The following is a 144,179-nucleotide window of genomic DNA, read 5'->3' on the forward strand; positions in this document are numbered from 1 at the left end:
GACATACTGTCCAATTCGTAAGTGATGCTCAGAAAGAAAGACAGAAGAGCATAGATGTTTTGACAATAATAGGTCTATATCACACATACAGAACAATACATTCTGTAAATGGCCAAAAGCCCTATATTCATACATCTAGAGGGTAGATGTCTAAGGTAAACAATGTATATATTGTCTTCAGTGTATTGCATTCAAACAAGCTGTGAACAAGAAACAATTGGCTGGAAGGACTGATTTCTGATTTGAACATTTGAAGTGCATTTATACGTAGATTTATATTGTTCTTCATTTGAATTACATAAGTAACCTTCAGAGACATTTTTGTGGAGAAGCAAAATTGTTACTTTTTCCCAAAATCGTGCAAACATGAAAAGTTGGAAAAATGTATGCTCTGTAATAAGGATGGCTAATTCATAATGTCATAAAACTGGTTAAGAATAATAAGATAGATGATTACAATAATACAATTTAACTATATTAATTAATGGAAAAAAAAGTTACATTTAAATTTTCGTTTAAAAAAAGTTGCAATTTCGTCTCTGAGTTACTCAAGTGCAGAAATTGCAAAACTTTGTTGGTTCATATTTTCACATTTTCTGGTTTCTAGCAATTCTGATTGAGCTTCTTAAAGGACGGAAGAAAGCTTTTCTGATTAGATTAGCAATTCAATATGCTCACTTAATTCCTTGACTTACAATGATGCAAAAATCCGAAGTTGTCAAAAGATGAAGGCTTGACATTTTGAATGGAAGGTTTGACTGTATGTAAAGGTATTCCTACTAAAATTTTGTATAGAAATGGTTTTTCTATTTGGCCTCAGTTAATACAATGGTTCATTTCCTTGACAGCTGTGTTAATGCTTTGTAGAATTGTAGATAATTGTGTCTCAGATGGAGTTTTTCTATTGAAATTATGTGGTGTGGCTTCCAGTTGATGTGTACAGATATTTGAAAAGGTAGGTGCTTTTTTTTTTGCTCAAAATTAATTTTCAACATTTAAACATCATTATGAAAAAGTGGTTACACTGTGTCTTCTAATGTTTGTATGTCGGTCAGCAGCTCTGTTGTTGAGAGTTAGCTTTTCTGGTAAACGTGGGCTTGTCAATTCAGGAGTTTCACTTGGTGTTGTGTTAGTGACACCTCTGCAGATCATAATTACATTTTCAGTATGGCTTGCATTTTCTTTACACCAGTTTCAGAGCAACAACCTCGGTACATGAAACATTTTTGTCTAACCAGTACAAATGTTTCTCTCTAGGGTCATGTGCTTGTTTGTTTTTTAGATATTAGTCAATCATGAATGAAATCTGCAAATTACAAGCTGATTTCGAGACAGTCTGTTTCGTTTTATCAAGGCCTTTTCATTAATTGGAATATATTTATGTTTCAACATTTTTGTTATTTTACTTAATTTTTAGAAATATAATAACATTACCATATTTTAGCTCACCTGAAGTTTGTTGAGGGTGAGATATTTGCAAAGGCTATCCATAGTCCATTGTTCTGAATCAGATTCTTCACTTAAACATCTTCACTGAGATTGCTAGTTGGAATTAAAACAAATTAGGTCTGTAACATCCCAACATGGACCTCTCTTAAAGGCACTCGCTACAGTTTTTCCGGACGGGTCGATATTTACCCCAACACTGTGCCAATTTGGTTGTGTTTCTAATCAATGTAGCTCACTGCAGACTTGGTGCGGTCTTCTGCGCATACCCGGAAGTGATTATCTATATATAATGCCGCATACGGTAAAAATTAGCAAATTATTGTATGTTCGCATGCATTTAAAGTACAAAATGTATAATATACTAACTAAAGGTTAGGGTAAGTATCACCATGGTTACAAAATATATATGTTTAAAGTACTTTTAGTTCAAATTGCTTCAATCCAACATATACTGTAGTCTGTTATTTATACCAGCGCCCAAACTCTGCATTGAGTCACAGCTGTTTCTGATCCCGTACCGTACTTTCGTAAACTATAGGTTTTGTTAAAAAAAAAGGCGGAAACTTTCATCGTTCTATGCCATCAAAATGCTTCAGAAACACCTTAAAATCCGCTTATTAAGAAATCTGCCGTTTGATAATTTTATATATATATATATTTCTAAGTCATTTTCTCAAACACTGAAAGAGTATTTCGTACCAACCTGCGTTGTATAAATGCCCGCCACACCCCACCTCGTTGTAATTTGATTTAAGCGAAATCTAATATGGGGACCTATCAATTTTCTTTTTGTTTTAGATTAGGTAGACATAACCAAAGGTATGTGCAGAGTTTGATTAAGTTCTATTATGTGAAACTCGATAAAATAGCAGAAGTACCAACTTAAAACTGACAAAAATATGCAAAAATAGCCCTTGGGTCTGCTGAACAAGTATTCCTTTCTTTACAAAATCATGTTCTTTTGATTTCTGTGAGCATGTTTCAAATAGATATATTGTTTTCCGTTATAAAATGCTTAGATAATCAAATTTATGCTGATTATTGTACTTTACTGAAAGATATTTTAGGATTACAGAAATTTTGAAAAATGTTTAAAATAGCACCATATCTAGGGGCAAATTAATTTGAAACAAAGCTGGTGACCTAGTATTTTTATTTCATTTTTAGCTCGACTATTCGAAGAATAGGGGAGCTTGCCTACTCGCCCCGGCGTCAGCGTGAGCGTGAGCGTCACACAAATGTTAAAGTTTGCGTACCACCCCAAATATTTTCAAAGTCCATTGAGATATTGCTTTCATATTTTGCATACTTGTTAACCATCATGACCCCAGTCTGTAAAAAGGAGGAGGCAACACTATCAAGCATTTTGACTGAATTATGGCCCCTTTTCGACTTAGAATAAATGTTAAAGTTTGCGTACCACCCCAAATATTTTCAAAGTCCATTGAGATATTGCTTTGATATTTTGCATACTTGTTAACCATCATGACCCCAGTCTGTAAAAAGGAGGAGGCAACTCTTTCAAGCATTTTGACTCAATTATGGCCCCTTTTCGACTTAGAATATGCTTATTGTAATGTTAAAGTTTTACTCATAGCTTATATTATACTATCAAGCACTGAGAATAGTCGAGCGCGCTGTCCACTGACAGCTCTTGTTCAATACATCATAACATGATCTTTTAATACAAAACATTTCATCAAAATCTATTATTGAGAAAAAAATAACGAAACTGTAGCGAGCGTCCTTAAATTTATTCAGTTGGTTTTGCTTGTCCCTTTTTCAGGGCTGTCTGAGATAGAAGTAGACAAACCTTAAAAAAAACTTCTTTTCATGTCAGAACTATTTAATTTATCTTTGCAACTTTGTTTTTGGTTCTGGTCAGCCCCTTTTAAATAGAAGAAGAATATTTGAACAACTTCGGAAACACCAAGTATTGCTGGATCATCACCAAATTATGTCTTTAGCAACCTTTCCTTTTGACCTTTTTTTGAAGTTTATTCATTTTGTTCAAGTTGATTCATTTTATGGGCCACCAGTGTTAAAAATGAAAAAACAAAACAAAAAAAAACCACCAACTTTAAATTTTCATCAACCACTTGATAGATCTTCACCAAATTATGTCTGTATCATTCTTTTACAGAATTCTTTCAAGTTTCTTCATAAAAATTATGGTTATGCTTGATCCCTTTCAGGGGCTGCCTGAGCTAAAAACAGAAAAATGCTTAAACAACCTCTTCTCATGAACTAATTGATAGGTATTCACCAGACTTGGTGTAAGGCATCTTTGTATGGACCACTTTCCAGTCCACTCAAATGGTTCAGGTTGACCCCTTCTGGTGACCAGCAAAGCTAATAGTAGAAAAAGAAACTTTAATCAACTTCTTAGGAACCACTAAAAAACCTTCACAAAACATGACTTGTAAGGCTAGAACTGTATCATCTTTTGTATGGATTTTTTTCAGTTTTGTTCAAATGGTTCTGCTTGACAACAGAGCTGAAAGTACTAAAATCTCAAAATGACTGTAAAGATGAACCGCTTCATCGGTCTTCACCAAACTTGTTCTATAGTATCTTTAGACCATCCTCAAGATTGTTCAAATGGTTTGGTTTGATTCCCATCAACTTAAAGGGTGGCATACCTAAAAACAAAACAAAACAAAACAAAACTGAAAATTTCCTCTCATAAACCACTTGATGGATTATCATCATACTCAGTTATATAGCATTGTTGTGTTTATATGTTCAAATGTTTCTGCTTGACCCTTTTAAGGGGTTGCCAGGGCAAAAAATAGACTTATGGATCCTCACCAAACTTTGAAATTTGGGCTTTTTGTGATAAATTTGGACATGGGTTGCCTTTAATTAAAAGGATGACTTGTTTTCATATGCTGGAGGCTTTATTCTATGTTATTCTGATGTTGTTACATCATTGCATCTAGTTTAGGAAAGGAAATCCTGATTTGGTGAGCAGAAATTTCAGTTTAAGACTTGCATATGTAAAGTTAATAGGTATTTTGTGAAATGCACTGTATTGTTCCATTCCAGCCATGTGTTCTATCCTGAAGAGATGTGTGCATGTCTGTCCCAACTGAGTCAAGTGGAACACGGAAGAATTCAGAGATGCAGACAAATGAACCCACTGTAAACGTAGGAATTTTGTACAAAAATTGTGCTGTACCAGTACAGTGGGGGGGGGGGGGGAATAGTGTCCATCACTTAAAACTTTTGTTGCAATTTACATTAATTAAAGAGCCATTTATCTGAGAGTTGTTGCCCATTGCAATTTAAGTGTATCTTACAGTGTGCAAGTAAAGGGTGTCCTTATACATTGGACATACTTTGTACTTGATAATACATTGGACATACTTTGTACTTGCTTATACATTGGACATACTTTGTACTTGCTTATACATTGGACATACTTTGTACTTGCCCTATAATGCTGTCTATTTCGTGTTATTTCCCCATACTAACAGGAACAGAGAAGCTGCAAACCAGGAATGGTCTTTTACATGGTTGGTGCAAGAAGCCCAGCTTTGTTGGCTTCAGATTAAAATGATATTTATTCTTAAGCAGCTGAAATATGTCTGAAGCAAAAAATTGACCAAAATTTTATTTTGTGATCACTGAACAAAATAAGTCCCATTAAATTAAGTGGAAATCTTCTCCTTTAAAAAGGAGTTCAGCTACAACCACATTTTAGAACACTATGCAGGTTTTCTGAAACTTTTAATGACAAAATTCAATACATAATTCAAAAAGGCTTCAACAATTATGTCAATCTTTCAAATAGTGTTCACATGATGAGATTCTCTAATGATTTCAGAAACCAAATAAACGACTTTCTTGGTTCTATTAGTCTATAGCTTCTTTACAGGAAATATGACAAAAAGCAGCAAAATTATATAATTATGTGAGTGTATGCCTGGTTATGATCAGTGTATGACACTTTGATTTATGTATCACAGAATGGCCTACCATTCTTACTATATCCTGAATTATTAAACAGGCTTCATTTGATTCAGTACCACACAGCAATTCTCCTCGGACCTTAAATGGCTTAGAAAAATTATGACATGACTTTTCTGGTGGTACTCCATTATTTTTTGTTGTTGTTCCATGACTGCTGTGCTGTATTGACTGAAATTTAACATTGATTATTCTAATGTCTGATTCACTTATTCTGTAACAAGGTTTTTTTTCCCTGTAGATTTTTTTTATATATGTTTGTTACTTTAGTATCGACCAGCGTAATTGAGTTTAGGGTGGTGACAGACTTTTCTTAAAAAATATCTCCCATCAGTTTTGAATTTATGTCAGAATATTTTTTTTAAATTCCACATTTGAAATGTTTCAATTAGCTTAAAAGCAGAATGTACTGTTTTTATAACATTGTGAAGATAAGGCCAGAAATAATGTATCTTTCTACAGAAAAATTGTTTTTGAATAACTTATCCCGGTTCAAGAAATATTAGGAAGAAATGACATAAGACTTTGTCACAATAAATTATAATCAGACAGTAGATGTGTTTGAACACTTGGTGCTGCAGCTCAAAATGTTTCATCAAGTGCAAACTCATTCTAGAGTGTCAAGCCTTTCCTGATGAGTATTCCAGATACTAAATACATTCAGAAAGTCTGTCCTGCCACTAATCTAGAATGATTTTGAATAACTTTTCCATATTGTCCTGCCGCCTAAATTTCTTCAGAACTCACAAGTTTCCAGTGCTGTTAGTTGTAATATTTTGGTCTGCAGGATTCCAAACTATATACACATAGTGTAAGTATTGGTCAGTATTCCAGTAAGCTCACACTTTGCCTCTCTCATGCCAGTTACTGAGTGGCTTAATTTTAGCTCGACTATTCGAAGAATAGGGGAGCTATCCTACTCGCCCCGGCGTCGGCGTTAGCGTGAGCGTGAGCATCACACAAATGTTAAAGTTTGCGTACCACCCCAAATATTTTCAAAGTCCATTGAGATATTGCTTTGATATTTTGCATACTTGTTTACCATCATGACCCCAGTCTGTAAGAAGGAGGAGGCAACTCTATCAAGCATTTTGACTGAATTATGGCCCCTTTTCGACTTAGAATAAATGTTAAAGTTTGCGTACCACCCCAAATATTTTCAAAGTCCATTGAGATATTGCTTTGATATTTTGCATACTTGTTTACCATCATGACCCCAGTCTGTAAAAAGGAGGAGGCAACTCTATCAAGCATTTTGACTGAACTATGGCCCCTTTTCGACTTAGAATAAATGTTAAAGTTTGCGTACCACCCCAAATATTTTCAAAGTCCATTGAGATATTGCTTTGATATTTTGCATACTTGTTTACCATCATGACCCCAGTCTGTAAAAAGGAGGAGGCAACTCTGTCAAGCATTTTGACTGAATTATGGCCCCTTTTCGACTTATTAATATATATATATATTTACTATCAAGCACTGAGAATAGTCGAGCGCGCTGTCCACTGACAGCTCTTGTTTGATATTGTAATACATGTATTATTAAAATTTTGCATTTTGCATCTGGCAGCTAGTAGAGAAATTGTCACACGTTTGGATTAAAAGTCATAGTATAAACTGTTAGCACTTTCTCTTCTATCTATATAATATGATGGTTGTATATAACAACAGAAATTTTTAGCTCGACTATTCGAAGAATAAGTAGAGCAATCCTTAGCTCACCACGGCGTCAGCGTCACACCTTGGTTAAGTTTTTCGTACCAGTCCACATTTTGACAAAACCTTTTGAGATGACACTTTCAACACTTGCGTACCACCACCTTGTCCAGCTTTAGGCAAGAGGACATAACTCCATCAAGGATTTTGTCTGAATTATGGCCTGTTTTCACTTGCAAATCTTGGTTAAATTTTTCATACCAGTTCATATTTTGCATAAACTGTTTGACATACGGCTTTGCAACTTTATCACGTGATTATTATAACAGTCTCTATCTGTAGGCAAGGGTACATAACTCTGTTGAGTATTGGTTTTCGTACAAGTCGACGTTTTGACCTGTGGCTTTGAAACATTGAATACTTGTTTACCATTATGATCTCCATCTGTAGGGAAGAGAACTCTTTTGAGTATTTTGGCTGAATTATGGCCCTTTTTTTACTAGGAAATTGGTTCTGTTTTTGAGCAAGTCCATGTTTTGTCAAAACTGACATGTGGCTTTGAAAAATCTCAGGTAATATTTTGACCCTATACTTACATCAATTCTTCAAATAGTGGAGTGCGCTGTCAACAGACAGCTCTTGTCTAAATATGAGAGATAGTTGAGGCAGACAGTTGGAGGGTTTTCTGCACACTAAACTTAATGGTTTGTACTGTTAAGACTGCAACTTTCATGATATATTATTGCCATCTATCCATTTATTTCTATTAGTTCAATAGGTAAAGCAGGTTAAGTGTATGATGATTTTGCCCAAAGACATTGTGAAACACATCAAGTCATTTATCTTTCATGAAGCTGTCACTTTTATGTGAGAACTTGTTAGAAATGGTAAGAAATACTAGAAAATTGATACCTTAATTGACCACCATCCCTTAATTGAAATACTGATGGAAAACAGCAACTATACAGACAAACATAATACCTTTGCATCTAAATTAGCCATTACTCATTTCTGGGTCTACCATTCTTTTCTTTGACACTTGTTTTCACTGATTGGTGACCAAATTTACATTGGTTTTTAGCTCATCTGATTTTTTGAAAAAAAATGATGAGTTATTGTCATCACTTGAGCGGTTGTCGGCGTCGGCGTCGGCGTCTGCGTCGGCGTTGCCTGGTTAAGTTTTATGTTTAGGTCAGCTTTTCTCCTACACTATCAAAGCTATTGCTTTGAAACTTGGAATACTTGTTCACCATCATAAGCTGACCCTGTATAGCAAGAAACATAACTCCATCTTGCTTTTTGCAAGATTTATGGCCCCTTTTGTACTTAGAAAATATCAGATTTCTTGGTTAAGTTTTATGTTTAGGTCAACTTTTCTCCTAAACTATCAAAGCTATTGCTTTGAAACTTGGAATACTTGTTCACCATCATAAGCAGACCCTGTACATCAAGAAACATAACTCCATCTTGCTTTTTGCAAGAATTATTGCCCCTTTTGGACTTAGAAAATCAGTTTTCTTGGTTAAGTTTTATGTTTAGGTCAGCTTTTATCCTAAACTATCAAAGCTATTGCTTTAAAACTTGCAACACTTGTTCACCATCATAAGCTGACCCTGTACAGCAAGAAACATAACTCCATCCTGCTTTTTGCAAGATTTATGGCCCCTTTTGGACTTAGAAAATATCAGATTTCTTGGTTAAGTTTTTTGTTTAGGTCAACTTTTTCTCTTAAACTATCAAAGCTATTGCTTTGAAACTTGCAACACTTGTTCACCATCATAAGCTGACCCTGTACAGCAAGCAACATAACTCCATCCTGCTTTTTGCAATAATTATTGCCCCTTTTGGACTTAGAAAATCATTTTCTTGGTTGAGTATTATGTTTAAGGCAACTTTTCTCATAAACTATCAAAGCTATTGCTTTAAAACTTGCAACAGTTTTTCACAATCATAAGTGGACACTGTACATCAAGAAACATAACTCTATCCTGCTTTTTGCAAGAATGATGGCCCTTTTTAGACTTAGAAAATCATGGGTAGGACAATATTTCTATTATACAAAAAAAATCAGATGAGCGTCAGCACCCGCAAGGCGGTGCTCTTGTTTTCTCTAACAGTGGACTCTGAAGTTGTAATTTTTTTTAGAATAAAGAAATAATGAATTGAATTATCAAATTTATCATGTAGTTCTGGTAAATATAACATCTAAGAAATATAAGAATTTCTCTTATGATGCGAAGATTACAATGAACTACCCTAGAGTTTCTGTCACCTACAACATCCTTTTTCTGAATGACAGTTCATGCTAAAATGAAGAATGCTTAAATGTTTCAGAAGTTAACCATCTTGAAGTTTTTGCATTATTATTTTGACAGGTTGTGAATCATGTAAAATCTTAGTTTGACCATACCCAATGTTTTGTAAAATAGGTATTCTTGTTTATGCTTAAGTTTTGCCATAAGTAAAGCTGAAAGTTTCTATATATAGTTCATAGCTCTCAGATTTCACTATAATACAAGTAGATCCCGTCAGAGATAGGACAATGGTGCTATTACGGCTGGTAGATTTTATCTTATGTTATTGTTGTCAGATAGAAACAAAGGTCGCACAATCCAGGACCATTGTTTTATGGAACAGCTAAACTCATTGTTTTCCCATTAATAGGTAAACTAAACAAATTTGTCTCCCAGGCATTTACTTTAATTATTCTTATCCGCTAAAATTTTCAATGAAACCCTTTGCATGCTTGACGATTTTGTAAACACGGTTGTAAATAGCCTTTAACTGACTCCTTTTTAGGTTCAATTGCTTCGGCGATATGTTTGTTCAACTTGGATGAGTTTTTAGATAGCTTTGTGTTTTCTGTCAGGCTAATTGCATGTTTAAACATGGTGCATTCATCAAATCTGTTGTAAGATTTATTTTCTTAAAAAAGGAAAGGAAATGATCTTGGTATTGAATTTGCTGTCGTAAACCGCAGGATATTACTGGCGAAAACGACAGTTTTACTTTCTATCGTCTGTGACTTTTATCCGACTGTCAAATATCAGACAAGGATATATCTTTAGAAGATTCATTTTCTTTAAAACTGATGGCAGTATATTGAATTTACCAACGTCAGTTGCAGGATATTACTGGCGAAAAAACCAGTTTACTTTCAATTGTGTCTTTTATTCCACTGTCAAATAATAAATAAGGATACACTGTAGAAGATGATTTAATTGTCAGCTGAGTTAGCAGGTCAGTGTATTGTCAAATGTAATTTGATTGTAAGCTGTGTTAGCAGGTCAGTTTGTTCAATACATGTCTAGGAGCTCTCTCTGGATGAACTGTTCAATTCTGGTAATTTGATTTTCAGTTCGTGGATTGAAACAGAGACAATTTGATCACATCAGCAGATTCAGGAGAACGTGTTTGGATGTAATAGTGGCTTTCTGCTGGTAAGTCTATCTCGGAACTTTTGTTTCTCTAATGTTATAGTTTATTGTAGTACGCATACTGCTTATATTAAAGTAGTTGATTGTTGCACTGTTGAAGTAACTAAATGCATTTTACCAAAAGATTCGCACCTGATCTAAGCAGTGGAATTAATTTCTTTCCATTTTCAAAAAAGCTAAGGGTAGCATAATAATAGACTTTCCATTATACATTTGTCCCCAAAACATTGCCAGACAGCAAAAATATTGAATTTAATATTCTAAAGACACATTGTCAAGGCTATTGTTCAATTTCCTTAATATTATACTCAGTCTTTAAGTCCTATATGTCAGTACTATTACAGGGAAGTAATCAGAAATTTAAATTTTAATAAAATTAACTTGTAAGTGAATTAATCAGATCAAGTTGACATTTTTGAGTATTTTTTAATATTTGTATGTATACGAGGGTGTTTATACAGTTATATTTTACAGCCTCATTTGCATATTAAAATTAAATGCTTACTGCTACCACATTGTGAGCCTATAACTATTTTGTGTCCTGAATCTAATCAAGAATTTAATAAGGTACCAATTTACATCTAGTTTTACTGTTTCCCATAGAGGATATATATAGGAACACTACAATCAAAGCAAGACTTAGTACATTATTAATGACAGAGTGTATTTTGAATGTTTACTGTGCATATTTTTTGTAAAGATTCAGTAAGTACAACATACAGGGAACCTTGTATATTAATTCAGTACTGGCTGATTGCAACATTGTTACTACTGACAATCTCAAAGTAGAAACCCTCTTAAAGGAAATGAAAAATGGCAAAACTGTATAACAAGGCTGGTTAGCATTGTTGTGCAGTTATGTGATACCTACAGAATACTGAGTACATCTGGGTACTTTGCCGGATTTAAATAAAACCTGATAGGAACAACGTTTGAGGTCTTGTTGCATCACTCATTGTCTTCTACAAGTTTAAAATATTATAATAAAATCTATAAGAAGATCTTTTACAAATAAAGAATTATTATCGTCAAGTAAAGTAATAACAGAATCTGTTTGACTGGGTTTGTTCATGAGAGGTAATGAAATATGCAGCTCAGTACCAGCTTAAAGTAATAAAGTAAAGATTAAGCAGAAGTTGCATAATTCCTGCATAGTGCACATGCTCTAAACTGCTTTGTGACGTTTAAGAGAAAATTTCATGCATGCAACATTGACATCAGGCGAAAAAGAAATCTTTGAAAAACAGATGCTGCATTCAGCTGGACTGGATGTAATCAAAGTCACAAACTGCAGAAAATTACACACTCTCATAACTGGTAATTTGAGCTTGCACATAGTGCATTTTGTTAATTTTCAAGTCTGGGAATTATAGAAAATCCTTAGTTTCCATGGAAACCAATTATGACAAATTTTAGAATGAAGACTGATAGGGCCCACATGTTCATAAATCTTCAGTACAAATATGATTGCCTTTGTTATAATAAAAATTCTGTATTTTAATGTCAGTTTTCTATATAGCTTAGGGGATAGCCTGATGTTACAATCATTTTATAATTGCAAGGTACAAGTTTTCTCTTATGTTTGGAGCAAAGGGCAATAAAAATGTCATGAAAACTACTTGCCTAATTTAAGTTATTTTCAATTTTAACCGCTTTTGTCCTGTGGTGACCATATGAGGAATATAAGAGAACAAACAGGGATAGAAGCCAGACCAGACTACCGGAAGGAAATAAATTCATGTAAAAAAATGAAATCTAGTGAGTCAGTAAAAATCTTTAGAGTAAATATAGCTAGGATTATTTAGTCATGTCTAAAGACAAATTTCAAAAAATGGTGATTGAGAAATTCATTTGAATTGCCTTGCATATCATTAAGTTATCATCATTAAAATTGCAGGATGATGTTAAAAAAATAAAGAATGTATTTGAAAAAGACAGTGCTGCACAGACAATAGAGGTAATGGAAGGGAAAATAATGAAGTATAATAAATCACTAGAGGTAATTTTCTCCTCTAATTGGTAGATGTTTATTTCACAGGGCCTCAGTCTCCATCTTTGTGACATTTCTTACTAATATATAAAACACTTTTACATGTATACATCTGTCAAAAGATACACCACATGATTAAACTATTTTGAAGAAATTAATATTAATGGGTTATAACCCTGCCTCCCCTCCCCCAAGATTTTCATTTTGTTAAGATTCTGCCTTTGCGACCAGTGTAGATCATGATCAGCCAGCACATCCATGCAGTCTGATCATGATCTGCACTGTTCGCCATACAGTCAATATTTTTTTGGTAGGCACCCCTTTTAACAGTTAATGGTATTGCCCAAATTGAAAGAAGGACAAGTTCATTATAGAAATTTAGCAGGAGAACATGACCAGCAAAATAGAATAAAAGGTTTAGTAAGCACACAAAAAATATAAGCATTTATTTAAGAAGAAAACAAAAGCAGAAAAAAGATCAACTGGTTGTTAAAAAAACCCTCAGAATCATTAAATAGAATTAAGAAAGACCAGAGCCACAAAGTGTTAAAACAGCAGTAATATTTCTATGGTAAATTTCGGTTAACTTTCTCACACTGGCATTGATTGATAACGGCTGTCGGGGCCTCCTGAGAGATTGTGATACAGGCCTATCAGAATCTCCATCAGCCTTGATAATATATTCTCTGTGTGTGTGTTTGTAGGTACATTCTAAACTCATGGATACTTTGGAATTTCCTTGCCAAATCGCTATCCGAATTTTTTGTCTGTACTTGTGCTTTGGAAGATAACAGGAATTATTTACTTTAACTGTTTCTTGTGAAGAAGGTCCCAGGATTTAACATTAACCATGGGTAAGGATTGTTTATTTTGACAGGTTGTTAAAAAGTTAAAATAGTTTAAACCCTTATAATGCTGGACACGCTTGATTCTGCCTTTGCGGCCAGTGTAGCATGATCAGCCTGCAAGTCTGTGCAGTCTGATCATGATCTGCACTATTAGCTTTTCAGCCAGTATATTTTTGGTAAGCACCCCTTTAAACATCTAATGGTAGTCTGTCCAAATTGGAAGATGGACAGGTTAATTTTAGAATTTTAGCAAGGTAAGGGTTAATTAACTGCTAATTAATTAGGCATGTCAGTATTTCTTGTTTCCAAAAATGAAGATGCATACAAAAGTCATGGAGATTTAAAAAAAAATCCTGTGACATTATTTTTGATGTAAGAAAAATACTTCAAGTGGTCCTTTTTATCCTGACATTGCTCAGATCAAAAGCTTATAAACAAGTTTTTTCTTTCAAACAATTTTCCATTGAGACTTAATATGTATACAAGTTTCAATTAAAATGAAATTACTTTAAAAAGTCGACCACTGTATAAATACTGTGTTGAGTGTTGATTATTCTTAAACATAAAATCTTCAGATTTCATTTCTATCATTTACTCATATCATTTACCACAATTGTAATAAATCTAATCTTTCTTAAAAAATGTAATAAATCTATTCTTTTCTTTAAAAAATGTCAGTGTAAAGAAAAATATAACAAAGTACATTCATTAAATTTCACCACTTACATAATTCGAACTACAAATATATCTGATGTAAATGCAGTTGAGAATTTCAATTTGATGTCGGCGATCAATCAGTTTGACAAATACTGAACAAGGCCTGCTGTATTTGAAAACGAGAATGCCCTCCACATTAACTTTACATGCATTTACACTGTTCATTATCTGTGCTTGAATTTAATATCATTTAAAGCTACACAACCTTTACCCTGCTAAATTTCTATAATGGCATTGTCCATCTTTCAGTTCAGACACTACCATTAACTGTTAAAAAGGGGTGTTTACCAAAAAGATACTGACTGAACAGCGAACAGTCCAGATCTTGATCAGACTGCACAGTCTAATCATGATTTACACTGGTCGCAAAAGCGGAATCAATTGTGTCCAGCATGGAAAGGGATAAAATTTCTAGAAGGAGCCATAAGAATCTACTGTAAGAAACTGTCAGAGCCTACAGAATCATTTTATCATTTCTTTGCTTATAGAAAACATTTTGAAAATTTTGCTAAGCTGTCTAATGCAGAAGGCATATTCATGCAAAGTTTCATCAGAATTCATTCTAATTTAAATAATGATTGTAAAATGAAAGTCTGACAACACAGAAAATGATGTCAGTTCCCCCGGAAGTAAAGAAAATGAAAGTACACACGCTAAACTTGAAAACGAAAGTCGCATTTGCCATGGTCAATAGCCATAGTTCACACGCAGCGTTCATCCCATCTAAATATATGGGCGTGCATGGACTTTAAAAACATAAAATATGTGCTTCAGTTTTTGAACTTGAATTGTAGAAGTTGTTGTTGAAAATATTTCAGTTGTACAAGGCAGTAAGTTACCGGTTTTCAGTCTGTCATCAACCTCTTGAGTATGCTTTACCTATTTACCTTGACTTGCTGGAAACAAACATTGAGCCTTGTTATACCAGAGTTTAAATCTTAAATAAGCTCAAACCATATATAGTTTTATAGTACAATACACACTTAACAAAAATGGATACAATTGTAAATTTTAAACAAAGTAGTCCCTATTACAGTATGTTTAAATTTTGCATTCTGAATGAATTTCTAGATTCTGTTAATCATACAGTAATTAATGAGTCAGAGACTAGACTCTATGATCATTAAAATCTTGCAAATAAAATCTTTCATAAAATTCAATTGGGGATAACAAGAAAGCTTTAAAAGCTGTTTTTAAAAATATTTCGGTGCAACACCTGAATACCTAGGGTGTAAAACAGATTAAATTTGATAAGCAATTTGATTAAAAAGGCATATAATTTCTCTGTAATTATGGTGTAATATTCCCAAATGTTCTCACTTGTAAAGTTATGAATGCTACCTTTTAATGAATGAAATTTGGCCAACTTTCTACAAAAGAACTGAAAAGAAATCAAATAGTATTCTGTCTAAATGAATTATGACTTTGAAACTTGATTTTTTGCAGATCTTTTAATGAGCTTTTAATGCTGAAAAACACTTTGCACTTTTAACGTAGGAATTTTAATAGATGCAAAATCAGCAAAAACTGAAGTCTGATGGAAGTCTCGGCAATATCGGATCTTTCCCAACATTTCTAACAAAGGATGAGCCTCGGCCTTTATTCTGGTGATTTACGCTAAATTTCCTCCATTTATTTTTGTCCCCTGGCGGAGATTGTTACAAGAACTGAATTTTGCGATACTTGACGCCCCACTGTCATTGTTTGGGTTAAAGCTTCGGGGACACTCATTTTGAAAACGGCATCTTTATAAATATGGGAATGTCCGTTGTGTTTTATATAAGGATTTTAATAATGTTTCTTCAGTGGCAGTACTTTTGTTTGCGACAAAAAATTTATTCAGGTATAAGAATTTTATTATTTAAAGCTGTATATCTGCTACTCTCTTTGTTGTGAATATATTGTAGACACAGACTGCTATAGTTGTCGGTTGTTGTTGTTTCTGGGCAAGCTTGATTGGTTTATTGGCTAACATTACGATTAATGTTTTTTTTCTGAGTTTCTGCTGAATGTTTTATTGCTTGGCAATCTGCTACTGCAAATCTTGCATTATGGCAAATCTGTTTTTTGTCTATTCTTTCTTTCACACTAGAGTGAGAGATAGTTGTTTCTCACAACTTTCTCAAGATGTCCCTTCATTTATCACACGTGTATTTAGACTAGCTCCTATACTATGATATATATTTATATTTATTATATAAAATTGTGAATATAGCCAGTCTATATCCCAAGTTTAATATCATGGTAATATTACAACACTATATCAAATAGACATACATAAAATAAAAGAAAACTTACAAAAAATCAGAAATTTTATGACAAATTCTTTATTATCAATCTAGTGGCTATTCTAACGTTCTAACATAAATTATGTGTTTTATTATCACAGGGACAATGCATATCAATGTAGCAGCAGATGATATGCAGACATTTTAACCCTTATCATGCTGGACGCAACTTGATTCTGCATTTGTAACCAGTGCAGATCATGATCAGACTGCACCAATGTTTGCTCTTTAGTCAGTATCTTTTCGGTATTCGCCCCTTTTAACAGTTAATGGTACTGTCCAAATTGAAAGATGGACAAGTTCATTATAGAAATTCAGCAGGGTAAGGGTTCAGGAGCAGATGCTTTAGTGTAGTACTGCAGCAGTATATGTTGTTAAGGTTGCTTGACTATATTAGACATTTTAGAGAACTCAGCCAAATATTGTTATCTCGCCAGAAATCTCAACCTTAGGACCCCTAAAAACACTGCATCTTCCACTACAGTTATGCCCTGCCCGCTTAGCTCAGTAGGTAGAGCGTCGGTCTACGGATCGTGGGGTCGCGAATTCGATCCTCAGGCGGGGCGTGTGTTCTCCGTGACTATTTGATAAACGACATTGTGTCTGAAATCATTAGACCTCCACCTCTGATTCATGTGGGGAAGTTGGCAGAGAACAGGTTTGTACTGGTACAGAATCTAGGAACACTGGTTAGGTTAACTGCCCGCCGTTACATAACTGAAATACTGTTGAAAAACGGCGTTAAACCCAAAACAAACAAACAAACTACAATTATGCACAATATGCACATGCATATAATTTTTTGTCAAAGTACCACCCTAAAAAGCAGCCAGACTGCACCAAATGAAGTCAATATTTCAAAAAAATTGCGGGGGAAGCCCACCGTACCCCTACCGGCGGGAGGGGACACCCACTCCCACACCCAACCCCTTTCCTGTGCATATAATTTATATCACCCTGGGTACGCCCTTGCAGAATAAGATATATTATGTCAGAGGCTTGCATATAAAATAGAAAGTAATTGCAATATAATGTAATAATGTATATGTAATAGCAGCACAAATCTGTCTTTTTTACTTTAGGAAAGTAAGGTTTCAGTTAATGACTGTAATTTAGTTATTTAGGAATTATTTTCAAGGGAGAATTTACTGTGAATAGCTGTTTAGAGATTTATTTTGACTGATGCTTCTAAAACAAACCTTTCACAGTGGAAACAGAGCTCTCTGTGTATTTGAAAAAGATGAAAAATGTACCAAACCTTTGATAAACAAGATACAGCACTGTAAAAGCTCTATATAGATGTATTGGCATGAAACTTTACCAGTGTTGCTGACTGAGTTATGACTATTACACATTATGTGAGTTAAGATAAGTGAGGTGTGTTTGTGATTCTCATTATCTGCTCATTAACTGTTGATTAATGCACTTGCATGTATGTAAGCAGCCAATCTGCTTGACTTCATGTACTTAACTGACCTTTGTAGTCAAAGCTGAACATTATTCAACAAAACATGTTTCATTGAAAACTGTTTAAAACTAAATTTCAGTAATTGTAACCTGGATCCTGCTTAAGTAAGGGTATGTGGCGACCCTGATCAAGTTCTGCTCTCTTTGGCAGTTTTTTCCCTAGTCATACCTACTCCTTACCTCCAAGTATCAACCTGTTTCATTTTTCCATGGGAGAAAGCTAATCAGTTATTTTTGTCCCCTGGTAAAAAACTGCATGATTTGAGGAAAAAACTGGGTTGTTACACCTTGATTTGCTGGATCGTGACTAAGTTAAATTAAATATGGTTTTCGTTTGAATGGGATTGGAAGCTCTACTTTACTATGAGTCTTCTATCCACTACACCACTGCACATTACAAACATGATAAACACAATTTCTACTGCCAACTTGTTTTGGAAATACCAGAACATCCTTTCCTAGTTTATGGAGGGAATTGTTTGCAACTAGTGCTTTAGAATTCCTAACTGTTTTAAGTGATGGAAACTGTGTATAAGCATTTTGATGGCACTCTGACAGATTCTTTATAATGATCAAACAAAACATATTTATAAAACTATTAGAATATATTATAGCTTTTTAGGCTGCTTGCAGCTGTCAGACATTTCCCATTCTGGTCCAGCAGCAGTGTTTGTCAGACAATTTTCCCATTCTGGTCCTACAGCATGCAGTGTCTGCTTCAGTGTCTCCTTGCAGATGTCAGGCATTTCAAATTCTGGACCAACAGGAGTGTCTACCTCAGTGTCTGCTTCAGTTTTGTTAAAATTTGCTTTGAATTTTAAAACATCTGATATTTTTCAGCAGAAATTTTTGATGTAACTGTATCACATGAGAAGTTTTAGTGAAAGTCAGCATGAAGTTGAGTTTTGGATACAAATCTGTCACCTCAAATCAGTTTCCAGAAGTGGCAGGTTAATGTCTTTCATACGGAAAACCTGGAATAATTCCTAGTAACCATTATTTGGTATTAGCATAAATGTTGCCAGGGAATCTATTAAATTCCTGTATTAGGCATTAAACAGTCAGCATTGCTGTCTTTCTTCTGGTTAATTTTGACAATAGATTTGATGTTAAATAAGTAATACCATACAATGAGTAGCAGTGTAGGGACTCAAGTTGGTATTTTGCAAACTGTGTAATAAAATAGGTCAGTCTACTACCATGAAAAGTTTCATTAAAATCTACATTGTGGAACTTTTTGTATACATGAAAATGTAATCAAAAGTGCAGTCCTATTGTGAAATTTGACCGATGGACAAATACTTTCAACAGACATGTACAGAAAGTGACCGCTGGATACATACTACCCATGTGTGTATAGTCTCCATGGCACCTCTGATACATATACTATCAATGACTGCCCATGAGAGTGTATTATATTCTCCATCCTGATACAGAACCCATGCCTGTATATTCTCTATTCTCGGATACATACCACTTTAGAATTGGCTACCTATGTGCATGACACCAAGTGATTTTCAGATACTTCAAGATTTGATACCATAGGAATGCTGCAGATTTGATGGATCTAGTGTGCTTTGTGTTCTCCTTTGATCTGCTATTATTGAAATAAATTAAACTGACCATTACAACAGGCATAGTCTTAGTTCTCCACATAGCTGAGAAAAGAACATGCTGTGGGGAAAAGAAAGGAACTAAATACCATAGGATTGACATACAGTATGGAAATGGTAACATATGTCAGACAAATAAAATATAGCTGATATGAAATTAATGGGAAAGATGTGTAAGATACTTTTACCCCTTGGACATTTACAGTCTTTTGTTTCTTACTGTTACTGACTTGGATTCTGGGAAGTTCTGTCTCAGACTAAACATCTGGTACAAAATAATTAAAGTAAATGCACGTGCAGCAGTTTTTCATTGTTTTAGGAGTCGTGTTTCTAGTCTCTGTCTAGTGTTGTGTTGGTCTTCTTACTACTTGTAATGTATCACCATAGCTTTGCAGAAGAGATTGGAAAATGTATTAGCTTTGCAGAGGAGATTGGAAAATGTATTAGCTTTGCAGAAGAGATTGGAAAATGTATTAGCTTTGCAGAAGAGATTGGAAAATGTATTAGCTTTGCAGAGGAGATTGGAAAATGTATTAGCTTTGCAGAGGAGATTGGAAAATGTATTAGCTTTGCAGAAGAGATTGGAAAATGTATTAGCTTTGCAGAAGAGATTGGAAAATGTATTAGCTTTGCAGAGGAGATTGGAAAATGTATTAGCTTTGCAGAGGAGATTGGAAAATGTATTAGCTTTGCAGAGGAGATTAGAGGATACTATAGCTTCATAAAATAGATTGAAAATCACCATAGCTAAATGGAGGTGTTAGAACCCTGTAGCTAATGGTTGAGCAGTTTGGAGACAGGAACATTACTGAAACATTGGATTATGATTAATCATATTCTATATAATTAGAGATGTTGGTACACACGCAGGGACACAAATAATGCTAAAATAATGCTCCTACCAACACATAGAAGGAAAAGCAAAAAGGTCTGTCTGCTACTAGACAAGCTTACTGTCGCTTAGTGGCTGCTTTTTAATTTCTGACTTCTGCAGCCACCGCAGTTTGACCGTCACAATATAAAACAAACTGTATACGTCGGATTAGTTCGACTATAGTCTGCTACTACACCAGCTATATTCAAGTTTGTGAAATACTTGAAGTTAAACACAGTCATGCTTGAATCAATACCCAACAATCTTCATCCAAAAACTCCAGACAGAATGTCCAGCTGTCCCCGGACTAAGAGGTCCTTTTCATGTCCGGTCATTTTATATCAGAGCTTTGCTTTTGTGTAATTCAAACCCTCTGTTTAGATTTAAGATTTAATATAGATTGGCTCCACTTTTGACCTTTTTGAACAGGAAAAAAGTAGCCAGATGGTTTAACTATGTAAATACCACTCCAAATTTAAACATAGATGGTAAAATGAACCATATGGCTATATTAGAGAATGCTTTTTAGCTCACCTAAGCAAAAAGTGTTCTTTGTGAGATTTTAGAGTTGTTGGATGCCCCTGTTCATCCATTACAATTATGCTCACATCCACAATTGGTTGCACAATTGGCTCCACAATAATGGCTTAACACTCCAACATCCACTATTGGTTTAACAGTCTCCAGCATTTGCATTTCCACATTTTTGAAGCAATCTTTATCAAACTTTAAAAAAAATGACTATTTCCAAAGATCTTGGTCAAATTGAAAAATGGGTCAGATTGGATAGTTTGGTCAAGAGTTATTGCTCTTGATTATAGAAATACAATATTAAACCATTTTTGCACTTTAACAACTTCATTATTTTCATTGCCAATCTTGATCGCTATAAGGATGACGTAGGTTATGCTTGATTATTGGTCAAATCCAACAGTAGTTCCAGAGTTATGTGACCTTGATTTATCCAAAAAAAAAAAAAAAAAAAATAATGCAGTCATTTCTTCAGCATTGCTAGTCACAGCAGATAGTGGAATTATGGGCCTATTGTATTTGACTGTATTTTCTTGATTATGTCAATTGCTTGACAATGTTTTCTTTATTGCTTTAGTATGAGCAAACAAAATAGGAACACAAAAAGTCTGAATAGTAAACTGTATCACATTTTTAAACCATCCAACATAGAAGATGCAAAAAACTTTTTCCTGTTGTCATTTCAATTTCATCTGACCGACAGAAACAGAACGACTTACAGAATGATACACAATCTGTGGCAGTATTGCCTGACTGAGCGAGCTTTTCCTATGAAATTCTGCTTTGTCATCTGTCTCCAGAATCCCTCGTGTAGCATAATTGGGGCTTTTAGCTTCTCTAAGTCTTCATGAAAAATCGCAGTTTTCAGCAATTTATGGTTGTTCTCTAAATGTCATTCTTTATGTAAGGAAGCTTTTAGAACTTAAATAACAAGGAGAGAAAGTTTGACTGTCTAGCAAAATTGTTTTAGTTTGTGTTCAATATTGATTAGGTTTCTGATGATACTTTTCTGTAGAGGATTAGGACAGTCTGCTTAGAGTTTCTGTTTTTTCCATGACATCCTGTGATGTAAGTGTGGGGTCCCTGGTATGTGACATTTGGCAGCCAATATGGGACCATAGCATGCTTGATTGGTCTGGGTCTTACAATTCTTGCAATATTATGTACCTCCGGAATTCCAAGAAGAATTTCTAATATATAGGCCCCGAAAAGGAAAATGGGTATTAATCCCAAATAAAAGCCTGGTGGCACAACTTCACAAGCTGAACAACATTCCTTTAAGGAACAAATATTTCTTAAGATCCATGTAACACAAACTTTTAGGCCCTTTATGCAAATATTTTTAACTAAGTCAAGGGCCATAACTCTGGTCTTGCTGAGTGAAACCCCAAACAGAATGCCAAGTGCACAACTTCACATGCAGAATAACAATCCTGTAGTGTTAGATGGCTCTGTGTCATCTATTTTCTGAGATATGTATAACATAAAATTTGGATGGACAGAGGAGCAAAATTTAATGAACAAGAATGTCACACTGCCCCTAACCCTAACCCTAACCCTAACCCTGAAAAAATAAGTGGGACAAAAAAATGTACAAAATGCTTGTTAAACAAGATATAGCACTGTTGAAAAATGAAAAAAAAGGTTCAAAATTTCAAATGGAAATTTTATCAGCATTGCTTACTGATTGAGTTATCACCAGTACACATTATGTGAGTTAAGATAAGTGAGGTGTGTTTCTGATTCTCATTACCTGCTCATTAACTGTTGATTAATGCACTTGCATGTTTAAGGTAACAGACCTTTCACCAGAGGGAACTTATGGTTTGCCCTACCCCCACCCCTTTGTCAGTCGGACGTCAATCAAAGTGGGATCCTGCAATGATTTTATTAATATTTCATGAATTATGCCCCCTTTTTAGCTCACCTGTCACAAAGTGACAAGGTGAGCTTTTGTGATCGCGCGGTGTCCGTCCGTCCGTCCGTGCTTGTGTGCGTCCGTAAACTTTTGCTTGTGACCACTCTAGAGGTCACATTTTTCATGGGATCTTTATGAAAATTTGTCAGAATGTTCATCTTGATAATATCTAGGTCAAGTTTGAAACTTGGTCACGTGCCTTCAAAAACTAGGTCAGTAGGTCTAAAAATATAAAATCCTTGTGACCTCTCTAGAGGCCATATATTTCACAAGATCTTCATGAAAATTGGTCAGAATGTTCACCTTGATGATATCTAGGTCAAGTTCGAAACTGGGTCACGTGCCACAAAAACTAGGTCAGTAGGTCTAAAAATAGAAAAACCTTGTGACCTCTCTAGAGGCCATATATTTCACAAGATCTTCATGAAAATTGGTCAGAACGTTCATCTTGATGATATCTAGGTCAAGTTCGAAACTGGGTTACGTGCGGTCAAAAACTAGGTCAGTAGGTTTAAAAATAGAAAAACCTTGTGACCTCTCTAGAGGCCATATATTTCATGAGATCTTCATGAAAATTGGTCAGAATGTTCACCTTGATGATATCTAGGTCAAGTTCGAAACTGGATCACGTGCCTTCAAAAACTAGGTCAGTAGGTCAAATAATAGAAGAACCTTGTGACCTCTCTAAAGGCCACATTTTTCATGGAATCTGTATGAAAGTTGGTCTGAATGTTCATCTTGATGATATCTAGGTCAAGTTCGAAAGTGGGTCACGTGCGGTCAGAAACTAGGTCAGTAGGTCTAAAAATAGAAAAACCTTGTGACCTCTCTAGAGGCCATATATTTCATGAGATCTTCATGAAAATTGGTCAGAATGTTCACCTTGATGATATCTAGGTCAGGTTCGAAAGTGGGTCACGTGCCATCAAAAACTAGGTCAGTAGGTCAAATAATAGAAAAACCTTGTGACCTCTCTAAAGGCCATATTTTTCATGGGATCTGTATGAAAGTTGGTCTGAATGTTCATCTTGATGATATCTAGATCAAGTTTGAAACAGGGTCATGTGCGGTCAAAAACTAGGTCAGTAGGTCTAAAAATAGAAAAACCTTGTGACCTCTCTAGAGGCCATACTTATGAATGGATCTCCATAAAAATTGGTCAGAATGTTCACCTTGATGATATCTAGGTTAAGTTTGAAACTGGGTCACGTGCCTTAAAAAACTAGATCAGTAGGTCAAATAATAAAAAAACCTTTTGACCTCTCTAGAGGCCATACTTTTCACGGGATCTGTATGAAAGTTGGTCTGAATGTTCATCTTGATGATATCTAGGTCATGTTTGAAACTGGGTCAACTGCGGTCAAAAACTAGGTCAGTAGGTCTAAAATTATTAAAATCTTTTGACCTCTCTAGAGGCCATATTTTTCAATGGATCTTCATGAAAATTGATCTGAATTTTCACCTTGATGATATCTAGGTCAATTTTGAAACTGGGTCACTTGTGGTCAAAACTAGGCCAGTAGGTATAAAAATACAATAACCTTGTGACCTCTCTAGAGGCCATTTTTTTCATGAGATCTTCATGAAAATTAGTGAGAATGTTCACCTTGATGATATCTAGGTAAAATTCAAAACAGGGTCACGTTTGAAACTGGGTCACGTGCCTTAAAAAACTAGGTCAATAGGTCAAATAATAGAAAAACCTTGTGACCTCTCTAGAGACCATATTTTTCAATGGATCTTCTTGAAAATTGGTCAGAATTCTTATCTTGATAATATCTAGGTCAAGTTCAAAACTGGGTCACATGAGCTCAAAAACTAGGTCACTATGTCAAATAATAGAAAAAAACGACGTCATACTCAAAACTGGGTCATGTGGGAAGAGGTGAGCAATTCAGGACCATCATGGTCCTCTTGTTTATTTAGATATTCTGACATGTTAAGGTTTTGGGTTTTTGTACTCTATCTCTTTTAATCCTGAATGGATTAAATTCAATCTAACCTGTGTTAGTTGTTCAACCCATATCCTTTCCGCAGCTGTAACATGATAAAATGTATTAGCGTCTGATGGCCCTTTCATGCTCCCGTAGAATCAACATTTATTACACGAAATTCATTTTGAAAATATTTCTGAAATGTCTTGGTCTGCAGCTCTCAAATACTGAAATATCTTACATCCGAGGCATATACTGACACTTTCGGACAACATCAAAAAGGACCCTTGCTCCGTTATGGACCCCTGTGGGATTTGTGTTTATTACGAGTTCAAATGTGTTTTCGTAAATGAATAGCTGACATAGTGGATCAGTCTTAATTTATTGTTCTCATTCTTCCAGCAAAGAAGATACAAAACAATATTCCTTTTTGATTCTTAAATTTCTTCTGGTAGACAGAAAAAAAGATGACTTTCAGAAAGATGGATGATCTACTACAGTCAGCTTTTCTCATAGAACACAATTCTGTTTTGTCATCAGTCTCTGAACTCCCTCAAGTGAAATAATTGGGACTTTCTGCTCGTCTTAGTCCTCATAAAAAACAGTATTGTCAGCACTTCATGTGTTTAGGACTATAAATGTTCTGTGAATGTCATTCTTTATGTAAGGAAGCTTTTAGAACCTAAATAACTTGGAGAAAAAGCTTGAGGCTCTCTACTATGCCCCAACGATAACTTGATATTTACAAACATGACTATAAATAGATTATAATGGAACATAGGGAATTCAACATTTTCCTAACATGTTACAATCTAAATATTTCCAGGTTTTATACCAATTACGAATTAGCTCAGTGGTAAAGCATACAGTCCAAGTTCAACAGATCTTTTGCCATGTGGGTTCGAAACTCGGCATCGACATTTAATTTTTCTTTTAATTTTTATTTCACTTAAATTGCATAAAAATCAAGATTCCTTCATGAGCTCCGTGACAACACAACAGAGAGGTATCTAAAGGCGATATGGCAGATCAGAATAGTTTATTACATAACAAAGATGATATTGATTAAATGCATGCACTTAGCCATGCAAATAATGAACATACTAGTGTGTTATATAAAGACATATATACAAATACAAGTATGCCCACGAGCAGAATGTCGAGCCTAACAGCATCTTTGACCTCTAAGTGTGACCTTGACCTTGGACCTAGGGACCTGCTTCTTATGCATGACTACCCAGGTGCCCGCTCGTGATGAAATAGTGCACGGAGGGGCACCTGGGGTCTTCCTCCACCATTAAAGCTGGAAAGTCGCCAGATGACCTAAAATTGTGTCGGTGCGACGTTAAACCCAACAAAATAAATAAATAAATAAATCTTATGCATGACACTCCGTCTTATAATGGTGAACATTCATGCCAAGTTACATCAAAATCCTACCATCCATGAAGGAGAAATGCTCCGGACAAACTTCAATTTGACCTTTGACATAGGAACATGGGGTTTGTGCATGACACGCCTTCTCATTGAGTTAAACATTAATGCGAAATATAAACAAGATTGCTCCATGCATGTCAAAGTTATGGTCCGGACAAAATCGGACGGACGCACGCACGCACATACACCGAAAGTGGCGACTATATCGATCTCACCGCAAGCGTGCTCGACAACAAACCATCAAAGAAAGAAACAAAAATACGGAAGCAAAAATGAAAACGAATAGGGAAAACAAAAAAAAATATGAAAAAAAACAACCCTTGTGAGGATTTGAACCCACAAAACGATCTGCTTACACCCAATTATTGTCTGCATTTTAGCCTACTGAGCTATGTTGCCATATACTTAGTGGATATTTGAAATGAAAGAAATACTAATATTTGCTTGTCAAGTAATGTGCAAGCATTATGAATGGTTATTTCATCAGTTATCATGAGTTAGACTCGTCCTCGCGTTTCGGCGGGAATCACGTTATCATTGGGGATTAGTACCAGTGTTTTGTATTGATTAGGTTTCTGATGACACTTTACTGTAGAGGATTAAAACAGACTCTTTCACATACTGTGAAAAGGGCTACTCGTGGATTACCTTATAATATATCTGATATGTGATTGACAAGACATGTAACTCTAGTGATGAATGATGCCAGTTTCTTTAAATTTTAGATCACTGTCGACTGTATTTAAAGATTTGTGCTTGTTTGTATATACTGCGAAAGGTATATATGATTTTAAGTACATGCTTGATGTCATGGGGGTAAAATATGATGCCATGTTATTACATTAGTGTACTAACAGTTTGATGTTGACATAATGTTTCAACATATAAAAGATGTTGGTTGAATTAACTTGTCTTTAATAGGTAAAGGAAGAAGAAATTTTGATGTTCAAGCATAAGCATAAAAGCAAACATGGAATAAAGGAATTTTATAGTTGTGTCTTTCCATGTTGAAATTATTAAACATGTGTAAATTAATGATCAAAATTATGCTCTGGAGAGAAAAGACACTTCTGCTGCTTGTGCAAACACAATGTATCCATCTTTTTATCTACCTGTGTATGCACAAAAAATGCATTTGCGAGTTACATCTTCTGGGGGCAAGAGCATTTTGTTTAGGGCTGTCATTGATTGGGTCTTAGGCGTATCGACGATACCGATATATCAGAAGACAAATATCAACGATACATCGATATATTGATTATTAAGTTAGATTAACGACCTATTTGTTCATATGCATACAATATACCTTCCTGTAAATGCTATTTTAAGTTTTATTGCCTACTTTCCATATTTCTGTTTGATTGTGTTGTATTTGTATTTATGAAATAAAAGAAATACATAAAAATTAATAACCTCTTTCATTTTTATTTTGCCTTCACTCCTTTTTTGCATTTATCCAAATTTACAACTTTTTGAACTTTAGTTGTTTTTTAGGGTCTGAGTGTTTATTTGGGTAGTTTTTTTCTCTCTGTAAATTATCGATTTTTGAAAATGGGAATCGATTATCGATCGACAAAAAAATATCGTTGATACATCGATATCGTTTCTATCGATGACAGCCCTAATTTTGTTAGCTCATGATACTGAAGTTACCAGCAGTGATTTCTCTGTTACTTATGTATACATAATTATTTACCTCATTTGTTGTCAATTACCCCTGCAATATTTCTCACTATGTCATGTGCAATACATCTTCATTGTTTTGAAGCATCATTGTGTTATTCTGTCTTTGCATCTGTTGCTCTTTGGATGGGATTTTCTGTTTATACTTTCAAACAGGAGAGCATGAAAGACAAATTGAACAATAACAAACAGGATATTACTTGTTAAACAAACAAGAGTTATTCTGTTTAATCATGTAATTTCTCTATCTTTTTAGTATGGAGATTAACTGGGAGTTCCTTTCTCGCTTTTACAGCCTCCTGGGATACTTCTATTCTCCCCTTAATTACACTTAGTATATTCATAGCCATTTTACTTTCTGTTTTATTTTCTGTGTTTAGCTTGTAAATGTTCAAAAAATTGTGAACATCTGCAGAATTGCTGTAAAATCATTTAATTTCGTGGGCATGAAATTTCGTGGTTTTGGTCAAAATGGCAATTTCGTGGGGATATGTATTCTTGGATTTCAACTTTGATCTTAAAAACTTGTTTGTTGGGATTAAATTTCATGGATTGACTCAAACACGAAATCCACAAAAATTAGTTCCCCACAAATATTTATGATTTCACAGTATTTACATGATTGTATGAGATGAATTCTTAAATATTTTAGATTGAATCACAAAATAGAGATTAACAAAAAAATAACCTGTTTACAGTACCATAGGTACAGGCATGAAATGATTTACTCACTTTCAACTCAGTTAGTAAGGGAATAGTCATTTCCTACCACATGCAACAACTGTGAGAAAGAATCAGGAATTGACTATAAATTTCAGCAAGAACTTCATGTAAGACTACAGAAAATTTTAGTTTAGTCCCTATGCTTGTATTCCCTTGAAATTTTTGCATTAAATGTTCCTTGGAATTTCTGGCAATATCAAACAGTTTATTTCAGCTGGGTAAAATGATTTGTTCACAATTATACTTTCCAGTTCATAATCATACAGTCTTCTGTTTCTCATCCTATTTCTCCACTTTAAACTGATTCAGATTATGATAAAAGTGGAAACGAACTTGTATGGAGTCTTCTTTCTGTTATTCCATTTGAACTGATATTTTTCAAAATGAAAAAATGTGATTTACCAATTGGAATTGTTGTTTATTTTGCTATAGGTAAAGGCAGATGGCAGAATATAAACAGAAAAACAAGAGCCTGATGATACAGCCTCTAGAAGGATAAGAGACTTGTACTCTAGCCAACATTTTTGTTATAGAGCTATAAATTATTCTGCTGGTTTTTTTGAAGTTCTAATCATTGCAATGAAATTTTATTACAAAAACAGAGTCAGTAGAGGTGACTTCAGTTCAGTTCTCTAGAGCTCTGGATGATTGAAGTTAATGGGCTTAGTAACAAGAACTGAAAAACCATGAACTAACTCAAGGTAGATGATGCTATATGCCATAAATTGCTAGGGTGCACTTTTGAACATTTCTAATAGTCAAAGATTTCAGACTGAAGTCCGGGAATATAGACCAGAGTCCAAGGTAATCTAGTTTAGTTCGATGACCAGTCTCAAATCTCTAGTTCCTGAATGGTTGATTCTGAGCTTGCTTTTGAAGCTGACCATTGGTAAGGCAGCATTTTGAGTCTCGTTATCAGATTCTTGGTTTTTAAAACGGATGATATTGGAACAGTGACAAACCTTGTTTTTGACTGAAATTCAATTAGTAAGACTTAACAGTATAAAAAAGAAAATTTGGCCGGCCGCTTGATACCTATATGTTCTACTGAAATGTTGAACACTCATTATGGCACAAAGTGATGAAGTAAATTGAAAATACAACTTGTGTACCATACCTTCCAATTTTTTTTTTTAATTTAGCCTCAAACCTTTCATGAAAATGATAAGTAAGCATTAATCAAATTCGTACAGTAAACTTTAAAAAATTTAATTGAAACTCTGGAAAAGTGGTTAATTGGTTATGGAGAATGTTAGTCTATCATACAATACTTAGATAATTCAAACAACAAAAAACACTCAAGGATTATAACTGCATTTAATGAAAATTACAAAGTAGCAGTATTTATTATTTAATGAACCACTTAGGGAGGTCAATTTTTTTTCTTTCTTTTGCTCATGCAATCTATAGCCCATAATGTAGTTGTGCTGTTCGTAGATTCATATAATAAGAATATTTTGTTGCTTAGTTAATATAAAAATTGCTGACAGATCTGTGAATAAACATTTCCTGGTATATTTCTGGTGTTAATGGGGAAAGTTCATTGATATTGGGATTTATGTTTCATTGTTTTTCTTGTGTTGAAAGTGTTGATTTCCTGATTCAATGCCAAGTTATGGAACCTGAGAATAAACATATGCCTGTTCAATAGATAGAAATACCTTATCAGCCAAATACAAGTTAATTATACTTTCTCCAGTGGTAATTACTGAATGATCCCATGCTGATTTATTTGTTAAGTCCTGTAGATCTTTTTTCTTGGAAATGTTTCTGGTGGAATTAGCAGGTAGGGCTTATCATGTAAAAACTTTTTTATGTTTTGAATAAATGTTTCCTGGGGTGTTTTTACAACATTCTGTTCTTGATTTGCAGATTTCTTGATTAAAACATTGTGGCTTTTCATGTTTCAGCCATGTTTTCGCTTTTATTTCGCTGTGGTGCTTTCGTTTCTCTGTATAAATTACCAATGCTAAGTTTGACCTCATGAAGTGGACTTAATTCTCAAAGGATATAGGTGGAATATTTTTCGTTAAACAAATGGATTGTACATAAGATAGTAATTAGGTAAGGTTTCTAAGTTCAGGGAGGATTCTCCTCTTCATTCCATCTTGTTGCTATTATAGTGGATTTTCACAGAACATACTGTATTTTCAGACATATTAACTTTCCCCTAGTTTGCAAGCAACCAACTATATATTTTATTTAAATCTATTTTTTTTTTTTGTTCTATTTTTCAATTTTTATCAGCAAAATTTTGTCTTATCTGAATTCTTGTGTTCTAAAAAACAATGGATACATGAATATTGATAGTGGACCATGCTAAAATCATCTAAAATAAGTTGAAGTATTTATTGGTTGGATTGCTGTTGTAACTCTATGAAAAACTTGTTTTTGTCCAGTTTCTCACATGAACTGGTGTTACATGTAATATCAATGAGTGTTGGAATGATAAGTTTTAACATGTTGCCCATAAATTTTTAAAAAATCAGATAATGCAAATAACAGATGCTGAATGTGCTAGCTTTCTTATAACCAGACTTTCAATTTGGCACTAATAACACGCATTATATATAGATTTATTTTTCCTTTATCTTCAAAATATAATTATAGTTTTGTGTTTAGAAAGTCAGATTTTCGTAAGGGATAAAACTAATTACTTAATTTTCACAAAAAAAAAAGAAACAGATACTTTTTTTCTGTTTTTATTGGTGACTGTATAAGTCCTTAAAGTAAGAATCCAATGATGATTGCAAAATCAAGGGGTACTTAAAAAGGGCCTAGAAATTGTTTATTTTAGAATTGAAGTATCAGTTTAGCATTTCATTGCCTAACTTATATGTAAAGTATGTTGGTTTTTAATGATACAATAATAACATTGTCTGTCAATTCCTTATAGCTTTTTACAATTTGTCTGTTTTTCCAAATCTCTCAATTATATCTTTAAAATGATTCTGAATCATTCTGGATTCCCATGAAATTTAAGCATTATGAGCAGGTGTAACTAGACTGCAAGAGCACTAGCTGGAAGTCGAGCAAATGACTCTATATTCTTTTTTATTTTTTTAGAGAGGACAGTTTTAGGGTTTGTTCCATCAAGGTCTGTCAGGTTTACAGCAGGTATCCTAACTCTCTAACCCACAGTCAGTGTTGAAGATATATCAATCAAAACTGAAACGTTGTTTGTTGCTGTATATTTGGACAACCAAAGTGACGTGCTTCACAAAAAGGAGAAAATACTTTGTTTACAGTGCAATGTTCCAATGATATGATTATTTTCCTTATTTGCTGAAATGATCTGTCTCTGAAGAGAGTTGTTTGAAGTGGGTAAAGATTGCCCAGTGTTTACCCAAATTTATCCCAAGTGTATACTCTTTCAAATTTTATCATGCTATTTAAGAAAGAAGAAATGTGGGCGTGCTTTAATCATTACAGAGAATTTATCATAAATTATAAAATGTGCACAACATTGAAATAGGAAACATTGCAAACTGTACTTTAATCGAAAGATTTACAACCAAAAAAGGTGTATTTTGTAAACAAATTCAGGACTGAAAAGAAATGTGTTAAAGAATGCTATGAAAACTTCTCTGGCCTGGTTTTCACATTTAAAAACATGTGAATACTGGGTCTTTTTCTGAATATAGGATGGTTTATGAATGCAGTGCATTGTAATCATTTATTGCAGTAAAATTATTGCAGGAAAGTGTGACTGAGGGATAACATAGACACACAGGTTAGAACCTTTAATTGAATAATTCACAATTGATTTGTATTTATTTTGTCATTTTTAGCTGGACTATTCGAAGAATAGTGGAGCTATCCTGCTCGCCCCGTCGTCAGCGTAAGCATGAGCGTGAGTGTCACACAAATGTTAAAGTTTGCATACCACCCCAAATATTTTCAAAATCCATTGAGATATTGCTTTGATATTTTGCATACTTGTTTACCATCATGACCCCAGTGTGTAAAAAGGAGGAGGCAAGTCTGTCGAGCATTTTGACTGCATTTAATAATGGCCCCTTTTCGACTTAGAATATGCTTATTGTAATGTTAAAGTTTTACTCATAGCTTATATTATACTATCAAGCACTGAGAATAGTCGAGCGCTGTGTCAACTGACAGCTCTTGTTCAGACCTACAGTAACTCCATTTCCTGAAAGATTTATATATAATGGGTAAAATGAACTTTTTAGCAGTACTATTTTCAGATTGAAAATGCAAACTTAGAACAAGAACATTCAAAGGCATGGACAACTTCAGTGAAATTTCTTAAGCAAGCCCAAAAATGTTTTACTTAGGTTGAAGAAGATAACACAAAGTCTGTAGGAGTTTAAAAATTCTCAACAACAACAAAAATATGTGCTTTTACTGTGGCTTGCAAATGTAATAATTTTCTTGAAATTTGATGGAGCAGAGAACAAAAAAATGAATCTGAGGACAGTGATGCGTACTGAGTGCTTCTGTGCTTAGAAATAACAAAAACAGAATCTGAGGACAGTGATGCGTACTCTGTGCTTCTGCGCTTAGAAATAACCAAAACAGAATCTGAGGACAGTAGCGTACTCTGTGCTTCTGCGCTTAGAAATAACAAAAACAGAATCTAAGGATAGTGGCGTACTCTGCTTCTGCGCTTAGAAATAACAAAAACAGAATCTGAAGACAGTGGCGTACTCTGTGCTTCTGCGCTTAGAAATAACAAAAACAGAATCTGAGGACAGTGGCATACTCTGTGCTTCTGTGCCTAGAAATAACAAAAACAGAATCTGAGTACAGTGGCATACTCTGTGCTTCTGCGCCTAGAAATAACAAAAACAGAATCTGAGGACAGTAGCGTACTCTGTGCTTCTGCACTTAGAAATAACAAAAACAGAATCTGAGGACAGTGATGCATACTCTGTGCTTCTGTGCTTAGAAATAACAAAAACAGAATCTGAGGACAGTGGCATACTCTGTGCTTCTGCACTTAGAAATAACAAAATCAGAATCTGAGGACAGTGATGCATACTCTGTGCTTCTGTGCTTAGAAATAACGAAAACAGAATCTGAGGACAGTTGCGTACTCTGTGCTTCTGCACTTATAAATAACAAAAACAGAATCTGAGGACAGTGATGCGTACTCTGTGCTTCTGTGCTTAGAATAACGAAAACAGAATCTGAGGACAGTTGCGTACTCTGTGCTTCTGCACTTATAAATAACAAAAACAGAATCTGAGGTCAATGATGCATACTCTGTGCTTCTGCGCTTAGAAATAACAAAAACAGAATCTGAGGACAGTGATGCGTACTCTGTGCTTCTGCGCTTAGAAATAACAAAAACAGAATCTGAGGACAGTGATGCGTACTCTGTGCTTCTGTGCTTAGAAAAACAAAAACAGAATCTGAGGACAGTGGCATACTCTGTGCTTCTGCACTAAGAAATAACAAAAACAGAATCTGAGGACAGTGATGCATACTCTGTGCTTCTGCACTTATAAATAACAAAAACAGAATCTGAGGACAGTGATGCGTACTCTGTGCTTCTGCGCTTAGAAATAACAAAAACAGAATCTGAGGACAGTGATGCATACTCTGTGCTTCTGCACTAAGAAATAACAAAAACAGAATCTGAGGACAGTGATGCGTACTCTGTGCTTCTGTGCTTAGAAAAACAAAAACAGAATCTGAGGACAGTGGCATACTCTGTGCTTCTGCACTAAGAAATAACAAAAACAGAATGTAAGGATAGTGGCATACTCTGCTTCTGTGCTTAGAAATAACAAAAACAGAATCTGAAGACAGTGGCGTACTCTGTGCTTCTGCGCTTAGAAATAACAAAAACAGAATCTGAGGACAGTGGCATACTCTGTGCTTCTGCGCTTAGAAATAACAAAAACAGAATCTGAGGACAGTGACATACTCTGTGCTTCTGCACTTAGAAATAACAAAAACAGAATCTGAGGACAGTAGCGTACTCTGTGCTTCTGCACTTAGAAATAACAAAAACAGAATCTGAGGACAGTAGCGTACTCTATGCTTCTGGGCTTAGAAATAACAAAAACAGAATCTGAGGTCAATGATGCATACTCTGTGCTTCTGGGCTTAGAAATAACAAAAACAGAATCTGAAGACAGTGGCGTACTCTGTGCTTCTGCGCTTAGAAATAACAAAAACAGAATCTGAGGACAGTGATGCGTACTCGGTGCTTCTGCGCTTAGAAATAACAAAAAAATGAATCTGAGGACAGTGATGCATACTCTGTTTGTTTGTTTGTTTGTTTTGGGTTTAACGCCGTTTTTCAACAGTATTTCAGTCATGTAACGGCGGGCAGTTAACCTAACCAGTCTTCCTGGATTCTGTACCAGTACAAACCTGTTCTCCGCAAGTAACTGCCAACTTCCCCACATGAATCAGAGGTGGAGGACTAATGATTTCAGACACAATGTCGTTTATCAAATAGTCACGGAGAACATACACCCCGCCCGAGGATCGAACTCACGACCCCGCGATCCGTAGACCAACGCTCTTACCTACTGAGCTAAGCGGGCGGGTTGATGCATACTCTGTGCTTCTGCACTTAGAAATAACAAAAACAGAATCTGAGGACAGTGATGCATACTCTGTGCTTCTGCACTTAGAAATAACAAAAACAGAATCTGAGGACAGTGATGCATACTCTGTGCTTCTGCACTTAGAAATAACAAAAACAGAATCTGAGGACAGTGATGCGTACTCTGTGCTTCTGCGCTTAGAAATAACAAAAACAGAATCTGAGGACAGTGATGCGTACTCGGTGCTTCTGCGCTTAGAAATAACAAAAAAATGAATCTGAGGACAGTGATGCATACTCTGTGCTTCTGCGCTTAGAAATAACAAAAACAGAATCTGAGGACAGTGATGCATACTCTGTGCTTCTGCACTTAGAAATAACAAAAACAGAATCTGAGGACAGTGATGCATACTCTGTGCTTCTGCACTTAGAAATAACAAAAACAGAATCTGAGGACAGTGATGCATACTCTGTGCTTCTGCACTTAGAAATAACAAAAACAGAATCTGAAGACAGTGGCATACTCTGTGCTTCTGCGCTTAGAAATAACAAAAACAGAATTTGAGGACAGTGGCATACTCTGTGCTTCTGCGCTTAGAAATAACAAAAACAGAATCTGAGGACAGTAGCGTACTCTGTGCTTCTGGGCTTAGAAATAACAAATACAGAATCTGAAGACAGTGGCGTACTCTGTGCTTCTGCGCTTAGAAATAACAAAAACAGAATCTGAGGACAGTGATGCGTACTCTGTGCTTCTGCGCTTAGAAATAACAAAAAAAATGAATCTGAGGACAGTGATGCGTACTCTGTGCTTCAGCGCTTAGAAATAATAAAAACAGAATCTGAGGACAGTGATGCATACTCTGTGCTTCTGCACTTAGAAATAACAAAAACAGAATCTAAGGACAGTGGCGTACTCTGCTTCTGCGCTAATAAATAACAAAAACAGAATCTGAAGACAGTGGCATACTCTGTGCTTCTGCGCTTAGAAATAACAGAAACAGAATCTGAGGACAGTGGCATACTCTGTGCTTCTGCGCTTAGAAATAACAAAAACAGAATCTGAGGACAGTAGCGTACTCTGTGCTTCTGCGCTTAGAAATAACAAAATCAGAATCTGAGGTCAATGATGCATACTCTGTGCTTCTGTGCTTAGAAATAACAAAAACAGAATCTGAGGACAGTGGGGCATACTCTGTGCTTCTGTGCTTAGAAATAACAAAAACAGAATCTGAAGACAGTGGCATACTCTGTGCTTCTGCACTTAGAAATAACAAAAACAGAATCTGAGGACAGTGATGCGTACTCTGTGCTTCTGGGCTTAGAAATAACAAAAACTGAATCTGAGGACACTGTTGCTTACTCTGTGCTTCTGGGCTTAGAAATAACAAAAGCAGTATCTGAAGACAGTGGCATACTCTGCTTCTGGGCTTAGAAATAACAAAAACAGAATCTGAGGAAACTGTTGCTTACTCTGTGCTTCTGGGCTTAGAAATAACAAAAGCAGTATCTGAAGACAGTGGTGTACTCTGTGCTTCTGCGCTTAGAAATAACAAAAACAGAATCTGAGGACAGTGATGCATACTCTGTGCTTCTGTGCTTAGAAATAACAAAAACAGAATCTGAGGACAGTGGCATACTCTGTGCTTCTGCGCTTAGAAATAACAAACACAGAATCTGAGGACAGTGGCGTACTCTGTGCTTCTGCGCTTAGAAATAACAAACACAGAATCTGAGGACAGTGGCGTTCTCGGTGCTTCTGCGCTTAGAAATAACAAACACAGAATCTGAGGACAGTGATGCGTACTCTGTGCTTCTGCACTTAGAAATAACAAAAGCAGAATCTGAGGACAGTGATGCGTACTCTGTGCTTCTGCACTTATAAATAACAAAAACAGAATCTGAGGACAGTGATGCGTACTCTGTGCTTCTGCGCTTAGAAATAACAAAAACAGAATCTGAGGACAGTGATGCGTACTCTGTGCTTCTGCGCTTAGAAATAACAAACACAGAATCTGAGGACAGTGATGCGTACTCTGTGCTTCTGCACTTAGAAATAACAAAAACAGAATCTGAGGACAGTGATGCGTACTCTGTGCTTCTGCACTTAGAAATAACAAATGCAGAATCTGAGGACAGTGATGCGTACTCTGTGCTTCTGTGCTTAGAAATAACAAAAACAGAATCTGAGGACAGTAGCGTACTCTGTGCTTCTGCGCTTAGAAATAACAAAAACAAAATCTGAGGACAGTGACGAGTTCTCCATGCCTCTGCACTAAGAAACAACAGAGATGTACTCCATGCTCGCACTGTTAGAAATAAATGTCTTTTATCAGAGTTCCAGGAACCTGGTTGACATTTCAAGAAATCATTTTATTTGCATGTCACAGTAGAATGAATAACAATTTGTTTGCGTGCATTTCATGCTTTATTCAAATTTTTCTTGGCAATATCCTAGATGAAATGTCAAATGGGAAAAATCAGAGAGATGCTAAATGTGTTTTCCAAGCAATTTCATAATGGCAGACAGAGAGATACATCACAGAAAGATGGTGATTCTTGGCCAATTGTAACAATTTGGAATTCCGAGAAGCCTTCAATTAAGATTGATATGACTTCAGGGAACAAAATCCATTATTACATACAATCATAACTGAGAGTCTAATTCTGGGTTTGTGGTGGTATATTAATGGAGCTGGTCTGAAATATAAAAAATGAGAATTTTAGGCCAACTGTCATAATTGGCAACTGTTGTTTAAATTATTTGCAGTGAAGCAGGAATATTTTTGCTCCCCGGTAAAATTATGGCAATCTATGACATTGTGATCGAAATGGATAAAGGCATATGAATTTGCTTGTCCGTCTGTATGTCTAAAAAATCTTGTTTCTATCTCTATTTGCTTTAAAACTTTAGGTATAAAAACGCTTTATCTAGTTTGTAGTATGGTGACATGATTAATACTGCATGCTCACATGCTGATTCTGAAATAATTTTGAACATGTCAGCATTTAACCCTGAATGACACTGTCTCCTGAAGGTATGAAGGACAAGGAGAGGTGTTGTGTAGGCAATATGTAAAACAATCTTCCCCAGCAATGGTTCATATAATTGTATTTGTCACCTTAAGTCTCTCTTATGTGAAATGAAAAATTATCTCAATGATTTCAATGAAGGAATGTGTGATCTTTGAAGCATAGAGAGATGAAATTAACACAGATTCATCATTGTGATATGAGAGAAGAACATTATAACACACTGATACATTTTGACAGGTAGTTTTAGGCTGCCGGATTTTTTATTACTTCTGTATAGATAAATTGTTTAGTTCGTAATAGTTCGTGACATGTATGGTGAATAAGTAAAACAGAGATTTGAGCTTCTGGTACCAGGGGGGATTGGGCAACCAGCTGCATGTACTAATAGGGCCCTCTGGTATATACCAGAGAATTATAATGATAGAGCAGGAGCATGTGTGGAATTTTATTGGACTTTTCTGTTGTTTGGTAAAGTATAATTTTTTTCTTTTGACTGGTTTTTATAAAAAGATGGGATACAAAGGATGAAAGTGTTGTGCGGAAACTTGAGAATTCAAAACTTTTTGGCTTGTTTTATAAAGCCAGCTGGCATGTTTATACTTAGGACAGTGGTGTTTATCAAAATCAAACTAATGGTATTAGCAATTAGGAGTGACCTGTCGCTTTTATTTTTAGATTTGGATTTTCCAGATTTTTCCATTTATTAAATAAGGGTTTGAAAGATATTTGACGTTTTAAAAACTATAAATATATTTTAAATTATGTACAGATTAAAATTGCATCGGTAGCTCAGTTGGTACAATTGAGGAATCTTGTTAGTGATTTAACTTTTGCGATTAGGAGGCTGTGAGTTCGAATCCCACACAGGACGATTTGTTTTATGATTGGATTTGTTTTATTTACATTTTTCATGTTTTTTTTATTTCATTTTATTTCATCATTTCATTTTTAATTTCATTCGTACAATTTCAATAAATTCAATACATTTCAAACACACGCGTCCAATGGAGCATCTTCACACTCGCTGGCGGTGTTAGTTTCTTCCGAATCAGTGTCATCAGCTAATTGAAATGACCAAATTTTCAAGTGCTGTATCAACCATGTTTAATAATTCACAATCAAGAAGATATTTGAAAATCTATGTTATATGCGAAAATAGCAAAGAATACAAGTAATGCGACTCAAATACATGTTTAACATTATCATCATTTTAAAGTGTATGTTAGCAAAATATTACTTGAAAAAAAAATAAAATGAAAAGAATATATTGATCTCCGTTGGAATTCGAACTCACAAAAGTTAGGTTCTACAGCCGTCACGCTTACCACTGCACCACTGCGTCTAATTGGCGAAGAAGGCAGTCATTTAAATATTTATTATAAAAATAAGTTATAAAAAGGTAGGGTACCCCTTTACTGAAGTGGTTTATTCCAGTAACCTTTCAAATCTATTAATAAAAGCGACAGGTCACTCCTAAATGCTAGTAAGTTTGCTTCAGGGAAAATGTTTTGTGGTTATAACTGCAGTCTTAAATTTAACTTTAGAATAGAATGTATCTGTTATATACATTGATTCTCTGGTGCAAACAGTTCCAAACTGTTTCTCTTCAGTGCAATTACAGAATTTTCAATGTCACAGACACTTGGGGGTCAGCCCACACTCCAGCCTCCTCAGCCCCTGCAAACTGTCAGCTGATTTCTTTCAGATTTTTAGAACATTCTGAGCACAGGTCTGGATTCTGTTACAGTTTCAACATATTTAAAATTTCCCATTTTCTATCCATACAGTAAAAAATAAAGATTGCTTACTAACACAATTTCTTTATGCAAGGGATATAGTTCGGTTTTGAGGTCAGCAATATTTTTGTACTTTTAATAATAGAACAGTCCGTTGTACAGGTAATGTTATTCAGAACGATAGTGCTTCTTACCTAAATAAGACAAAGTAAATCATGTTGATTTCCCTAATCAGAAGACGAGTCTATAAATTGAACCCTCAAACGTCAAAATCAAACTATATACAAGGATTGATGGGAGCTTTGTGTTGTGCAGTCAGATTTACATATAAAGCTGCAAATGACAGAAACTGTACGATTTATGATTATAAGAGGATGTACAGTGTCATCTTCATTGACCCCATTTACAGATCGAACCCACGACCTCCGGTATCAGAGCATTCAAACATGAAGGGTCAGTAAGGACAATAAGTTGGACACATAGTACAGTAACTGTGAAATCAGCTAACCCTTTATGCTGGACAAGATTGATTCTACCTTTGCGACCAGTGCAGATCATGATCAGCCTGCGGGCATCCATGCAGTCTGATAATGACCTGCACTGTTCGCCATTCATTCAGTATCTTTTTGTATGCATCCCTTTTAACAGTTAATGGTACTGTCCAAGCTGAAAGACAGACAAGTTCTTTAGAAATTTAGGAGGATCAGGGTTAAGTTTCATGTGCATTACATGTATGGCATTTTGTCTGCGTTAGAGAGATAAAACTTTAATCAGCTCACTATCCATCCCAATCTATACAAATTGTTGCAATTTTCATTCATTTATTCCAAATTTAGAATGTTCAATTAACTACCGGAAAAGTCTTGTTAACATGCCTGATAAAGTTTCGTGATGACCTGATTGAACTGAAGTTAGCTCAGTTGGTTTTCCATCTCACCTGATCTTGGCCTACTCTAATTTGTCTGTCTGTGTGCAAATATATCTTGCATTATTCAACATTTTATAGCTTTGTTGCAAAGTTTATGCAGTTAATTTCTTCATTTATTGTAGCTGTAGACATTAATTATAAGTAGGTGAAATTCATGTAAGTAATTTGTCATGAAAGATTGCAAATTTGAAAATACATTTTCTTCGGCTGCATTGCAAACCAGACTTATAAAATGACTCCTTAATTTGGTAAAAGATCACCAATAAACAAAGACAAGCCCTTACTCTCTCCACCCACACCCCATCTCTCACACGTTCCATCCCACATCTCACCCAACCATCTTCCAATGTGGACAGTACCATTAACTGTTTAAGGGGTGCTTACCAAAAAGATGCTGACTGAATAGTGAAAAGTGCAGATCATGATCAGATTGCACAGATGCGCAGGCGGATCATGATCTACACTGGTCACAAAGGTAGAATCAATCCGTCCAACAATTGGTAAGGGTTAATTTTGCAAGCAAGAAATTTTGACTATTCACCAGAATGGCTATTTCACTTGGTCATGAATTCATGTATTTCACATTTTACAGACATGTATTTGTTTGTCAGGCTTTAACCCTTACCTTGCTAAATTTCTAAAATGAACTTGCCCTTCTTTAATTTGGACAGTACCATTAAATGTTAAAAGGGGTGCTTACCAAAAAGATACTGACTGAATGGCAAACTGCAGATTTTGATCAGACTGCATGGATGTGCAATCTACAAAAATACAGTATGCATTACCACGGCGGAGGGACTGTTACACGAGACTCGGTTGTGGAAGATATCATGTTACAGATTTAGGATGCTACTGTTACAGTATTCCTGGATAACGTTACAACATTCGGAGGATAATAATCGCTGTCGGTGTTTTGTTTGCCAAAGAAATAGTAAAGATGTATCTCTTTTTTGCAAAAGTATAAATTGTTTTTCTAGATCAATTGTATGTGAGTCTGTTGAGACATGGTTTAACACGTGAAATACAGTATATTGATGTCTATCAAATGTTTAATGACAAAATCCGAAATTTTGATAGAAAACTATCTAAAAGAAGTTGATTAAAATATGTTTCAACCATATTTTATGCTCATTTGCATCGATAAAGACCCTCTTTAGGCATACAGTTATAATACGAGGTAGAAAAATCAATGTGGGTCTAATTTTTCGTGGTTTTATAGAATGTTACAGTTGTGGGGTGCTTCTTCTGGATGTGTTACAGATTTAGGATGATACTTTTTGGAATACATTTTGACAAAATACAATACCAGGATAGCAAATAAAATTTAGATATCATGAATTATGCGGGATTTTTTGTAAGATGTAACAAATATATTATACAAAGTGCATTTTTTTTTCTAATTTCGAAATTCTAAATCTGATTCAACAGCTATATATAATAAAATGATATATAAACATTTTCAATGGAAAGCTAGTGTTCTATATCTAATGTATATGATACCACTTTCATAAGCTGTTCTTTCATAAATAGTACCCGTTTATGCTACATGTATTAAGCTAGCAAACGATGTGTCCTAGCTTCAGAAGAGCTTGGCAATGCGTGTCTTTATCAACGATTTCAATTACTAATAAGCTTAAAAGGAAATATCCTGTCGGAATCGGTAATGGAGAACTTAAGAAAATTATTGGCTTTTCTCACGACAACTCGCATATGTGCAATAAACTTTATTTCAAATAATAAAAGATTCTTTTTTTATTAAACATGTATACGTGTTTACTGTTAGAACAACTATCGAATCATAGTCTGCTTGCAGGCGTGTAGCTGCCTACAAGCAGATATGCATCTGCGCAATGAAGATTTGGTAAGCATGCACAATCAAATAGGCTGATCTGAAGCATTGAATCTGTTTGGTCACAGTTAGGAGCCTATATCATTTAACAGAGGATTTTATACGCAGTTCATAGTTAAAATGTATAATGTTTTAGGATTTTCATCTAAAAATATATGCGTCTTTGTCTTTGTGTGTCAAGGGCTTTTCAGGACTGTGCACCATTAGAAGGCATGTCTCAGGACTGTAGGCATTGCGTAAACGCGAGCACGAGCACATTAATTTCGGGTTGTTCAAAAATTAGGAGTTACCTTATAAACATAGTAAGTCACCCTCTTTTTAGATTTGAACAAAAGTAATTAATCTATGTGAATATAAATAAATACACACTTAAAACATTTTTTCGATTTCGCTCCATGATATCTTTGGTGATTTATTTAGAGGTTATGAAAAACATTTTGCAACCGATGTATTTAGAGACTGTTCAAACAATTGGTCAATTTGCAAAGAAAAGGGATGGGAGATTTGCTCTGCATAACTTGTATCATCAACTGTTCATCATATGTGATTCTTGACATATCACAACCGATATCTTCTCCCGTTAGGTGGACTTTCCTGTTTTTAAATGTTGTTACAGCAACACCACTCTAGTACATGTCTGACTGCCTCAAATGACAAAATAAATGTTGTTTAGCAGTATTTACATCTAACAACAGAATCCTGAAGAAGGAAACAGTATCATCGTAAATCTGTAACACATTCAGAAGCAGCACCCCACAACTGTAGCATATCCTGCTAAACTTCAATATTCTATAAAACCACAAAATATTAGACCAGCAGTAATTTTTCTACCTTGTATTATAAGTCCATGCCTGAAGGGGGTTTTAATCAATGCAGATTTGCATGAAATAGGTTGGAATATCTTTTAATCAATTTCTTTTAGATATTTTTCTATTAAAATTTCGAATTTTGTCATAAAACGCTTGATTGACATCAACGCAGGTTAAGCCATGTCTCAACAGACGTGCATATCACTGATCTAGAAAAACAATTTTTATTTTTGGAAAAAGAGATACATCTTTACCACATCTTTGGCAAACAAAATACCGACAGCTATTATTATCCTCCGAATGCTATCCAGGAATACTGTAACAGAAGCATCCTAAATCTGTAACATGATATCCTCCACAACTGAGTCTCGTGTAACAGTTCCTCCCCCGTGATTACAAAGAGAAAGTTTTTAAGTTCATATATGTCAAAGAAACCATAAAATCATGCATTTCTTGCTACTGGTTCATTCATGAATGGATGGACACTATGATATGTGTGCTAGTGCTGTAAGTGACATGATAATGTGTGCTAGTGCTGTAAGTGACATTATAATGTCTGCTAGTGCTGTGAGTGACATTATAATGTGTGCTAGTGCTGTAAGTGACATGATAATGTGTGCTAGTGCTGTAAGTGACATTATAATGTCTGTTAGTGCTGTCATAATGTCACCTGGTGCTGTAAGTGACATTAAATTGGGTGCTAGTGCTGTGAGTGACATTATAATGTGTGCTAGTGCTGTGAGTGACATTATAATGTCTGCTAGTGCTGTGAGTGACATTATAATGTGTGCTTAGAGTGCTTATAAGTGACATTATAATGTCTGCTAGTGCTGTGAGGGACATTATAATGTGTGCTTAGAGTGCTATAAGTGACATTATAATGTGTGCTAGTGCTGTGAGTGACAATATAATGTGTGCTAGTGCTGTAAGTGACATTATAATGTCTGCTAGTGCTGTGAGTGACATTATAATGTCTGCTAGTGCTGTGACATTATAATGTGTGGAATCATACTGTAAGTGCTCTGTTCTAGTAAGTCTTGGTAAATTAAGAAGCAGTTTACCAGCAGTCCAGCTTTTAAATCAGGGTCAAAGGCAACGTGGAAACAACCATCAGTAGTCCAACTTCAAACTGGATTCAAACCTCTACAAACCTCTTAAGCTTTTAGTCAATAAACTTTGTCAAATTGATGTATAATTTTTGTTTTCAATGTAATATGTTAAGAAAGATGCTAAAGTACTAATGGCTGGTTCAAACGTGATTTCTTCTATTACTGTTTGAGACTGACAATTTGATTCTTGGTGACACCAAATTGTCTTTATATACAGACAAAATTGACCAGTATAAAACTAACCTACAATAATATTATCAAATTACAGAAACCCGGGCTTTTGTTACTTCAGTCAACATTTGCTTGTGGTCAACATTTTGTCAGCTACATAAAAGTTTGTATTTAAATTGAAGTACAAAATTAAGGGTAGTGATGTCAAATAATGTTAATACTAACTTTTCTCAAACTGTTTTAGTAGTATTTGACCAGCTCCCCTGCAGAGAGGGATTAAAGGTTTGCAGATGAAATGTTATTAGAGCAAATGTGTTCCTTTGAGGGAGAAAGTTAATCACAGGGTTCTTTAATTCACTGCTGTCAAATTTAATCACCTATTTTATCAAAAGTGGACTGCAGTATAAAACCTTCTGTCAAAATTAGTTGCTCTATATAATTGCTTCATAGGTCTAGCTGTCTTGTGGTGAAAATGTCAGAATGTTTTGAAATACATTTTTGTACAAAAGTATAAAATTTTGGCAGGGAAGATAATTTGAAATAAAAAAGGGACATAATTATTTTTGTTGTGGCATCATACAGTCTGTCAATATTTTAATAACTCAGGACCTAAAGTCAGAAAATATAATAGGTAGAGATTTTAGACTTTCCATTCAAAAAACTGGAAGATACCTATTGTCTTTTAGGGTCAGAGGTCAAGGTCATAAAGACTTAACTTAATTCTCCTGCTTCTGGACCCTAACTCAGAAAGTATTATTAATTATGGCATAGAGACTTAAGTACCACAAGAGCTCAAGGGGATCGGTATTGTTCTTGTGGTCAGTGAGTAGAACCTTTATAAGTCTGTGCCTTTATACCTTCAGATTTAGTAATTATGTTTCTTAGGATTCTTGAATAGAGGATTATTGTATTACGCGACATTACAGGCCATGCCAGACAGTTTGCAGTAAAATGGATTAGAAATAATAGGGTGTCATATGTCACAAGTACTTGATACAGTTTGTATTTTGTAAACATTTGTGTAAATTAAGCTGTATAAGTAATTGACCACATGTATAAGTAATTGACCACATGTATAAGTAATTGACCACATGTATAAGTAATTGAACACATGAATAAGTAATTGAACACATGAATAAGTAATTGAACACATGTATAAGTAATTGACCACATGTATAAGTAATTGAACACATGTATAAGTAATTGAACACATGAATAAGTAATTGAACACATGAATAAGTAATTGAACAAATGAATAAGTAATTGAACACATGTATAAGTAATTGACCACATGTATAAGTAATTGAACACATGTATAAGTAATTGACCACATGTATAAGTAATTGACCACATGTATAAGTAATTGACCACATAAATTACTTAAGATAATCTATGCAAATAAATGCAATTTTTCAATTATCAAATATCAAAAACCAAAATCATATGTCAAGTATATATTTATTGACAAGATAAATGTTTATATCATGTATCATATAGATAAGGGAAATTGAAAAAGAAAGATATAGAGGCATGGTAAACATTGGTACTCAAAAATATACTGCGCTGTGCGAGTCAACAAGCTTGAAGCAAGGCTAAAAACTTACTGTACATCCTGAATCCCCAATTAAGCCCCCTTAGGGGACATTGCATTTTGCAAATAGAGCATGTATTTAGGAGGCTGCAGTTCCGCATTGCCCGTCCATCCCCTTCCCCCACCCCCCGCAAAAAGAAAGAAAAATGTTGAATGTTCCATACCAAAACAAAAACAAGCAAGACAAGAATTCCACCAACAGTTCTTTAGAAAATGATGACATTGTAGAGATTTAGGTCTCTGTGTATATCTTACTTTTTAAAATTTTTTATTAAAAAGCGGTTTAGTTTAGTCATACTGTTGTCTGAATCAGTTATAATAGAGAAGAAAAATAAAAATAGAAAAAGCTGACAACGAAATTGACATGACTAATAATTATTCTCTATACAATATTTTTGTTGTAAGGCAGTTTGACTCTTTCTATACAATCTGTTATCTGTAGGAGTGCATTATCATGAAAAGATCATTTATTTATTTTTTACGCTATATATTATCTGACTTGGGTGGAAATACCCAGATATTAATCATGATGACACAGAAATAGTGGCTGGATTACCGCATGAAGGAGAATTTGAGAAGGTATACCGAGACAACACTGAGATCAGCTTTATAATGAGCCTCAAGTTATTTGAAAATATATTTCAAAATTTAATTCAGTGCCGTCCTCCGATTTCTGAAGTAAATCATATTGAGTATAATATACATTACAACAGCTGATTGTGTTAGCTGATTTTCATTTACTCAGTAATGTGTTTTATAAAATGAAAGAACAAAGGGCTGATAATTATGTGGTAATGGTGGACGTTTCAAAACTTCAGTCTTTTACGAAATAAAAAAATGCATATTAGTGTAATGTATTGACTTCAGGTACGGTACAACAGGTAAATTTTGTAAGTTTCATTGTGTAATGACATTTTCTGACAATTTTCAAGATTAGTGTTAAAAAGTAATTGATGTCAACCCTATATAAATACAATAAAATGAGTGTTTTTAAAAACGCAGTTACATACTTGAAAACCGGGGAAAAAAATCATTTTTATTGTTTTGTTTGCTGTTCTTAAATGTAAAATATTGAATATCTATGTGCGGTAACGTTTGTCCCTATTGTACGCACAAAAATCTTGTTAAAACGCATAATTAATCTTTTTATTGTCCAAATAAATGACTGTTTTTGTAATATGACAACTATTTTGTGGTTTAAAAGATACCATAAATTTGTTACACTAGGAATATAGTTCAGTGTGGGTATGTTCCCGCGGTTACGGAACAATTTACGGGTATTCTGTATGAGTCAGTTAACTTAAATCTAGTTTATGATCTATAGAGTGAATAATATTTCAAATTACAGTAACGATTTTGGTTTATTTAATGATGGGACTTGCGACTGAACGACTGAACATTCAAATTGTTCGAAAACCTGTTTGATCATTTATAAAGATAAAAGACAAATTTGGTATAAAGGAAAACTTGATATTTTGAGTGATTTTTAAACACCTGGAGCAACTTTGTGCAAAATTAGTATGAAGGAATAGTAACAGTTAGAGAATCAATGATTGTTGATAAAAATCTGAGATTTGGAGATAATTTGATCAAGTTTATCCATTTTCTTTCCAAGTGTCTTCCTGAGGACTTTGTGGTTGGAATGTTTGTCTTACATTGACCAAGAACTGATCAAGTATTCATTATTTGTATTGATCAGGTATAAAACATAGAGGAGTAGAAGGAATTATATATGTTGCGATAAAGGTTAGTGATTAATACTTACTTCTCTTCTAAAGTAACATTTTTTTTGATGAATTTCTGTGCTGTTGTTACAATTTGTACGTGGTTCATAAAATTATATTTCAATATTTTCCTTTCATTCAGTTGATTTTTTTTTGCTCTCAAAGAGAGGCAAAAAGTACATGGAAAGTGCACAGAGTGATTATACAGTCCTAAGAGTAATACTTCAGTCCTTGGAGTACTGTAAAATCATTTAATTTCGTGTGCATGAAATTTTGTGGTTTTGGTCAAAACAGCAATTTCATGGGGATAAGAGTTCATGGATTTCAACTTTTGAACATAAAATGAATTGGTATTTTACTTGTTTGCTGGGATTAAATTTCATGGATTGACTAAACTACGAAATCCACGAAAATTAGTCCCCCACGAATATTAATGATTTCACACTGTAATTGAACAGTTTGTACAGTAATTGTACAGTCCAGAGTACTGTTACTTATGCCATTCCATACAGTCATCAGTACAATACCACGGCAAGCAAGGATTCAGAATTCAACAGTTAGCCCCATATTTTGAGACAACACCAAATCATAGAAAGAAAGGGTTGTTTTACATGAATATTGTAAAACTGCATATATAAAACTTGTTTATTATTCTACAGAACAATTGTCGGTTTACTGATGTATACATTGAATTCCATAAAAATAACGACTGCATAAAGGGGCCACACACTTAGACAGTTCAAAACCTTTAAAAAATCACCATTTTCAAAGAACTGTTACATATTTTTGTTTTGATGCATTTTCAGTGATGCCCCAGTGCTTAAATTTCACATACCTTAAGATGGAACATTGTTTCTAGGAATTGTTTATTCTTATTTCTTAACAAATGGCATTCATTTTTAAAGGGAGACAACTTTTTAGGAATATTTTATACATCCAGTCTTATAGGCCAATTTGTAATGGACAGGTAGATTGTTGGTTAAGTTGTTGTTTGGTTACCAAATGTTTCTGTGTTTTGATGATATACTCCTAAACTTTAATCAAATGAATTTGTGTTAATAATCTTGTGTTTCACAATTAAGTTACTAATGGCAAGATATCCAGCAGAAGTAACTTCAGGAAGTGCAATGGTGTAGGGGTAGATGCGCATATTGTTTCCATGTTCCAGTCAGATGATTTTTCACCTAGTTATTGCCCTTTGATTATTCAACAATAGTATACTTTAGAAAAATTCTTGTTCGTAGTATTTCTGAGGAACCCCTTGTTGGAATTTAGTGAAACTTCATAGGAAGCTTTACTATCAAGAGGAGATGTGCACATTGTCCAAGAAAGTGCAATGGTTTATGGTTAACCCAGAGCTTGCAGATTCATATCCAGCTGAAAACTGAATTTGAGCCTAATACTAACATTTGTAAATAATAAATTGTGAGAACATTGTAAAATAAATAAGTTTAAACAGTGTTTGTTTCATATTAACCAAGTTACATAAACATGATATATCCTGGGGTTGCATCTTTTATCTTTATAGTAAATTATTTCATTTAAAGATGAAAGAGATTGCAATTGCTGTATCTAGGAATGTCTGTCCTCATCTGTTACTTACTGGCTTAACCCTGAAAGAAATTACATAACTTGAAAATTTATAATGTAGATTCTTACAAAAGTCACGATTTTTGGCATATTACAGCAACAATTTAACAATCAATGCTGGACGTTTTACCAGCAAAGACCTATTAGGCAAAAAAAAATTAATGTTTAGTTTCTCAGGCCACTTTTTGCAAAATTTAATGAGGCAGTGCGGATTTTTTTTAATTTTTATTTTCTTTTTTATTAACGACATTGCCCGTTTTATATGAAATCCAATGATGTACATCCATATTTAACACACTTAAAAAAACATTGATGAACAAAGGAACCATTCTTGACGACTTATTCGTATGTATTCACATATTTTCCTTCTTTTGTCCTCAATTTTTGTTGAATTTTCTCTTTTCGCGAATTTCTTCAGTTTTTCTTTGATAAAAATTTTAGATGCGGCGGGTCAAAATTGTATGCGGCGGGGCCTGAGAAACTAAACATTAATTTTTTTTGGCCTTACTGACGTGGGACCTATTTCAGACATAGGTAAAAGGAAACATTTGCCTTGTACGATATTCGCAAGTTGCATCAGACCTGGGCCCTGTATATTGATAATCCCAGCATTCTGTCTACTGAGCTAACTTCTGCGTACGCTAAAGCCTTCATGGATTTACACTGATGTTCTACCTATAATGTTACTCCTAAAGTGGTGCCTTGAACTTGCATGATTTCTAATTTGCATTTTAAAACTATACTGGATAATGAAACCAGTATTTTGGTCTCCTGATTATCAATATAAAACTGCCTAAAAGTGCATTTTGAAAATTAGTGATTTTTGTGCCCCCTCCACTCGGTGGAACGGGCATATAGATTTGGTCTTGTCCATGTGTGTTTACAGAGTTATGGCCCTTGAAATAGCCAAAATAGTGGATTTGTTGTTTGTGATGGTCATAGCTCAAAATGTATTATCACCTAGAATAATGAATCCTTTATATAAAATGTTTGTTGAGGCTATATCCCCTTAAGACTGCAAACATTTGAATTATTGCCCCTTATTTGTGACAAATGTACCAGTGGGGGCACACCCTATGTCCTACAGACACATTCTAATTATATAACTGACATAAGTCCTGCCTTCTTATAGATAAATTGGTATTAAATCAAGCATCATGTGTCTTAGTGAAGAATATTTTGTTTTCATCATAACCATGATTTCTTTGAAGTGTATAACAAAAATAGTATTTGCTGTTTTAATAAAATCTAATTCAGTTGTCATGAAAGTTCAAATGATTTCAGTCAATTAACCATATAAATTAGAATCAGATAAGACAAGGTTGACCCCCAGTGACTGATACAATGCTATAGGTACATAGATAGATCTGATTAAAAATGTAGCACCTTGCTGTCACAAGTCCATGTTATCAGGTTGAACGATCAGGGCCTCAAGATATGGTATACTAGTAATTATTGAAATGGTAACGATTTTTCTTGACAATCATCTTAATTCAGTTTTTGAGGTGATAGACTAGCTTTGGGATTTTCTGGAATTTTGTTTTGCTTTTATATATGATATGCAGTTGAATACTCAGGGGTGCACTTCCCAGACAGTTTCAGTTTTTTGTTACACAAATATGTGTTTTCGTCTGTGAGCGATTTAGAAATATTTTCAAGATTTGGAATATTTTCAAGAGAATTTCGATTTACAAGTATTTCTAAGATTTTGCATATTATCAAGAGAATTAGTTGTGGTTTAAAGCAGTACTTTATAGGCTTATAGGTAAATGATAAAAGGTAAGCAAGTACAGTATTTTTTGTTTTGCAGATCGAATTAAGTCTTTTCTGTAAATAGCTTGTAAAAGCTGAGTGTGGTTCTTTCTAGTTGAAGTTTATAGTGAATAATCAGTTCTTAACTGTTTGTCTCTTTTCTGTAGGGTTTCCGCTGTTGTGGATTGGTCCTACTTGACACGGCGTCGGCGTCCTTCCGCGTCTGCACCTTGGTTAAAGTTTTGATGCACTTTCTCTTTATCTCTGTAATTACTTGATGGATTTGTTTCAAACTTAAAATAGTTAATCCTCATCATCACCCACATCATATGGCACAAGGGCCATAACTCTCACACCAATATTCATGAATTATCCCCCCTTTTTACTTAGAATTTTAGGTTAAAATTTTGATGCACTTTCACTCTATCTAAGTTATTATTAAATGGATTTGATTCAAACTGAAAGTAGTTGCTCCACATCATCTCCCATGTCCTATGAGACAGGGTCCATAACTCTAGTACCAATTTTTAATGAATTATCCCCCCTTATACTTAGAATTTCAGGTTAAAGTTTTGATGCACTTTCACTCTATCTCAGTTATTACAAAATGGATTTGATTTAAACTTAAAATAGTTGTTCAACATCATCACTCACATCATATGACACAAGAGTCATAACTTATAATTGCTCCAATATTTCATGAATTATCTCCCCTTTTTACTTTTGATGCACTTTCAAGCTATCTCAGTTATTGCTAAAGGGATTTGATTCAAACATAAAAGATTGTTCCATCTTATCACCCACATCATATGACAGAAGCAGCACAACTTTGGCACCAATTTTTTATGAATTACGCCCCCTTTTATTTAGAATTTAAAGGGTTAATTTTGATGCATTATTGCTATATCTCAGTTATTACGAAATGGCTTTAATTCAAACTTGAAGTAGTTGTTCTGCATCATCACCCACATCATATGACACAAGGTGCATAACTCTTGCACCAATATTTTTATGAATCAGGCCCTCTTTTTGCTTGGAATTATACTTATTTAGTGTTTTGGTACATTTTATCTTTATCTGTCATACTATTTAATATTTCTGACACAGACTCAAACTATTGTGCAATATCTTTATCCACCATTGGAGTCATTAAACACTCCAGTGACAGCTCCAGCTACGACAGATGTGCCCAGTTCCACTATCCAGCATCGAAATAGTCAAGCGCGCTGTCTCCTGTGACAGCTCTTGTTGACTTTAGATCTCGAAACCCTCCCTGCCTTGCATTTGAAACTTCACTGTGGATGTAGAATTCTTTTATGTTGAGGAAGTTGTCTGGCTAACTTGCAGGAGTTTGTTGTTTGTGCTCACTTGTTTTACTCACCATCCCTATTAGTACCTGGAGAAAATGTCGGGAGTGCTGTCTGGGTTCTTCTTTCACTTTTGTCTCTGGGATATTACATGCAAGTGTAACTTAAAGGTCCAATACTAAGGAAAGTGAACATTTTAATTTCTTTTAAAAAGCACAGAAAGTATTTCATTTTATTGGAAAATGAAAGTTGGTATGTAGAGATTCGAAATAAATCGCAGTATATGTACAATTATTTTCTATGAAGTATGAAGAAAGTTAAAAAGACCTGGGGGGTCATTCTGTCGATTCATTGAAATTTCAACATAATACACATACATTTCTTTGAGTTCCAAAGACCTTCTGTAAAATTTGACCTGCCAATCTTCATTATTTAGTGTCTTGCAGAAGTCTATGCACTGGTTATGAAAAAAAATGCCAACTCACTTTCCCTTAGTAATGGACCTTTAAAATTTGAATTTTGCACTTTATATCCACCAATCTGTACATTAGGATGCTGTGTGCCTTCAATTTTTGTACACACAGCATCTTAATATGATGTTTTTTACAGGCAAAAACTGAAATTGATATGAGACCCTATCAAAAGAATTCATTGTGACATCAGACAAAAAAATAGGAAGAGTGCAAAAATTTTAACTGGTTTTTTGATGTCCGGAAGTTTGCATGATGTATTTTTATTACACTATATAATTAAATTGCGATTTAGACATGACAGATTTTTCTTTTGATATAAGTTTTAATATATCATGAAAAGTTGAATGAAATGACACTGTATAGAGAGCATACTGCAGGTATGAGACCACAATCATAAATGAAATAGAGTAAATCATACCACTAGCTGTTGAAATATAAGAACTTTTGATCATAAAAATAAGAATAGTTACAATGCACAATAATGTAAAATATGTTTGTAATGGTATGATATTGTGAAATCAAAACTTCCATGGGAGACTTTTTTCATCGTTTTTGTGGTTTAGTCACTCCACAAAATAGAATTCCTACAAAAAAAAACAACAAAATTCTCACATTTATATGATAATTGTTATGTTTAAAAAAGTAGAAATACACAAATTCATATCCCCATGTATAACCTTTTTTGGTCCAAACTATGAAATTTCTTGCCTGCGAAATTAAATGATATACTAGTTAACTTAATAATTACGTCCACTTTTTTTTTAATAAAGTTTTACAGATAATTTTATGTTTAACCAAAGTAATTTGCTTGACTTGCCGTAACTGAAAAGGCTGAATACATGTACAGTACACTGTATTTGATAAAACGTCTATAAATTATGGGATGTCATGCTCTTTTTATTCGTTAAAATCTTAAATTTCCATTCAGTTTAAATGTAATCTACCTGATACACTAAAGTGCTTGCTATTTCATTCTATTGCCATACTTTTTATCTAATTTCATTTCCAATTCAATCACAATTTAGATTTTCCTGTGGTCTCAGTTCATTTTTAATGGAAAAACTTGATTTTAAGCAATAAACCATTTATTTTCTACAAGGTAGACTTTTTCAAACATAAATATGACCACTTGGAAAAATATTTATGTTATTTATGGTTTTACAATTAAGATAGGCGATCTTCAATTATCTTGGATTTCCTGCTTGCCAAATTCTGTTTCATTTCTTGATACTGTTTATGAATGTATGTTATTTCTGGATGTATAGATTTTGAGATAAATTTGTGATAAAAAAAAGTACTTAGGAATTAAAATATTCCATTCAGAGGTAAATAACATAGCAATATGAAATTTTCTAGATCAGTTTTGACTGCTGTTTTCGAGAGGGTTTTTATATGCCCGAAGGAACGTATTATGTTATACCCTTGACTGTCCGTCCGTCTGTCTGTTAGCAATTTCGTGTCTGCACTGTAACTCTTGAATCCCTTGAAGGATTTCAAACAAACTTGACAGAAATATTCACCACATCAAGACGACGTGCAGAGCACATGTTTCGGATGGCTCACTTAAAGTTCAAGGTCACACTTAGGGATCAAAGGTCATGTGGCTTTGTTTCGTGTCCGCTCTGTAACTCTTGAACTGCTTGAAGGATCTTAAAGAAAATTGGCACAAATGTTCACCACATCAAGACAATGTGCAATGCGCATGTTTCGGATGGCTGGCTTCAAGGTCAAGGTCACACTTAGGGGTCAAAGGTCATATGGCTGTTTTGTGTCCGCTCTGTAACTCTTGAACTGCTTGAAGGATTTTAAAGAAACTTGGCACAAATGTTCACCACATCGAGATGACATGCAGAGCACATGTTTCGGATGGCTCGCATCAAAGTCAAGGTCACACTTAGGGGTCAAAGGGGTCAAAACTAATATGACTTTGTTTTGTGTTTATATTGCTGTGCATTACGGTTCTCTTGTTTTTATTTGGCAGATCCTATTTTTGTTCACTTACAATAATTTTTTTTTTAATTACTTCCCTTTTATGTTACTATAAATAGCTTATTTTGTAACTTTTTTATTATTGGCCGTAGGGAAAAACCGAGACCACTTTTCTGTGATACAACATGGATGGTACCCCCTATTTTTAAGTGTATTTTTACATATCTGTACCTGGTAAGGATTTTTTTGTGGACTTAGAATTTTTGGAGAATTTTTTCCCTTTGTTGTTCCTGTCCTTAAATGGGTTTCAACTGTCAAGTTCTTTTAAATTTTGCCCCCTTCCTCTGATATAACCTTTTTGGTGTATATTGTCCCGCTTGTCGGAGCTCTTGTTATTTCTTTCTGTTGTGCTGTAACATTCTTTCTTTCTGAATTTCAGAAGTATCACAGTAACTTAGTAACTGATTGCATTATGGCGAAACTTTTAAACAGAAAAGGGAGGAAATGAAAGAGGTTCATTTTAAAGTATTATCACATCTTTTATCAAAAGACTACTTATTTAGAAAGGTTTGAGGTAAAGGGAATACATTTTTCTGTGCAATTAAATTTAACAGACCTATAATTAGTTTGTTTGTCAACATTTACAGTGGACTGTCATGATTACATCATTTAATGAGCTCTTCCTCAACTTGTGATGTTATCTTCAACAGCTTAATTATCATCTAAGTGTTGGTCAGTAGATTTAAACAGGTTAAGATGTTTCCCTGACAGTTTTATATCTGATTGACAGTCAGGACAGTGTTTGTTTTAATTGCCTGAGTTATTGCTTGATAATCAATTATAGATCAGTAGGTATATAAGGAAATGAACTTCATTTTTATGTTATCTTACTGTGGTCATTCTGTCATTTTTTTGATAGTGGTGAAGTGGTCATTTTTATATGGACTTTATGTGTGCATTTTTTCATGCAGGTGATGAAATATAAAATATGTTATTGTTTTCTTTACTCTTCACTTTTGTATGAAGTGAGACAAAATGTGTCTTAAAAAATAATGTCTATGTTTACATTTTGGTCTGTTTGATGTTAATAAAAAAATCATGAAAAATCTTAAACAAAATATTTGTTTGTGTTAGATTGACATTAATGTTTTATTGAAGTGTTTTCTATCATAACAGTCAGGTACAAAATATTTACCTCAGCTAGTGTCAGATAATCATCATTATAGGATACAGGTGTTGTATAATAATTGATTTACAAAATGAAACACAAGTGGAATTAGTAGTTTTATTATTTGCAGTGTCCAGCAAAATTTTGATCTATATCTCTTGAATATTTAATTGGATGAATTATGATAAATATACTGTTTCTAATGGAATGCTGATATTAATTGTCAATTTTTGATTTTATACCTGCTTAAAGTGAATTTTTTTTTTTTACGTTGGTGAAATTATGAAGGCATCGTTGTGGTCTCGTAAATGGAAATGCTGCGACTTGTTCCTGTGTTGTTCTTAGAGCTGCAAGTTTTGTTATATATCAGACTGTTAAAAATTTCTGCTGGGTATTTGAGGTAGGAAAGCCGGTTTTTGAGGTAGGAGTAAGGGTTAAGTTGGCATTTATGAATACAGTTGATGAACGGTGATCTAATTAACATGATTTTTGTTACAGTTAAATGCAGGGTCATACTCGAACATTTACATGACTTTCTTATACAAACGATCATCATCTGATGTGTCAATATTTTATGTACAAACAAGGCATTACTTTATTTTAAAGGGACATTATTTTCAATGTGTTATTTTCAATGTTTATTTTTCTCGCTTTTCTGAAATTAAATTTTATATAACAGTGAACATACATTTTATCCAGATCTAAGTCTGTGTGACTGTCGGCTTGAAGGGCAAGAAAATATTGAAATTTAGGAAGAGTAAACCTAGGATATGAGGAATTTTAAAGTGTTAAAGTGATATGACAAGATATGACAAGATATGACTATCAGGATTAAGGAGAGTGTTCGCAAGTATTATGATTGAGTATAATTTTAGAGTCACAATTTTGATAAGCTAGTCAGATTGACTTCAATACCTTACAGACTGAAGAATGTAAAATTATCTTTTTTTATCATTTTTGGAATCAGTTTAATTGATAAGTTTGTGAAGTAATTATGACACCTGTTGAATTGAGCTTGAGTATTTGATATTTTTGACATGTATTGTTGTTTAAAAATAGTTAAAATTCTAAACAACAAAAAGGAGCAACAGCGTTTGAATGAAAGGGAGCTACTTACTAGTCAGTGGTAGTGTTTGTTTACTTTTTAACTTTTAAATGTATGAAAAATTTAAGACATAGTGTGAAAGCTTGTACCTTGCTTTGATAAAATATAAAGTTGTATATATATTGTGATTACAAACTGTGACTGGAAGTATTGATTGGTATCACTCAGTGTTGACAGCATTCATTGAGAGTGAAATTAACAAAGGACCTTTAAGTTATAGATTTTATTAAACTTTAATTGAAATGTATAATTGGTGACAAGTGGTTCATTATGGGACATTACACTATAAGTTACTAAATTATTTGATTCAAGGAGTTTAGTAATTTTAAAAATGGTTGTTTAAGGAAATATTTAAAAACTTAAAAAACAACACTAAACGTGAGTGGTATAAAGGTTAAGGTAAATTTTACTCATCATGCATATAAGCTCTGTGGTCCTTTTGAGCAACAGTTAAAACAAATTATAGCTTTAACCCTAGCAATTTGCTGGTCATTTGCTCCGTGGGTCAGCTGGGATGGATTAGGCAATGGCAATATAATGCATTACTTCAGCTCTATGTGAAAAATTATTGTCTTACCCAGTCAACTAGTTCATCCGCTTTTGTGACATAAGAAGACAACTGTTTTTATGAGAAAAGTGCAGTGATATTAATAAAACATAAATTATGATGAACATATAGGGATAAGTGTTTAAATTGCACTATTTTTTGAATATTTTGTCTTTTGAAGTGACAAATTTCCTTGTGTTTAATTAATTAAGATGACAGCTGTGAATTTAAATGTAATTCAAATGTGTACCGTGGCCAGCATTTTACATTGAGATATTATATATTGTACGTGTACCAGGAAACTATTTCCTCCTTACCTTTGAATGGAACACGTCTTAATTACTTAGTGAATCATATTAAATGCAGATATCTTTCTTGAGTGTTGAACAGGCTTTAAAGCATTTCAGTGCAGGTATTTTGTACATACAAAAGTAGATAAAGAAAATATTTTCTTCAAAATTTTAACATTACAAGTTTTATAGAGTGTAATGATTCATTTTGTTTATTCTGTTTTCAGATTTTGGGTTGATCTTGTACAAGGAAGATGTTGAGAGTGTACCCGAGTTACCATGATGGCTCCGTGTCTGATGCTGTTTTTTCAGAAGACGAAGGCGGCTTCCAGGATTTCTACTCGAATAATAGTTACAATTATAATGACAGTGTGTTCTCACCTAATTTATCTGTAACCTCAATAAGGGATGCTTATTCACCGAGGAATATAAATACATCTGTGACATCAATAGGTGACTATAACTCATCGCGGAATAATTCTAGGGAAGCAAGTTCTCCCACAGTTTCAAACTATAGCACTTATTCACAGGAAGTTAAATATATATTTGACCCAAATTTTGGAATGCAGCAGAGGTCAAGGTCACACTCGAGTGTAAAAATGCAATCCACACCTCAGTTTGAACCTGTTGACCCTTCAGGGAATTCCACGGAAGATGATTACTCACAAATCCATTACTCAAACAGAAAACCGAGTGTTCAGAGGAAAGCCAGTAATTCTAGTCAGTACAGTTATAAAGGTCAAGGTCAGAATGGAGGTCAGGTGTACTCAAAGAATCCGCCTCCTCCTCCACCCAGAACATCAAGCTCAGCATCCACATCACAGCTTTCTCAACAAGGGGACGCAACTCTTACACCAAAAAAGCCATCTCTGACTCATTCAATGTCAGCCTCATATTCAGCATACTATTACCCATATAATCAAACCCGCCGGAAGACTTGGTCGCCGGAAGGGCTACGACAAGGCTACAACGTAGCCAGCATTAAAAGAAATCATAGATTACGTAGCTATAGTAACGAGCAGCTATTGGACACCAACGTTGAGGGGCGTGACAGAGATCACATATACGAAGAACTAGAGGCTGGACCACCTAAACTGGCGCCCATCAGTGGAATGTTGAATAGGGTAAGTTACTTAGTCCATTCACATACTTCAAAAACATGTTAAATCGTGGTCTGAAATGTTCTTTGAGGTTGTACTGAAATTGTGTGAATGATTTCATGCAGTATTGGGGATCATACAGTTTTGCTGACAAAAGTACCTTTGTTGGTCAACCCCAGTACCCTTGCTTCCTAGACCTTTTCCTACACATTCTGAACAATATGGTATTGTTGTGAACAATGGTCTATAAAAACAAAATCTGCTTGAGGGGACCTAACAAACATCTTCAATAATTTGTAGTATCAGCATATAACATTTTCGGCTATGTTAATATTGTTATCTAATTTGAATTCATTTGTTTAACCTGTTACAATATACCAGTTTGTCATGTTCATCTCCTGTGATCAGCAGTGTAATATCTCTATATGATAAATTTTATAGACCAAATGGTTTTGATATATTTGATGAAAGAGTATTTTATTGTGGCTGTAAGTAATTTATGTGGTGGCAGAAGGTTTTTAACAGTAAATAAATTTTCTGGGCCGGTTATTTTATGACTAGTGTAACAGTTATGATATTTAATATGAACTGAGATATTGTATATACATATAGTTATGTTACTTTAAATTGATGAATTAATAGAAAAAAAAACATTATGAGCTGCTCACTCAGCCTGCAATAAGCATAAAATAACATGTGACAGTTTTTTTCAATATATTTTGGAATGACTGAATACAAGTATATATTACATTTGAAAGTCGTCTTTCCGTACATTAAATCAGTGAACTGATTTTAAAGTCATTTTTAGCTCATCTGATTTTTGGGAAAAAAAAGATGTTATTGTCATCACAGCGTTGCCTAGTTAAGTTTTATGTTTAGGTCAGGTTTTCTCCTAAACTATCAAAGCTATTGCTTTAGGACTTGCGACACGTGTTCACTATCAAAAGCTGACTCTGTACAGCAAGAAACGTAACTCATTCCTGCTTTTTACAAGAATTATGGCCTCTTTTGGACTTAGAAAATATCAGATTTCTTTGTTAAGTTCTGGTTTAGGTCAGCCTTTCTCCTAAACTTTGAAAGCTATTGCTTTAAAACTTGCAACACTTGTTCACCATCAAAAGCTGACTCTGTACAGCAAGAAACATAACTCCACCCTGCTTATTGCAAGAATTATAACCCCTTTTGGACTTATATCAGATTTCTTGGTTAAGTTTTGCGCTTAGGTCAACTATTCTCCTTAAATACGGTCAAAGCTATTGCTTTAAAACTTCAAGCAGTTATTCGCCATTGAAAGCTGACTCTGCACAGCTAGTACCGTAACTCTACAATGCATTTTGCAAGAATCATGGCCCCTTTTGGACTTAGATAAACATTTCCATTATACAGAGACAAAAAAATCAGAAGAACGTCTGCACCCACAAGGCGGTGATGTGGTTAAAATAGATATGACACACTTAATATTAGTTCACTGCGGGTGGGAATGGGGGGTGTATCTACTGTTTCCTTACCCCACCATCTGCAATTCTGTCAGTAGATACACTAAAGGGATCCTCCAATTACATATTTTTTCATGACATCTGTCACATGCAATATTGCAGATATGCACATGCAATTATTTTGTTGCAATTTTGAAAAGGTCTGTTAACTTTGCTGTGGTAAAAGAAAAGAAAAAAATGTATGGCAAAATGTGGATCCTGAGTATAACCAAATTTTTCCTGAAAAGCATTGAAACTCACATTCTCCAGGCAGACACCGGCTATAAAACTGGCCTGTCATATCAGGACTAAACCAGGAGTTGGAAAGAGATTTTCTTGTCTTTTGTTGTAAGAAATTAACGGGTAAAAATAAACTTGAAAGTACAAATTAAATATATGATTGATGCAATCATTAAAATATACAAAGATGGACAAAAGATAAAATTCCGGCGTTGAAGGTGTTTTTTATCCCAATACATATTTAGCCATTCGGTTCTTATATACCATTGAAGTTAGTAATGAATATGCATGATCTAACTGTATGTAAAACTCTATGATTCCAAACAGTCGCCAATTGTTGTCAGTGATACCCTTTATGTGGCGATTTATTGTTGTTTTATTTATAAATATGACAAAGCATATAAAGACAATTCATGCAATAACAATGGGTGATTTTGGTCAACAGGGAAGAAATCTGGACAGGTAGCTTAGGAACTCCAGGTAATTTTATAAGAAAGCAGTATAAAAAGAAAATTGTATGCATTTTAAAGGAAGTTATGCATAAAATATGTGGTAAAAAGTTGTTATTTTTTAAAATGAGGAGGTAACTGTTACCATAATTATTATGACATGTTTGCAGATGACTTGTCGGAAATACAAATGTGGTTGTTATCGAATTATTCAGGTGAGCAACTAGCACATTGTGTATAGTTACTATAGTATGGACGGTGGAATTCACTACACAGTATGTTTTCTTCTGTATTGTGTCACACATAAGAATCTGGAATTGGTATTTTATTCATTTTCTACAAGAATTCCTTTGTATATTACTGTCAGTAACTTCAATGTATTGAAAGACATGTACAATAGTATGTTAGATAGTACTGTTATACAGTATGAGAACAAGGCAACTGCATATCAGCTGTTACACTGTGATACACTGGGAATGGGATTAAGTGAGATGGGATGTCTGGTACATTAAGACAGTTTATACTGGGATACACTGGGATAGAGACAAAGTGAAATAGGATACCTGATACACTAGACAATTTATACTGGGATACTCTGGGAATGGGATGAAATGAGATGGGCTGTCTGATACACTAGACAGTTTATACTGGGATACACTGGGAATGGGATGAAATGAGATGGATTATTATATGACACACTAAACATTTTCTGATGACATAGGGTACCCTTGGAATGGGATTAAGCGGTCAGATATGCTAAACAATTTTTGATGGGATAGAATACACTGGAAATGTGATTAAGTGAGACATTAGATATACTAGATGATTTATGCTGGGATGGGATACTCTAGGAATGGGATTAAATGAGATGGTATATATAGTATATCACTTGCTCTTGGATATAATGCACTAGGGATGGGATTAAGTGAGATGATTTATACTGAGGCAGAATACACTGGATAATGCTGGGATAGGGTACGCCATTGGGATGAGTCTGCACTGACATGAAGGGAGGGTTAGAGTGGTATTTGGAGACTGGATTGAGTGGGATGAGATACACTGGCATGATGGGAGGGTTAGAGTGGTATTTGATGGAGACTGGATTGAGTGGGATGAGATACACTGACAAGATGGGAGGAACTTAGAGTAGTATTTGATGGAGACTAGATTGATGAGTTGAATGAGAAGTACTGACCTGGTTTAAGGGAAAGAGTGGTATTTAATGGAGCGGGATGAGATACACTGACATGTGCCATGACGGGACAAATAGAGTGGTATTTGACGGAGACTATTTAGGTTGAGTTGGATGATTGAGTGGGATGATACACACTGACATGATGGGAGGGATATAGTGGTATTCGATGGAAATGGATTGACTGGGATGAGATACACTGCAGACTGGTACAACTGAGGGGATGAGATTCAACCCAAAGATTGAATTGAGTGGGATGGGATTGAATGCACTGGATACTGGTTGAACAGGGTTGTTGGGATGGGCTACACTCTACAAATATTTAGTCTTATTTCACTATAATATTATGTAGATAGTTAAATACTGCGCACATTGGTACAACAGGAAGGTCACTTTTATTTTCAGAACATTACACTCAACTCAACATTAATTACATTTACTTTATATTGAGATGCACATATCAAAGTTCAAAACACGCTATACATGGTTGGGTGTTGAACTTGTGCTGATTAAATCTTTATTTATTATTTAGAGGCTGAAATAGTTTTTCCTTTTAGCAGAATGTATGTACACATGTATTAAAAGGTCTGGTTAAGGGGAAGAGTTGGATGTTACTTTTTACCTTGACTATTTTAAGAATAGTCCAAGCTATTGTACTCACCCAGGCAGTCCATGCTGGCATCACACCTTGGTGCAAGTGTCTGTGTGTGTGTGTCTGTCCGTCACAAATCTTGTCCGCACTCTAAGTTGAACAGAACAGATCTCATCATTCTGATCTTCACCAAACTTGAACAAAATGTGTTTGACAATAAGTCCTCGTCCAAGGTCGGTAACTAGCCAAATCGGCCCAGGCACTTCAGAATTATGGCCCTTGAATTACCGAAAAGATGCCAGTGATACATGTATTGGTGCATACATAACTATTCAGATGATTAGGCAGTTGTGGGAGACATGTGCTTTTCTCAAAAGCAGCTGTAGTTTTTTGGGCTTTTTTTGCAGCTAATTGACTTTTTGACTAGTTTATAATATTTCATATTTTACAGTAAGAAATATGTATATAACTATGAAATGTCACTTCAACTAAAAAACTTTCCCTTTTCTGCCTAAGAAATTTCAATTAGCAATTCAGTCTAAGATTATTTTCTATCAGATTACATAACTTTAACGGAGAGAAGGATTTTGTAAAAGGTTTTACCCTCGGATCATATCATTTAAATTCATAAATGCATGGTTAAAATGTGTTGTTAGTTACATGATGCAGTGTAATGACATTTTAATGGTTAAATAATTACTGTATAGCTAGAGATTGCATGTCAGACAAGATTGGCAGTTACATCATTTCACTTTGAACAGAAAAAGTTGTCATTAGAATTCAATTTAACATCTTTTCACATGCAAAATGCACATTATTACTGGAGATAATTGAAGACTTTCTTGAATACAATTTAGTAGAGTTTTTTTTTTTGTATGTAAAGGGAAAAAACTCTTTCAGACAAAATTAAATAATGAAAAAAAGTGAGCAGGAGTTGTCTTTCTTGTAAGTGATTGCTCCTATGCTTGCTTCAGTAATTTTCTAGTACAATAATATGAAAAAAACTTAAACTTTTAAAGAGGGACTAGTTCATATTTTCAGTTTTATGTTTTATTTGATCCTGCAGTGCAACTAGTGTCAGTAACTGAAAATTTGACAGTCTGATTCCTGACATTATCCAACATAAACTCAACATTGCTGTGTTCTTCAGTTGTAGGATAAGAGTTATGTAATAGAGAGAAAATGAAGATATAAACAAAAACAGTGAAAAAGTGTTTGTGTCCAGAAACACGTAAACTAAAGAACTGAAATCATAAAATTTTGAAACATCAGTACCCCAGTAATTATTTTGTAAACCATTTTTAATCACACGATTTCATTTGAATACACCAACTTGTATAATCTTTAACTTTCCCACAATCTCTTACAGAATGTAGACAAGTGCCATTGTTTTCCTAATCCTTTGTAAAAATGTTGATAAAAGTTAAGCTAGAATTCTGTATCAAAATTAACATGATATGTAACTAAATCTTCATGAAACATATTTAGTTTTGATATCAGATTTTAATACTATACTTCAATTATTTACAATTAGCCCTGCAGCAAAGGAAAACAACACTTATCAAATTTTTATGAAAATATTTTCACCTAAGACATGTAAGAGGGAAATAAATGGTAAAGCTACAGAAATCGTTTTATCACTGTTCGTGACATTTTTATTCATTTAATTCTGTTAGAGCAAGTAAGGGCTGGTATGATTACAATGTTACAAATACAGTGATACGTTATTTTGATGAAATGGACAGATGGACGGACAGACAGATACTTTATTGTCCTTCAATATACATAACAGATTCAACATTGTTATCAATAATTATTTTAACAAATCCAAAATTTGTAAAGTTTTGAAAATATTTTGAAAATATGCAATAACAAACAATATCATGATAAGTTAATGCTTCATAAATATTACGTATATGTTTTTTTCCTTTAAGTTTATCTTATGCTATATACACATTGGAATAACCTAGATTAATGGTCAAAAACACTAGACAATTCTGATGTTTATTTTAATTCTAATGACCAAATATTACTTTTACTTGAAATTTTGTAAATGTAAAAAGGAATCAGCTTTTGAGGGTTACTTCGTGTGTACTTTTATTAATCGGAAGTGACTGAATGGGCCACCAGGTAGAGCGTAACTGTACAATGGTGTAATACTATATATCGTATATACCTGAGGCCTTTAATTACCATACACTTTATATACATATACTTCATTAGACAGAAGTATGCTTTCATTTTGACTAGAGGTCAGGATTTAGTTTTCCTAAAATGGTGTCGGGATAATTGCCAAACGAAAGATGACAATGGAAGATGCTGGAAATTACGTCCTTCTGCAGGTTAGACACTGCTAATTGTCATTTATGTAATTATAGTTTTAGATGAAATGACTACTGTTGATAGTTTTATCCAGTTTATTTTGTACATTTTTTTTCATGCGTAATTAAAAATTTTTTAAATATTATGTTAAACAGCAGAATTGTCGTTGTTTTTAATGTGTTGCAGAGAATGAAATATAGAATATATTTCCTGGCTCCTTATATGAAAATGCACACACAAGTTGGATAATACATTATAAATTTTAAAAATGTTGCACATGGTTGATCAGTAAAACAAAAGCTTGTAAGACCTGTGAAAAAAATAAAATCTGAATCGAAGAACACAAAACTCGTGATAAAAGTAAAAAGACTCCAGAAAATGTAACACACAGGGTGAGAAGATAAAGTAAACTTGTAAAAAAAAATTTAAAAAGAAATTATAGACAGATTTCATAGGGTTGGAAGCAAGCATTTTAGAGGCTTAGTGGCAAAGTAGATTCGATTCTGAAACCCTGCCAGTTTACCTCCTATTTAAACACACAAGTACTAAATGTTTTCTTCAGGGAAGGGTTTTGAAATGACAAGATGAGTTTCGTGCATGCTTCTATAACAAACAGACTTAATCGAAGCACAACAAACAGGCTGAATCTTTAAGCATAACAAACAGGCTGAATCAGAACATAATAAACAGACTGAATCTTACCCATAACAAACAGGCTGAATTAAATAGTAAGAGCTGAATCTTCAAGCTAAAAACAGACTGAATCTTTAACCATAACAAACAAGTTGAATCAAATCATAATAAATAGGCTGAATTTTTAAGCATAACAAACAGACTGAATCAAGTAACAGATCTACTGAATCTTTAAGCACAACAAACAGGCTGAATCAAGTAATAAACTGACTGAATGTTTAAACATAACAAACAGGTTGAATCAAATAACAAACTGGCTAAATCAAATAACAAACTGGCTGAATCTTTATGCACACCAAACAGGCTGAATCAAGTAACAGAGTGGCTGAATCTTTAACAATAACAAACAGACTATCAAATTACAAACATGCTGAATCTTTAAGCATAACAGACAGAATCAGATCATTATAAACAAGCTGAATATTTAGTCATAACAAACAGGCTGAATTAAATAACAAAATGGCTGAATCTTTAAGCATAACAGACAGGCTGAATCAAATCATAACTTGAAGATTATTTATGAATAAGAAAGGTGATGTGTTTGCAGTTCAGGAAATATTTCAGATTTTTTTTATTTTTTTATTTCTTAAACCAATAGGAGGCAATGTTTGCTAGAAGATAACTGTTATTTATATGGTGCTAATGGGCCATGGTACATTTAGTATACAGGATGAATGCTATCAGTGGCTGCCTGTGCAATAAAACACTTTTAGGGCACATGTTCACTGATTAATTACAATGTGTCAGACATTGATATCTTTGAGTGCCAAGAATGAAAACAAGCAGAAAGCAACCAACACACTTCCTTCAGTATACTCTGTAAATTTTAATTGATGTGCAAACTTCCATTTCACTTCTTAGTGGATTTTATAAGCCACGATCAAGGTTTGACCCTTAGATTTTCATATGTCATTCAACACCGGTTCGTGTAATAAAGACGTATTTTCAAAGTTTGTCCCTAAAATGGAGTAGAAGTGTATAAAAAATCTTTAACTTAAAGTTTAAGGGCTTCTGTATTATATTTGATTACATTACTGTAATTGGAAACTTTAGAAAACTTTGATATCAAGTGATTGGACCTGATTCAACACAGGGTAAGTGAATTATGGTGAATATAGTTGACATATTGCAGGGTTAAAAGCCCACATTTCAAGTGACATAACTCCGTATAGCTGATTACCTTCTTGGTGATGTTTGTATATGGCAAATAATAGGAAAGTATATGTTGATTTATGATGTTATATATGATAAATGTTGATAAGGGATCAAAATACTGGTTAGATCATGTAGATATTAGGAGTGAATTTAGATATATATACAGGTGAAAAACAAAGTTAAAGGTTTAAGTAATATTGCTGCGTGAACTTCAAAACTTGATGGATTATTAATAATTGTTATTTTATACATGAAATTGAGTGATTTGAGGTGATATTTCTGAGTGTTCTTCCTTTGGAAATAGTGATGTATTAATGGTGATTAGAGAGAAAATTTTATTGTGTTCTTAATTCATATCCGGTAGTATTTAATCTCTAATCCTGTTTGTAAGGAAGTTTGTTCAGATCCTTTATCCAGTGATATATTGGAAATCCTTACCAACTCATTTTATTTATTTTAAGCATCATCCCATGATTGGTACAATATGTTTTTTATTCGCCCGAAGGGACGTATTATGTTATGATGCCACCTGTCCGTCCGTTAGCAATTTCATGTCCGCTCTGTAACTCTTGAACCCCTTCAAGGATTTCGAACAAACTTGACACAAATGTTCACCACATCGAGATGAGGTGTAGAGCGCATGTTTTGGATGGCTCGCTTGAAGGTCAAGGTCACACTTAGAGGTCAAAGGTCATATGACCTTGTTTCATGTCCACTCTGTAACTCTTGAACTGCTTGAAAGATTTTAAAGAAACTTGGCACAAATGTTCACCACATGGAGACAACATGCAGAGGGCATGTTTCGGATGGCTTGCTTCAAGGACAAGGTCACACTTAGGGGTCAAAGGTAATACTTTCTGGTGTATATTGCTCCACATTGCGGTGCTGTAGTTTAGCATTGTTAGCATTGTTAGCAAGTGAGTCTGGACCAGGAGAAGCATTGTTTCAACTTGATCTATTTACCCAGTACTTGGATCTGTTGACATACTTTAAGGTTACATCTTTATCATGTTGTGTTAGGTCATAAAAAATGTTCCTGTTGATGATAAAACACATTGACAAGGATATTCACACAGATAATAAAGTGGGTTTGTTAATTTCCTGGAAGCTGCATTCTGTTTGCCTATTCATTTGTGGCCCTGTGTGGAGTCTCTTGGTTTGTTTGGTTGGTCGTAGGGATCTTACTTCTTCAAACACGTGTAACACTTTCATCCTGAGATTTGTTCTGGCTGGAAATTGATAGTCTATTATTTCTGTGCATCTGTTGTGTCAATTTTGTTGTCTGTATGCATGATTAATTAATGTAGGAATTCTATGAATTTTGAGATGCATGTATTTGCATATTACCGGACTTGACAAGAGCAAGTTTGACCAAGCGAGATGATGAGTGAAGACTGGGAATATAGTATAGTTTCGATCTACTCGGAGATGTTAGAATTTATTGTTACTACTTGGAGATGTTAGGATTTATTGTTACTACTCGGAGATGTTAGGATTTATTGTTACAGTTTAACTTAATATTTCGAACAATGATGAGATGCTCCAAAAGCGCGTGGAGATTTTTGTTTGGTCGGAAACGAGATGTTGTGCCTGGCGGGGAGGAAATGGAACAGGTATTCTATATTGTTGTCACACCTACACTTTACATAGGCTAGTTCATTGTAATATCAATTTATTTAAGCAAAAATGTTTTTGTGATAACAAATTTCTTTTAAGGTAGCGCTCGGCAATTTCCATGCGGTTACATATTCTCTGTGTATTCTACTTTGGCATTTTTCAGCAATCACACGCACATGGATTTTCAAACAGAAATTGACAATTGTGTGTACGGGTCTATTACCTTAAATAACTATTTTGTAGATTAGTTTACAGAGGATTTTTATATTTATTACACCTGTTGTGGTAAACTCGATTTTAATCCTACCATTTAGGATTTAAAATTTACTTTGCATTTTACTTTTTCATTCTAGATTCAACCACAAGATTGTTGCTAATTATGCAGAATGTTGTTTTTTAAATCCAAGTTAATCTTGCTTTCTTTTATTCTATTTAGCGCCAACTGTGAAGTCTTTTTAAATCTTTTTAAATAACATGTGACCTGAACTTTTTAAACTAGAACAATATGACTCAGATTTGATATTATCTCAATAAATATTTATTGAAAAATGATAGAGTACGATTATTTTCAACAAATATAAATGAATAACGATCACCACAAATATTTGGGCTAAGGAACCCATTATTAATGTTGGTATTAATTTGCTGTGAAATATCTTTATTACAATGCCATCGGTATCATCGACAATTGTTGACAATTATATTTTATTCAATGAACAGGTATTAGATACCAATGTTGATCTTTACTTGACCATTTTTTTTTTGTTATTTTTTTCACGGGGGTGTTATTTTTGTGTAAAAAGGAAGAAAATGCTTACAAAACTGTTAAACGATATGAACATTACGCATCCAACTTTGGCGATGACTAATTTTTTTACCGAGATTTATGTGTATTAATGGTAGGCGATAAATATTTGATTGTAATGAATTACCATAGGCAAAATAAATTATTTGTCACACAGATATTCCATTCACTATAAAATTATCGTTTTGATGGCATATTTGATAAAAGGTTGTTTTTGCCCTACAGATAATGTGCTGTATTGTAAAAGGCACAACAAGTTTCTTCATTTTTCAATAAATATCAATTTTATACATATCCCCTGTGAAATGTAGTTCATGAATTCACAAACATTTCAAACTTGTAAAGAACTGTTCATGAACAGGTCCTGCATGATCAAGTTCAGTTCTTAAAGTAAGTTCATGAACTTCTGAACATGAACAGTTCTTGAATAGTTTTCATGAATAATTCATGAACATTTAAGAATTTAGAGATGTCCTTGAACAGTTCATGAACTATTTTTACAGTATCAATCAAGAACTGTTGAATAACATGGTATGTCCATTAAATGTTCATGATTTCAGTATTAGACTCGGAGGATGATTTAACCCTTACCATGCTGGACACGATTGATTCTGCCTTTGCGACCAGTGTAGACCAAGATCAGCCTGCACATCCATGCAGTCTGATCATGGTCTGCACTGTTCGCTATTCAGTCAGTAAATTTTCAGTGAACACCCCTTTGAATAATAAGTGGTATTGCCCAAATTGAATGATGGACCAGTCCATTTTAGAAATTTAGCAGGCTAAAGGTTAAGGTAGTGAACTCAATTAGTCTATGTACATTTTGTCATTGTCTGGTTGCTACTGGATACCACAAGTTCAGTTATGAATTATGAATGAGATAAGAATGTCAAAATAACACATGAGAATATGTAATCATATTGAAATAGCCAATCTTTTACCATAAAAGAGGAATATAACAGTAAGATGCAACTGAACTTAATTTTTAATTGACAAGGTCACCAAACTGACAACATCAGTTAGTGTAAGCCACTGAAGTCTCAGTACCATGTAAAAAAACAGTTAACTTTTATCGAAAGTTTGCACTGCATTCTGTTTTCAAAATCCTGACTTTTTAACAAATAATTTTTCTGATGATGTGTTATGGCTTTGATGATGAGGAGACATACATTATACTGAAAGGATAAAGGCTAATGCTCCCCTCAAGCCAGGTTTGATAAAAAAAAAACTGGTAGCTACTTTCATATTCGTTTGTAGCTGCCGCAACTTCCTTATGGGAAATTTTAAAAACAAAATACAGAGAAATAATCAGTGATCATCCTGCTGTTATCTGTAGACGTAAAGTGACAAAGGTTATTTGAAAGGTGTAACTCAAGGTTACCTGATACACAGATAGGGTATGATGAGAAATATATAGTGATGATAAATAAAATTGTTTGATGTTGATTTGCCTCCGAGACTGATACAGAAAGCTTGTGTCACTTGCTCACTACCCACATACCTTCTAGTTACTGTCATTTAAATTGTTTTTTATTTATGAATAGATAGATGGTCAATGTGGTTAAATGAACAATCAACATACTTTATTTTCAGTTTCGTACAGTAATTATTGCTAGTACTTGTATAAATTAACTTACAGGAAGAGTGAATAATCCATTTGAAGGCAGATATGAATAATAGTTAAAAAGTAGGTGTGCATTGGCAGAAAAGGACTGACATTTTAATTATATTGAAAGGAAACGTCATATCAAAACTGATGGTAAAACAATCTATTAGGTACAACAAGAACTAATTCCACAAATAATCATGGATTCACTGTCTCACAGAACTGATAACATTTACATATAATGGGCTCACTGTTCATGATGGCTGTCTCATAAAACTAGTTACATAATTTACAAAGATCGGGTTCATTGTTCATGGCTGTCTCACAGAACTAGTTACATTTACAAAGATTGTGTTCACTGTTCTTGATGGCTATCTCACAGAACTAGTTACATTCACAAAGATTGGGTACACTGTTCATGATGGCTATCTTAAAGTTACATTCACAAAGATTGTGTTCACTGTTCATGATGGCTATCTCACAGAACAAGTTACATTCACAAAGAGTGGGTTCTTTGTTCATGATGGCTATCTTACAGAACTAGTTACATTTACAAAGATTGGGTTCACTGTTCATGATGGCTATCTCACAGAACTAGTTACATTTACAAAGATTGGGTTCACTGTTCATGATGGCTATCTCACAGAACTAGTTACATTCACAAAGATTGGGTTCACTGTTCATGATGGCTATCTCACAGAACTAGTTACATTTACAAAGATTGGGTTCACTGTTCATGATGGCTATCTTACAGAACTAGTTACATTCACAAAGATTGGATTTGCTGTTCATGATGGCTATCTCACAGAACTAGTTACATTCACAAAGATTGGATTCACTGTTCATGATGGCTATAATCACAAAGAACTAGTTAGATAATTTACAAAGATTGGGTTCACTGTTCATGATGGCTATTTCACAGAACTAGTTACATTTACAAATATTGGGTTCACTGTTCATGGTGGCTAATTACAATTTCCAGAACTGAATGAAATTTACAGTGACAGTCTCTGAGATGACAAGTCTCTCAGTAACCTCTTAATATAAATTTACTTTTTGTAATGACAATCCCCCAATCTGAAATTGAATATTGAGTCAGTGTTTTAATGAATGCACAGTGATCTCCCTTGGAACGAATTAACAGTTAATAAAGAATATTGTTTACAATAACAATCTCCCAGAACCTTTGAATAATTATTGGCTGATAAATTCTCGGAACTGTTAACATTCAAAAAGGCAGTCTCTGAAATTGGAAATAAAATTACTGTACAGTCTCACAGTCTGAGTCATATTAAATGACCATCTCCTGGAGCTGAAAAAACAAAGTGAGTCTCTGAATATGACTCCTAGTTAAACTCACTGTCTCCCACATTTACAAAGGCAGTTTCTGATTAGTGGCTCAATGTTTTACAAAGACAAGTCAATTAGTATGAACATGCTACTTAACAACCTCTTTGTAAGGGCTGTTCATCTGTAGGGACAATCTGTAAAAGATAAACTTCTTTATTTTTATCAGGACAGATTTAAAAAAATTTCAAATGTACAAATTCCGTTTAAACAAAATAGACCTCTGACTTGCTTTTCATGACCTCAAATATAGAAACTTTGTTGACTCACAAACTTAGCCATTTCCTTTTGCAGCCCTAGCTGTTTTATTACCTTTGAATTTATTTATTACAGTTAAATGTAACATCGATTATGTTAATACAAGTGGTGTCAAAATGTTTCGAAGTGTTTTATTAATCTTGCGGCCAGAGGTTTTTGTGACTTTATTTGCACACAGGGTCATAAACAAATTTACTTTGAAATGTTATAGTTGACACACTGGTCAAAGTGCCCTTTCTTTTTCACTGATTGTCGCTTGAATCAGTGATTTCATTTTTGAAAATTTTGATACAGTGTTACAGAAACTTTTGTTGAAATTTTTGAAAACCTATGATTTCTGTGTTAGATTGCAACTAATGTTAGGTATCAAATGGAGGTAGAAGGTTTGATGGCTCCACGTCTTCTAGATTTGTTTAAAGAGCTGCAGTTAAATACCCAGGTAGTGGGTGTATTACTTGTCAGTTTGGAATATATTAACTTATAACGTAATGAGAAAATAATAATTTTAAAAAGGTAAAAAAAATGTAAATTGTATTTTAAAAGGACTTAAACATAATTTTGTGAAGTAGCCAAAAAAAATTTTATATCTGAATAAAAAATTACATAGGTAGTGAAGTTTGACAGATGAGTTTGTTGAGTGTTGTAAATCATTGTAAGCCACCGAAGGGGAAGTTGAGGACATTGCAGTGAACGTGATACACCAATTTAGTAATCAAAACCACCAAACTGATGTTCATGTAAAAAAACTGTACTAAAACACATAAAATAAAATGGTACTAAAACACATTCTTCATATATACTGGTATAAGTAGACCATTTAACAGTGCTAAAAGATTTGAATTTTTATCTTAATTATACTATTTCATTAAAATTTTGAAGTAAATTAAAAGTTATTAAACTTAACATTAAGTTAAATTTAACGTTTTATGATTTATCCTACACTTGTCTAGTTTGATTGCATTAAAGATGTGATTACAAGCTATTTTATTTGTACAGCTACTTGTAAACATTTCATCTCTGCGATGTTATAACTAGGACAGCCTAGGTTTGATTCTTAGCACTGACATCATTACAAATTGATACATGTGTTTTGTGCCTTCTGATTGGTCAGTTTGATGTGTCACCTGTCATGTGACAGGTGAAGAGAAGTCTTGGGGACACACTGATTATCGGGGCAACATCATAATTGACAGTCCGACTGTTTTGCTGTTTTGGTTACTGACATCTGGTCAACTAGCAGCTTAGATGTTAACATTGTCAATTATAACGACATTTGTTGCTATTCTAAAGACACGCTGTTATGACGTTTATAGACTTTTAGTCGTTTTGTTTATATTTGGTTAAAAATTTGTTTTTATTTGATGAATTTTTGTCAGATTTATTAATGAACAGTTGATTCAGTGGATGTTGTTTTGGTGAAAAATTCTCAATTAAATGGAAATAGGTTTTCATGGATATTAATGTTGAATTATCAGATAATAAAGGGAGCCCCGTAATGGATGTAATGGAAAGCATTTGTTGATTGGACAGTTGATGTAGTGGTCAGTGAATCAATAAGAAAACCGCCCATGTTGATGCAGTTTGGTCCAGGGGTGTTAAAGTATGATTAGTTGTGTACAGTTATTTAGATAACAAGATAGGATATCGAGGGACAGGGTTGAACGATATAATAATTGAAGGATACATTTGGGTTGTATACTCAGTACCAGGGATGTTAGGTTATTTAAATGAGAATGCTTTTATGGATATCCAAGATACAGATGATACAGTACACATCTTCATAAATCCAAATGAGGTAGGAAAAAGTTTTCTAAAACTGTGCTATTTTTACCGCTTTAACTAGATAATTTGCAAATGATAAGAAAGGAAACATTGTAGAACATAGACATTTATGCTGTAGTGTCTATCATTTTTTGTTGCTACACAACAATTGTAGCATTGTTTCAGAAATAACATTTGGTAACATAAAGTAGAAACTTTATTTGAGGTTATTATACCTTCTGTATGATGTACATTTGAGGTGAAGTGTTGGTTTTAGATACTGATTGCAGTCACCTGCTAATTAGTCATCTGTGTTTTAACCAATTAGATGATGTTAATATCAGGTGCTAATGAGCCTGTGTCAAGCCTGTGTCCTTACCATCACTTTGATGTGACAAGTCAGTATATTTATATGTGTAGGATATAAACCAGTGTAAGGTATAAATTGCAGAATACTAAACTTGTAGTCTGTGACTGTATTAAGACATCATTATAAAAATTACTGAAGTTTCAAGGGAGGTAAGTATTTTGAGCTCGGAAATGAGCGATGTCATGATTAAGCCAGAGGGGGATAACATGACATTACCTTCAACATCAATATTATGATCATATCTGTCAGAACAGTGTGAGAATTCAAACTTCCACATTAGCCATTTTATTGTCAAGTCCAGGTTAACATACCGCAGTAGGTTCTTTTGCTAGACGAATGTAAACAATTAAAAAAAAAAAAATTTCAGTAACTCAAATTTCTTACAATCTACTTATTTGTGACACATTTTTCATTTTTAGCTCATCTGATTTTTTGGGAAAAAAAGTGATGAGTTATAATGTCATCACTTGAGCGGTGTCGGCATCGGTGTCTGCATCTGCGTCGGCATTGCCGGGTTAAGTTTTATGTTTAGATCAGCTTTTCTCCTAAACTGTCAAAGCTATTGCTTTGAAACTTGGAACACTTGTTCACCATCATAAGCTGACCCTGTACATCAAGAAACATAACTCCATCCTGCTTTTTGCAAGAATTATTGCCCCTTTTGGACTTAAAAAATATCAGATTTCTTGGTTAAGTTTTATGTTTAGGTCAACTTTTTCTCTTAAACTATCAAAGCTATTGCTTTGAAACTTGCAACACTTGTTCACCATCATAAGCTGACCCTGTACATCAAGAAACATAACTCCATCCTGCTTTTTGCAAGAATTATTGCCCCTTTTGGACTTAAAAAATATCAGATTTCTTGGTTAAGTTTTATGTTTAGGTCAACTTTTTCTCTTAAACTATCAAAGCTATTGCTTTGAAACTTGCAACACTTGTTCACCATCATAAGCTGACCCTGTACAGCAAGAACATAACTCCATCCTGCTTTTTGCAATGATTATTGCCCCTTTTGGACTTAGAAAAATCATTTTCTTGGTTGAGTATTATGTTTAAGTCAACTTTTCTCATAAACTGTCAAAGCTGTTGCTTTAAAACTTGCAACAGTTTTTCACCATCATAAGCGGACGCTGTACATCAAGAAACATAATTCTATCCTGCTTTTTGCAAGAATGATGGCCGTTTTTAGATTTAGAAAATCATGGGTAAGACAATATTTCTATTACACAAAAAATCAGATGAGCGTCAGCACCCGCAAGGCGGTGCACTTGTCTTAATTATATCAGTCCAGGCTTTTTTCTGCGTTATCCGGATAAATGAAACTGCGAATAAAACTTGAGAACTTTTGTGAAACACTCAGGCCCCAGAAGGCTAGTAAATTAGGAAGCTTTTATAATATAGTAAAGATTGATACATTTATTCTGTGATACACCTGTACGTCAACTTCATTACAGTTCAGACAGTATAATAGACCCTGTATAAATATTTGTCAACTAAACATTCGTGACATCGCATAAGTAAAATGTTTATTTACATTACCGCGGAGGTTACTGGCAGGACTTAGTAATGCAACAGTCATCATTTTTCCATTCTAAAGTTATAAAATTCAATTATAATACAAATGTATTAGATATCAAAGGAGTTCGAAACATACACACATCATTTAAGTGTGGGAACATGGAAGAAAGGCAAATTTTAAATCAAAGCATTAAACGTTTTTGGAATAAAACAGAAAGAATTTAACTTATCATTCTTTAAATTTGAGATACATAGTATTGGTCAGTGGTGGTCATTTAATGACAGACTCCAGCTGATATATGATGTTGGACACTCTAAGGTTCTGCACGCCCCTTCTGTCCGATATGTAATTTAGGCCCGCAGGTTGAAAGGTAATTGCTTACAATGAAATAAATTATTCAGTGGAATTTGCAGTTTGAAACAAATGTCCCAGGTTGATTAACATTTAAGGAATGTGATAGGTATCCCACTCGATCAATTTCCAATTACTAATTGGGTACATACCTGTAAGCATTACCAAATTCAGATTACAGGGTTTCTTGTCTTCATATTGATTGGATTTTGATTGTTTCTGTCAAATAGCAAGATAGAAATATTTGATAAAAAAACATTTAATTGAAAGTTTTGCAATAATCAATTTGAAGCAAGACTTTGCTAAAAACATCTATGTATACGGTCATGTGATACAGATTTCTTTGTTTCTTTTGCGCCATTTTCGGTACCGTGCATGTACTTGTGGCCAGACTTGTGAAGATTCAGCAATAATAAAAACCAATTGTTTGGTAAATCAGCTGTCTGGCTAGAATGGCTTAATTTATGTTTGACAAGTTTCTGTCAGGCCCTATACAATGTAAATATTACATCAATGTTTACTTCTACATTACCTTTAGGGCACAGTTTGAAAAACGACCATTTGTGTTCTGTTCTATTTAAGAATAATAGAACATTGTGTATTTGTTTCATATTAATTGTTGTTACATATGATTCATTTGTTTTGTAATGAAGTTATTTATTGTTCATCAATGATCACTCAAAAATTCTAAAAAGAAAGAAAAAAATATATTTTGCCTTCCTAGATGTGAAAACAGCATTTGACTAAAAGTCAGCCTTCAGTTGTAATTGTATTACTATGTCTTCAAGAAGTGCAAAAAAGGATGTGCTTGTAAAAAAGGGATTTCCTTAAAGAGTATTCAAGAATCTGTCACAACTTGTGAGTATTTTATAGTAGGAAACACTTGTACTTACTGATCAAGAACTAAATCAAACAAAAGAATGTAGATAAAACTGGGATCAAGAGGTCATTTTTGGTCCTGGATACACAAATGTTATCCTGGGGATGAAAACTTTAACTTACCTGTTGACTCTTGTTAAGATAGGGTAGGTATGTAAGTCTGATACCGTAGGGAAAATGTTTAGAGAATTAACAACAGGTAGATATTGACAGCATTGAAAGAGAACACTTCAGAAAAACTTTTCTAAATTTCATACAAGCTAATGGCATTACTTGAAATATTTAAGGGATAAGAATATTTAAGAGATTACTAGGGGGTTAAGGTGAATCAAGCTGACTGTCGAGGGGTTGGATTACATCTAATTGCAGGAAAGGTAGATAGGATTATATGTATTATACAATGTTAGGCTGATATATCTCATATAAGACATACAGTGTCACTTGATCTTAACAGTATTGACACAGTGACTTTATGATAGGTCAACAGTCGCTGGGAAATACCAGATTTTTGAAGGGAACTGGAACATTTGTCAAGCAGATTGTTTGACTTTGTGATACATATACCGGTAATAAATTTGTTTTATGTCAAATGGACACAAGGAACTGGAGGGAAAAGAAATGGGAATTATGCATATGTTCTGGAAAAAGGAGGTAGCCTTTACAAACATTATGATTGTTCTTTTTTAAAGGGAGGAAATTGGAGGCTAATTGATACTGATATAATTTATGGTTGCAGTTATAATTTCCTTGCTGCTACAAAACACATCAGGGTCTTCCTCCACCATTAAAGCTGGAAAGTCGCCATATGACCTATCATGTGTCGGTGCGACGTTAAATCCAACAAAAAAAAAAAAAATACACATCAATAAAAACTGAGCCCACCCAAAATGACTGCTTAAAGAAAAATATATATAAAAAGAGTCTTTTGAGCACTAACAAATATTTTTTTGCTAATGTCACAATAAACTTTAGGTTAGTCTTTGATCTTGTATAGGCATTTGATATCAAACCTTATTATGTTTTGATCGTGAAAAGACAGGAGATCAATGCATTGTCACCTAATTCTGTCTTATTATGACTCATTTAATATCTCTATCAATCTAATTACAGACCCTGACATCTATCATTGAAATATTAGTTAAGTTATTACAACTTCTTTATAGTAGTCAGGTAGTTTAAGTCTTTGTTAGCAGTTCTTCAAAGACGGACCTTGTCAATGGGGCTGAGAAATAACTGGATAACTGTCTCCTCTGTACCTATTAGGTTTACACAGGTAATGTCTTCTTGTGTTTTTTTTTTTTTACTTCAAGATCATTTTAGCTCTGATATTATGTCAAGAATAGAAATTACTGAAATGCTGATTTTCAAAAAGACAATAATTTTATTAGGTTATTTTGAATTAAAACAGAACATCAGGAAAGATTGATGGAATGTCTATCAATATTAATTATATGAAAGTTATATTTTTATGTTGGGTCAACATTTTGTCGACTTTTCACTTCAACCTTAGAATTTTGTTGTTTTATGTCTACATTGTCCGAAGAGGGCATTGACTTCAATAAAGTTATTCAAAGTGTGGTCATCCCTTAAAAAGTTAACAATTAGCTATTGTTTATGGCAAATTAGCATGTTTGTATCAAAATCATTTTAATAGTTTTGTTGGTGTATATATTATGGCCAAAATAAGATTTTTTTCAACAACAATATTTTTGTGAAAAGTAAAACTACATCGAGATATTTGAATATTTGTATTTTTCAAGGAAAATTTGAAATTATTGTCAAAGTGTTTTAATGTAATATGTGGCAGCAGTTGGTTTATTTCATAGTTTATGTTGTTCAGTTGTTGCTGTACTGTTGGTTAGCGGTATATTCTGTATTTCTGGGACTTCTGTTTGAGCGGTCAGCGATTCTTTATTCTTTTTATGCCTGTGATACGAATATATGCATTAATGAATAGGAAAATTGAGTGTCTCATGACAACAAGATTTCTTGGATAAAATATTGAGTTTCTGGCACAGACATGTAATGAAATATTGTAAATTACAGGATCAATATTGTTTACAAGTATTTTCCATGTCCAAGAGTAATTAATTTTCTTGTTGGTGATTAATTTTCTTGTTGGTGATTAATTTGTCTTAATTATGTTCCTTATCAAACAACAGTCATCTGCTGAGGCCATATTTGCATTGTTGGATATTTCAATGTAATTTGTGGAGCATTCTATCTGAAACTTTTTTGATATTGAAAATCAAGGGATATTGGGATCTTGTATGCAGATGAATGGTATTATGTCAAAATTGCCACAAAACGCTGTTGCAGAATGTAAATTCTCTAGCATTAGAAATGCCAGAAAATCAGTATTTTGTGCTGATTTTGATGCAATATCATTCATATCTTCTTAGACTTCAAGTGCAGTTTTAATGCAGTAAAATTGACATTGTTTACTCTAGTTCCGTTCAGAAAATTTTTTTTTGTTTTTGTTTTTTTTTATAATGTCAGCAATGTCATCTGATATTTTCCTACTGATGCTTGATTACAGACCACTTCACATTTCTAATTTTCCGATTGTCTTAAAACATTGTTTGGTTTTCTCTGATAACATTGATTATACCATAAATTTTGCCGCCAGGGTTTATGACGGGTTATAAATTATCGAGGTTGACAGAGATTTTCATTATCATTGTCTTTTCTGTCGGAAATGTTTTCATTATTGATTTTACAGGTATATAGCTTTAATATCTGCTGCTGAGGGAATTAAACTCTCATTTGATTGGTCAGTTTTAATGAAAGGAGAGATTTGATTGGCTGTTAATGACAGTATCAAAACATCTTTTATGGGAGCGATTATTTGTACAAAGTTGGCACCTTTACCTGCCGTGTGGCAATGTGGGTGACAAAAGCAGGGCAAATATTTATTGCCTTTAATGGAATAACAATGGTCATTGTGTAAGATAATATTTAACATAACATGGTAAATATATCACTACTATATGTAGGCACACGTGAAGCTCGACAGATGTTCCACAGGAATATACTTGCTCAATATTTCATGTTCACTTGGATTATATGACATCTTCTTGGATTATATGACATCTTGGATTTTAGTATTTGACTGTCTGTTAAAATTTACTGCATGTATTAAACATGCATTTTAAAGATACAGAAACCTGTATGCATTATATGACATTGACAATTTCAATTTCAGTGTTTAAAAATGGTGTTAGTTTTGGAAGAGAAACTTCCTTAATGAATTATTAACTGCTGGAACTTTAGATGAAGATATGGCATTACACGAGTATGAAAACATAGAGAATATCTGGCTGACAGATCGTATCACTTTGGTAAGGGACTAAACAATAAAATAGTTAAAAATCAAGAAATATTTTGATATATTGTTTTATCTCTGTATAGATTCTAAAAGATCGAGGAGAAATGCTGAAAAGATTTCATAGGAAAGTCAAAATATTTCGTGGGGTTAGAGCCAGCCGGTTATAACTACTTGTAAAGAAGGCATTTATGACCTTCTTGCACTAACCCCTTAAGGGATGGTGTCTATGTTTGTGACAGTATCTGAGACTTCCTGTGTTTGTTACATTTTACCTTCCTGCTCCGCCTTTGATTCATACGGGGAAGTTGTCAGAAAGACAAAAGTAGCTTCAAGGCAGTTATAACAAGTTGTTCTGGTTATGAAAAAATCCTAGCTTATTAGCTTCTGATATTAGATGGTACAGAACCTCATCATTCACACAATGTCATACAATTTTATCCCATACCCTGCTAAATTTCTAAAATGGACTGGTCCATCATTCAATTTTGGCAATACCATTTATAAATCAAAGGGGTGTTCATTGAAAATTTAGTGACTGAATAGCGAACAGTGCAGACCATGATCAGACTGCATGGATGTGCAGGCTGATCTTGGTCTGCACTGGTAGCAAAGACAGAATCACATGCCGCCAGCTGAGGCTAAAGGTTAATGCTGTGCAATCTCAGTTTTGCTTAAGCTGACAAAATCCCCCATCATAAGATGAATTTGAAATTTTCTTCGTATCCTGTTAATTTAAGGTATAATAGAAGTGATCAATCATAATTCAGAATCTTCACTTTGCCACGATAATACGGAAAGTCTGCCAGATTTAGTGCAATATTATACGTTCTATTAATTATTCATGTTTTTTCTATAAATGTTTGACTTGTGACACGCACATCGATCTAGGTGTTACCGTTCGTGCCTGATTGACCTGCCCTTTGTTAGGAGGTAAGCCGATAATGGGATATATCGAGTACCTGTCCATGAACAGATCCCCAACGATGATAAAAATATTCTATATAAAATAAATAATTAATTGACTTCTGTATATTCAAGTCAACTCTAGTTATGAGAGATATTTTTGTATTTGTCGAGATCTACTTTATTTTTCTGACTGTATCGTAATATTTTAGTACAGCTTGCTTGTTATATGCTGGATCAGTTTTGAGTGAGGTATTAGGTTAACATTTTTGGAGAAATTTTATACAATTTTAATCAGTTAAAATGGCACTTTAGGATTCCTCAGGTATCTTTCTGCTATCTTTAAAAACTCTTCATGTGACAAGATAAAGTGCCTAAACTTTCCTGATACCCGCCCTAGGTGCTGGATGGTTTATCATGTGTACAGTTAGTTTGTAAGATACCATATCGTGTGCATCCTGTGTTTAGTGTCCCTAATAAGGTCTCATGCAGGAAGTTTGGGTAGTGATATCTTTTGCTTCAACAGCTAATGCCACATGGGACAGTCATTGGTTGTGTTACGTATAAATTTAATTTTTTTAGCTCACCTGTGAAGTGACAAGGTGAGCTATTGTGACCGCTTGATGTCCGTCGTGCGTAGTGCGTCGTGTGTCAACAATTTCTAAAAAAATCTTTTTGAAAACCACTGGGCAGAATTACACAAATCTTCACAGGAATTATCCTTGGGTGGCCCCCTTTCAAAATTGTTCAAAGAATTGAATTCCATGCAGAACTCTGGTTGCCATGGCAACCGAAAGGAAAGACTTTAAAAATCTTCTTCTCAAAAACCAGAAGCACTAGGGCTTAGATATTTGGTGTGAAGCATTGCCTCATGGACCTCTACCAAATCTGTTCAAATCATGACCCCGGGGTCAAAATAGACCCCGCCCCAGGGGTCACTTGATTTTACATAGGAAAATTTTCAAAAATCTTCTAAAAATAAACCAGAAGACCTAGAGCTTAGATATTTCACATGTAGCATTGCCTTATGGACTTCTACAGATTTGTTTAAATCATGACACCTGGGGTGAAAATTGACCCCGCCCCATGGGTCACTTTATTTTACATAGGAAAATCTTCAAAATTCTTCTAAAAATAAACCAGAAGACCTAGAGCTTAGATATTTCACATGTAGCATTGCCTTATGGACTTCTACAGATTTGTTTAAATCATGACACCTGGGGTGAAAATTGACCCCGCCTCAGGGGTCACTTGATTTTATATTTCTTTTTGGTCAAGTTTCTTCAATTTCTTGTCCTTAAGTGCAATGATAACAGGTGAGCGATATAGGGCCATGATGGCCCTCTTGTTGTATGGTTGTCAGAATTAACACTTTTATTGACATGAACTAGTCAGTTAGCGTTTATGACAATGGTATTAAAGATAAAATTCTTGAATATATTTTAATATTCAAATGATTTTTATTATAGGTAAATCACCATTCTTCCAAAATATGAAAAAAATCAAAGCACTGAGTGCTTGACCATTGCCCAGTGACACTGTCAATACTGCCCTTATTTGCAAGGTAGACAAAGACACTAACAGTTTGAATATCAACATATGGCTGAGATAGGTATGATAAGGGGTTTAAAGGGATCAGATTTAGTGTCAAGGGTCTCAAGTGACCATTTAACTCCCATTATTGATCCTTTTATCTGATTTTATGTGTATTTTAATCTTAAATAGTGCTATAATCATTAGCTTGTCCCTCTAACTTGTCACTTAAATCTTCTCTATTAGTGTCAGTCTGCTTAATTAAGTAGTTTCCCCCATTTAAGTATAAAAATGTACCAGTTTTTCAGTAAATTGTGTCTTAATTTGTTTTATATACAGACATACAAAATTTCAAGGTCATTTGAAAGACCTAGTTATCTGCTTGAATTTGACAGAAGCTGTCATACAAAAGTGCAAGACTTATTTCTCATACTTCTTCAGTTCTGTTCTGTTCTGTTCTGATGTCGAGTTAAGCCATAGGGCTCATATTGTGATATAAGAGCTGCTGTTTTATTATTTTCTCCATTAAGATCACATTTAGGATTATTTGGTTTCATTTTACACCACTGTAGGAAATTACCTTCTTTTGTTGTTTATATTGATGTTGTTATTATGGTGTTAGAAGGGTTATGATGGAATTATCTATAGCTGTTGGTCTAACCATTTTTCCTTTGTAGTGTAAGAGAATATGTTTGTTTAATGGATGATGGGGGTTCTGGTGCAAGATGTTTAATGTCTGTTACTAGGATTAAATTTAATCCATTGACAACCCTGGACCTTTCTCATGAGGTGTAATACCACTAAAATGTAGCACAAGGTTTTTCTATTATAATAATTGTAACAGTTGGTAGATTTTTACATGTTTATTGCATCAGTGTGGTTGACGAAATTTTTTTAATGAGGAAAAAAAAGAGGTGTTGCTATAATACAAATGATAAGACTCAGCAGTTTTGTATTGCGAAAATTTTTTACCGTACCCCATACGGAAGTTTTTAGTGATCAACATGGATTTTGCATTTAGCCATTTTGACCTTTGTGTAGCGGTGTTCTGTATCTAGAGAGATTATTAATGTTAAATCAGCCATTAGCGATTTCTCTTTGTCTAGGAAAAAATATTGTGGAGAAGCCATCGAGTTAAATTTGCAGTCATCTCATAGCGTGAGTGAAAGCACTTCTCCACATGCTGTGTGCTCTTCAAAATATTATGTGCCGATTTCATTTTCCCTGAGAGAGACATTCTTGAGTCCTGGTATTAGCATTTCGTTTTTTTCGTTTCTGGATGTTGCATCGTTGTGTCAAAAATGTGGTGAACTTATGGGATGGATACAGAATGAATTCATTAACTTTTAAGAGCTGTGCAGATACAAAATGTAAATAAATGCTGTCTGAAATTAGTGAAAATAAACGGAAGTTTCTTTGTCCTTTTTGTCAAAGACTAAAAAATATTACTGAAAAATTTGGACGTTTTTATTGTTGAAAAAATGGATGACGTTGAAGACAACTTTCACCTATATGTCAATACAGCACTGGAGGTGTTCTGGGATGAAACTATGCCGCTGGTATTTAAATTTTGACTATTATTTATGTTATTATTCTTTAGAGACATTATAGTTGTTATTAAGGATCATACATGTAGACAAGTTCTCCAGGCATATTACTTGGGAAGGATAGAATTTGTTGTTTAACTCTGTCAGCTTAACATTACTCTCAATTATTTTTACTTATTTATCAATTTTTCCATTAATTTACAGAAATTTTCATTGAATTCTTTGTCTTTTAAAGTACCCTATCATTAATTAAACTCTTGCCTTATAAATTCTTTGCAGTATTTTGGCTTTTTTGTTTCAGTTCAGTGCCATTATGTTCCAACCCTCATTGATTTTTTATTGGGAGACACTAAATTAATTATGGGGAGCCCTGTCTGTTAGAGAGTGAAGGATTTACAGTTTTCTGTCTCATTTATCCCCAATAAGCCTTGTCTTAATTGATTCCTACCACAGTCACATTGTCTAATGATTCATAATTGAAATCTATTGTTTGCAGACTCTCTTCTCAAGAGTCCAACTGGAGCTGCTGCCTGCATCAAATACAAATGCTATTGCAGTAGGTGACTGGGAAAGAAATCTAAGTGCTTCTTTATAAATAAGCATTTAAACCTCTTTTGCATTCACCCTTTAATTGAAAATCTTCAACTTTTGTGTCATGCATCAGATGAAATATTCTGAAAATGCATTGGGTCTTATTATTGTCTTTTTCCATATAACGCATTTTTTTGCAAATTTGATTCCTTTTTTCCAAAAGGAATCAGCCTGTATAATGCCTCATCTGTTTCCAAGTCTGTGGTGTATGCAAATGAAGCAGACATTGTTTCACATTTATACATACTGCTCTTTGTAATGTCCTTGTTGTTTTTACTCTCAGTCTGGTGCAAACCAGTGCTTTGGTTTAAGTAAGTTCAGGATTTGTTTAACAAATCATCTTCTTGTCTGCAGCACATTAGATAATTACTTAACATGTTGAAAACAGTTTTTTTAGGAGAATCTTGTGCAATAAAACACATGTTAATGTCAGTAGTGTCATTACTACAGCTATCTAAAGAAATACATGTAGCTTGTGTTTAATTAAGTATTCATTCGTTCTTTGTTGGATAAATAATTTTGCTCTCTGGGAGCAGAAAAAAATACTACCAGCTGTTTTATCAACCAGGCAATATAAATGACATATATATCTGTAATCCTGACATGTAAGTATATAGCATGGTGTATGTGAGGAATCATGCTGCATGTAGTTGCTGATGTTTCAACCTCCTTAATGAAAATCTTATGTCTCTTTATCAAGTGCATTGTTCTCTTAATTGAAATTGGTTGTCCTTACATCAACCTTCATACATTACATGTATAATTTTGTGAGTACTGATTTCACTTCACTTTAATGTGACATGAAAATGAGACTTATATCATGATGTCCTTTTGATGCTTTTTCAGTAAAAAATATAATATAGTGCAAAATGTTAGTATAAAACTAAAATACTAATGTAGATTCGGATCGCAAATATACATCTTTGCAGATTTGATGAAGTGCAATATTGACTTACTAGTCTGTTTTCATACCCTACGTTTTGTTCCTAGGAGATAACTGCTGAAGCTATTTAAATTTTGTACACTTATGCACCTTTTCTTTTTTAAAAAAACCCCAGCTAATCAGAGATGAGAATTTTACTTAGTAAAAGTGAAAGACAGAAATTCATAAGATGTTTATCTTAGTCAGTATCAGACAATTATTTTGTGTTCAGACACAGGAGATAACTCCTGAGGTTATTCAAATTTTATATAATTATGTCCATTTTGTTCTGAAAACACTGACAGATTGGTCAGAATTTTAAAAAGAAATTATTCAAAAAATCAAAAAGATTATCTAGTCGGTAGACCAGACTATGGACTTTCTTACATGTGTATAATAGATGTTACTGGATGTATTAACAAAACGCGATAACTGTGGCCTTTATTTACTAATACCAGATCAACCCATAACAATGAAATAGGGAATCAGGTGTACACATTCTATGACAAATATCATAACCTCGCAAAATCGATATAAGTAGCGGCGTGGTCTAGTGGTTAACACGTATGGTTTGTAAGCTTACGGTGCTGGTTCGAATACAGGACGAGTTACTTTTTTTAAAACTTTTCTAACATGTTTTTACCTGGAGAAGAATAAAGGTAAAACTATTTGTATCATGATTTTATCGTGCACTTAAACTGAGTACTTATTGACATTTTTCACAGGATTTCATATTAGAATAGACATTGAATCTATTAACATTGTAAAATAAATAAAAAAAAAGAAAGAAAAATGAAACCAATGTTGCGATCGTTAAAAACATTATGAATGAGTAAAAATAATCACAAAGAAAGAAAGGCTCGAACCTACACCATACAAACATAAAAAGAATAGAGGTCCGACACATTGTCCACTAGACTACAAATCAGTTATGAAATAATGCATCGTATCTAGAGTTAAGAATACTACAATATACAAATTAACACTACTTATCGAATAAAACACCTGCTTTACCTGTTTTTGGATTTTACCAAGTACCGTTAAAATAAAATTATTTCGATCCTTAAATAATCTATTACATTTAACTAATGAGTTATTCATGTTTGAAAGTTGTGTATTTTCGATATCCAGATTATCGGTAAATGTATATATGCAGAGAGATATGATAATGTTTTATGTGTACATTTATACATTCCGGAGAAACAATGGAGGAATTCATGTAGTCTCAGTAATCACTCTCTCTCCTGTAAACATGCCAGGAAAATTCACAGACTTTTATGAAAACAAACACCCGGAGTATACTCTCTACTGTAAATATTACACCAAAAACCAGAGTTTTGTATAAAAAAACAACCTTCGTGCAAGTCTGAAATGATTTAGTGCTAAGAAATTATTTAGACAGTATTGTATGTGATAAACTCAGCCTATAACTGATAAGGCTTCTGGTGTTACTGACAGCTGTTTCATGTATTGTTGTATACTTGATGGAACTACTCACAGACAAATTTAATGTATTATGTAATAGAATATCACTTTAATATGAATTACCTTACTTTTTCGCCTAGAATTCTTGAGACTTAAATAAATGGGATTATTACATGCTTATATCTTATGTATTAGAAACTAATACATGTGATAGCCTGACAGTTGGTTCAAATCCCAGGCAAGGTGATTTATGTTATCTTTGAAGAAGTTGTTAGTTACCTCCCTTATTGTCAGATAGCAAATCTACTTACAGGAATAAACATTGAACTAATTTTCTGCAGAAAATTAGCAATTTATTACAATTACTAGTTAGGAGATGTCTTGCAGGTAGAAGTTTAGATGCACGCATTTACATTTCTTGGCAACTGCCGTCTTGTCTGAGTGCAAAACCATCGATTTATAAACATTGAGTCAGTTTTGGCAACTGTTGTAAGCAGTTGGAAAGTTGCATTTCAGTGTAAAAATTTTTGTCTGGAAAAAACATCCTGTTGTAGAGTTACTCACTCATTATCCTATCTCAGATTCTATTAGACAGTAACGCACATTGTACAGTTAACACATCAAACTTTAAACTTTAATATAAAGCCAGTTTTTGAGAACTTTTCTTTTCAGGGATCCACACAATGACCTATTAATTACCAAATTACTTCTGGATATTAAATATTCAAAGGGGGCATTTATGTAAAGAACCTGATGTTAATAATTAAAACATTTTTTTTCTGTTTTCAGTCACCTGGTAGAGGGATAGTGAAACCTATAGCATTCAAGCCAGTGGTGACGAATCCCAAGTTTGTAACCTCACCTAAACAGTACGGTGAGCACCCACGGAAATACTCTAGTCATGATGATGGATATGGGTCACAGGACTACGGAGTGACCAGTCAGAGTGTAGCAAACACCTCACATGGCTCTAATTACTCACAGATGGATTTTGACAGGTATGAATTGATCAAATAAATACTTTTTTCAAAGTCACCCTTTTGCTGTGTTACGTGCAAGTCCAAGTCAGACATAAAGTTTTACCATCACATCCTTGCATATAACTGTGCTGACCAACCACAAGAAATTTAGCCAACACTAGGCAGGATTTTGTGGATACAATAGGAATTTAATCTCTGATGTGGATACAAACCTGCACCTTTGGGTTGAAAGTATGTTGCTCTATACCTACAACGTATTTGCATATTATATTAGTACTCTTTTTGACAAAGAAGGTAATATTAAAACAATGTTGATGCTAATACAGTAATGATACAAGGGATGGGGAAAAACTTTCGGGGTGGTGTTGTGGTATTTACTCAGTTTCCATAAAGCTTGAAGCAAAGTTGGGCTCAAGCTGAGGTTTATTTCCAAGTTTGCTATAAGAAACCTTCTTGTTCTTTTTCTATCAAAGTTACATAGATAAATATCTGTTATAGCAGTGTTCATTGTTACTGTCTAATCAGCTGTTGCCAGCAGTGTTGCCTCGACTATTGATTATTGAAGAGTTTGAACAGATTAAAGACTATTTAACATTCTCTGTATTTTTTATAGCCATTGATTCTTACCATTCTCTCACGGTTTGCAGATTTTATAAGATGAAGCCTGTTACCATATATATTTAAACTCATTAAAGTAACGCCTTTTAAGAAGACGTAACTGACATAAATAGTTCAGTTTCACAAGAAAAAGTTTTGATTTCTTCTTGATGTTAGAGGCATAAAATTTATACAGCAGGACCCAGTGATACAGGCTTTTATTAATTTTGCGATCATTTGATGTTTGAAGAAAGATAATTTATTGGTTCAGAGGGTAGTTAAGTAGGTGACATAAATTGATCATTAACATGACAAAGATATCACCCTAGGTTAATAGACTGTGTTACAGTTAGACTGTTATGTTCTGAAGATCACTTTTCAAACCAGCTTCATCATGAGTTGGCATTTTTAGCTCGACTATTCGAAGAATAAGTAGAGCTATCCTACTCACCACGGCGTCGGCGTCGGCGTCACACCCTGGTTAAGTTTTTCGTACCAGTCCATATTTTGACAAAGTCTTTTGAGATAAAGCTTTGAAACTTTCAACACTTGTTTACCATCACCATGTCCAGTTATAGGCAAGAGTACATAACTCTGTCAAGCATTTTGACTGAATTATGGCCCCTTTTGACTTAGAAATCTTGGTTAAGTTTTTCGTACCAGTTCATATTTTGACAAAGTCTTTTGAGATAAAGCTTTGAAACTTTCAACACTTGTTTACCATCACCATGTTCAGTTGTAGGCAAGAGTACATAACTCCATCAAGCATTTTGGTTGAATTATGGCCCCTTTTTGACTTAGAAATCTTGGTTATGTTTTTCGTACCAGTCCACATTTTGACAAAGTCTTTTGAGATAAAGCTTTGAAACTTTCAACACTTGTTTACCATCACAATGTCCAGTTGAAGGCAAGAGTACATAACTCCATCAAGCATTTTGACTGAATTATGGCCCCTTTTGACTTAGAAATCTTGGTTAAGTTTTTCGTACCAGTTTATATTTTGTGTAAAGTGTTTGACATATGGCTTTGAAACTTTTATATCTTGTTCAGTATAATAGTCTCTATCAGTAGGCAAGAGTACGTAACTCTCTTATCTTTTTTGGCTGAATTATGGCTCTTTTTGAACTTGGAAATTGGTTCTGTTTTGTAAATGTCCATGTTTTGTCAAGACTATTTGACATATGGCTTTTAAACTTTAAACACTTGTTTATCATTATGATCTCCATCTGTAGGCAAGAGTACATAACTCTGACAATTATTTTGACTGAATTATGGCCCTATTTGGACTTTGAAATTTGTTCACTTTTTCTTACAAGTCAGCGTTTTGTCAAAACTGTGGCTTTGAAACTTTTAACACTAGTTTATCAACATGATTTCCATCTGTAGGCAAGAGTACATAACTCTGTCCACTATTTTGACTGAATTATGGCCCTTTTTGGACTTAGAAATTAGTTAAATTTTTCATATAAGTCCATGTTTTGCCTAACATATAACTTAACATATTTGCTATCATGGTCACACATTGCCATTTAGTGCAAGACTAATCGAAATCCACAAATACAGGAACATTTTTTGTTTAATCCATTTTTTTGTTTAGTCTGAAAATCTATGGAAATATTTTGACCCCATTCTTCAATCAATTCTTCGAATAGTCGAGCGCGCTGTCATCCGACAGCTCTTGTTTTTGCATTTCTTGTTGATGCAAGAAAATGATATAAACCTGAGATACACATTCTTTTGTAAAATATATTTTAAGATGTCTTGCAAACAAATTAATTAAAACAAGGAAATTAACCTCTGTAATCTGTTATTCTAGAAAATAGTCATTTATGAGCATAAGAACATACCATTTTAAGTTCATTTCTCGTAAAAAGATAACATACATACACAAAGTTTTTAGGGGTAGTCATTACTGAAATTTGAACTAGGTAATGTATAATTTGAAAACACAAATTACGATCAAAAAGATGTGCTAATAAATTTGTATCACTTCACTATTGCACTTCTTTGTTTGGTCAGAATTTTTATCGTCTGGCTTCATGGTTATGTTGTTCAGTTTCAAAATTGTACTCGAAGACTACCAGTCCAGTGCTGGTGCTTTTTGTCTGGTCTTAAGATTTGGTTTAAGTAACTTTACAACCTTGAAACCAGTTCTTTCCTATAACTAGATGTAAAGTAAGTAAAATATGTAATGAAATTCATTATGCTATTTCAGGTCTGCCAGTTTCTCTAGCGATTGTAACAGAACCTCAGATAGGGCAGATTCTGTGGCCGCCTCCCACATGAGTAGACATTCATCCAATCATATTGACGGTTATGTTCAGACACCGTCACCAAGTGATAGTGGAGTTGGTGAACTAGAAGCCATCTTGAAAGAGAAAGATGCTGAAATTAATATATTAAGGGATGTGATGGACAAAAATGAGAGGGCAATATTTCAAGTGTATGAGGATAAGAAAAGTGGTTGGGTGAGAGATATTCAAGAAATGAGGGACGATTTTGAAAAGCAGATAAAAGAATGCAAAAGAAAGTCATACAAAACTGAACAAATTTTGAACTTGCAAGTATTTAAACTACAGCAGGATAAAAAAGGATTAAAAGATGAAATTGATAAATTAGTTGCAGAAAAAGAAGATTTGCTTCAAAAATGTGAGGCTTTTGCGGAAGAAACAAATAGACTTCAAGCCCAAATGGATGATGCGACTTGGCAGGGTCAAGGTCGTAGGTCATCCGGGGATGTGTCAAACTTACAAAATCAAATAGACCATTTGCATAGTCAGCTTACAGACAAATCTGAAGAGGTGCTCAGACTTCAATCAAGACTTGAAGAAGAAAAATCCAAACTGGATGAAACAAATGCTAACATTGAAAACAGAAACCGACAGTTTTCTGACCGGTTAAAACATGACACCTCTTCAGAAAGTCTAATGAGATTAAATAATTCTGGTTCAGATATGGAACCAGATATCCCATTATGTCATTGTGAGAAAGAAATACAAACAGACTTCTCAAAAGCTAAAACACCAGAGAGAGAAACTCTTAAGCCATCTTTGATATGTGAAAAAGACAAAGAAGTGAATGCTTTACGCGAAGAACTGAACAAACTTCGTCTTGAAATGCTAGTCAATAAGGAGGAACATGATAAGGAAAAAGAACAATGGCTGGAAGAGAAAAACAAAGTTATAATGTACCAGAAACAGTTACAGTTGAATTACGTACAGATGTTCCGAAAAAACAAAGTTCTTGAGGCGGAGGTGGAACAACTCACTCTTGAACTTGAAAGTCGGGACATGAAATTGATGGCACTAAATGGGGAAGAATCCGTATGCTAAATGTTTGGAAACATTCAGACATTATTGCCAGTACATTATTGTGAGAATGATTGTTTTCATGAATGAAAAGTAATAAGTTTGTACAGTTTGTACATTTCAGTTCATACACAGTCTTTATTTCATAATTATTTCGTACCAGAAATTGTATCTTCCTTGTTCACTATAGCAACAACAGGTGAAATTTCTTCAGTGTACTTGTAACTATCATTTAGTGCTACTTATTAAAGGAAAGGTTCAAATCGTCATAGAGATAGATTGGAAAATAATGAAAAACAGTGTTGTATTTACATGTACTGGTATTTTGAATAGAAACTGATCTAGCATTATATAATACAGATGATTCAAACTGTTGTCAGAAAATTTGGGCTTCAGAATAGCTTCTTTTAAGAAATGTCAAAGTTTCATATTAAATGAATTTTATATCATTTTACAAAAAAAACAAACAAAAAACAAACATATATCTAAAGGTGATTGTACATTGAATTCTTTTTTTTTTAAAGCTGATGAATTAATCCTTATAAATATTTAACCTTTAGCCTGCTGGCAGCAAGTGATTCTGCCTTTGTGACCAGTGCAGAACAAGATCAGCCTGCATGTCCATTTGCAAAGCACATATGCTTTCACTGCAAGTTAATGTGTTTGGAGACTGATTTTGATATATGACAACAGTTTTGTATGTTACAAAATGAAGTAGAGAACAAAATGTGTGGTTAAAGTAGTAGTGCGATTAGGTACACAAATGAAATCCATTTTTCAGAATCTGTTTCATCTAGGTTCCACTCAGTTCACTATAGTGCCTTTGGTTGGAAAGTCTCTCAAGAATGTTTTCTTGTATTCAAGATTTATGTACATGTTATTTCAATATTTTTGTGCTTCCAGGTGTAATGTAAATTACATGTATTAAATTAGGCCATTTGTTAGCTATGGGCAATATATTTGCAAGTTTACACATAAACTAATGTTCTACTTAGACTTACTGTTGGATTCATGTATTCCAGAATGCTGTTTTTCATGAATTACTTTAAATTTTGATACTGTAAGAACCTAAGAAAACTATATCATTTCAATAATAATTATCGACCTTAAGTACAAGTACAGTGGCCTAGTCATAAAATTCGCTGTGCTTTCTGTGAAATGTATATATTTTTTCTAAGTGCCAAAGTTCTGGAAATTTGTATGTTTTGATATTAGTGTGAAATATTTTCTGTAGATAGATGCAGATTTCTTCAGAAAGATATTGTTAAGGAATTGTTTAAAAAGAATTATGTACATGTATTTAGTGTTAAACTGGGATATTTTATAGTCATAAAGAAATTTTGGGGAAAAAGAAATCTTACGATTATAAAATGAGAAAGGCTTTGGGACATTAGACTTGTGCAGATATGAATCATAATTTAATATGAATATGTAGGTTATGAACACTACACATTAAAACTTACAGCTGTACCAATATATATTGTTTTGTTTTTGGATTTTACATATATTTCTAAATTATATTGACTAACCCTTATTATGCTGGACACAATTGATTCTGCCTTTGCGACCAGTGTAGATCATGATCAGCCTGCACATCCAAGCAGTTTGATCATGATCTGCACTGTTCGCCATTCAGTCGGTATCTTTTGGTAAGCACCCCTTTTAAAAGGTAATGGAACTATCCAAATTGAAAGATAGACAAGTTTATTATAGAAATTTAGCAGGGTAAGGACTAATTTTGTAAGGCTGAAAAAACTTTGTTTGATACTTACTGCAGAACCTTGAAATACCCAGTAGTACAGGTACCAAATAGTACACAGTACCAAAAAGTACATAAAAGTGCTCTAAGAACATATTTTTACTTTTTTCAGCATTAAGATAGTCTTGTTTAGCAAATCAGTGTCATGAATATTGGAAATTGTACTTTATGTGACACATAAGAATTAAAGTAAATACTAATTTGATAGTGATAAAAAGTTAAATAGTATTTCAAGTATCTCAAATATTATGTCACAAGTTTCACAGATTTAAAATAACAAAGTGTAATAATGTTCTCTAGCAATATTGTATTATAAAGTGTTATGAAAAGATATTGATGTTTAGAAATACAGTAATTCGTATGACTTTTATTATTCACTAATTTCTTGTTGCTTACTTGATATTTTTACTTAAATACTTCCCTTCCAACCCTTGAGTATCTGTAATAGACCAGTCTAGCATACATTATGGAAGCTTCTATATTAAGCATCAGGGGAGGAAGGGTTAAACTGTTTATGATTATTACACAAAGGTAAAGGTGATTACCTGAATTTGTCAGTGAAACTACACAATGATTCTTTTAATGATTCTGTTTTTGCATAACTTAATAAAATGAATAACAAATAAATATGATTGTGTTCTTATACTTTTCTACAAATGTCGGAGCAACACAGAAATAATAGTTCCCTTATATAGTTCTGAATCCACGCTTTCCAGAACTTTTGCTGCAAAATACAGCACGCTCAGACACAAGGCTATTTTTCAGTACATAAACACAGTTAAGTGTGTCATACCTGTACTGGTGTTAGTTGTGACTGGTCAGAGTTTATATACCAGTGCCAACCTATGCAAAAACAATATTCTGAAAGGCATCAGAGTCTTCGTCTACCATTAAAAATTCCCTATAACCCATCAAAAGCAGCAAGTATTTCTAGATGAGAATAAAGAAACAGTTACTAGGACAAAAATGTCTGCTACCCCAATATCTGTAAGAAGATCATTTGGAACAGCAAAATTTGACTCTGTACTAGAGAAATAATGGTGAGTCTAACAACCATCATACCCCACAAACAGCAGCTTACTGTGAACATTAAAATAGATTCCATGTTCACAAAGGACTAGAAAATATAACAACTCGTGGTTCAAGCACATGAGACCATTAACAGCTGCCACATGGGGCTTGAAGAATTAAGAAGATCTATATGAAGATCCTTTGGAAGCAAAAGAGCACAATTTAGAAACTATTCACTATGGTGTCATCCTGATTTTGAAGTTTATTCAGTTATGTCTTTCCTTCACTTCTAACCTACTGAGAGTTCTGGTACTGATACTACCTTGTGGACAACTTCCAAATTTGAGTCCAAGTTTTAATTTAGAATGAACATAATGTTTCAACAGTATTTAGACACATGGCCGTATCCAGAGTTTCTCGATTTTGTACCAGTACTGACCTGTTGTCTTACAAGACTTGAGTTGCATGAATCTGAAGTGGAAGACGAACAACTTCACATGAACATTAAATCCATAGGTTTTACCAACTTTGTGTGATGGTATCTTCATTAATAACTTGAGGGAGGTAAATCTTGAAATTTTCTGACAAAAATACCTGCAAGAGTTACTTCCCTTAAGTAGACTGAATTAGCAGTTGTCGGTACAAGCCGGCCGGAGACCGTCTTCCTTTGATTCAGCAGAAATTAACTAAACACAGAGATTTTAAAGAAATAAAGCATATAGTTATTATCTTTTTGTATGCTTTCTAAAAATCCATTAAAATGTTTGCCATTTGTAAGACTCTGTAGTCCATACATAGCTGACAAGTGAAACCTAGGTTTGCGAAAAAATGGACCAATTTTCCAAAATAATACCGTATTTGGCCTGGTGGCAAAAAGTTAGAGAAAAGCAGGAGTCCAACAATGCTCAGTGTCTTGCACACAACATCTACCATGCCCTTTCTGTATAACAAAACTATCTGTCAACTAATTACTTTTTAGCTCCAGTATTCGGAGAATGGGGATGCTATTCTACTCGCACCAGTGTCAGCGTCGGCGTTTCACTTTCTTGGTTAAAGTTTTTCGGCAACCTTTGTTTTTCTGTCATATCTTTGTTACTATTGCTTATACCTTACTGTAACTTCACATAAACATTGTCCAGCATACAAACAAAGTAAGTACAGAGGCTGGGCCCATTATACCCAAGGTCAAGGTCACCAAGGTGTTATACTTAGGTTATTTTTAAACTTTAACCTTAAAACAAGAGGGCCATGAAGGCCCATTATCGCTTACCTGACCTGTTGACCTAAAAATCATCAAGATTAACTTTCTGACTAAGTTTCATGAAGATACAGTCATAAATGTAGCCTCTAGACTGTTCACAAGCTTTTCCTTTGATTTGGCCTGGTGACCTAGATTTTGACCCCGCATGACCCAGATTCGAACTTGACTTAAAGATCATCAAGATTAATATTCTGATAAGTTTCATGAAGATACAGTCATAAATGTAGCCTCTAGAGTGTAAATAAGCTTTTCCTTTGACCTAGTGACCTAGTTTTTTACCCCACCTGACCCAGATTTGAACATGAACTATAGATCATCAAGATTAACATTCTGACTTAGTTTCATTAAAATATGGTTATACATGTGGCCTCTAGTGTTAACTAGCTTTTCCTTTGATTTGACCGGGTGACCTAGTTTTTGACTCTACATGACCCAGATGGACGGACGACAGACACAGGGCGATCACAAAGTGCTCAAAGGTGAGCTAAAAACTATGAAAGGTAGAGCTAGTGTTCTTGTTCTTACCCCTAAATATTCTCTATCTTTGTATGAATATCGAACAAAATCCCTCCGATTGTTTTGGAGTTACTATAGTAAATTCAAAAGAGTAACATTATTCAAAAAGGTAAAGTTATGGTTCTTGTAAGTTATGGTTCTTGTAACATGCATGCACTTTCTTTTAAAAAATCATAGTTCAGACAATCAAATTTGATTAAAATAAGATAACTTAAAAGTACACTGCACTTCCTCTCAATGGCTTCCTCTGTCATTGTGGGCAGATTTAGAATAAATACTTGAATAATGGTAAAATTACAGCATAGACATGGTGTCTGGACATAAAGTCACATGAAGGTGTCTGGATATATGGTCAGACAGACGGACAGAGTAATGTCTATATTATATGAGCTTCTAAGCACTGCTCGAGAGCTAATTATTGTTCAAAATAAAAATAAAAATCAATTAAAACATAAATCAAAAATTTAAAATTTTATTTTCCTCTATTTACACAGTATAACATGAAACTCCAAATTCATACCCAAATACAATAAGAAAACAATACACTGCAAGATGCAGTTTGCCCAGTCTGAGACTGAAGTATAACATTTATTAATACATTTATCAATACATGTACCATACATAATCTTTTGGGTTATCCATTCTTATTTAATATTTTTAACTTCACAAACCACTTCCTTTAAAAATAAAAAAAAATACACTGATAAAAACAAAAACCGGTATAAACTGATACAGCTGCAAACTATAAGGGATTTCCGTTTAAATCATGTACTTTTTTATTATATTGTGAGTATAGAATTTAAAATAAAGTAAAGTTTCTAAAGAATATTTTATGAAAGCAGTAACTGGGAATTAGCAGATTCTGTAAGTTACTTTAAACCAATAACAGAAATAAAATAAAACTATGATTCAAAACAAACTATCTTACTGACTAAGTCTAATGAATGTCCATCAAGCTGTTCATAAAAAGAACTTACTTAAAGTGCTTTTTTATATTATATTTTCAAGCTTGGTGACCCCAGGGGAACAGGAACAATATGACCACAGTTACATGCAAGGACAGCATAGGCCAAGTTTTGTAAAGATACATAAAGCAGTTTAATAGAAGAAGTTTAAAGATTTTTCTAATTTCAGTTCTGGCAAAGTGGAACTGTTTGAACAGACTTGCTGATTTGCTGATTTGAGTTTTATGGTGCAAAACAGGACTGAACATGCATCACAAGCATACATTCAACATTCAAAGCATTCAAACCCTGTAAGTTACCTCTTACAATCATGTGAGAGGTCTATGTAAAGAAGCAACATAAGAAAACGGTAAAAGAAAGAACAAACACAACGAAGCACCCACAATTACTTATTACATTTAGCTAACCCTTCCTCTTTGGTGAGCCAACAATCAAACTATGAAACTAAACATTAAGATATTGTCTCTGTATGAACAAATTATGAGATATTCCTTCATCAATATAATATATTCCCAGAAAATATTTTTCATAACTTAAACTCCATAGGATGTTTAAATTAAGAACTTACAAAAATATAATAACAAGAGCATAGCCTACTGATGTCAACCCTCATCTGTAAGTGCTTAACAAAATGTAGTAGGTACACCAAAAACAATAGTTATAGTTCTTGGACTTTTTATTCGCCTACTGATGATAAAGTAATGTATAAGTTTCAAAGCAAGTCTGTGGACCTAAATCAAATAATCAACAAAGAAACAAGAATTGCTGTTGAAAAGGGGAAGAACATGCCATATGATAATTAACTGTTGTACACTGTTTCAAAGCTATAACTCTTATAGCATTCACAAAACCAAAATAAAACCAAATTTTTTAAGAAAAAAAGGGTCATACTTCCAACAAAATGCAAAGAGAATTTAAACAAAATGAACACCAACAATCATGTGATGGCAATACCATTTTTAACAACTAATGGCTGTGCACTCAACTCTTTGAAACCCTTCAACATAAAACATACAAAATTTTACCAAATTTTTTTACATTAAAAAAAGAGCTTAAAATCGCAAAGGATGAAAATCATAACAAATGCTACACCTAAACCACTGCCTTCTTTGATCTGTTAATTAGGCCATTTAATAGCAATTATAAGGTAAAAGTCTTATACAAAGGCACAGTTTCTTAATAAGCAGACAAGCTAAGCAGTACAAATATACATAAATGAGGAGATAGAAGAAAATTACCAAAATCATAATCTAAGACACTTTTTTACCTGAAAGAAATACCTGATGTATATGGGTTGTCATTTTAGCAGTTTTATCTTATAGTGCTGATTAACAAAAACTTGTATAGTAACTCTGCTGATTATTCCAATATGTTCTATAGGTATTTACTCCTTATCAACATCCTAACTTGCTTTTTAAACAATACAAATAATATATCACAAATATAACTGATACATTTTTTCAAGGCAGAAGCTAGGGTTTCTTAATGACATAGAGAATCAGGTAAACAAAATTGGAAATCAATGTACATGTATACACATAAACGTAAGTATTAAAGCTATCAAATCTATTGCACTACTGTCCTGAATGAATAAAATGTAACAAATTATAAACACTGTTCAGACAAGAATTCTATAATGTAACAAATTATTGTTCAATGTTTCAAAAGGAAGAAAAACTAACATATTTTCTTCACAACCTTGATTTATTTAGACCAAGTAAGGAACACCTGAATTTGAGAATATCAGTTTGTTTCATAGTTATATTAAGATTGAAATATCTTTCATCAAAAGAAAACCAAGACAAGAGACATGAGACACCATTAACAACACTTAACTTGTAAATTTCACAAGTGTGTTTTATCACACATCACAGTTCCTTCTGATGGCAATCTGTTAATGACACATGAACTTAAATATCCAATCTAAGTTGGCCTCTATGTATTTTTTTCTCTGCTAACTGGACATCTCTGAATCTGGATAACTAAAACATTTTGCTCATCTACTTGCGACTGAGTGATCATTGTTTTTTATTTTACTGTCAGCTTTAAAAAAGTGGTAACACCCTTGACTAACACCTTGAGCGTTAGTACTTTTCTCAGGTTAACAATATCCCATATCATTCATGCTTGCCTGTATCATTATAATTATTATGTTTTGTCTCCAAAACGTACAAATATCCCTAACATATATTGACAGACAAGTTTAATAGTACCAAATATTTTGCTACCTTTTCAACATTCTGTAAACTTCTAAAATGACTACAGTACATTGACAGTGCCACCAAATACATGTATGAGGTAAAGAGATCATATTTCCAAGGTCAAAAATTATTAAACTGATTTTTGGAACCAGTCTAAGGCTGCAGGCTTGTCATTGGTCAGTTCAAAGATTGTGATTAAAAAACAGCCAATGAGATGCTGGGATACCGAGACTGGTTTACAAAATTCAGTTCTATAACCAAGGACCTATAACACTAACTTTAGCCATAATCCATTTTGCAAATATACACTAATACCATAAATAAATAAATAAGTTGAGAAAAGTAGTCCAATAAATGCCTTATCACTCAAATTCTGGAATGTCTTCATACGAGAATCCAGCATAACCTTTGTATGCATAGTATGCTATCCTTACATGGTAGAATCCCGGAATAAACATAATAGATCCCAGAATTAACACAGGCCATGTTCTGTCTCCATACTGTAATATAAATAAATAATCAATAAAGGTAATGTTTTAAAACATACAAACAATTATAAATGAAAAAAAATCTTATGACAGTAAGCTCGACTAAGCCTTTCCACTTCATACTACCTTACATACAAAAGTTTAAGCAAAATTTTCTAAGTTGAAAAAGGGGCATAACTTTGTTAAAACCTAAGCCAGAGTTATGAAACTTACCAATGAGGTCATCCTATGATGCCAAAGACTTCAAGAGAATATGAAAACATTTGGTCAGGTAATTCCTGAGAAACATGCTTACATGCAAAACTATCACAAAATTTCTATGTTAAAAAGTCAGTGGAAATACAGAAGTCCCCTAACTGTGGAAAACTTTATAAGATCTAGTGTTCGTTGATGGCAACAGTATTATGACTAAAAATGCTTCAAACCATTTCGGAGCTAAGAAACAAAAACTGTTTTTACTTAAATTTCAATAGTGACCTTGACCTACAAGCATAGATCATGTACGTGAAACATTGTCTCGTCATGGGGAACATTTGTTTGCAGTACTAAGATAATTCATGCACATAAAAGTTATGGAACAGAAATTTTTTCGTTTTACCCTTAATAGTGACCTTGACCTTTGACTGACAACCGTGGGTCATGCACGTGACACATAGTTTAATCATGGGGAACATTTCTGTGTACATGTAGTAATAAAAAAAATCCTTCAATGCACTTAAAAGTCATGGAGTGGAAACAAAATTTTACTTGACCTTAAATAGTGACCTTGACCTTTAACTGAAAAGCAAAGATCATGTGTTGACACATTGTCTCATCATGGTAGCACTCAGATAATCCATCAATGCATATAAAAGGTATGGATGGGAAACACATTTTTCTTGACCTTCAGTTATGACCTACAGGCATAAGTCATGTACATGCATAATCTACATATTGCCCTCTATTCAAAGACCAATATTAAGCTTGAATACTTTTTGAGTAATCGAGATTTGCAGTTGGACAAACTACTTGGCCCTGTAGTTATGATGATTATGAATTATTTTACCTTCATACCTGTCGAAATCAATCTAGTTTGCTTTCAAAAGATCTGTGGCTCTAACGAGGTACTTTATTAATTAACAATACCATGTAGGATTATTCCCCTTGATGTATTTCTCCAGCAGACATTTAAGTAACTGACTGACTTAAACTTAAGGTTAACAAATACAGAAATAAACTGTTTTACCTTTGCATCAATGTATCCAGTCATGAGCAGAGATCCTACCACTAGAAGAACACTTCCAACCACAAATAATGTTGTAGCAAGGGCAATTGCTTTTGTTGGAAACTTAGGAGGAGGTTTCTGAAACTGAAATACAGACTTGTCAGTTACCTTCACATACATACAGACTTGTCAGTTGCCTTCACATACATACAGACTTGTTAGTTACCTTCACATACATACAGACTTGTTAGTTACCTTCACATACAAACAGACTTGTCAGTTACCTTCACATACATACAGACATGTCAGTTACCTTCACATACATGTCAGTTACTTTCACATACGAACAGATTTGTCAGTTACCTTCACATACATACAGACTTGTCAGTTACCTTCACATACATACAGACTTGTTAGTTACCTTCACATACATACAGACTTGTCAGTTACCTTCACATACATACAGACTTGTCAGTTACCTTCACATACAAACAGACTTGTCAGTTACCTTCACATACATACAGACATGTTAGTTACCTTCACATACAAACAGATTTGCCAGTTAGCTTAACATACAGACATGTTAGTTACCTTCACATACAAACAGATTTGTCAGTTACCTTCACATACATACAGACATGTCAGTTACCTTCACATACAAACAGATTTGTCAGTTACCTTCACATACATACAGACATGTTAGTTACCTTCACATACAAACAGATTTGTTAGTTACCTTTACATGCATACAGACATGTCAGTTACCTTCACATACATACAGACATGTTAGTTACCTTCACATACATACAGACTTGTTAGTTACCTTCACATACAAACAGACTTGTTAGTTACCTTCACATACATACAGACTTGTCAGTTACCTTCACATACATACAGACATGTCAGTTACCTTCACATACAAACAGATTTGTCAGTTACCTTCACATACATACAGACATGTTAGTTACCTTCACATACAAACAGATTTGTCAGTTACCTTCACATACAGACATGTTAGTTACCTTCACATACAAACAGATTTGTCAGTTACCTTCACATACATACAGACATGTCAGTTACCTTCACATACATACAGACTTGTCAGTTACCTTCACATACATACAGACATGTCAGTTACCTTCACATACATACAGACTTGTCAGTTACCTTCACATACATACAGACATGTTAGTTACCTTCACATACAAACAGATTTGTTAGTTACCTTCACATACATACAGACATGTCAGTTACCTTCACATACATACAGACATGTTAGTTACCTTCACATACATACAGACATGTTAGTTACCTTCACATACATACAGACTTGTTAGTTACCTTCACATACATACAGACATGTTAGTTACTTTTATATAACATACATAGACTTATTAGTTACCTTCGTATATATGCAAGCAGTCTTCTCACAAGCATTGTCTCATTTTTTGCCTTACTTTTTTGTCTCTTCAATATGACTTGATAATCATAAAGGAAGGCATTAATTTACTTCTTGTTTTGCCAGTAAAAAACCTGAACACTGATAATTAGAATTTTGAAAATCAGTGACCATGCCAAGTACACCCTAACTAATGAAGCATAAAAGTCTAACCTGTGTCAAAAGTTTATTAATGTCCTCTCTAATGTTTTCAATGGTGACTGAAATATTATTTCCATAGAAACTAAGAGAAGACAATTTTACAAAGACTGCAATAGTTTAACAAATGGAACTGCAGTAAATACAGTTAGAGACCATGCCTTTGGAAACTGTCTCCTCCCAGAGGCCATACCTAGGAATGGTGGAAAACACTAAAAATATATTCCTACAAATACACATACCTGTATATCTAAGAAATCATCCTTGTTTCTGTTCATTTTCTTGTACTTGACTTTTGTTTCACCAGACATATTTCTCCTCATTTTTGCGTCTATGTATGTTGAAGTCTAATATACCTCGTACTTTACTATAAAACAAAATAGTCTTATTAAAATATGATCATATACTATCTTTTTGTCATTCAGAATGTACATCTAGCTTTGAATACACACATAAAGTAATTCATAAGCAAGACAACACACTTTTTTTATCTACAGTAGAGTTACATTATTATACATGAAACTTAAACAACTTAATTGTAAGCAATATTAGAACAGAAGAAAATGTCCCTGTTGCATAATATCATTTGTTATAATTTGTCAGAATTTAAAGTACATAATTATGCATAATACATTTAAATCATGCACACTGTTATATTAAAATGAAAGAATACATTGCCTATTTGAAAAAAAAACTGGATTCTATGTTGAACTTCTTTTATACTATGAACAACTAGGGTTGGTACTGATCACTTCTGTGAAGTTTCATTAAATTGTGTGCAAGGGTTCACCAGAATAGGCATGCACAAGATTGCATATGCAGACTGTATGTATATAGTATATTAACAAAAAACAAAGTCCCGTAACTGAAAGAACTTAACATGCAACGTGCACAACTAGGGTTACTACTGATCACTTGAGTGAAGTTTCATTAAATTGTGTGCACTAAGGTTCAGGAGATTAAGCCAGCACAAAATTGCATATGCAGAGTCTATGTATATAGTATAGTAACAAAAAGCAAAGTTCCATAACGCGGCAGAATTTTTTTCTGAAAGAACCTAACATGCACCATGCAAAACTACTGTGGTCTACCCCTACAAACTTCACAATATAGAGTTAAAAACTTGTGAGGCAGCTAAATACCTAGGCATAACCATTTCCAAAGATCTAAACTGGTCCAAACAATTGACAATATCACTTCCAAAGCAACTTCCACTCTTCGCTTCATACAACGAAATGTCAAAACTGACAATAAAAAGGTCAAAATTGCTGCCTATAACACCTATGTACGCCCTCAACTGGAGTACTGTTCAAGCGTCTGGCATCCTTGGCAAAAAACCCTCACTAGCAAAGTCGAAAATGTCCAAAGGTCAGCTGCTAGGTACGCCATGTACGCCTACAGTTACACCAGTAGTGCTACACAAATGTTGAAAACTTTAGAATGGAATACACTCCAATATAGAAGGTTACACAATTCATTAGTAATATTTTACAAAATAAGGACCCAGACAGTTGCAGTCGACCAATCTCATCTTATTCCAACTAGAAACCTAAATTACTTAATCCCCATGTCTCACACTCAGTACTTTTCTAACTCCTACTTCCCAAGGACCATCCGACTCTGGAACTCCCTACCAACTTATGTTAAATCTAGCCCCAGTCTCAGTATCTTTAGAGAGCGGCTGGCGGTGGTCAATATGTAATTCTATTGCCTCTGTCCTATTTTAACTGTAGCATACTATCTTTTTTAGCTTTTATTCTTTTAACATTGTAACATATCATTTCTTTAACAACTGTTTCTCTGACAGCGGCGCCCAGTGATAGTCGGAAATCAACGGTTGGGTGAAAGATGTAGATGTACGTACCTGGCAGTACATATAGACAGATGTATTATCTGTGTATTAGGACACTTGTAATTGTAACGACCAGCACCAGAAAAAGAACATTTCGAAATGTTGTAATGAATTAGAAATTATTTAGAGACATTTTAAATGATATCAACATTGCTAACTTACCTGTCAGTCATCAAAGGCACTAGAAATCGACAAGAAAACTTTGTAAACAACGTTTTGTTTGGAACCCGGAAGTAAACAATCGACGCGGATAACCTCTGTTATCTTCCAGTGACGTTGCCCCATTTAAAATGTCAAACTTTCAATATTTTGGAGGATTAGAAGGGTATTGCAACTATACTTTATACTACATAGTATGCACAGTTATAATGAGAATCAATCAGTACTCGTTACATTTTATGTCACTCAATTGTTAAGTTGATAGACTGCAATATTCAGAAGTGTAATATATTTTCGCGAGCATTTTAGGGTGGGTCCCTCTTGTTGATAAAGTGCACCAAACTGGTGTGAAGCTGAATCAGTTGTTTCTGTCCGGGCGTGAGCACAAACACCAAAAATACCATCTAAATTTGCATTCAGAATTTTGTATTCTGATGCTGTGATTAATGGCTACACAAGTAATTAGCAACAACCATAGTCCAACAATATGACAATATGGCTGGATCCAAAGAAATATTGAGTTATTTTTCAATAGGCAATATTTCCACTCGCGTCTATCGCTTGAAAGACCAAAATAGTGGAGCAAATTTCCTTTGAAATTGTCATCGCTGCCAAATTGGGTTTAAATGCAGATTTTGTTACGAATATGAGATAAAATAAAAGTTACATACTTGTATCAAACGGGATTTAATTCTATCTATCTATAAATACTGCATGACACCCTTGCGAGTATTTTATGCAGGTGCGCGTCAGTGCATAAGAGTTTAAAAGCAGGAATGTACAGGAGAATTAAAGTAATACATAAAGTATTTGTGAGAATTTGAGAAAAAGCTGATAGTGCTAATAAAAAGGCGAAATGTACAGTAAAAGGATTAAAAACAGCCTGGTCACTCAGAAGTCCTGGCCCAGTTTGGTTACCCCTTGCCTAAACTGGTCCAGGGTAGATGCTTGAGCAATGTCAGCCGGCAAAGAATTCCAGAGAATGATGGTAGCCGGGTAGAAAGAGAACTTGTAATAATTACAGGGTGTTTGAATTTGCTGGAAAGATTGGGAATGCATGTGTCTAGTGAGCCGGGTAGGAGGTAAAATATAAGATGGCATTGGCACTGCAACCAGTCCATGGACAATCTTGTAAAACATCAGTAGCCTGGCATCATTTCTTCTGTTTGCAAGGGAACGCCACCCCAATTGCTTTAACATGTGTGTGACACTGCTGTAATTTGAATAGTCACTGGTGACCCATCGAGCGGCTCTGCGTTGGACCATCTCGATTTTATGTATGTTGAGCTGTGTATGTGGACTCCACACTGAGCTGCAGTACTCTAGTTGTGGTCTAACAAGGGTTTTGTAGGCAAATTCCCTAATATTTTGCTGTTTGGAGGGAATATTGCGCTTAATGAAGTTAAGTGTTTGACCAGCTGTTGAAGTGACCTGGTTTATGTGTTTGTTCCAGTTTAGATCTGAAGTGATGCTAACACCAAGGTATTTTGCATCACTCACGGTTTCTAGTGTCTGCCCATGTAGTGTGTAAGTGGATTTGTAAGGGTGTTTAGACTTGGAAATATTAATCACTGTAAATTTGGATGGATTGAATTCCATGTCCCATGTGTGTTCCCATTTTTGTAACCTGGTTAAGTCCTCTTGCAGAGTATGTTGTTGTGTAACATTGTTGACTGTGATATAAACAGCAGTATCATCAGCAAATAACCGGACCTGTGAAACAATATTTTCAGGCAGGTCGTTTATGTATAGCAGAAAGAGAAGAGGGCCGAGGACAGAGCCCTGTGGGACACCAGATGTGACCGGGACCTCATCCGACTTATCACCATTGACTAAGACGGACTGACGGCGACCGATGAGAAATGATTTGACCCACTGTAGTGTACAGTCCTGGATGCCATGTTGGTGCAGCTTATATAGTAACTTTAGGTGATTAACCTTATCAAACGCCTTTGAGAAGTCGAGGAGTATTAAGTCTGTTTGGTGACCTTGAATTAAATTCCTGGATAGGTCCTCGACAAGTCCTAACAGTTGAGTTTCGCATGACCGTTTTGACCTGAAGCCATGTTGAAGGTGATAAAGTATGTTGTTGACCTGGAAATGTTTAGTGATGTTTGATGCGACAATGTGCTCCATAACTTTGCAAAGAACACATGTCAGGGAAATGGGTCTATAGTTAGCAGGGTTGCTTTTGTCACCCTTCTTAAAGAGAGGAGTGACATTTGCCTTGGACCAGTCGGAAGGGATAGTGCCTGTTTCTAGAGATTTTTGGAAAAGTTTGGTAACCAGGGGGGCTATTTGTACACTTAGGTTTTTCAGGACTACCGGTTTTAAGTTATCGGGACCGCAAGCTTTGTCACTCTGTAATGTGGACAAAAGCTTTTGGACACCATTTACACTGATGGAAATTTCAGACATTTTGGGGTATTGAGGCTTTGGGGCATTGCTAAACAGGTATTTAGTTTTCATTAAGCATAGCTGACCTAGTTTTAAGGGATTCATTGGAGTGAAGACGGACTGGAATTGGCGGTTGAGAACATTTGCCTGGCCCCTGCTATCTGTTATAAGGTTATCATTTTCCGATAGTGGGGCAATGCCTTGAGTGTCCTGTTTAGCATTTTTGATAGTTGAGAAGAGCTTTTTACGGGAGAAGTTTTGACCTGGTTTGGGGTTATTTGGATCACCTGAGTGTGCTTCTAGGACATATTCTAGGTACTTTGTGTGGGCCTGCTTTATCTCCATTTTGACCTGGTTTCTGAAATTTTTGTACTGATGTTTGACCTTTGAATTTGAACTGTTTTTCTGTTTTTTGTACAATTTATTTCTTTTTCTCATCTAATTCCTCATTGATTTATGTAAAAATTATCAAATAATTTCCAAAATTATTAATTTTCTGTTGATTTAAACCTATGTATGCACGGTACACTACTAATGTTTACCACATCTAAACAGCAATATGCACAAGTGATAAAACCAATAACTTCATGTATTACTGTGTAATGTGATTTATCCTCCATTATTTTGGTCCTTCGAGAATTTGATGGTTGGATTGCCCGTCACAAATATAAAGCAATCTGACCGTCGAATTATTTTTACTAGCAACAACCATAGAAATATTGGGCTAGAACCCCACTTCCTCCACCCCTATAAATTGTTGGCCTGTATCTTGTAGCATTTTAACAGAAACTGAGCCAAGGGGACGCTCATAGAACAAGTTTTGTTACAATATCAGCATGTTTTAAAAATACACTTTTTATCATCTATGCTTTTTATACCCCAATTTGGAAAAATGGATGCATAATGTGATGGCACATAGTATACATCTTTTTCTTCATCTGTCTGTTCCATTTTTCATGTCTGGAGCATAGCTTGATAACAATTTAAGGTAATGGCGATGAGACGATGTGCATGAAGCAGGTTGATAGGTCAAAGGTCACACATAGACAACAAAATAGCTATTCAAGGTATTGACTTAAACTTTGCATATAGGTAAGTTGGCTGTAAGACAAAGTGCAGATAGCCTGAAACAGGATGGTAGGTTAAAGCTCAAGATATATAAAAAGGTCAAAATTGTCCTTCTGAGGTACTTGAAGAGTTTTGCTTTGAAGACCATATCTGGAATATGGTACTGAAGTGTGGAATCTTAGTCTGGAAAAGGACAAAATATGGAAAACATATGGAATAGTGAGTAATCTGGGCCACTTTTCATATCCCAAAAGATAAAAGTTTTTGGAAATTGCAACATTAGAGTATCTTATACTGACCTTCACCGATATGGGTTTGAGTCTCACATGGGGTGTTGAATTCTTCATGTGAAGAAGCCATCCAGCTGGCTTGTGGAAGGTTTGTGGTTCTACCCAGGTGCCTGTCTGTGATGAGATAACTCACGGAGAAACACCTAGGGTTTTCCTTCACCATCAAAGCTGGAAAGTTGCCATATGACCTAGAAAGTGTCGGTGTGACATTAAACCCATAAAACCCCCCCCCCCCCCAAAAAAAAAAACAACGTCTCACTTATTACTCATAACAACAAAATGAAATGTATGCCTCCTCCATGTTAGAACCAACTGAATGACATTGGTTCTGTAAGTCTTGCTTTCATTTTGTTGAAATTATGCCACATTTTGTACTTAGCAGTTTTTTCAACAAAATGCTGTTTGCAAATGTCAGCAAGATTGTGTCTCACTAACTACACATTAAAACTGAATAAAACTTGACACACTTCTTCGTCATGGTAATAGCAGCTGAATGGCAGCATAGGTCCCATCACTCTAGCTTTCTTTTGGATGAAATTGTGCTCTGTTTTTAATTTCCCGTGTTTCTTGATATTGCCTCTTCATATCCCATCACCAGCCCCACTCCCAACTCCCCATTACCAGCCCCACTCCCAACCCCCCATTACCAGCCCCACTCCCAACCCCACAGATTAAAAAAGATTATTTTTAGTTTTTTAATATTGTTGCTTAGTGTTCTTCCCCCACATCCAAACAACATAAATTTTTAGTTTCTCATATTTCTTGATACTCAGTTTCAGTTCATTATAGAAATATAAGGTTAAAGAAAAGGACTATAGGAAATCAGTCACACTGCTGGTCAGGCAAGATCAGTAACACTGCTGGTCTGGCAAGATCAGTCACACTGCTGGTCTGGCAAGATCAATCACACTGCCGGTCTGGCAAGATCAATCACACTGCCGGTCTAGCAAGATCAATCACACTGCTGGTCTGGCAACATTGTAAACAAAATAAGCCCAGTATCTAGAGATGTAACCATAGATTGAACTATCAGTGGATTGTGATGTTTTTATGTAAATTACTTAAAAACATCACAATCCACTGATAGTTCAATCTATGGTTACATCTCTAGATACTGGGCTTATTTTGTTTAAACAATGTTGCCAGACCAGCAGTGTGATTGATCTTGCTAGACCGGCAGTGTGATTGTAATGAATCTACAAAAAAAAAAAATTACGACTTCATTCTGTTAGCTCCTTCAATGTAATGTTTCATGTGAGTGTAAAATTTACAACAGAAGGTGAGGAAAATGATCATCTTAATACAAATTCAACATCTCATCTTCATATTTATATTGTTATTTGCTGTTTCTATTTATAGCGGTGCCACACATTCCAAGTTTGTGTTGTACAGATCTGATGGTCAGGTTGTTGCAAGGAGTGAAGGCGAGGGAACAAATCAATGGGTAAATTTTCATTATAATTTGAGCAGCGCCATAAGAAAACCAACATACATGTAGTGCATTTGTGACCAGCATGGATCCAGAACAGCCTGCGCATCCGTGCAGTCTGGTCAGGATCCATGCTGTTCGCTAACGGTTTCTCTAATTGCAATAGGCTTTGGAAGCAAACAGCATGAATCCTGACCAGACTGCACTATGTTGGTTTTCTCATGGTGTAGCTCATTTGTGATTGATACAGGAAGAAAAGACATTCAGATGTATATTGTATGCAGCACTATATATTTAGCTTATTCCAGTCAGTCCTGTTTAATTCCATTTTAGAAAATATAGAAATACAAAGAAGCTGGGAAAAGGTTAGAATGCATTCTGTATTTACAATTGATAGCATCATATATAGGGGCTGTCTCATTATACTCCCACCAAACATGTTTGAGGGGGGCGCTATATAGGAGTCAGTTTTGTCCCGTTGCGTCCCGTCCCGAAATCTATTATCTCAGTTACTAATAAATGGATTTGATTCAAACTTAAAATAGATGTATCACCTTATCACCCACATCAGGTGCATAACTCTGACACCAACTTTTCATGAATTATGCCCCCTTTTAATTAGAATTTAAGGTTAATTTTGATGCATTTCACTATATCTCAGTTATTACTAAATGGATTTGATTCAAACTTTTCAGTGCCTGGACTGGGATTCGAACCCCAGACCTCTGGATTGACAGTCAAGTGTGTTACCACTAGACCATCGGCCCACCTATATTAATTAAAGTATATTGTTGTTGTACAGTTAGAGCATCCTGCAGTTTCAGATACATCTGGCATGTTGTCCACAGTTGGTGTTTAGGACGTGTTGTATGTGGTCAGAGACCACCAATTGTTTTCCCATAGACTTACATTGTAACATTTTGGCGTGTACGGCATTCCATACATCGAAACATGTATATCTAATTACAAGTTTTTCAAGAACTATCTTAGTTCTACCAAAATATCGGACGAAAAGCATATGAATAGTGATACGTTATTTAAGTAATTTTCGTGTGAATGAGATGACCCCCTATTTACATCATTGACATGGCAGGAGAAATTCGTTTGATAAAACTTTTTTTCAATACACATAAAATGTAGCAGATTTTGTCAAAATGTATAATAAGATACTGTAAATGCAGTGAAAAAATATCAATTTTGAAAAAATAATCACTTCCTGGGTTTGTTTACATGACTGACCAATCAGAACGCGCAGACGTTACCTTATTCCCAGGTATACACTTACCTCATTCCCAGTAAGTTCCCTGTACTTTTTTGAATTGGTGGTCTCTGACCTATAGATGAATGTTTTGTATCACATTTTCCAATTTTACAGTGATATTGTGAAACATGATTCAATACCAAATGTCTTACAAAGTTTCATCAAGAAATGTTCAGTTTTAAGAAAGATATGGACAGTTTACTGTGGTCACCCCCTGTCGATTTTTATGCCTAGACTCAGTCCCTGTCATTGTCAGATTGCAATTTTTCATGAAAATTTCAGTTATCTGCATTTGATTTGACTTAGAAGCTGAAATATGATTCATTCCGTAAAAAAAATAGAAATAATGTCTAATAGTTTTGATCATTCTCTAACATTACAGAGATAAAAATGATCCTTTCTGGCCCAAAAGCTCAGATAAAAATGGGCACACCTGTTAAAAAAAGAGGCCACAATTTAAAAAAAAATCAAATTTCACGGTTATTTTTGCACGAAAACGTCTTTCTACATCATTTACAAAAGATTTGTGGCCATTTACATTACCTGTGATGGCTTCCGATGAAAGTCATGTTTTAGCTCTATTATAGGTCAGAGACCACCAATTGTTTTCCCATAGACTTACATTGTAACATTTTGGCGTGTACGGCATTCCATACATCGAAACATGTATATCTAATTACAAGTTTTTCAAGAACTATCTTAGTTCTACCAAAATATCGGACGAAAAGCATATGAATAGTGATACGTTATTTAAGTAATTTTCGTGTGAATGAGATGACCCCCTATTTACATCATTGACATGGCAGGAGAAATTCGTTTGATAAAACTTTTTTTCAATACACATAAAATGTAGCAGATTTTGTCAAAATGTATAATAAGATACTGTAAATGCAGTGAAAAAATATCAATTTTGAAAAAATAATCACTTCCTGGGTTTGTTTACATGACCGACCAATCAGAACGCGCAGACGTTACCTTATTCCCAGGTATACACTTACCTCATTCCCAGTAAGTTCCCTGTACTTTTTTGAATTGGTGGTCTCTGACCATGTGCCACATACAACTGTATTGCTGTCATCTCAACTTTTTGGTCATCATCGGGGCACAATTTCTGAATGTCCCATAGAAAACCTGCGATACTGCTAACAAACTAGTGTATGTGAAATGCGAAACATTCTGATACCTCTTAACATGTTGCAACTTCTTCGATAGTGTATGGAGGAGTTCTTCTGTATTACACATACAATCTTATGACTTTCAGTTGCACCAGGGTATTTTCCGACGTCGGCTTTTTACATAAAACATTTGATTACTTGCATACATAAAATGAATACTGCCTAACAACTTATAATGTCACTTTTTATGCCCCCGAAGGGAGGCATATAGTTTTTGAACCGTCTGTCTGTCGGTCTGTCCGCATTTTTCGTGTCCGGTCCATATCTTTGTCATCGATGGATGGATTTTCAAATAACTTGGCATGAATGTGTACCACAGTAAGACGACGTGTCGCGCGCAAGACCCAGGTCCGTAGCTCAAAGGTCAAGGTCACACTTAGACATTAAAGGTTATTGCATTGATGGGCGTGTCCGGTCCATATCTTTGTCATCGATGGATGGATTTTCAAATAACTTGGCATGAATGTGTACCACAGTAAGACGACATGTCGCGCGCAAGACCCAGGTCCGTACCTCAAAGGTCAAGGTCACACTTAGACATTAAGGGATAGTGCATTGATGGGCGTGTCCGGTCCATATCTTTGTCATCGATGGATGGATTTTCAAATTACTTGGCATGAATGTGTACCACAGTAAGACGACGTGTCTCGCGCAAGACCCAGGTCCGTATCTCAAAGGTCAAGGTCACACTTAGACATTAAGGGATAGTGCATTGATGGGCGTGTCTGGTCCATATCTTTGTCATCGATGGATGGATTTTCAAATAACTTGGCATGAATGTGTACCACAGTAAGACGACGTGTCATGCGCAAGACCCAGGTCTGTAGCTCAAAGGTCAAGGTCACACTTAGATGTTAAAGGTCTTTTTTCATGATAGTGCATTGATGGGCGTGTCCGGTCCATATCTTTGTCATTCATGCATGGATTTTAAAATAACTACGCATAAATATGTGACACAGTAAGACGACGTGTCGCGCGCAAGACCCAGCTCCGTAGGTCAAAGGTCCTAAACTCGAACATCGGCCATAACTATTCATTTAAAGTGCCATCGGGGGCATGTGTCATCCTATGGAGACAGCTCTTGTTTTTTAATCTGTCAGTACATGTGAGTCAGAAAAATTTACACTAACACAGATTTGAATGTTTAGCAGAAGTGATGACAGTTTATGTTGAAGTTTGAAGTCGGATCACAAATTCTCTATTGTTGTGTTTTATTGCTTGCACTGCTTGCAGGTGTAGGAACTCAACATTTTTTATGAAGTTATTTGTTGATAAAAATCTTTTATAGTTTCTTGAAAATAGACAAAATATATGTGTGTTTGAGAAATTATTGTAATAGGACGTTAGTAAAAAATGATTTATTCCAAGTGTCTACTATTTATTGGACAAGTTTTCCACAGGAAGCAGCTCTTAGGTATAATCATACAAGTTTGATATGTTCACAGTAAGCTAAAATGAATTTATTTCAACTTTACTATAAACCATAATATTTTTCTCTTACATGTCATGTTGCGTATATATAAAGCATAAAGCCTCATATTCTATTCTAGTTGATTGGGCTAGATGAGTGTTGTAGACGTATACATAGAATGTTATTAGCGGCCAAGGAGACAGCTAAACTTGATGGAGGAGTACAGTTAAAGGCAGTGGTATGACACTATTATTTCATCTTGATTGAGAGAATTGTATGATACTTCCTCTTGACAGCAGAGTACAGTTATATACAGAGGTATAATAATGATGCACCTGGAGTTTTGTTTGAGATTTCACTCGGCCATACCAGAGTTATGTTCCTTGACTTAGTAAAGATATGCATTAAAGGCAATAAAAGTTTGTGTTGCATAAATCTCAAAACATATTTGATCTAGGGTCCTGAAACATAATAGGAATATCATTCAATATGTGACGTTGTGCACCTTGGGTTTTGTTTGGGAATTCTATTGGTCAGGCCAGAGCTATGGCCCTTGATTTAATCAGAAATATGCATAAAGGGCATGCAAATATATATCGCTTGTATTTAAAAAAATATTTGATAAAAGTCATAAAACATTAGAAGATTGTTGTATAGCATGTGAAGTTGTGCACCTGATGTTCTTTTAGGGATTTCACTCAGCCAGACCAGAGTTATGGTCTTTAAAACTTAGTGAAAAGTACACTTAAAAATACCTTGACTAAGTAAAAAATATGCATAAAAGTATATGTCCAATTTATGCCAAAAAGAATTTGACCTAGAGTTATATGATATTAGAGAATTGTTATATATCATGTGAAGTTGTGCACCTGGTGTTCTGTTTTTGATTTCATCCAGCCAAACTTAAGTTATAGTCCTTGACATAGTGGAAAATACTTATAAAGTGCTTAAATGTTATAGTTGCATATATCTTGAAAAGTATTTCACCTAGAATCTTGAAACTGTAAAGTGGAACACCAGTGTCCTATGGACACACATCTAATTCATATCAAAATGGTTAGTTACATAGTTTAACAAGCTGCCAGCAGTGAGGAAATCCATATCTGTGTTAAATAAAGTTATATTTTAAGCCTTTCAGTAGGGTAGTTCAGAAGAGGTTGCCGTCATATTTTAGGGCCGGTTTATGGGTAGGGCATATCATGAGAGGTCACATTTCAGTGGTTTTTACCACTGACTTGGGAATGGGGCCATGCTTTCATGATTGAGAAAAATAAGACATTTATATACAGTTTGGTTGTGCCTTCTTGCCATTATGGCTTTCAAAGGAGAACCAGCTGTTTATTGATCTTGCTATTATATACCTTTGCTGCATCTTTATCCTGGTATTTTCATTTTACATATTTTCCACAAAATTGGAGGCATCATTTGTATTGCTTTTTGTACCCTCCCCCTCCCCCCCGAACAACAAAGTTTTAAGAGGTATACTGGTTTCATGTTGTCTGCCTGTCCATCTGTTGGTCTGTCTGTCCGTAGACACAATCTTGTGCGCACCATCTTTCCTCATCCCCTTGACACAATTTAATGACACTTCACACAAGTGATCAGTAACAACAGTGGTTGTGCATGGTGCATGTTAGGTTCTTTCAGAAAAAAATTTGCGGAGTAACAGGACTTTGTTTTTAGCTCAACTATTTGAAGAACAGTGGAGCTATCCTACTCGCCCGGCGTCGGCGTGAGCGTGAGCGTCACACAAATGTTAAAGTTTGCGTACCACCCCAAATATTTTCAAAGTCCATTGAGATATTGCTTTGATATTTTGCATACTTGTTTACCATCATGACCCCAGCCTGTAAAAAGGAGGAGGCAACTCTGTCAAGCATTTTGACTGAATTATGGCCCCTTTTCGACTTAGAATATACTTACCGGTATTGTAATGTTAAAGTTTGCGTACCACCCCAAGTATTTTCAAAGTCCATTGAGATATTGCTTTGATATTTTGCATACTTGTTTACCATCATGACCCCAGTCTGTAAAAAGGAGGAGGCAACTCTATCAAGCATTTTGACTGAATTATGGCCCCTTTTTGACTCAGAATATGCTTATTGTAATGTTAAAGTTTTACTCATAGCTTATATTATACTATCAAGCACTGAGAATAGTCGAGCACGCTGTCAACTGACAGATCTTGTTTATTACTGTACTCTATATATAGAGTCTCCATACGCAATCTTGTGCGCACCTAATCTCTTGAACTCATGGACACAATTTAATGAAACTTAACACAAGTGATCATGAGAGGCCACAATTTTATTTTGGGGCCTGTCAGTGGGTAGTGCAAATCACGAGTGGCCACAGTTTTATTTTAGGGCCCGTCAGTTGGTAGGGCAGATAACAAGAGGTTACTGTTATGTTTTAGATCTATCAATGATTGAAGTAGATCATGAGAGCCACACTTGTTTTTCAGGGTCTGTCAATGAGTGGGGCAGATGAAAAAGAATCTCAGGAGAAGCTTATCAAACACATTAAAGACTACTACAAGGAGGACTACGAGGAAGTATTTGTGGCCAGTGATACCATGGGTGCTCTGTTTACTGCAACACCTGATGGTAGAGAATTATATTTTTTTTTAGTTCCCTACTGATGGACCACTGGAGGGGACTTTAGGAATGCTCTCCATCTGTCTGTCCATTCGTCGTTTTATCTGCAAATCTGGATCCTGCAATTACTGAAAAAGTATTCAAGCTAGGTTCATAAAACTTGGTGTGAGAATAGAGGGCAATATGTAGACTATACACGTATATGACTTACGCTAGTGCACTATTGAAGGTCAGGTAAAAATTGTTTCCATTCCTTAACTTTTATATGCATTGATGGATTATTTTAGTTCTTCACACAAAAATTAATGTTCCACATGATGAGACACATTCCACATGATGAGACAATGTGTCAACTTATGATCTATGCTTTAGGGTTAAAGGTCAAGGTCACAGTTTAAGGTAAAGTAAAAATTTGTTTCTGCTCCATAACTTGTAATTGCATTGAAGGATTTATTATTACTACATAGAAATGATCCCCATGATTAGACTATGTGTCATGCACATGACCTATGGTTGTCGATCAGAAGTCAAGGTCACTATTGCTGATCAAGTAAAATTGTTTTCACTCCATTACTTTTATGAGCATAGATGGATTATTTTAGCACTGCACACAAATGTTCTCCATGATGTCAATATATCACATACATGATCTATGCTTGTAGGTCAAGGTGAAGCATTTGTAGTCCTAGTGCTGTTGCCAACAACCACGAGGGACGAACACTAATAAAGTTTTCGACTGGAAATAGAGTTCTGTATTGCTACTGCAATACCCGGTCACTTATTGTTTTGGCGCTTGGTAGTTAATGTTAAGGTTAATTTTAGTGTGACCTTAAGACTGAAAATTGTTTCCACTCAATAACTAAAGAGAAAGAGAAATGGTTGAAATATATCAAAGTTCAAGGTCATGGGGAACTTGAGACTGAAAACAGTTCGCCCTCAGTAACTACAGAATTCATGGTCTGTAGTTGTCAAACATCATTGAATGGTTGCTTGTTGTCATTAGATGACATAAAGTGTTTTGGGCTTTGCTTAATCAGAGGTCAAGGACACAGTGATATCTAAACTGAAAACAGTTTCCGCTAAATAATCAAAGAAGGCTTTGGCTTTTAATCTTCATAGATTGATTAAAAAGCTCCTGTGGTTTTGGAGGTGATTTTGTCAAAGCTCATGATCACAGCATATAACATACAGGTCAAAGGTAAAGGGTAATGTGACCTCTGGAATGAGAACGGTTTTTGCTCAATTTATAGGATGATTGTCTATAGTCAGTAGATGACTCCTGTTGTTGTTTAGGTCATTTAGTAAAAGCTCAAGATAACAGCAAAATGTATAGGTCAAAGGTCAGGGTCATAGCATACAAATGTCATCATGAGGGCAGGGTGGGGCATATTTGTTGTTACACACAGCCGTTGTTACACACAGTATATCATTATACATTTTTCCCCAGGTGGTATAGTGCTGATTGCTGGTACAGGGTCCAACTGTCAGCTGATCAATCCGGACAACACAATGCGACGGTGTGGTGGATGGGGCCATCTGATAGGGGATGAGGGATCTGCATACTGGATCACACAGCTGGCACTCAAGCGTCTGTTTGACCATGATGATAGTTTGAATATATCCAACCATAATGTGGAGTGTGTTAGGAAAATTATGCATGAATATTTTCAGGTATGGTTAGTCTAAACAACGTTTATTTTGGTTTGGTTTGAAAGTGTATTATACAATAAAATAATTGGAATAGGTTCCTGCTTTTGGCAATATTGAAAATTCTATGATTAAGTTTGATACAAGTATGCTATTGATCCACTTGATGGTCCTAGTGGGAAAAACAGTGAATGTACCTAGAAAAAGCCATTGTTGATACTTTAATATACATTGTATTTGTACTTGGTGCTTATTGTAATAGTGGTGCTTCTGTGGCCATGTGGTTATGGTTGTTACTTCTGCCCTGCTTCATGTGAGGAGGTCATTTGTGTTGCAGATGGTTGATGATTCTACCTGCCCATGCCTGAAAAAAAATGCTTGAAAAGTTACCTGGGGTCTTCCTGTTCTGTTACCTGGGGTCTTCCTCCTCGATTACCTGGTGTGGGGTCTTCCTCCACCATTACCTGGGATCTTCCTCCACTATTGCCTGGGATCTTCCTCCACCATTACCTAGGATCTTCAGCATTGCCTGGGATCTTCCTCCACCATTACCTGGGATCTTCCTCCACCATTGCCACCATTGCCTGGGATCTTCCTCCACTATTGCCTGGGATCTTCCTCCACCATTACCTGGGATCTTCCCCACCATTACCTGGGATCTTCCTCCACCATTGCCACCGTTGCCTGGGATCTTCCTCCACTATTGCCTGGGATCTTCCCCACCATTACCTGGGATCTTCCTCCACCATTGCCTGGGGTCTTCCTCCACCATTGCCTGGAGTCTTCCTCCACCATTGCCTGGGATCTTCCTCCACCATTGCCTGGGTTCTTCCTCCACCATTACCTGGGATCTTCCTCCACCATTGCCTGGGGTCTTCCTCCACCATTACCTGGGATCTTCCTCCACCATAGCCTGGGTTCTTCCTCCACCATTACCTGGGATCTTCCTCCACCATTGCCTGGGGTCTTCCTCCACCATTACCTGGGATCTTCCTCCACCATTGCCTGGGTTCTTCCTCCACCATTACCTGGGATCTTCCTCCACCATTGCCTGGGATCTTCTTCAACCATTGCCTGGGATCTTCATCCACCATTACCCGGGGTCTTCCTCCACCATTGCCTGGGATCTTCCTCCACCATTGCCTGGGATCTTCATCCACCATTACCTGGGATCTTCCTCCACCATTTCCTGGGATCTTTGTCCACCATTGCCTGGGATCTTCCTCCACCATTACCTGGGGTCTTCCTCCACCATTGCCTGGGATCTTCCTCCACCATTGCCTGGGATCTTCCTCCACCATTACCTGGGGTCTTCCTCCTCCATTGCCTGGGGTCTTCCTCCACCATTACCTGGGGTTTTCCTCAACCATTACCTGGCATCTTCCTCCACCATTACCTGGGGTCTTCCTCCTCAGTTACCTGGGGTCTTCCTCCTCCATTAAAACTGGACCGATGTTGTGTGATCTGAACAATGTCAGTATAACTTAAAATGCTACAAATCGCACAAATGCTGATTGATATGGGGTTGTATTTATTTACAGACCAATCACACAAGTACTTATTGATATGGGATTGTATTTGTTTTCATATGGGAATGTATTTGTTTACAAAGCTCACAAATACTGATTAATATGGGAATGTATTTGTTTACAGTTAACAGAAATACTGATTGATATTGGAATGTATTTATTTACAAAGCTCACAAATACATGTACTGATTGATACAGAAATGCATTTATTTACAAAGCTCACAAATACTGATTAATATGGGATTAAGATGAAAATGTATTTATCTACAGATCAAACAAAATAGCGGCATGCTACAATACTTGTACAGCAACTTTGAGAAGTCAAAAATAGCGGGAATGTGTAAACATATTGCTAAAGGTAAATCATGTAAACTCCGTATACAAAAAGAAATAATTGGTTTGAGGTAAAATATTTGATTGTTTCATTATGGAAATTTAAAGGCAGTTAATTACCTTGTATTTACTTCGAAGAAGGAGGGGTATATTGTTTTGCAGATGTCTGTCGGTCTGTATCTAGACCAATCCGTTTCTGGATGATAACTCAAGAACGCTTTGGCCTAGGATCATGAAAGTTGATAGAGAGGTTGGTCATGACCAGCAGATGGCCTTTATTGATTTTGAGATCAGTAGGTCAAAGGTCAAGGTCACAGTGACCCGGAAACAATTAAACAGTTAGAAAGTTGATAGGGAGCTTAGTCATGACCATCAAATGACCCCTATAGATTTTGGGATCAGTAGGTCAAAGATCAAGGTTACAGTGACACGGAACAACGGTTTCCGGATGATAAGAATGCTTGGGCCTAGGATCATGAAAGTTGATCGGGAGGTTAGTCATGAGCAGCAGATGACCCTTGTTGATTTTGAGATTAGTAGGTAAAAGATCAAGGTCACAGTGACCTGGTACAGTTAAATCGTTTCCAGATGATAACTTGAGAATGCTTGGGCCAAAGATTATGAAAATTGATAGCCTAAGGGAGGTTAATCATGACCAGCAGATGACCCTTATTGATTTTGAGGTCAATAGGTCAAAGGTCAAGGTCACATTGACCCAGAACAATAGAACTTATGCGCACAGTGACCAAATAATTTCTGTTCCTTGTGCAGTTACTGAATGCATCAAGGGAGGCATTTCATGTCCTACGAGCTCTTGTTACACTTTATATAATAAAGCTATAACATTGAAATCAATTTAAGTATAGGAGAAGTTGGTCTTACTGACTTGGTCTTTTGTTCTTTTCATTCAAGTTTTTATGCTGAAGTTTTTATTTTATAGTTTCATTGTTCTATACCCATTGACCTACGCCCATTGATGTTATTTTGCTGATCAGCTCCTTCTTAGTAAAGAAAATATGAAAATGGAAGCCTTGATTGTACATACGGTCTTTCATTGAAAAAAAAAGAGGACAGTTTTCAATTGAAATTACAGGTGCAGAAGATGGGGATGACTTGTGTATAGATGTGTTTGCAGAAGCTGGCAAAGTGCTTGCTAAACATATTATTGCTGTGGAACCAAGCATACAGCAGGTACAATATTTCTATTTTATAAACTATATTACAGTGTAAATAAGGTGCATGTCACTCACCAAAAGGGTCTTGGGTTTAAACCCTTGCAACATCAAAATCAGGTCACATTTTCTATTAAACAGGACATTTTTTTTTTCAAAAACATAATTGTTTCATATTGGGATCAAGATTTCTTTACAGTGTGACCAAAATGAATATATAAATAGATATAAAACTCTGACTTTATTATCATTGATATTAAACCTGTTTCTATGCTTTGAGAAAAAAAATCAAATCTGCATGTTGATGTGGGAAGCAGCAGTTTTTAAGAATTCTATAAAAACTATTTGCTCAAATGCACCTCTCTTGAATGACTCCTGCCTTTGTGTTTTAATTTATATTCTTCCTGTACATTCCCCTCAGAAGAACAGTTACTCTACGAGGCAAACAACACCAAAAAGCCGCATTGAGACAATTGGTTACCTCCCTTGAACAAATTAAGTACACTCTGAACATTTAGTATTATAATTATTATTCATCAATATAATATTGGACATAGTATTGGATTAATTATGCAAATCATATGAAACAGATTAAGCTAATGCTAAACTCAACTGAGCCAATATGGGAAAATTGGAGCCAATACGGGATCAAACTGAGTCAATATGGGAAAATTGGGGCCATACGGGATCAAACTGAGTTAATATGAGAAAATCTGGGCCAATATGGGATCAGACTGAGTCAATATGGGAAAATCAGGGCCAATACGGGATCAGACTGAGTCAATATGGGAAACTCAGGGCCAATACGGGATCAAACTGAGTCAATATGGGAAAATATGGGCCAATATGGGATCAAACTGAGCCATTATGGGAAAATCAGGGCCAATAAGGGATCAAACTGAGCCAATATGGTAAAATCAGGGCCAATACGGGATCAAACTGAGCCAATATGGTTAAATCAGGGCCAATACGAGATCAAGCATTTTAATGGGCTAATACGGAGAAGTTACAATGTATTTAGTTAGATTTTAAAAGTCACCATTTAAAGGCATTTCTTTCTGTGTATTATACATTTACAGTAGTTTCACATTTTTGACAAAAATACTGTCCAACAGATTTTTTGTAATAACCAGCTGTGACTCGGACATACAGTGTCAGTGTACATCAATGTAAACTATGATATGCTGGGGAAAAAGATGAATAATTTGAATTATACATGAAGTGGTGAAAAAAAACAAATGTCAGATGTAAACTGCAAACATTTTTGGATTGGAATAAAACAAGGCATGGGCATGTATAATATGTGCTTGGTCAGTGGTAATATCTTGTGTGTCTTGTTACCTTTAACCTACAAAGAAATGACAGTAGTTTCTATCACAGCTCAAATGATCAACTTAAATCATATCCTCACTAGAGAAAATAAATATGGTAGGGTCCCATTATCACAGATTACATCAAGTTAACACAATGTCGGTAAAAATTAATCACACAGACTTATACAAAGCTCTGTCTGTTTTACTGCCTAAAATGATGATGCTTTTGAAAACCAGGGTAGAATAAATAATTCAAGAAAACAATAAACAACAGCAACAAATAACTATAAAACAATTTGTTCTGAGCATGTTTTCTTGCTACACAATAACTCAAAGATTTCTTATGGTGTTCTTGCCAGTATTCGAAAGTTGAATGATAAATTTGTCATTTATCAAGAGATTTTATATTAGCCAAGTTATTTGTCCTCAGGCAGCTGTATTGGCCCTCTGCCATTGGCCAGTAAAACTGTCCTTGGACAGATAGCAAATCACGTGATTAATAACATTTTGTTACTGTAAGTTGTAATAAGTTGCAAATTAAGAAAACATTTATCTTTCAGAGTTTATTGACAGGCAAAGGTGGATTACATGTAGTGACTGTTGGATCTGTCTGGAAAAGTTGGAAGTTCCTTAAACCAGGTAAAGTTTAGATGAAGTCATGCTTTAATAGCTTTATCTCACTGGGACAAAGACTTCATAGTAAGCTTGTCATGCTTTAATAGCTTTAGCTCACTGGGACAAAGACTTCATAGTAAGCTTGTCATGCTTTAATAGCTTTAGCTCACTGGGACAAAGACTTCATAGTAAGCTTGTCATGCTTTAATAGCTTTAGCTCACTGGGACAAAGACTTCATAGTAAGCTTGTCATGCTTTAATAGCTTTAGCTCACTGGGACAAAGACTTCATAGTAAGCTTGTCATGCTTTAATAGCTTTAGCTCACTGGGACAAAGACTTCATAGTAAGCTTGTCATGCTTTAATAGCTTTAGCTCACTGGGACAAAGACTTCATAGTAAGCTTGTCATGCTTTAATAGCTTTATCTCACTGGGACAAAGACTTCATAGTAAGCTGTTAGTATGGGAAGATGATTCATCATCTGCAGTCTGTTGTCCACAGTTTTACTTAGACATCTCCACTGAAAATACTTGTTAGAATTATACAGAACATGGTCTGTAGTATCATAGCATTGATTTCTTCAAAGTTTGATTAAATTGGTTTAAGAGCATTTAGGAGGGTGCAAGAGCAAACAAAGAGAAAAAAGTTTAAAATGATTTTTAGCTTGACTATTCGAAGAACAGTCCGAGCTGTTCTACTCATCTTAGTGTCGACGTCAGCATCACACCTTGATTAAAGTTTTGCTTGCAGGTATGTGTAGCTATCATCATATAACTTGTATAACAAGTATTTTGTCCCCTTTTGGACTTAGAAAATCCTGGTTAAAGTTTCACATGTATGTTACTATCTCCAAAACTAATGCAGATATTAAATCTAATTGAAACTTCACATGTATTTTTGGGGTTATATATAGCTTTGAAACTTACTTTCCATTTTTTAGGTCAGTAACCAACCACACAGGGTCAAATCCCATAACTTTGATATGTATTTTGGGCAAATTATGCCCCCATTTTGGACTTAAAAAATCCCTGTTTAAGTTTTGCATGCAAGTTACTATCTCCAAAACTAATACAGATATTGATTTGAAACTTCACTTGTATCTTTGGGGTTATTAAACTAGGTGATAGCATCAAGTGCCATAACTCTGACATGTATTTTGGCAAAATTATGCCCCCATTTGGACTTAGAAAATCTCCAAAACTAATGAAAATACTGGATTTGAGTTCTATAGATATTTTAACATTTAGGGTAATATTCTTGCTTCTTGGACAACAATTGGAATTGTCAGGCATTGGCTGTCTTACTGACAGCTCTTGTTTCTTATCATTTGTCAGATATACCTTTGACTTTCTATTAAAGATCTTTTAACATAAGTATTACTGTCTTTGTTTTAAATCCAGAAATAATTCGACACTTTTTTCCTTCAAATAAAAAGGTTAATACGTTATTCTGCATCAATTTTTCAGGTTTTGTTGAAGTAATGAAACGTGATCGTACAGATCGAAGAATCCACGAGGTGACTTTGTTAGCTTTGAAACAGCCTGCCAGTGTAGGGGCTGCCAGCCTCGGGGCTCGTGCTGCTAAAACTAGTCTACCTATGGACTATGATGTCAATGCAGAAGTGTTCTTCCATGAAAAATTTTAATTTCAACCAGACTAGCTACTGATATTTATGCATATATTTCAAAATGCACATGACACGAAACTTTCTTTCATTTTCATTGATATCTTTACTATATGACAGATGTTAAACTTTTTCCATGTGGGCAACGTTGAATATATTGTTATTTCCCCTTCTTCGACCTATACCATTATAGGCTGGGAAGGTGGTACAGAATTTCTTTTTATACAGTTTTTTTTGTTACATTCCAAATAATATACATTTAAAATATTATTTTATGTGATAAACATTCAGTCTGTGCCTCCTGCATATTAATAATAGCATCACTTTACAGTTATATACAGCTCTGTATTATAAATACATCTGTGTTTTGATTTTAAAGTATTGAAACTGTCGTAGGATTCTTCCAGATCTATATTAGCTTTTCTTTTTTTATACACCCATCTCTGAAAGAGCAGGGCGTATTATGTGAACACCCGTGGCAGCTGGCGGGCAGTGTCCAAAGCATGTCCGCTCTCTAATTCAAACAGTTTTCATCCAATCTTCACCAACCTTGCTGACAATGTTTGTGGGCATAATATCTCAGCCAAGTAAGATAACCACACAAATCGCCTTAGGCACTCTTGGATTATGGCCCTTGAATTAGGCCAAGTTTGATGACGGGCATATTTTGTGACAGTCTGGCACTCTTGTTTGTAAGTAGGTAGTAGAAGAGGAAACAATCAGTACATATATTTAACTTAGGCCTTAGCAACAATCTTTCATACAGAATGAAAACTTTAGTCATAGAGACATACTATATAAATACGTTTTTAAAAAAGAAAAGCTAATCATAGGCAGAAATCATGGAAATGAAAAGTGAAAGAAAGGACACAAAGGTAATATTAGACTTTGATATTCAATCATTGATTTTATGTAAACAGAGAAAGCCAGTTCTTATTGCTTCGCTTGACTTGGTATGTTGGAAATGCAGGTTGGGGGCCTCATTAAGCATACCTAGGTTCTCATTTCTAGAACAGAAACTCAGGCACTGCAAATAAATATGAAAATCTACTTTCTTAAACAAGAATTACCATTCCTACATATAGCAATATTCATCCAGAATTGCCCTTTTCTTTGAAAAGTTATATATATTTACCAATTTTCAGGCAGTCAAAAGCTGGATTTCTAGACCAGTTTGTCATTTGTCAGTGAGCCACTCATAAGTTTGTCATTCTTTCTATATTTTTCACTAGAAAGAAGAAGAAATTGTTTATCTTATATATATTTTCCAAGTAAATATTGTTAGCAGGACTATTCCATGTGTATATCAATAAACTGAAATTTACTGAAGTTATTCAGCACACCCTCCCTAAATATGCACTAAGAATGTAAAACTGAGTGTAAAAATCAGTTTCAGAATGCAGTTTTGACATTGGTCAATTGGAAGATTGTACATAGAAACAATCAATTATGTACCAAGTTTGAGGCTGACTGCCATACACAAAGGGGTGTTTTAAGGAGCTTCTGTAGCCAGGGAGTTACTATGACAGGCCTATCTCCACCACTATTATGTTTAAGTTCTCAGTAAGGGAGCCATATACCTATCTTGCAGGGGCTTGGTGGTTCTACCCATGTTTCTGCCTTTACCTGGAATAATACCTGTAGGGGCACCTTGGTTTTCTTCCACCAGCTTAAAGCTGGAAAAGAGTCCTCAGGCCCCAGTTTCACAAAAAAACTTAAGTAATTGCTTAGCTAAGTCTGTTATTTCAAATGCTTGTTTTTGTGCTCTTTATGCATCTCTTATTGTTGAATATTTCATCTATATCAGAACTGTGTATGACTATTTCAGAAAACAGAGTACAAAAATAAGAATATACTTAAGCGAATACATGTACTTAAGTTCGTTATATCATAATAAGTACTGCAGATAAATAAGCAATAGCACCATTTTAAAATATCAGACTTGACTAATTACTAAAGTTTTTTTTCTTGAAATTGGGGCCAGAACTCCACTTTCTGCACACTGTACAGACTTTATTTAATAAGGCTACACATTTGGTTTCCCAATCTTCCATGTGGGCCTCAACATATATACATATAAACAACAGAGCATTACACAAAGTTACAATACAAAACAAGTAAGAATGGTACAAAAATAAAAGTACAAACTGAATAAGAAATGTGGCATTGTTAACATGTTTAAAGATTGTCATACTCAAATAATTAATAGCAAGTTTAACACAAATCAAAATATCTTTTTGTTGGAAATGAGCACATACTGATGATAATTGCATTATATACATTCACACATGAGAAGAGAGTTTCCACTTAACATATGAAGCTTGGAATTCCTTAAGTGTTTCAGACTTTCGTATATTAAGTGGAACACCATTTCATAGTTTGGGACCTGAGTACACCAATGATTTACGAAAGAGTTCTTTCTTCGGTTTTGGAATGACTATTTCAGAGTTATTTACAGATCTCAAGTTATGATGATGCCGTTGATTAATATTTTGAAATTTATCTTTCATATACTCAGGAAATGAGTCATCATTGATGGATTTGAACATCACTATTGCCTTTTTGTATTGGTCTCTCGTCAGATTTCATCCATTTTAATCCGCTAAATAAAGCATGAGATGGAGTATCATAGCTTTTATCTAGAATTATTCTTGCTGCCCTTTTTTGAAATTTGATTAAATTTGTGGTCAACTCATTGTTGCAATTGCCCCAAATTGTACAACAATAGTCCAAATGTGGTAAAATATAGGCATTATAGAATAACTTCCTTGTGTGAATTTCAAGATACTGTTTGATTCTCAGCAGTAAATATAATGGAGAGTTACATGTTTTAAGTACTTTTTCAACTTGAGTCTTCCAGTTTAGATTATCATCCACGTAAACACCTAACAATGTTTCAGTTTTAGAAAATTCAATGGCTTGAATTATGATTTAATTGGTACAAGTGTAGTCAGATATGTTTAACTGTCAGTGTAGAGCAGATATTTTGAAAATTACTGATTTTGTAAACTCTGATAATAATAACCTATATATAGCAAGTGTGTGTTAAAGACTGTGTCACTTTGCTTCTTACGTTTCTGTGGTTAATACCTCCAAGTAAATAAAAACAACAGACAAGTAAAAAATTTTGATGCCCTGTTCACTTTTCATTAGCTCGACTATTCGAAGAAAAGGGGAGCTATCCTACTCGCCCAAGCGTCAGCACGAGTGTGTGCATCACACAAATGTTAAAGTTTGCATACCACCCCAAATATTTTCAAAGTCCATTGAGATATTGCTTTGATATTTTGCATACTTGTTTACCATCATGACCCCAGTCTGTAAAAAGGAGGAGGCAACTCTATCAAACATTTTGACTGAATTATGGCCCCTTTTCGACTTAGAATATGCTTATTGTAATGTTAAAGTTTGCATACCACCACAAATATTTTCGAGTCCATTGAGATATTGCTTTGATATTTTGCATACTTGTTTACCATCATGACCCCAGTCTGTAAAAAGGAGGAGGCAACTCTACCAAGCATTTTGACTGAATTATGGCCCCTTTTCGACTTAGAATATGCTTATTGTAATGTTAAAAGTTTTACTCATAGCTTATATTATACTATCAAGCACAGAGAATAGTCGAGCGCGCTGTCAACTGACAGCTCTTGTTTTATTATACATTTATATGACTGTCCCTGATGAGAAATTAACCCTTAGCCTGCTGGCGGAAAGTGATTCTACCTTTGCGACCAGTGCAGACTAAGATCAGCCTGCACTGTGCAGTCTGATCATGTTCACCATTCAGTCAGTGAACACTATGGATTATGTTCATGATTCAAGTGTTGTGGTTTAGGCTTATGATTCTTATTTAAAACCTAATCATGTAGTATATATAGAGATTTGATTATATGTTTATGTCTTGTGGCCATTTTAAAGTTTGAGATGAATTTTTATTTCCTTTGTAAATTCAGTGTATGTTTACACAAGATTCTATAAGGAGATAGGTTACCTTAATATTTGTATGTGTGCATGTCCAACCGGAAGCTAGCATGATGATTTACGACGACGTTTATGCCAAACTAAATGTGTTTGCATATCCATTCTTCTGAAAACAAATCATGAACCTGCATCCGATCTGATGCTTAATGGTTTAATAATGCAGAAATAATGAATAAATTGCCGCAGAAACTCTTCAAAACATTGTTGCCTTAAAATGACATCATGATGTTACATGTCAGTTACCGCGCAAAATTACTAGTTTTATTTTGAAAGTACGTAATTCTGTGCATTTTCTTTATTTGAACTATCTTTAAACAGCCCTTATTTGCTGAAATATTTTTTATGAGTCTTTCGCTCTGAAAAATGATCAGTAGTTTGCTTCTTTTATGTAGTTATATTGAAATGTTATGCGGGATGTAAGAAAATGGATGATGGTAACTGATGTTACTGGGAATATAGTTGGGTGAAAGGTTAATTATTACGGCCATTTTCAAATAAAAATTGAGCAGTTTGATTTGTAATACCTATTTTTCAGTTTCCGTTGATATTTTCTTACTTATATACTAAAATTAAGCTCTAAAACTGTTCAAATTTCAGTAGAAAATTGTTGTTTCTTGAATTAAATTGATGTTACCATGGAAACAAAGCCCGTGACCTATATATCTAAAGGTAAAATTCAGAAGCGTTGACACTGGTCTTTTAAGGAACACAGAATCGGTTTTGTATTTACATTTCAACAATATCCATGAGAATGATTGCAGCATGCAGAACAGTTTTTCCATAAAAAAAATGTCAGACGAGGGTACTGCTTTAAGAATTTTAAGCTGTGAAATTTGTTTAAATAAAAGCAAATAACACGAAAATATTATTTACGTTAGAAGTAAGTTGTTTTAAAGCTACGTTAACAGGAAAGATAATTTTATTTAATATTTTTTATAAGAAATTACGATAAAAAGCAAGATATAAGCTATCCTAAACATCTCCGTTGCCATGGTTGGAAAAATAAGGTACCATGTAAAATGCTTGGTATTTTTCTAATTATATAACCCAAATATTCCATGTTGGTCATTAACAGAGTGGCACTGAAGCCGTCGAAAAAAAAACGTTTTCATACGTAGTAGTTTAAAATAAGAGAAAATTCGTTACCATGGAAACACGAGCCCCGCGACATATACATATTAAGCTTATATTAGAAAGCTAACATGCATGCTAGTAAAATTATCAATTATGCAGACTTCTGTGGATAACAATGAAACCAAAATACACTGAAAAGTGTTAAATATCCGTATTTTCCTTCTTCTTTCAATATAAAATACCTTCGGAGGGTCGTGTATTTCAAACCTGGAATAAAATTTTACTTGAAGGGACAGAGATAAACGGAATTGAGATTGTTGCAGTTAAAGCATTAAATTACACGAAATACAGAAAATTGCTGCGGTTCAACTAATTTGAATTTACCCTGGTAACAAGGTAACCTACCACCTTAAGTCAGCAATACTTAGCATGTTAAAGTTTTTTCTCTGTTTAAACAAAGTGATGGCTTTGATTTAACAAAAAGAGCAATGATTTATTTACTTAACAATTGTCCACAAAAAGAGTAGGAATATGTTTATGAGTTAAATGAGCCGCGCCATGAGAAAACCAACATAGTGCGTTTGCGACCAGCATGGATCCAGACCAGCCTGCCCATCCGCGCAGTCTGATCAGGATCCATGCTGTTCACTTTCAAAGCCTATTGCAATTAGAGAAACCTTTAGAGAACAGCATTGATCCTGACCAGACTGCGCGGATGCGCAGGCTGGTCTGGATCCATGCTGGTCGCAAACGCACTATGTTGGTTTTCTCATGGCACGGCTCAAATGTTTTTAAACAACTGAAGAGAAAGCTTTCTTGTGATGAATTGTTTAGCAGATAGCTGCATGAGAAGAATATCTAGAAGTTCTGATCAAAGTTTGGTGATTGATGAAGATTTTACACTGTGTTCGTGTCTAAGTTTACACCCATGCTTACAGTTGATAGATACAGTTGTTTTTAATACATGTTTTTCATTGAATGCAAGTATACCTGGTAATTTCAAAGGAGAAAAATTCATTCATTTAAACAATTAAAAAAAAGAATGTTTTACAGGTAAGAGCAAAATACACCTTTCACTTGTGGATCATTTTCACATGTAGATATGCCACTAGCAATAGTGAAATAAATTTTGATCTTCTATTTAGATTATTTTTATGAAAACCCGTTGTTCAGGGCAAAGAGCTATAAAATTGTATTTTATACGTCTTTGTTCAGGGGTAGTGTTAAATTCTCAGTACATGTGCACTCACATACATTCAAAGTTTGACAAGAAATGTAAATCTGATATTGTGTTGGTTAAATGTTGTGCAATAATATTTTTTATATGCAATCAAATTATTTTTTTCCAGTTTTACATTTTAATTGTTTATGTATTTATGATGGACAACATCGGAACATGTTACTAGATACCTTTTACATGTTTGTTTTTTTTTGATAATGTTTGAACTGTATTGCGTTTCCTTTTATTTTCATGACTTTTGACTTTTAAAATTTGTTACAGTTGTTTGCATGAGGAAATTCGAACTATGGTATAACACAAAATTTTATGACTGTTTAAAAGAGTCACAAGACTCCTTAGTATTGCTGTATGGGGCCTCCGTGGCTGAGCGGTTAAGGTCACTGACTTCAAATCACTTGCCCCTCATCGATGTGGGTTCGGGCCTCACTCGGGGCATTTAATTCTTCATGTGAGGAAGCTATCCAGATGGCTTACGGAAGGTCGGTGGTTCTTCCCAGGTGCCTGCTCATGATGAAATAATGCACGGAGGGGCACCTGGGGTCTTTTTCCACCATCAAAACTGGAAAGTCACCATATGACCTATAATTGTGTCGGTGCAATGTTAAACCCAACAAAATAAACTAGAATTACTAGTTACATAGGGGCTTATGAAGCATGTCACAAAAAAACATGTTATGATAATTTATAATAAAGTGTTTGAACTGTAGCATCCTTCATACTTGTTTATGTGAACATTTTTATACTTTGTCACAAGACACCTATCACAGCTGTTTATGCGTTACTTGTTTAACTCTATCATATATCACTGTGTCACGAAATTATTCTGGACTGTTTACTGGAGAAAAATGTGAATTTTTTCTCAAGAAGAGTTTTTTTTAATTAATTTCATAAAAAGTAGTAACAAAATTGTATAACTGTTGCCAGAGATATTATTTCAATGCTGAACTAAATAATTTTGAAAATATTAAGTCACATTTCATATGCAGGGCTAATATTTGCTAAATTTGTGCCTAAGGCAGGAACTGCTTTTGTTTACCATTGCACTGAATATAAAGATTGATCATTTGAACTCTGATGGATTATGGGATATGTTATGTTTGAGGCCTGTTATCTTCATAAAGGTCATATTTAGTTGTTGAAGATAAAATAGATAGTTCAAAATTAATGTATATTCTGTTTATGAAAGCAAATATTATGTATGTGTGTTAAATATTAATAGTTTAATAAGATTCCAAAATCAGCATGCTAGTTTTTAACTTAAACTGATATGTTTCAACTGAGCATAGTCAAGGTCAGAATGTTTTTATGTACTGTGCTGTAGTTTTTTTTTCTCTTAATTTGCTATGTGGTATGCCATGTCTGTTTCACCCTATAATTGTTGCAGGGTCATATAGTGTTTCTGGTAGCTACAGTACACAGGTTGTTGGGAGAAGCATTGTGCTTTTTGTAAACAGATATTTAGTTACAAGATAAGTGAAAAACCCTGATCTCTTTTAAAAATTTTGCAATGTACAATAATAAAAAACTATTTTTAAAAATATCATATTATCATTGATGTTTACAAGTAAATTGTTGCTTCTATTGTTTTGTCCATAAAAGGCAATCTACATCTGTCTTCCACTGTCTACAAAATGTTAATTTATGTGAAATTAAAAAAAATGACTTGATAGATGAAGTAGATGTTTACAACGATGTTAAATATTTTTAAGATTTACTTTGACCGATTGTTGTAGTTATGCAGTAGAGTTAGAAAAATGTAAACAGTGTGATTTATTCAGATTTCAGGGGATTTGATTCAATATTTTTTATATTATATGTATTGTGTAAATGCTAGTTTAATGATAATGAATAAAATCTAAGCATGACAGTAGTGTTGAATTGATAAATATTTAACAGTCTGTCAGATTTCTGTCCAGTGATTGGCAAGTGTGTCTGGTTTCTGTCCACTGGTTGTTGAGTATGTCTGGTTTCTGTCCAGTGATTGTGGAGTTTGTCTGGTTTTTGTTCACTGATTGTTGGGTTTGTCTGGTTTTTGTCCAATAATTGTTGGGTATGTGTGGTTTCTGTCCAGTGATTGTCAAGTATGTCTGGTTTCTGTCCAGTGATTGTCAAGTATGTCTGGTTTCTGTCCAGTGATTGTTGAGTGTGTCTGGTTTCTGTTCAGTGATTGTCGAATATGTCTGGTTTATGTCTGGTTTCTGTTCAGTGATTGTGGAGTTTGTCTGGTTTCTGCCCAGTGATTGTTGAGTTTGTCTGGTTTCTGCCCAGTGATTGTGGAGTTTGTCTGGTTTCTATTCAGTGATTGTGGAGTTTGTCTGGTTTCTGTGCAATAATTGTTGAGTTTGTCTGGTTTCTGTTCAGTGATTGTGGAGTTTGTCTGGTTTCTGTTCAGTGATTGTGGAGTTTGTCTGGTTTCTGCCCAGTGATTGTGGAGTTTGTCTGGTTTCTGTTCAGTGATTGTGGAGTTTGTCTGGTTTCTGCCCAGTGATTGTGGAGTTTGTCTGGTTTCTGTTCAGTGATTGTCGAATATGTCTGGTTTCTGTTCAGTGATTGTGGTGTATGTCTGGTTTCTGCCCAGTGATTATGGCGTTTGTCTGGTTTCTGTCCAATAATTGTTGAGTTTGTCTGGTTTCTGTTCAGTGATTGTCGAATATGTCTGGTTTCTGTTCAGTGATTGTGGTGTATGTCTGGTTTCTGTCCAATGATTGTGGAGTATGTCTGGTTTCTGTCCAGTGATTGTGGAATGTGTTTAGTTTCTGTCCAATTATGTGGTGTTTGTCTAGTTTTTGTTCAGTGATTCTGGAGTATGTCTGCTTTCTGTCCAATGATGTGGAGTTTGTCTAGTTTTTGTTCAGTGATTGTGGAGTATGTCTGCTTTCTGTCCAATGATTGTCAAGTATGTCTGGTTTCTGTCCAATAATTGTGGAGTATGTCTGGTTTCTGCACAGTGATTGTGGAGTTTGTCTGGTTTCTGTTCAGTGATTGTCGAATATGTCTGGTTTCTGTTCAGTCTTTGTGGAGTTTGTCTGGTTTCTGCCCAGTGATTGTGGAGTTTGTCTGGTTTCTGTCCAATAATTGTTGTGTTTGTCTGGTTTCTGTTCAGTGATTGTCGAATATGTCTGGTTTCTGTTCTGTGATTGTGGTGTATGTCTGTTTTATTTCCAATGATTATGGAGTATGTCTGGTTTCTGTTCAATGATTGTGGAGTATGTCTGGTTTCTGCCCAGTGATTGTGGAGTTTGTCTTGGTTCTATCCAATAATTGTTGGGTTTGTCTGGTTTCTGTCTGGTTCTGTTCAGTGATTGTGAAGTTTGTCTTGGTTCTATCCAATAATAGTTGGGTTTGTCTGGTTTCTGTCTGGTTCTGTTCAGTGATTGTCGAATATGTCTTGTTTCTGTTCAGTGATTGTGGTGTATGTCTGGTTTCTGTCCAGTGATTGTGGAGTATGTCTGGTTTATGTCCAATGATTGTGGAGTGTGTCTGGTTTCTGTCCAGTGATTGTGGAGTATGTCTGGTTTCTGTCCAATGATTTTGGAGTATATCTGGTTTCATTTCTGTCTAATGTTTGCTGAGTTTGTCCGGTTTCAGTCCAATGATTGTGGAATATGTCTGTTTTCTGTCCAGTGATTGTGGAGTATATCTGGTTTATGTCCAATAATTGTGGAGTGTGTCTGGTTTCTGTCCAGTGATTGTGGAGTATGTCTGGTTTCTGTCCAATGCTTGTGGAGTATATCTGGTTTCGTTTCAGTCCATTGTTTGCCGAGTTTATCTGATTTCGGTCCAATGATTGTGGAATATATCTGGTTTCTTTCCAGTGATTATGGAGTTTGTCTTGTTTCTGTCCAGTAATTGTTGAGTTTCTCTGGTGGCTGTTCAGTGATTGTCGAATATGTCTGGTATCTGTTCAGTGATTGTGGAGTATTCTGGTTTATGTCCAATAATTGTGGAGTATATCTGGTTTTTGTCCAGTGATTGTGGAGTATGTCTGGTTTCTGGCAAATGATGTTAGGTTTGTCTGGTTTTTGTTCAGTGATTGTGGAGCATGTCTGCTTTCTGCCCACTGATTGTGGAGTTTGCTGGTTTCTGTCCAATGATTGTGGAGTTGTCTGGTTTATGTCCAATGATTGGGGAGTATGTCTGGTTTCTGTCCAGTGATTGTGGAATGTGTCTGGTTTCTGTCCAGTGATGTTGGGTTTGTCTAGTTTTTGTTCAGTGATTGTGGAGCATGTCTGCTTTCTGCCCATTGATTGTAAAGTTTGTCTGGTTTTTGTTCGGTGATTGTTGAGTATGTCTGGTTTCTGTCCAGTGATTGTCGAATATGTCTGGTTAATGCCCAGTGATTGTGGAATATGTCTGGTTTCTGTCCAGTGATTGTGGAGTATGTCTGGATTCTGTCCAGTGTGTGTCTAATATGTCTGGTTTTAGTGATTGTGGTATAGGTCTGGTTTATGTCCAGTGATTATGGAGTATGTCTTGTTTCTGTCCAATGATTGTGGAGTATATCTGGTTTCGTTTCTGTCCAATATTTGCTGAGTTTGTCTGGTTTCGGTCCAATGATTGTGGAATATGTCTGGTTTCTGCCTAGTGATTGTGGAGTTTGTCTGGTTTCTGTCCAATAATTGTTGAGTTTGTCTGGTTTCTGTTCAGTGATTGTGGTGTACGTCTGGTTTCTGCCCAGTGATTGTGGAGTATGTCTGGTTTATGTCCAGTGATTGTGGAGTGTGTGGTTTCTGTCCAGTGATTGTGGAGTATGTCTGGTTTCTGTCCAATGATTGTGGAGTATATCTGGTTTCTGTCCAGTGATTGTGGAGTATATCTGGTTTCTGTCCAGTGATTGTGGAGTATATCTGGTTTCTGTCCAATGATGTGGAGTTTGTCTAGTTTCTGTCCAGTAATTGTTGAGTTTGTCTGGTTTCTGTTCAGTGATTGTCGAATATGTCAGGTTTCTGTTCAGTGATTGTGGAGTAGTCTGGTTTATGTCTAATGATTGTGGAGTATGTCTGGTTTTTGTCCAGAGATGTTGGGTTTGTCTAGTTTTTGTTCAGTGATTGTGGAGCGTGTCTGCTTTCTGCCCTGCCCATTGATTGTGGAGTTTGTCTGGTTTCTGTCAAGTGATTGTGGTGTTGTCTGGTTTATGTCCAATGATTGGGGAGTATGTCTGGTTTCTATCCAGTGATTGTGGAATGTGTCTGGTTTATGTCCAGTGATTGTTGAGTATGTCTGGTTTATGTCCAGTGATTGTGGAATATGTCTGGTTTCTGTCCTGTGATTGTGGAGTATATCTGGTTTCTGTCCAGTGATTGTGGAGAAGATCTGGTTTCTGTCCAGTGATTGTGGAGTAGATCTAGTTTCTGTCCAGTGATTGTGGAGTATATCTGGTTTCTGTCCAGTGATTGTGGAGTATATCTGGTTTCTGTCCAGTGATTGTGGAGTATATCTGGTTTCTGTCAAATGATTGTGGAATGTGTCTGGTTTCTGGCCAGTGATTGTGGAGTATATCTGGTTTCTGTCTAGTGATAGTGGAGTATATCTGGTTTCTGTCCAGTGATTGTGGAGTATATCTGGTTTCTGTCCAGTGATTGTTGAGTTTGTCTGGTTTCTGTCCAGTGATTGTGGAATATTTTCTGTTTCTGTCCAGTGATAGTGGAGTATGTCTGGTTTCTGTCCAGTGATAGTGGAGTATGTCTGGTTTATGTCCAGTGATTGTGGAATATGTCTGGTTTTTGTTCAGTGATGGTGGAGTATGTCTGCTTTCTGTCCAGTGATTGCGGAATAATGTCTGGTTTCTGTCCAGTGATAGTGGAGTATATCTGGTTTCTGCTCAGGAATTGTGGAGTATATCACATTTTTGTCCAATGATTGTTAAGTATAACCGGTTTAGGTCCAAAGATTATGGAATAATATCTTGTGCTTCATAGCGGGTATTAGAATCGACAGCTGGAATTCCTCAAAACACATATTTTCGTATTCTATGTAATAGTGTGACAAGATTGTTGAGAACAATTCATCCTAATATCTCCCTGAACCACAAACTTGTCTATATTATATTTGTCCATAGCATACTCAGAAAGACCGGTCTTGAGTTTGATACTGGTTCTGCTTTTATATCAGATTTCTATAGCATTCCCACATAGATATATCTCAAATTTGATAAAGTAGTTCTAATATAGTACTGGTGACTGTATTATTCTCACAAATGCCTATCTCGAGTTGGATGTGTGCTTTGCTATTGTGTGTGTCCATAGCATTTTAACAGATTTTAACAGACCCAATTTCAAGTCTTAGGAAATGGTTCTAATATAGTATTGGTGTCAAAGACCTAACTCCTATTTGATAAAGGAGTACTAATGTAGAATTGATGCTCAAAGCGCTCTAATAAAAACCTTTCTATAACTTGATAAAGAAGTTGATTCGATGTTTGAAACATTCTCACCATTACTTATCTAAAATTTGATAAATTGGTTCTGCTGTAGTGTGGATGTCCATAGCATTCTCAAAAATTTATGTAAGGTGAGTAACCATAGTAACTGTAGTATTCTCGTAGAAACCTACATCTGCTAATGGTTCTGTTGTGCGTTCTCATGAAGACCTGTCACAACCTTTATATATAGTGGTTCATATGAAATGCTGGTTGGGACATGCCACTTTCGAGTTCGGCGTGCAAATTGTCGTTTGCCAATTGTTAGTCACTGCGTAATTCCGAGAAATAGCCGGATAGCCGAGTACTGGCTCGAATTCAATTTTGCATAGCCATATATCAAAGAACACAACTATTAAACAATTTCTATTATAGGGGCTGTGGTAATAAAAGGAGTACAAAATCTTCATACCAATTCAGGGAATCTCTCGTTTGACCTTCAGATAGTATATGCATCGCACAAATAAACATAGTAACGAAGATTGATGTTAAGTCTAAAATATTTACTGTATTCTTGCACGAGTTTTTGCTCGCAAGTAGTCTTAAGTCGATTCTCTTTCTTACATGTAAGACTGTATAATGTAGGGAACTACTTTGAAATATTTGCTACAGATCTGTTAAGTTATAGTTCAAATTTGGGGAAAATCCATCAAGGAGTTCATGAGAGGAAGTTGTTCATTCTACCTCCTACACTAAACTGAAAGTATCAGTGCAAACGCTAAGAGTGACGTTCACCTCTGTTGTGATTCACCAATCCGTAACATGATTTTTCGTGCATTTCCCTATAGTGGTGGACATGTATATGAACACTTTTTACTAGATATGGCTCCGGATGAACGTACAGACGGACGGATATGGGTATTTATTGGCTGCTCTTTTGTTCTCTCTATTGTTCTTTTAGCCAAGTAAAAGAAAAATAGCCACATAAAAGCTACATCAAAGAAAAAATACAGTTACCTATTGTTCCTATAGCCACGACGGACGGACAACGCCAAACCTTCGGTGGGGGATAATAAATGGCAGCTGTTGGCACTTACACAAAAGGTATCGAGATTATACTGTAAATGATCGCAATAATATTTCCAGGACAACTTCCGACTACTGAGATAATCTTTTCAGAAAACTTCGCTTTATTAAGAGATTTTTATAAGTATCGCAATCTCGCGGCAGAATATGCCAACATTAAAATACCCGCCCTGTATCAAAATTAAAATGATAACTAAACGGTAAATAACAGGTTGCAGGTAAATGCAACTTTCGTTTTGATTTATATTGTTATTGCGCCCACGCAAAAAGAAATAATTGTAAACGTGAAGAAAATGCCACCAGTTGTAATAAATAGTTGTAAGATAAAAAAAATAAAAGCCACAACTGATGACATTGTATTTTTGCAGTTTTTTCTTCATTATTTGTCCGTTCATTTGTGGTTAATTTCATCCCTAAATATTGTCATATATCTTAGCAAAAAAAAAAACAAACAAACAAACTCAAATCTCATTATGGCGACTGATGAATCTTTTCCATTGCTTTGTTTAACAGTAGCGTTTCTACAAGAATTCAATTCATTGCCGCAAGAAACGCATTCTTGCCCAGTTAAGTCGAATAGGAGGGTACTTTCCCAAGCCATCCTTGCATTAGCACCGTCAGATAAGAGAACAATTACTGAAAAATCATATCATATTGATTTTGAACATGTGCTAATTAATACAAAATCAAATGTGCTGAGCTGCAAGTTATTACAACATTGAATTAAACCCTTTTAAAGAATTACATTTTGTTTTTATGCAAATATCCAGACCTGTAGAATTATTTGGAAATGAATTTGAATATAAACTTTCGTATTTATTTATTTTATTTCAATTGTGACAAAACTGATCAACACGACCCACGGGTTGTGTGTGTGTGTGTGTGAGAGAGAGAGAGAGGGAGTGGGGGGGGGGGAGAGAGAGAGAGAGCACAGCTAAAGTCATATGTAACATTTTTTTGTACTATGACTTAGTAGGGTTTTCAGCTTACCGGTCATGCAATTATAGCAGGGTTCGCATAAGTCTTAGCATCAGTATGAACATCAAGACGGTCATCGAATTAGGGTTTGTAAACATTATTCCGGTATCAGCATGCATGTATATTAAAGTTGATTTTTTTGATAACATGCAAAGCCTCAATAAACATAATTTTAATTGTTGTTTACGCATTAAAATGCACATTGGACTTTTAAAACGTGCACTTACAGTCCATCCTCGTTACCGTGGCAGACAATTAATTTGTTCAAACATGAATGAATGTTCAAAAATGTAAACATGCAATCAAATGCATCTGAACCTACGATAAAGGTATTGAAGGATACGGACCAGAGCGTTTTTATTACGTAAATTGCGTTTAGACGTCGCTGACATCTCGTTTAGGATTCGACGGTTAACCGTAAAAACGTAAGGGGGCGTTTACGTTGAATGCACTTTACGTTAACAAATATCGTTTTTTGCTTCCTGTCATATCTGGTATAAAAGTGATGAACTTTCAACGTTGTCACAGACCGAAAATAGTTTGTTTAGTGAAGATCACTCACTGAACACAATCGATTCTTTAACTAGAGGTAAGCTAATATCTTTTATTTAGTTTTCAAATAAATAATGTTGAAAAAGAAAATTGACGGGCATTTTACATGTTGTGTCACAAGTTACATGGACAGTAAACTATTCGTGTTAATATGATTCTTAATATGACGTAAAACCAAAAATCATATGGGATAAAATTTCTTTTTTAAGAACGTGATTTGCAGTTCATTCCGTTCGTTCCTCAGAATAAAATAAAACGTTCAGTTATTCTATACTTCCTGCTATAAAGAAAAAATATAGCAATATTTTTTTCTTACTGTTTCATTTCAAAATCTTTTATGATAACTATCTGAAATATTATATGCGTAGCCACTTTATGTGCAAATATATTTCCTACATTCAAGTGTGACATACACGGGTTGGTCAAACTAAATTTTGTCTGTTTATGACATCTTTAGCAGAGCATTACTGTCCGGTGCATGTTATTTATTAACTGGAAATTTCCGGGACACTTACTCGAAATTTTGAGTTAATAAGTAAGTCGATATTTTAAATTACTAACTTAGTGTATGTAGATATATAGATTCTGGCAATGACTTGGAACCTTGTGTAACCCTTTGATAGCTCTAGATGACCTTATGAGATGACCAGGGTGTGTTCGCTCTAAAACATTGTCACTATTTAGACCATGTTTAAGTATGAACCCATATTGCCATAGCACCCATGTGAATATAATGTAAAATTTCGGGTTCATGATAAACCACACCTGGCACTAGTGTGAGGTTTCGTATATTTCAGTAAGGTTCTTCAAGCTAAACCTCGTCCTGACGAAACGGTGTTCTGTAGGTTTTAACCTAAATACTATGATTTGTATTATGCTATTTTTTCAAACCTCATTCATTGCATTTCAGTTGAAAGAAAACGAAAGAAAGAAAATGTTGCAAATTCCCGTCTGCTTATTTCTAATTGGTGTACTGCATTGCACAAGCGCACAAAAGCCCACAAATCTCTGCGCCGGATGTGTAATGGTAAATGGAGCCGGGTACAACGACCATGTTGACTGTGACAAATATGTCCAGTGCCATGATGATGGAACTGGCGTTCTTGTTGCCGAAGTAATGGATTGTCCCTTCGCAACCCACTGGGATATGGAAAGTTTAACATGTCTACCAATCGGTGATACGCCATGCGGTAATGACAAATGTTTAAGCCTGGCCAAAGATTCAGAATATAGTGTTGCCACAAACTGTAGGGGATACATGAAGTGTGTGGGCAAAAAGTCTAAACCAATGTGCTGTGCTTACAATCAAACCTACGTTGACGGTACTGGATGCGTTGATGACGTCAGTGACGTATGTAATGACACTTGTTTTGGCGTCAGTGAAAGCACTCTGTATCCAGCTAAGTGCGACATGTTTCCTATAGCGGGTAAACCTGCGAAGTATGAAAGGTACGTTGAGGGCTGGGGTAACCTACCGTTAGATTGTCCAATAGGCACATTGTTTCTAAAAGACGCATGCGCCTGTATCGGACTGACTGACGTCATTACAAGGAAAAGGGTTTGCAAGCCTGAGATACATCTTCCTTTCACCAGAGATCACAGAGACGAATCTGGTAAAAGGCACTACGTCTACAATGAAAACGTGGTAATCACAAACGGTGTAGCGGAATTCAATGGCAAAAACAGCAGACTGGTTATCCCAAGATTTACCAATTTAGAACACAGCACCACGGTAGTTATCAAGATTAAGTACAGCTCAAAGCACGGAGACGTGACTGGTATGGGACATGCTCTTGTTTCCAATAGCGACTGTAAAACTCCCCCGTCCATCATGCTTTCTGAAGACAACCGTAACATTTATTTTGGGGTTGGAACAGATGCATCTAAATTTGCCTACACATCTGTACCACAGCTTCCGGTTAATCCTGATGTACCTAAATCTGAGAAGATAGTCGAATACAAGTTCAATAATGGTGAGCTGATGGGGAGCAATGGTGTTGACACAAACAAGAAAGCTGCCACGGGTTATCTGCGTAATGTAAGATGTGCTATTCAAATTGGACACGCCGTAGATCTCATGCCTTTCGATGGAGAGATTGATGAGGTGACCATTTATCTGTGTGACCCTGATCAACCTTAATTACACTGACTGTACTCTATAACTGTTATCATTTTTGCCACGTGTAATTCACTGTATTCGTACCAAGTCTCAGTTGTGTAGAAACATAGAAATCCTTGAAGATAAGCTATTTATTTCAACAAAAGTAAAACAATGCTCATTTTACTTTGGAAGAAGCTAGTTGTGTTTTTTTTCTTGTCGTCCCATCATACATGATTTAGGTTAGCCAGTATCAACTAAGTTAAACAGAACTCTTCCTAGCTTATCACGGTGTACATTCGGCATGCTGTAATTAAAAATCGTGTTTTAATGTTATAGATACACGAAAAAGACGTTATAAATACGTCTGCGGAATAATATCATGAGGGCGTAGCCCAAGTGAATAATTCTTGCGACGTATAACTGATTTTGAGCGTATTGATTTAAGAGTAGCGCTCTTTCTTGGTCGCAACAAAAACACTGACGTCATTTTATCCAGAGAGTTTTTACAGAAACAAGCATGGTATAATTTCCAGTAGCAGAAGACGACGCTATGTTTGGGGAATATATATATTTGTTTTATGCCTGAGCTCGAAAATTGTACTACTGCACAACTTATTAAAGGTAACCAAACTCACAGATTACATTCTCATGCATTCGCAACAGTTCTCAATTAGTTAATACTCCGAAATTCCCCAGAGCCAAGAACTTCACAAGCATACATATAAATTAAGAAATATATGAGTGTCTTTTCATATTGAATTCATTAAACGATAAAATGCGAGGATCTACCGAGCATTTTATAAGTTTTATTCAACGATTTTGATAAATTCAATGCGAAAAGTCACCAATGTTATATTCTTATTATCACTTGTAAGCGGCCTTTCCTACTG

General features: G+C 34.8%; 5 protein-coding genes across 16 annotated transcripts; 3 read left to right on the forward strand and 2 right to left on the reverse strand.

Moving 5' to 3' along the window:
• Nucleotides 1-10,030: 10,030 nt before the first annotated feature.
• Nucleotides 10,031-94,011, forward strand: LOC123546371 (leucine zipper putative tumor suppressor 2 homolog). 12 transcript variants are annotated; one of them, XM_053550708.1, is made up of 7 exons: nucleotides 10,031-10,317; nucleotides 10,436-10,517; nucleotides 12,412-12,513; nucleotides 58,405-59,301; nucleotides 61,612-61,656; nucleotides 88,947-89,155; nucleotides 91,950-94,011. In XM_053550708.1, exons 4-7 carry the CDS (start codon nucleotides 58,432-58,434, stop codon nucleotides 93,064-93,066), a joined length of 2,241 nt encoding a protein of 746 aa, XP_053406683.1. In that variant the 5' UTR covers nucleotides 10,031-10,317; nucleotides 10,436-10,517; nucleotides 12,412-12,513; nucleotides 58,405-58,431; the 3' UTR covers nucleotides 93,067-94,011. The 12 variants fall into 12 exon arrangements, with proteins under 12 accessions (XP_053406683.1, XP_045188513.2, XP_045188510.2 ...); XM_045332578.2 differs by lacking the exon at nucleotides 12,412-12,513; XM_045332577.2 differs by lacking the exons at nucleotides 10,031-10,317; nucleotides 10,436-10,517; nucleotides 12,412-12,513 and adding exons at nucleotides 46,987-47,159; nucleotides 47,908-48,038.
• A 6,195-nt stretch (nucleotides 94,012-100,206) lies between these two features.
• LOC123546370 (transmembrane protein 230-like) lies at nucleotides 100,207-106,142 on the reverse strand. The gene is made up of 4 exons (XM_045332574.2): nucleotides 106,059-106,142; nucleotides 104,287-104,411; nucleotides 102,469-102,591; nucleotides 100,207-101,255 (listed from the first exon to the last, which is right to left on the reverse strand). The coding sequence occupies exons 2-4, from the start codon at nucleotides 104,365-104,367 to the stop codon at nucleotides 101,118-101,120; spliced, it is 342 nt and encodes a 113-aa protein (XP_045188509.2). The 5' UTR covers nucleotides 104,368-104,411; nucleotides 106,059-106,142; the 3' UTR covers nucleotides 100,207-101,117.
• LOC123546369 (N-acetyl-D-glucosamine kinase-like) lies at nucleotides 106,124-127,241 on the forward strand. The gene is made up of 9 exons (XM_045332573.2): nucleotides 106,124-106,221; nucleotides 111,170-111,254; nucleotides 115,226-115,324; nucleotides 117,551-117,692; nucleotides 119,131-119,354; nucleotides 121,130-121,217; nucleotides 122,286-122,383; nucleotides 124,238-124,316; nucleotides 125,759-127,241. The coding sequence occupies exons 1-9, from the start codon at nucleotides 106,187-106,189 to the stop codon at nucleotides 125,935-125,937; spliced, it is 1,029 nt and encodes a 342-aa protein (XP_045188508.2). The 5' UTR covers nucleotides 106,124-106,186; the 3' UTR covers nucleotides 125,938-127,241.
• Nucleotides 127,242-134,399: 7,158 nt separating this feature from the next.
• Nucleotides 134,400-135,766, reverse strand: LOC128559641 (uncharacterized). Its single transcript, XM_053551945.1, has 2 exons — nucleotides 135,438-135,766; nucleotides 134,400-134,691 (listed from the first exon to the last, which is right to left on the reverse strand). The coding sequence occupies exons 1-2, from the start codon at nucleotides 135,764-135,766 to the stop codon at nucleotides 134,400-134,402; spliced, it is 621 nt and encodes a 206-aa protein (XP_053407920.1).
• A 5,305-nt stretch (nucleotides 135,767-141,071) lies between these two features.
• Nucleotides 141,072-143,483, forward strand: LOC123546368 (protein PIF-like). The gene is made up of 2 exons (XM_045332572.2): nucleotides 141,072-141,225; nucleotides 142,099-143,483. Exon 2 carries the CDS (start codon nucleotides 142,123-142,125, stop codon nucleotides 143,326-143,328), a length of 1,206 nt encoding a protein of 401 aa, XP_045188507.2. The 5' UTR covers nucleotides 141,072-141,225; nucleotides 142,099-142,122; the 3' UTR covers nucleotides 143,329-143,483.
• Nucleotides 143,484-144,179: the final 696 nt, after the last annotated feature.

The sequence above is a fragment of the Mercenaria mercenaria genome, chromosome 9 (assembly GCF_021730395.1).
Source record: "Mercenaria mercenaria strain notata chromosome 9, MADL_Memer_1, whole genome shotgun sequence".
NCBI lineage: Eukaryota > Metazoa > Mollusca > Bivalvia > Venerida > Veneridae > Mercenaria > Mercenaria mercenaria.

Excerpts from the sequence above, each read along its gene's own strand:
- LOC128559641 (XM_053551945.1), bottom strand. The coding sequence starts at position 135,766 with ATGAAACCAGATATACTCCAAAATCATTGGACAGAAACCAGACATACT. Across the intron at positions 134,692-135,437 it reads ACAAACTCCACAATCACTGG|AAACCAGACAAACTCCACAA; the intron begins GCAGAAACCAGA and ends ATCACTGGGCAG.
- LOC123546368 (XM_045332572.2), top strand. The coding sequence starts at position 142,123 with ATGTTGCAAATTCCCGTCTGCTTATTTCTAATTGGTGTACTGCATTGC.
- LOC123546370 (XM_045332574.2), bottom strand. The coding sequence starts at position 104,367 with ATGAGGAGAAATATGTCTGGTGAAACAAAAGTCAAGTACAAGAAAATG. Across the intron at positions 102,592-104,286 it reads ATGATTTCTTAGATATACAG|TTTCAGAAACCTCCTCCTAA; the intron begins GTATGTGTATTT and ends TCTGTATTTCAG. Across the intron at positions 101,256-102,468 it reads CTGGATACATTGATGCAAAG|TATGGAGACAGAACATGGCC; the intron begins GTAAAACAGTTT and ends TTTATATTACAG.
- LOC123546371 (XM_053550708.1), top strand. The coding sequence starts at position 58,432 with ATGTTGAGAGTGTACCCGAGTTACCATGATGGCTCCGTGTCTGATGCT. Across the intron at positions 59,302-61,611 it reads TCAGTGGAATGTTGAATAGG|ATGACTTGTCGGAAATACAA; the intron begins GTAAGTTACTTA and ends ACATGTTTGCAG. Across the intron at positions 61,657-88,946 it reads GTTGTTATCGAATTATTCAG|TCACCTGGTAGAGGGATAGT; the intron begins GTGAGCAACTAG and ends TTCTGTTTTCAG.
- LOC123546369 (XM_045332573.2), top strand. The coding sequence starts at position 106,187 with ATGTCAAACTTTCAATATTTTGGAGGATTAGAAGG. Across the intron at positions 111,255-115,225 it reads GCGAGGGAACAAATCAATGG|TTGATTGGGCTAGATGAGTG; the intron begins GTAAATTTTCAT and ends ATTCTATTCTAG. Across the intron at positions 119,355-121,129 it reads TTATGCATGAATATTTTCAG|ATCAAACAAAATAGCGGCAT; the intron begins GTATGGTTAGTC and ends ATTTATCTACAG.